The 144,179-nt window shown below is 47.4% G+C and overlaps 1 protein-coding gene and 1 pseudogene across 1 annotated transcript; both read left to right on the plus strand.

Annotated features, from left to right (window-relative positions):
- The first annotated feature begins 29,733 nt into the window (after nucleotides 1-29,733).
- Nucleotides 29,734-91,496, plus strand: LOC144163814 (endothelin-converting enzyme 1-like). Its single transcript, XM_077694517.1, has 6 exons — nucleotides 29,734-29,808; nucleotides 30,931-31,854; nucleotides 34,349-34,863; nucleotides 47,806-48,088; nucleotides 90,975-91,112; nucleotides 91,287-91,496. The coding sequence occupies exons 1-6, from the start codon at nucleotides 29,734-29,736 to the stop codon at nucleotides 91,494-91,496; spliced, it is 2,145 nt and encodes a 714-aa protein (XP_077550643.1).
- Nucleotides 91,497-131,559: 40,063 nt separating this feature from the next.
- Nucleotides 131,560-132,245, plus strand: LOC144163815 (uncharacterized; annotated as a pseudogene).
- Nucleotides 132,246-144,179: the final 11,934 nt, after the last annotated feature.

Below are 144,179 nucleotides of genomic sequence, written 5' to 3' on the forward strand. Positions count from 1 at the left end.
TGCACCACGTGTGAAAACGATTACAGCTGCCGCACTCGCCTAACTAATCATCCAGATAATCCACCTCACTTGTAACAAGGTCGACTGAAGGCTTGCAGACACATCGGTCCCCCATCTTTTTTATGAGGTAGGCCTCGAACACTTCCCGTTCTTCTTTTTTGCGATATGAATGCAGCACTCGGGTTCTCTCGAACACTGGATTGCAGCCCCTTGGTTTCCAGTGAGTCTTACAGTGAAGCGCCAGATTGCTTCCTGTTCCTGTCTTTAGCGCCGCCACATGTGTCAGCAAGCCTTCACTCGACCTTCTTGCGAGTGAGGTGGATTATCTGGATCATTAGTTAGGTGAGTGCGGCAGCTGTAATCGTTTTCACACCTGGTGCAACTACTATCACATGGTGTTTTTCGTGCCTGTATAATCGCTTTCGGAGCGAATAAAGTTCAGTTCTTAGTGCCCCTCTTTCCTGTCTGTTTTCCTTCCTCCAGTTGTGCCTGGCGCTCAACCTGTTCCCATGATTTGTTGCACGACAACAAAGCTTTGCAAGAAAGCAGACACGCAATATTGTGCATAAAGAGGCTGAATTGCAGGGCGGCAGAATTGAGGCGCAAAAGCTAGTTGCGAACACGTCACGCGTCCTGATATTCTCCCACCTGTTTTGTAGGGTTCCTGAGGAGGCCATTTAGTTGCGTAGCAATATATATATTACGAAGCATAGTTTTATTCTTGTTCTTATTCGCAGAGCATTATCCGGTGCACAGTTAGCACTATTTTTAACGTAAAAAACATACAACCCGTTGAAATCATATACACAAGCAATGTCTATCATACTTGTTGCATATTTCCTCAACTTTGAACAGCTTAGATTAAAGACTTTACTTCTTATATACCAATTAAGTATACTGCGTTATTGTTACATGTGGTTAAAATATTTGCTAGGCTTTGCGCACTTTAGCATTTCCATTCGCCCATAGTTATCGACAATTGTAAAAGCAAAATAATTTGGCAACTTAGGTGTGGTATGTATTGCAGCTGATTGCTTTTTGATACGACATATTCAAAAAATTTGTCAAAGCGAAGCTCTCTATGCCCGCTCATGGCGCTTCTACGCCTGAACGCACTGGAGGAAAGCCAACTTTATCGAATCGGAGGGCTTATGGTGGTGATGATGGTGACAAAACTCATAGCAGGAAAGCCAACTTTACACAATTGAAGGGCAAATTACGGGGTAGTTGATAAAACGCAAAATAGGAAAGCCAACTTTACAAATTTGGAGGGCACATATTGAAGAAGAATAATAATAAGAAGAGGAGCAGGAGAGAAAATGCGGAGCTTTCTCTGATAGAAATGAAAAGTCCACACTCTTATCCGCGAAAGTTCATATTAACCACAACGCTGAGCTAACCGAAGCAGCATATTCAGATGACCCAATTACACGCTAAAAATCCCAAACACCACATTAGCTTAGCTCCGAAATTTGCATTGTGGACTTTGCGTTTGTATTGTAGAAAGCTTGGCGTTTCAACCTTGTGTTTTTCATAAACGGCGTTAGATTTTTTATGCTTTGCAGTCCTATAAAATCAAATTTTGTACCGTTTGCGCAGAAGCGAACAAAGCCAGGGAACACACAACTGTGTGCCCTTACTTCTGCGCCGCAAAATATTGCAATACGATAGCAACAAACCTCACTAGCACTGTGGAAATTCAATCAGACAATAAATATATGCTAAAAATGCTGTTGACACGTGACTCCCATTGCGAAATGCAAGAATCCCTGCGACCCCCTTGTTTTAAAAAGGGTCGTTGAGCGTAAAAGAGAGTCTTAGTAGAGTCTAAGGGAGTCATTGCAGTGACAACTTCCTTTGGACTCTCTTTTTATTTATTTATTTAATACATAATGCAGGCCCATTTAAGGGCACAAGGAGGAGGGGCAGAACATCAAGGTGTACATAAAACACATATCAGCAAACAATTTGTTGGATCGCATGAAGATTTTCAACGTTTGAGGGTGAAAGCTTGTTCCACTCTGTTCTGGTTCGAGAGAAAAACGAGTGTTTGAAGATGTTAGTTCTGGCGTAGTCAGGGGTAAGTAATTGGAAGTGCCTATTTCTTGACAACCGGGCTGCGGATGGCTTGATGTAAGAGTCAGGTTGCATGAATAATTTGTTTTTTAGTAGAATCATGAATTTTAGTCGTAACATTTTTCTTCGAATTAGCAGCGTAGCAATTCTATTTTTCTTCAAAAAGAGGGTCGGAGAGTCAGTTTCACGATACTTGGAGAATATAAATCGCACTGCTTTACGTTGAATCATTTCAAGGGCATCGATGTTAATTTTTGTGTAAGGGTCCCATACCGAACATGCATATTCCAGTTTTGGCCTTATTATGAAAGTACAAGCGAGAAGCTTAACGTTGGCAGGAGTATGGCGCAGTTTATGTCTCAAAAAACAGAGTTTACTAAAGGCGGAAGAGCAAATATATTTAACGTGTTTTCCAACTAAGGGTATTGGTAAAAGATACGCCTAAGTATTTATATTCGTTTACTTCTGAAAATGGACGAGAAGAAAGATAATATGGGAAGGAAAGACAATTTCTTTTGTTAGTAATTTTCATGAAAACAGTTTTATCTGGATTAAGCTGCATCCCCCATTCATTACACCATGCAATAGTGTTTGGCAAGGAGGAGTTAAGTAGTAGTTGGTCATCATGGTTAGAAATTTCCTTAAACAAAACACAGTCATCAGCAAATAGCGTAATTTGTACAGACTCTGGGATAACGTTAGGAAGGTCATTTGTATAAATTAGGAAAAGTAAGGGAGCTAAGACGCTTCCCTGGGAACGCCGGAGGTGACAGGGAGTTCGTCGGAACTATGACCATCAATGCTTACAAATTGAACACGGTTACACAAATAGCAGAAACCCAGTTAATAATGAAAGGTGGAAGGCGAATAGTTTCGAGCTTATGCAGTAGTTTGCCATGTGGGACGAGATCAAAGGCTTTACAAAAACCAATGAAAATAACGTCAACTTGAACTGGCTTATCAAGGACCTGGGCAAAGCTATGAACCACTGATGTTGACTGACTGACCGTAGAAAAGCCTTTGCGAAATTCATGTTGGAGTGTATAGCTATGACGACATGCAGTGTAATTTGACGATTCACCCATAAAGATCGTAATCAAGGTATCCAATATTGCGGAAGAAAGATATAAAAACACTTGGCATGTACTATAAAAATTAAGACGGTAGCTGAGGCTGACAAGAAAAACACATTTCTGCAGGTCAAAATTGGCGTCAACACCACAAGGAGATCGAGTAACGCTGATCCAAAAGTGAGCGAAAGGGGGATGTCGAGCTAAAGAACATTATACAATTTTTTACCGAATCTATTTATTTCTTTCAATGGCTTTTAGTACCATAGTTGGGCTCTCTGCTTCAATGCAAGCTTTGTTGCGCTATCACCTTCCCACGCCGCCACGCTATCGTCTGCTGCTATGTTACAAATTTATGGCGTTATCAGAGAAAAAGGCGGTGGCGACCATCGCTTGTGTGACACATAAGAGCAGCAAAGTGCTACGCCTGATAACCGTGCAGCGCACCGATGTCGCCGATTCACTCATTCGTCAAGCTCGACTTCAAACTACGCTGCAATGAACAAACGAGTCATTTTTCTTTGCTATTTTTCTCTTGACTTCGATCATGTGACCCAGCAGCTTACTAGGACGAGTGTGGAAATGCCATGGATTGGGTTCTCTTTGTCATACAGAGGCTCGTACTGCCCTCCTATGTTGCCATTACGCCAAATAATAATGTCTTTATTGCCAGATATAAACCAAACTATGGCACGTTATTTGTGTGCTCCGTGATTGCTGACTTGGAAACAGCCGAAACTAGTATTTCTTTATACACAAAATGCTTCAAACTGCGCGTGATGCAAACTGTGCCTGCTGCAAATTGGCGGACATTTCGCGGAGCCGAAAGCCGGGGAAGTTTTTTGCCCTATTTTGCTTGTATTTTACGACAAAAACATCCGCCATTTTTAAGCTATTACGTAACATTACGTCACTTTTAGGCAGGCTGAAGTTGCCAATGTGTTACGCCAACTGTTTATTTACGTCACGCCTTCTCAGCCAATCACGGAGAGGGAGTGTATTACAAGCAGTATTATTGTGTTATAGCAAAGACAGGCTTACGATGTCATGTCCAGTGCATTTAGTCTAGTTTATCATTGTCGGCCAATAATTATGCGCTTTCAGTAGGAGAAAAGAGGCATACATTGGAACTGATGTCCGAAAACGTCATGAAACGTCAAAGTGACGACAGCACACACCACCGCTTTGTCAACCGGAAGCACGTGACCAAAATTGAAAGCCAATCACAAAAGACTTCAGGGAAAATGCCGGCAATTTCTGCAGTTGAGAAAAGGGCCCCCGGCACTATTCTCGAGACGGCGCTTTTTGGATAAACAGTGCGTGGTGCATCAAAGGGAACGAGCGCACGATCCTCCCCGTGCGGCTGCGAGTTCGCGGCCGATAAAAAGTCACGTGCCGCCGATAGAAACTGCAGCAACGTACACCGAGAAAGGTCAAGGCAAGGTCTTTCGTTCGCTTTTCCAGCCTTGAGCGGAGTGCGGGATCCATGGTGTCAACAAAGATTAAAAAGCCAAAAGAGCTTGCCCATAGCAGACGGCAGTCTCAGGAGAGCAATAGCGGAAGTACCTCACCGCTGATGAGGGCAGCATCATGGGAGGGAAGGCTCGCGTACCGTGAACAGCGAAGCAAAAGTTGAAAGGAGGAGGAAATACGGCGCGACGATAATGCGCGGTTTCTAATTTACGATTTCTCAGCTAATAATCATTGCTTTAACAAAATTCTTACGGGAGGAGATTGCTAATAGATTGCTTTCTTTGGTTACACGTACATCAATGCAACGGCGGAAGGTATTTTAGGACCCCTTAACAGGAGTTTCCCCAGAAATATTTGCGAAAAAGCTACACCTGATTCCGTCGGAAGTAGCTTGCGGGGCGTGTGGGGTTTTTTGGAGGCACCTGTATAGTTAACTAGTTCAAGAATTTAAGCGAGTTTGGAAGGTACCATTATCCGAAACCCGCCGGCCACACAGAAACTAACGTGGAATACTGTAGGCGCTCACTCAACTCAAGATTTATGGGTAATACTCTAACTTAGGAAGACAAGCATTGCAATTTAGGAGCCTCTACTAGCACACCCCAGCCCCTAATGAACGCTAGTGATAACGATGGACTGCGTGTGTCAGGTGGGCTAGTGCAATATTGGGTGAATAAAGCCCACTTAAAGGGGCCCTGAAAGGCATTTTGAGCACACTAAATGAACTAGCGCAATCGCTAGATTGGGTCGCCAACGTCACCTGTGCCAAGTATTACAGCGGAAAGCTCACACTTTTGTTGCAAAGTTTGTCGCTTTTTTCTCACCCTTTCCTTCGTGTTTTTGGACGCCGCCATCTTCACATGTCTACATCATCGATTCCCAGATGTTCGTCATGAGCTAGACATCCTGCTATTGGGCGGCTTTTTCACGCACTTCCGGCAAAGAGATGAGTCGTCTGCTCAGCGTCGGCTCGCCGGCTGATCTGCCAGCGGAGTGCCGGAGTGCTTTGACATTTTACGACAAACGAAACAAGTGTAAACAAACGCTTAACCGTTTGTATTGAATGCAACACGGCCATAACACGACGTGGATTTTATCTTACGTGAGTACGTACCATAAAGAAAGTCCCGTGGCACTTCTTTGGTGCAATCGCAGAGAACGCCCTGAGCCGAATGCGCGGGTTTGACGCGTACATTTTATTCAACTTCAAAACAATCCCGAGATGGGTTTCGAACGAACGCAACGTCACAACATGCGTTGCAAGTCTGAACCGCGATTTACAGACGATGAGTTGCCTCCTCCTGCCCGTCGTAAATTCGGCACTCACCTCACACCCGGTTTGCGGGGACGAGCAGCAAGTCACAACTCTGGCGTGCAATCGAGAAGGCTTTTAGCCAGCCACACTGCACATACCCCATGCGAGGTTGAGTGGTACGTCGTTCGAGAAAGATAATCCAGACCATGGGAAGCACTATCCACCCGCAGAAGTACAATGTCGCATTTCATCGCGAAACGAACGCGTCCACAACACACAGGAGGCGATGCACACACACACACAGCTTCGGTCGCTGCATTGGCTTAGCTGCAAGCTTCGTTCGGACAATCAGCGATGCTACGACGATACAGAGCTGCGTGAGGACGACGTGCTAACCACTTCACGTATTTAAAAACACAGGGGCAAAGAACTAGGTTCATCGGAAGCAAAAAATCTTTCCTCCATTATAGTGCCTGAAATATACTGGCTAGTGTGCCGAGGGCGGGCTCCAGGCGGGCGCCGGGAGCGATGTACGCGGCCGTCTGCCGCTTGGGGCGCTGCCGTGCGGGAGTGTGCGCTACCACCGCTACCACCGACGCTACCACCGACGTAGTGTCTATCCAGCAAGGCGAATTACCTAGGGTCAAGGAATATAAATATTTGGGAGTGTGTATAAACGAAGGGGATAGCTACTTAAGTACTCACGAGGAGCAACTTAAGGTTAAGGGAAAGCGAAACGCAGCTATAATGAAGCATAGAGCTCTGTGGGGGTATAACAAATATGAAGTAGTAAGAGGAATGTGGAAAGGAGTAATGGTTCCGGGTCTCACGTTTGCGAATGCTGTACTCTGCTTAAAATCAGACGTTCTATCACGCCTTGAAGTAAACCAGAGAACGGTAGGACGCCTGGCCTTAGGCGCGCATGGAAAAACAACTAAATAAGCAGTTCAGGGAGATATGGGCTGGGCGTCGTTTGAAGTTAGAGAAGCTCAGAGTAAAATATGCTTTGAGATGAGGTTGAGGGCAATGGATCAACGAAGGTGGGCAGCTAAGGTTTTTAGGTACCTATACTTGAAAAGCGTGGACACGCAGTGGTTAAGAAAGACTAGAAGGCTAACGATGAAATACGGAAAGAACAGTGGGGAATCCAAAACAGCCAAGGTAACCAAAAAAGAGGCAAGGCAGATTGAAACGAATAAATGGAGGGAAAAAATGGAAGCCAAAACGTCGTTAGAGATGTACAGGGCTGAGAAGATGAACATCAGAAAGGAAAATTTCTACGATAATTCCCAGGGCAGTGCTTTGCTTTTTGAGGCTAGAGCAGGTTGCCTGCGAACTAAGAGTTTTGTGGGGAAGTATTCACAAAATGATGGGGAATGCGCGGTCTGCGGAAAAGAAACAGAAACTATGCGGCACATCGTGCTAGAATGTGAGGGTATCCATCCAAATCTACATGAAGGGAATATTGGGCTGTCAGAAGCCCTAGGATTTAAAGGTATCACAGAGGAAGTGAACTTCAAGGCTGTCGAGGGGACGAAAAGAAGATTAGAATGCTGGTGGACGAAAAGCAGAGAGGGGAATATTGCTTAGGACAGTTACCACTTGTAACCGAAAAAAAAAGTATTTTGTGCCTAATAAGCTTTTTGTGCCTGCCCTAAGCAGCGCTAGTATTGAACCAAAAGTGTAAAACATAGGTATATTAGTCTTTTTTGGTAAGATGACATGTCATCACCCCGATACAAAGGGGAAACCAATAGAAATCATCATCATCATCATCAACGTGCGCGTTCATCCGGCCCGAGCAGATCGCGCGGTACCTCGGAGCTGCGTAGCAGACGGCAGCGGCAGAACTTTCCATTCCCGCTTGCGACGAAAGCGAGCGAAAGCGACGGGAATTCTGTCGCGCAAACAAAATTTGTCCCGACCATTCGACAAAAACGATCGTCGCGCGGCAAAGCGACGGAATTTCTGCCGCTCTCACTCGCTTTCGTCGCAAGTGTGAACGGGCCTTTATGCGCAATCTCCGCCCCACATAAAACAAGCTCTTGCTTCTCGCCTGAGCATAAGGTTGATATCTGACTACGTTACACTGTGCTTGCCAGTGTATTTAAACGATGTCACTAGGTTTGAAACGTACGCGCTCGGCGTGCAGCTTTGTAAACGCAAGCGGTTTCACATACGCACGCTATTTTGCTGCTAATAGAGTTTTAGTACAGCGTTTGTGGCCTTTGCATACGCTAAACGCTAAATTTTTGCGTCCCGCTACGTGACACCGCGATGGGAGTTTTAGTAGAGCGTCTCATCAGTTTTGCGTAGCGACACACTAATGCATACGGCGCCATCTGTCAAATGTTTTCCGAAATGTCTCGCCGGCTGATCTGCTAGCGGAGTGCCGGAGTGTTTGGACATTTTACGACTATCCAAACAAGTGCAAACAAACGCTTTCCCGTCAGTGTTGAATGCAACACATGGGTGCAGCTTGTCAGAACACTGGTTCTCGCTGATCGAGTGCAGCGTTGGTTTGCTCTTCGCCTTCACGTTCATCGCCGCTGATAAAGCGATCCGATCCGGCGCGTTTTGTGCACGGGTTCTGTGTCGGTTGAAAATGTCTTTTTTCACATGCCGCCGGTAGTAGGAATTACAACCACCGCAAAATAACACGCGACACCAGCGGGGCCACATCTGAGACCGCGCTTTTTGGATAAACAGTGCGCGGTGCACCAAAGGGAACGAGCGCACGATTCTCCCCACGCGGCTGCGAGTTTACCGCCGATGCCAACTGTAGCTACGTACACCGCGAAAGGGCAAGGCCAGGCCGCACACATGCGGCCAGGTCATTCGTTCGCTTTTCCAGCCTGTGTCCATGGTGTCTACAGAGATGAAAAAGCCGAAAGAGCTGGCCCGTAGCAGACGGCAGTCTGTGGGAGCGCAATAGCGGAAGTACGTCACCGCTGAGGAGCGGAGCATCCTGGGAGGGGAGGCCAACAGCGAAGAAACAGTTGAAAGGAGGAGGAAATACGGCGCGACGATAATTCGCGGTTTTTGATTTACGATTTCTCATCTAATACTCATCGCTTTAACAAAATTCTTGCAGGAGGAGATTGCTAATACATTGCTTTATTTGGTTACATGTACATCCATGCATCGGCGGAAGGCATTTCAGGACCCCTTTAATCAAGGCTTTCACCTATGAATAGCTCAAATGTTCGCTGTGTAAAGAAAAAAAATACTAGCTGATGCCCAAGCACAGCCATTTCTCTCCAATTGCAGTGTGCTTCTAAGTGTGTCGTTCGTAAATCGCTACCCAGCAGGGATCCTTCAAAGCAGCAGTGTGCGTAGCTGAAGCCAACGGTTTGACAGATATGTCAGCACGAAGGGGCGGCCTATGTGTCAAGCAATCATTGAGGGCTGCATCGACGTTGTTAACCACAGGATTTCGTGGAATGCGAAAGTTTTTTAGCAGTTCCGCATATTCGAAACGACACTTAACCCTTTTATTGCCATGGTTTTCTTACGGGTGGTGATTTATGAGAAATTTTACAGTAATGCATGATTCTTTGCAAAACGTGAACAATCTATTCAAGGTTGCAATTAACTAGGTTCAGAATATTTAACTCCTAATTTCGATGTCAGAATGTTTGTAAAACTCTTGAGTGTAATATTGTTTAAAACAATGCACCACACTAAGCGGCAGCTGGCAGCTAACACACAGATAGCGAGGCTCCCTACGGTGTTTTGGTCGTATCTGACTCACCATGGCCAGCGCGGCCATGCCACTGAGCTAAGACAAAGTAACCCGGATGAAAAACATGATGCATTTGTTGTCTCAAATTTACAGGACACGGTTTATGCATTTCTGTGACACATCAATGGATGGCACATGCCCACAATGTTTTTTGAACGAGTTTGTCTAGAAGTGGCAGGGAGTTACGTAAAGAGGCAACGCAGGTACGCCGGTGTACGTGTGTGTTTGCCCCAATTATCTTGGGAGTGGCAGTGAAAGGATTGTAGGTTGTCCGTTGCTAGTTATTGCCAGCGTGTGACTACCGTTTTTTCTAGTACTTACCACTTGTGCTAGCTCAATCATTAGTAACATAACCGCATGTTAAAGAACAGCTCATGGTATAAATCCATGGCACTCTGCAGTTTGTCTTACTGCCCATGCTTATAGCTTCTGTGCACTAGGCCCAAATTGGACTTCAGAACCACACCACTTCGACTTTACTGTAGAATATTTCACACGTGAAGGCTGACAAGACAAGGCTGCATCGTCTGAGATGGTGCATGCCGGCTGTAAAGGTTATGCAGTGCACACTTGTGTACTTTCACATCTCCGTGCCGGTTTTTTCCTGGGTTTCAGCGATCAAGATGCGGAATAACCTCGACTGCTGCAATGTGCCACATCAAAAGTTACCATGTTGGGCTTGTAACCAGGTGCGTACAATTGAGGACCGTCGAATGCGTGTTGAAATGCATCAAAACAGGTAACTGGGTGAGTTGGTTTAAATTCATGTTCACTTGCCCAAAAAGACAGGCGAAAAGATGGAGGTAAACAGAAACACGCCGCCACTCACGACTGGGATTTACCTTAAAAGGAACAAGCATATGTACACATTCTCGGTGCATGTAAGGGGCGGATTCCGGGGACTTTTTGAAAGGAGGCGGGCGGGCGCAACCAATCAAATGCCGTGATTTGTTTTCACTTGCTTAGGAGGTGCTTTTTGATCAATAGATTACATACAACCTTGTGATGATTTTAATTAAGGTTTCCTTTACGCTGCTGCACTCAACTATTTGAAGGGATAATTGGCTGCGGGGAGAAAGTTATTAGCATCGAGCGGTTGCGGTAGCTACAACAAATGAGGGGTGCTTTGCTCGCCGTGGACGGTAATGGTCTACAACTCGGTCTAAAACATTACACGTCCCGAAAGATCACTTCCGAGGGGAGTGAAATGTGGCTTTGGGGTGGGTGACTGGGCGGACGATCGCCTCAAATGGCACATGTTACACATTGATGCTACAAATTGCATCACATATTCTTATCTAAATGCGCTACTTCTTGCTGTGGTAGTCTTATGGACGGCTGGATGATGTATTTGTCGCCCCGTTTTCTGATTGCATGGGCTTCACGTATTTCCCAGGCTCATTGATCTCTGTGCAAGCAAGTGGTAGCGCCAAACTTTGCCGTCTATTTATAGTCATCACAATGGGCCGCCAGGTGTGAACGGCTGGCTTTGTTACTGATGGTACGCTCGTGTTCCTTTTGTCTTGCATTCACACATCTTCCCATTTGTCCTACATAGCTCTTCCGACCGACAATCCAATATCGTAAACTACCCTTGTGGTCCATCTTATATGCTGGGACTGATGGCGCGTTGTAGGGGTGATGGTTATCTAAAATGCGCACTCACGCGAGCCTGCGAAAAAAATGGCCAGATAGATGAAAGCCCGTGCCGGGACATCCAGCTTGCATGAGGCAAAAAAAAGAATTGGGCACACGTGTTGATTCCGAATGGACAGCAGCTTTCACAAGAGCTGAAGAATGTGGCGTCAAGATATGTGTAAGCGTGGTGTTTAAGGCACCAAAGAAGTTGGGGGACATATCGCATCCATCAAAAAGAAAGCTGAAACAATGGCCGCAAGACGAAGCGAAGGCTGTGGCACAAAGCATCAGTCCCAGCATATGAGATGGGCCATAGGGGTGGTGTACAGTATTGGATTATCGGTTCAGTGAGCTATGTAAAACCAATGGGAAGATGCATCAATGTAAGACCAAAGGAACACAAACAGACCAACAGAACAGACCAAACTTCTCACAGTTGGCAACCTATTTTGATGAGTGGCACTGCAAAGCTTGACGCTACCACTTGCTTGTCAAACACAAAGATTAAAGAACCTGGGAAATACTCTAAATGCACAATCAGAAAACAAGGTAACAAATGCGCCGTTTAGCCGTCCATAGCACTCTCAAAGCAAGACGTAGCGTATTGCGCTAAGTACATGTGGTGCAATTCATAGCATCAATGTGTAACATGCACCAAGAGTATGTATATTGGCCCCGAGGACATACCGTAGCGCCAACTACGAGCCACTTCACTTGTAGGACGCCGGGTTATGTTGTCGTCAGCTAGAACACATTTCCTGTTCCCAGGCAAGCAATCAGCAACTGGCATGTTCCCGGCGACACCGTCACGTCTATATATATAGGTAGTTGCTACCATCGCCACCGACCGCTGGTACACAGCCAGCTAACGCCAAGGGCGATGCAACTGGTGCCGGGAAAAGCACGCTGTTAATTCATTATGAAATACTTGCAATGTGACATGTACGAGACCGTGTGCGCAAAGAAAATAAACCTTGCAACAGCGATGGAAACATGCTGCTCAGTTGTGATCTCACCACGCATTGCTGCGTGCATTGCTTGCTTGGTAAATGAATGACTTGAGAACGGTGATCGGATTGCTTCGCCGCGCATACTTAAGAGTGCTGGTACGATATGCATCTCCGTCCTGCCTTTCCCCTCCAATGTTTTTCTTTATATCTATGCCCTGATTTGATTAGCGATCAGCAGTACATTGTATTGTTGATATGTTTTTACTTCTCGCGACTTTTCCCCCATGTATGAAAGGTATTAATGCGATGTTTCCGAGGGCGTTTAGACATGCCTATGTTTATTTTTAATTAAGGCGTCGCCGTGGAAATTTATAAGTGCAACGTGTGATTTTTTCGGTTTGCAATGAGCCTGCACCTTTCTCCAGCATCAAGTTCGAGAACTCAAGATTGCTCACAAAAGGCGCGGCTCTGTACGAAGCGAAACGCGTCGTGGAGTAATGTGGAGCTTTAGAAAAGGAGAACCAAGCACTGGTTGCCCCAAAGAAGTTAGAGGAACCCAAAAGAACACGCTTGCGCGCGGCGAGTTTTCGAACAGGGTCTTCTCCAACAGCTAGCTCGCCGCCTGTTTGGGATGCGTTGAGTTCGATGTTGGGAACTTTAGGCTTATACGTTGCGGCAGACATTTCATTGCCGCTATTATTACAATCGCGAATGACTGTCTTTAATATACCGTTTCACCACGCTGTCACGCCATTTCTCTTATTTAAAAGTTTGTATCCGCGGTCACTGCCGTTTAAGCGATCGATGATCAAGATACCTGCCATGGCCTCAGCCAATTTTTGCGCGCAGGTATCGCCACCTTCGGCCGCTTGCCCCACCATGCGTGAATGGGCCGATGGTGCCGGTACCGATGCCCACGGCCTTTCGGCTGATATTTGAGCATCGCTTTGAAAAACACAGCTTGTGACACTACCTACCACAATTTTTCACCGCACTAACATACACTTTCGCGAATGTGGAACTCCTTATCAGCGATCAGTGTGATTTTAAAAAGCGGCAACAAGGTGTTATTGGCGCGATCTGCGCCAGTTCGAGCCGCTGGCGGGCAGGCACGGCGAAAGCGTGGGCGGAGCGTTTCTTCGAGCAGTAAACGCTTCACGATTTCCTGCTTCATGCATTTCTTGCGAATAACAAGTGGAATCTAGAAATTTAGCTCAGCGATCGCCGTAGCCTCCAATTTTGATCGGGAAAACAAGCCGCAGCTTACGCTTACACCGGGTTCGGTCGCATACGTCCACATACACCCCCCGCTCGAGTCGTTTGCGGGCAGCCTACCACGGTTGACGCTGGTATAAAGTCCTAATGAGGTAAAACTACGCTTCACGCACTGATAACTAACTTCAAACGCCAAAAGTAACACGAAAATGCACTTAGAAAGCGCGTCCTAAACGACATGTCACGCGCTGCAAGCCAACTACGCAGCAAAGTAGGAACGGGGATCCTACAAGTGACGTCAAAACGATCGCAGCGCCGGAAGCTCCATTGGTGGCCATCGCAGCCAATGTTTCTTCTTTTCAAAATAAATTTCAGTTGTGAGTGGCACCCTGTTTGTATTTACCTCCGTCTTTTTTTCTGTCTTTTTGTGCCGAGTGAACATGGTTGCTAAAAGGAGGGCTGCTTTTGTGAGGTCACGAATTCAGATTGGGCAAGACTTCTTTAAGCACTCGTGGTGTTCAAACATATGCTTAAATGAGTGCTAATGAGATGCTTCCTTTCAAAAATGGCACTGTAGGTGTTAGTACCGCCGTAGGTCATGTGTTCTTCGTCAGAAGCCACCTTCCTCACTTACAATGACATGCACATTTAGTGAAAAGTGTGAACGGACCTCTTACATAAATCGTTTTTTTATGTATATGTAGCCCGACTTTGATGAGAAGCCGTTTTCCAAATCGCATACCTTCAGTGCTCTATATATTTCTCCGCAAATATACAAGCTCTTGTTGCTTGTACTGCTGATGGTGTATACACCGGGCCTTCGACCATGAAACGGCACTACTTGCGTGGCGGCTCCAACGCCATGAGTGCGTAGTTTAGAAGAACTTGTTGTTGGGTGGGTTGGTGCGTCTTCGTCTTCCGCTCGACCCGTCCGTTCTTTGTGTGGTGTCTTTTTTGCGTAATGCCGTGGCCATGAGTGCGGTTGCACTCTGCCGCACGGGCAGCAGGTTTCCCTATGCGAAACGTGGTTTCTGGCGGGTTTTTGGCGAGAGCGTTCGTACGTTCGTCCGGACAGTGTGTTTTCTTCGGAATCCGTCGGTTCGTGAATACCTTGTCGTAACGAGTAACCAGCGTTGTTTTCGCTTAGAAATTCCGGACTACGCTGCTCACGCCTCCTACAACTGCAGATGCTATGCAGGCCGCACAACCAAAACAAGCCTGCCATTTTTTTTCTTCCTGTTTTCTTCCTGAATGCTAGGGTTGTGGTTAAGGATTTTGCGCAACGAATGCAACCGTCAGATAGTTGGACAGACACAGACGGCGGTGTGAATAACGCACCCGTTTCGCACTATCTCCGTATCATTACCGTGTCCTGCTTTTCTTATTTTTTGCATTGCTTCAAACCGTAGCTCAAGTAAGGAAAATTTCTCTGTCCATGGCTGCAACGATATTTTATGTCATGACAGCGTGTAAGTTGAGCCACCCAGGCATACTGCACGCATTATGAATAGGGAAGATGGTGAGGTGCTCTGGCGACAGTGTTCTGATGCGTTGCACGCATGAACGTTCTCCACGTACCTGAGCTGCCAATAAAGCTGGATGGGCACGATCGCGAGATAACTACGTGATAAAATTATTGGTAGCAGCAACGACAGATTTGACTGATGAATTTCAAGTGTTTTCGTTTCGGTGTAGACGATGCGGAAGTTATAAGCCGAACAAGATCATGGAACACGCTTTGGCTAGTTCAAAAACAGTACAGAGACAAGCGAAAAATAAAGAGCGCTCTGATTTGTCACTCCATGCAACTTCGTCTCTGAGCTGTTTTTGAAGTACTCAAACTGTGTACCCAGCGTAAAGCTGTAGTGTGCTACCTGTGAACACACTTCATCATTAGAAAAGAGGCAAACGCGACAAAAGGGTTGGACGCCCATAATTACCTGAGAAGCGGCATTGCATGCATGTAGGCACGCTCACCTCAAAACACTTGAAGTAGCCCATGTTAAGGCTGCGTGCCCAGTCATGTTTGTCCCACCCATGAAGTAGACCGGCTACTTTAATTTATAACATTTTAGCACTATGTCAAGTTTCAAGCATGTGACAAGGCGCAAGGTTAACGCTTAGACGCCCATCGTCATGAGGCCCAGCTGAAATGAAAGAGGCGTAAGAGGTTCGGAGCGGAACAACTTCTTTGCGAATTCGTCGAATGAAATCAGACCGTCTTCAAGAACCCCCCTAGCGTTCTCTTCAAAACTGCAAAAAAAGAAAGAAACGGCACGTTTGTTTTTGTCGTGCGGCCTGCTTAGAGTCTACAGTTGTTAAAGGCATGAACAGCGCAGGCCGGAATTTCTAAGCGTGAACAGTGCTGGCTACTCTTACAAGGCATTTGCAAACCCACGGATTAGCAGAAAACAAACACTGTCCACACGAACGTTATTTCCAACACCCTTCTGCAAATCACGTTTCGGGTGGGGAAAAGTGCTACCCGTGCAGCAGAGTGAAACCGCACTTATGGCGTCGGCACCGCCACGCAGGTAGTGCCGTTGCATAGTCGAAAGCTTAGTGCATACGCCCGTCAGCAGTGCAAGCAACAAGAGCTTGTATGTCTGTGGAGAGATGTATAGCAGACTGAAGGTATGCGATTTGGAAAACGGTTTCTTATTCAACTCAGGCTACGTATACATAGAAAACGATTTATGTGAGTGGTCTGGTTACACGTTTGTGCATGTCATTGTAAGTGACGAATTTGGTTTCTCATGGCGAGCACATGGCATATAGCTTCATGTGGTACATAAACACCTACAGTGCCATTTTTTAAACAGCCAATTAGTACTCCTTAACCCATCGCAATCATTTAGTTTTTTAAGCGAAGAATTACACCTGTGATATGCTTCAAACTCAATGCAGTGATGCGCTGCATTTTGCCTCTTCTGTGGCGTTGAAATCATCGACCGGCGGACTTTTTTGCCCACCTGCTGGCGCATTGAGGAGTGCTCTTAAAAGTTCTTCTAGGTAAGCCTTCCCATTCAATCGCAATTTAGAAATAACCTTTTCGGTCAGATTGGAGAAAAAGCTACATGGCGACGGTGTTGGATTTGTGTGTTGGGTCATGGCCAGAACCACCACTCTTCCCATGAATGTTCTGAAGTGTTGTGAAAAGTAAAGACAGTTTCGCCGTCGAGGATAAGCTCTCAGGCTTGCTGCGATAATTCTAAGACTGTGTTGAACACTGCACAGTGTATTTTGTCGGTGATGTACTAGTGTATGGGGCCAACATTGAGAGCAGGTTATTTTGTGTCCTCTTTAGTGCACGTCAGAAGTTGTACGGCTGGCACTCCTTTTTACTCTGGAAGAACAAATCTCCATGTGCACCGCACATTAAAATTGGTGTTATCAATGCAGTTGCACTACATTTTCCTCATTTTGCAGTGATTCCGCGTACTCATGGCACAATAATACGACCCTAGTTCGCTTGTTCTAAAGGGGCCGGGGAAAGTGCTCCAACTAGCCTATTATTCCGGTAAAAAGGATAATTACAGCAGTTTGTCTTAACCGGTTTCAGCATGGCCAACTTCAGCGAATAGCCGTGGCAGTCTAACGAGTGCTCAATGCTGGAGGAAATAATTTCAAGGTGTAGCATGGCTTTTCTGCCAACAGATTGAATCTAAAAAAGAGTGAAGGACGTGTGGGTGTCTACAATTTCAGTCACCACTTGCACGTGTCTCGTGGGAACTTTTCGCTGAACCACCAGGCGTTTTGGAAGTGGTGCGGTCTGTTGCTGCAAAAAAAAAAAAAATTACCGCGTATCTGCTCCTTTCGTTGCAAATGCCGTGCAAAGACGACAGTCTTTATCGGATTTTGCGAAGTAAATGCTTCCCTTCGCTTTCCCGCTCACTTCTCATGTTGTTCCTCTTGCGTCGCGCTCCTCCCAAGGTAAAGACGCCAAAGGTTTGCTTAAATGATTTCAAATTTCCCGCCTTCCTCTGCTCCAAACCGGGTGTCTCGATGCGAATGCTATCGTACGTCGAAGACGCCCGTTAATCGAGGCGCCCTACTTCAGCGTTAATTGAACCGCGTTTCCCTACTCCACGTGAGTTGCAAGCAGAACGTGGAACTTATCTAGTTGAACCTTGCGTAACTGTGGCCGGTTGATTTCTTAAAAAGGCGCCAGAAGCTATAGGGGCGCGGGCGACAGCAGGCGACGGCGGAGTGAATTCTTTTTCTGTAGTTGATGAAGTATTTATTTAGCAAAAGTCAAGCATGTTTGATTTTTTTATAAAGGAACACTGCAAATATCACTTCTGTATTGATTTGTTGTCTCATATTTGCGTAATGTCTTGTTCTTCTTCAACAGTGTTGACAAGTATGAACATTACACCGGACATAGACGGGTAGATTTAGCTGTGACTATATTGTTGCAGGCATTGTTTTGCTCTGACCAGGTGGCTGAATCAAGTTACAGACACACAGACGGGCAGACAGACAGACATACAGACAGACCAAAATTTCTGGGTTTAAGTAGCCGAAGAAAGACTATCGTCTTTAATAGCCATTTTGACGTTAATGCCAAGCACGTCGGTGAGATCTTTTAAGTCGCCATCGCACCTATACGCCTCAACGTTTTGGTCTGAGTCGACCTTTGAAATGGAATGGCGCTTTTTCTCTTCACCAGGAGCTTTCTTCGGTGTTCCACGAAAACGTAGCGTTTTTTATCCATTCTGTGCAAAATATATTTTGTGTAGAGCTACTTTGGTAGTCACTACCCGTGAAAGACCAGGAGAGCGGTCTGTCAGAGCTTCGCGTATATATCGCCTTCTCGCGTAACAATACACAGGAAAGGTACTTTATTAAAACACAATTCCTAAATGTCTTTGTTATTGAATTTTGAATCAATTTTTTTTTTCAATAGTGGTCTAGAAAAACTGTCGGAAAGTCAAGGCAAAGCTCCTTGAGTAGGCGGAATCGCTGCACAATAAGGGCACGATGGTGTCTGCAGCAATTCTTCCTACTCAAGGTGCTTTGCCTTGACTTTCGGGTTTTTTTCTTCACCAGCATTAGAAAACAACAGCTAACACTTCGAAAAGACATTGATTCAAAATTTAATAACAAAGGCATTTAACAATTGTGTTTTACCAAAGGAACGTCCCGTGTATTGTTACGTGAGCAGACGATTTAGATGCCAGGCACCGACTGAAAGCTCTTCTCGTTGCCGCATGTAATGGAATGACTGTAATTTCTACGAATATGATATTTCATAGAGAATGTATTAAAAAACGTTCTTGTGGAACACTAAAAAAGCTGCTGGTGGAGAGAAATACAACTCCTTTTCAAATGTCGACCCCGCCCGAATCCTTGACGTGTATTGGCGCGGTGGCGACTCGAAGCTTCTCCCTGAAATGCTTGGCATAAATGTCAAGTCGACTACATTTCTTGCAGCAACGAACCGCAGCACCGCCAAAAATCATTTTTGTTGAACAGATTTTCGATGAGGTGCTCATGCAAGTTCTGTCTGAAATTGTAGACAACCCGTATTTTATACTTCCTTCGATTCGGTCTGCTATTAACATAGCCATTTCAGGCCTTGAGATTAGTTCCTCTTGCATTGACCACTTGTTTGACAGCCATGACAGTCCGCTGGAGTTGGTCACAGTGAAGCGCCGTGAGTACGCAGAATCGTTGCTGAAGGTGGGCACGATGTTGTAATGTCACTACATTAATGATACCAATTTTAATGTGAGGTGCATCTGAAGTTTTGTTTTGTGCGAGCGAAGAGTGTTGCTCCTGCTGTAAAACTTGTGACGGACACCGAAGAGGAAACAAACATCCTGCTCGTAATGCTGGCCAACAGCGCATTCACTCGAGTATCGCTGACAAGGTACACTAGGCCGTCTTCGACGAATTTCGTGAAGAATCATTGCAGCGAACCCAAGAACATGACCCCAATGGCGAAGCCATCTTCACCTTTGACAATGCTTCAGCCTATTGACGGGCTGAAGTGACGACTTTGGCCATGACCCACGACAGAATTCAGTCTGCCGCTGTTCCATCCGACCAAATTTTTTTTTTCAAAATTAAAATTGGATTTGAAGGCTTACTTAGATGAACCTTGACAAGCACGCCTAAATGCTCCAGCAGGTGGAGAAAAAATGCTGGTCAAGGCTTGTGAATGCCACAGAAGGGACAACATGCAGCACATCAGCCACATTGAGTTTGTTCCGTATGGCAGGCATGATGTTTCGGTTGCTTGCGCTGCATTGAACATAGGGAATATGCAAGAACCTTCACTGTGTCACTTAAAATGACACTGGTTTCAGTCATAAAATGACACAGAACTGTTTGCTTATTCCTTGTTTGCCTAAATTATGCTTGTTCAACACAACATTTAAAAATCCTGCTTAATGTTGAACTCCCAGTTAGTAAGAAATTTCACCTAAACAAGTCGCAGTCATGAACATATGATTCTATTAGACAAATATTAGTTGGTAAACCAACCTTTTGTTGATTTCGTCCTATTAATATATGTAAAGAAATTTAGCAATATGAATGTTAAATCGTACCTAACGGCCATAGGGTGTCATTCAAAGAGCTAAATATAATGACAATATGTGAGTGTGGGGATGCGTCTATCTCGTACCTGCAGTGAAAGACTTCATACTTGGATGCAAGTTAAGAACAGCGATAGATCGTGTGGTGTATCACTCTGCTGAAGCGACAGATCCGGATGTCAACCTTCGCTCTTCTTGAAAGGCAATTGGCTCATGCACGGCATCGTCTGCTTTGGCTTGGTGAGCTCCCGCGGCCCATTTTATGGCGATGAGCTCATGCTAGCACAGTTTAGAGTCTCGGTGAGAGCAGGCTAATAAAGACTGTTGGCTGATGCGCATCAAAGGTTTGTCGGTAAAGCGACATCAATGGCGAACAAACATGTTGGCAAACAAAAAATGGACACATTGGCCACAGGATATCATTAGAGATCATTGGGCAACAGCCTATGGCCAGTGGAAATCAAGGTTAATGGGCCTTGGCATTTTTTAGGTCTTCAGCTGCATGCAATGGTCTATGAGTAAACCCTCGCAATATTCCACGTTAACAGTGGATCAGGGCACACAGCTTTCATAATTGCATGCTTTGCACACCAGCTTCAGCCATAGCGCCATTTTTCTAAATCCTTTTTTGTGCGCTATCTACAGGCATAAAGAGCAAGTAACAGCTTGATTTTTTTTACCTGCAGTATTTGTCGACAGCTACATCTCATTTTTGCCTTCTTTTGTTTTGTTTTTTTTTTAGGTGCCATTCGGAACTTGGGGACAACGAAAGATGAGGGAGCTAGGTACATCGCAAACAGCAACATCTTTACGCGGTTTATGGGCTCCTGCTTTAAGACCCCGCTTATTCGTGGAGACAGCCTTCCAGCAAGGGACCTTCGAATACGTCTGCTGCGATGGATATAATAAAAATGTAGCCTGTGTGCATGGACAATACCGTTCCATATCAACGCGCGAGAGTTGGAAACATAGAGATGTCTCGCGTAAAGATATGAAGAGGCAATAAAAGGGAATTTGAATTTCCAAAATATCCTGCCGTAACGTAATCCAGCAGCAGCGCACGCGAAAAACAGCGCCAGCGCGCGCGAAAAACAGCGCGAGCCCACACAAAAAACAGCAACAGCACACGCGGTGTCCACCAGACAGCGCCGCTGGAAAACGCGTGCGCGGGTCCGGAAATCATGCGGGCGCTGCCCGCTGCCCGCCAGCGCGCTGCAGTTTTGGATAGAGAAGGTAGAGGCAACTGAAGAAACCTCAACTGGTAATGGCACTGGCAACTTTGGGGAGTAGGGGAGCTGCGTCAGTCAGCATCTTTGCGGAAGGGGGGGGGCTTCCCCCCTCCCCTCGGAAAATCGCGGAGGGTACCCCGGCTCCCTCCGAGATTTGAAATCACGAGCTTTTAATGCATCTCCACTTCCGCTACTCTAGAAATAAACGAGTCACTTTTCCAATTTTACACTAACTGCAATTGAATGGCGTTAGAACGTTGGTACATAATCGCGAAAGTTCTTATTCACGTCTCCGTCGCGTTTTTTCCTGGGCTGTTTCTTTTTTTGTATGTGTGTGCGCTGCACAGATTAATATATGTTTCATTTGTGTAATCAAGTTTTATAATGACCAGGTTTTTCGTGCGTTTTTTGTTTTTCCGATATTCTGTCTGATGCTTCACCTACATCACTATATTGCAAGGAATAAATGAGTACATTCGCCTATTCTTCATTTTTCGGGAAATTGAGTATTTGTTCTGCTTTCGAGAGTTTTTCCCGTGTTTTCGTCGTAATTGTCACTGTTTTTTGCTGTCTTCTTTTTCGGAGAGTGGTGTATTGAAGCAAAGCTAGCTAGCTCTACCACGCAATGGTTTTTTCGTGGCGTGAGGAACAAGTCCCAACAGGGCGGAGGCTGTGGCGGGGGGAATGGGACGGAGGTTATCACTCACGCAGCACACTGTAGATGGCGTGGCGAATTTACCCAGCGTTCCCCACGCTGAAGTACCTGCTCGCTTGCGGCAGCGTCGTCGATGGTACGGCTTTGTCGTCTGCTTTAGCGATGGTTCTTTTGTATCTGTTTTAGCGCAGCTTCGCGTCCATTGCACGGTGCCTTCGCACGGCTTGATTAACGTGTTCGATAGCCCCTCGAGGGTAACCCGCACCCGACGAAAATAAGTGGTCATACAGCCAACATGTGTTAAGGATACGCTTTCAAGGCGGGAACACAAAATGTAGAGAAACATACAATATTCTGGCCACTAGGGAGACGCTACCTTTTGCGCACTGCTTGCCACGAATATAACTTTTTTTAAGTTGGTGAATAGTATTTCGGTTGTGTTTAAGAGGTATTACAAAAGGCTAAAGTGGCAACTAGATCTGATAAATAGCAATTATAATTGTTCCCTCAGCTTTCTCGCACCTCTGAAACTTACGAAAATAACTAGTTTAAATCGGTATTATTGAAAATCACTAATGTCACATGCCTAGTTGTTTCGGTGTGCACTTGTGTCGCACGGTGTTGTAGCCCTAAGGTAGCACATCAGGATAGCTAGGATCCGTTGTCTCACCCTTCGAAAGACGCTCCTCTCGTTCAGCTTTTTCCGAACTCAAGGCCGGGCGGGCTACAGCGGCGGCGTCCGCTGCTCTAGCCTAGCCATGGCCGACGCTGCTGCGGCGTTCGGCACGCCGCCCCCGCGAATGCCAGGTAACGGCTGGAAGAATCTCTGCTTTCACTCGTAGTAGGGCCCCGTGTGTGAATTCAAGTGACGTCTCATAGGAAGTTGTTGTGAGTGCCGTTTAACGCTTTGCTTTCCCACCACCTTAACAGCCTAGATGGAGCCAATTTTTTTTAAATTTGTTAGTTCAGTTTTATTAAACTGGCTGTTTCCGGACTTTTGGGTGGGTTTTGGAACTTCTGTTTGAGCAATAGCAATTATCTCCATAAATGCAATTATACCGATAAAATGTGTGACTTCCGCAAATCATGCATTTGTGTTCGAATGCGTGTCGTCGCAAGGTTATTCATGTTTCCTTCCTTCTTTTCCTGGCTTTTTATAGCGGCTTTCGTTTTCGAGGTGGCGTGAAGGGCCCATATATTTGCTTTGGCTTAATAATATTTTATTCAGTTTTTCTTTGCGTATTTCAAGCTTTCTAAAAACGTTTTTACTGTGTTATAACAAATACATTTACGCCGGTATAACGTATAAATGTGTTACTTGAAGTCAAGGGTATGACGGAAGCCCGTCTGGTCGGGACGCCTTTTGATGAAGAAAAACGAGGACGCCAACCACTAGTCCGAGTTTAAAAAGCAAATTAACGTTTCGGCTTCCACTCGGAACTCTTGGTCACAATAAAATCTTGAAGGCAAATAATCGCCTTAAGTACGTTTGATAACGCTGTGCAGTTAACTTGCGTCGATTGGCGGCAGGTTTCCGGAGTTCCTATTCAGCGTGTGTTCCGTCATTTGTACGTGAAGTGGTTCCAGTAGCAGGCATGAGGTAGCATTTCTTTCTATGCCCGCAGCAGAACAGTTGATTGTGTCCAGTGCTCGGCAGGGTGCTTGTCGATACGTGGCTCTTGTTTACATCATGGCGATGTTGCTGCAGGCGCTTGGCAAAGTTTCCCGACTCAGCAATATACGTGGGAAGGCAATCTCTACAAGGAATGACGTTAAAAACGCCGGGATGCTTCTGTGTGTGCAGTTTGTCCTCGACGTTCACAAGTTCGTGCCTTAGTTCGCGAGACGGCACATGCGCAGTTTGCGCGTGTATAATCTGTGTATAATCGTAACTTTTCTGTATCTGTTGTACTTTTGCTGCTATATATTTCCCCTTGTTTCAATAAAATTCAGTTGGAAGTAGCGCTTGCTCTCATCTACTGTGTCCTTGTTTTTTTCTGCGCTTCAGAAGAACGTTACGGACTCCAAAAGCACGCGCCAATTCCGTACGTGCCTGGAATCAGCGAGGCTCTGTCGAGGTACGCGCGACAGAGCCCCGCTGATGCCAGGCACGTACGGAATTTGCGCGTGCTTTTGGAATCCGTAACGTTCATCTTAAGCGCAGAAAAAAACAAGGACACAGTAAATGAGGGCAAGCGCTACTTCCAACTGAATTTTATTGAAACAAGGGGAAGTATATAGCAGCAAAAGTACAACAGATACAGAAAAGTTACGATTATACACAGATTAAAATAAGGGAATCGCTTGCCGCTGTGCCACACGTGTCAGCTAGTCATTACCACTACCAGTTCTTTTTTAAGAAAGCTGCCTCTTTATCGGACAAGGCTACTGATGTCGTGCTGACACACTCAAAATCACCTAGTTGCATTTCAGCTGCCTCTACTATCTCATGCGTGCGCTGATCAGAGTTGTGAAACGATATCACAGAGTTTTTAAAGTATGGTTCACACTTGGGCCATTCACAGCAGTGTGTCGACAGGTTACCATCCTTTCTTTTGTGTACGTTATTTGGATGCTCACGTAACCTGGAGTTGACGCACCGTGCCGTCTGCCCTATGTACACCCTTCCGCAGGCTAACGGAACACCGTACACAACCCCTCTATCGCATTTCACGTACTTGTTTTGGTGTCCAACGTGAAATGCGATAGAGGGGTTGTGTACCGTGTTCCGTTAGCCTGCGGAAGGGTATATGTTGGTGGCACCTGGTGGCAGTTGGTGGAACCTCTTGGCCCGTCACTGACGGTTTTAGTTGTTGCCGCAGCCTGGATGATTCCTGTCTGCACCACCTGACGCTGCTGAGCTTGGTTTGCACAACCTGCTCAATGGATGTCAGGATTTCGTCAGCGACACGCAGCAGGGGATGATGCTTGGCTGAGAATTGTGGACTCTTGGGCGCAGTGCGGGCACCAGGTGGCAGTGGCGCGGTGGCATCGCCTTCATAACGCCCTGCCTACAGGCATTCGGGGCAGTTGGTGGCACCTCTTGGCCCGTCACTAACGGTTTTCGTTGTTGCCGCAGGAAAAGCTGGATGTATGGTATATTGTTTAGTTACGTTCAAACTGCGACTGAGTTGTGCCGCCAACTGCCACTGTGTTTTCATCTGTGATGGCTGAAACAAAATGTGCCCAGTGTCTGCAATGTTTTTCTGCAACTGATCGGTTCATGAAATGTAGTAGTTGCGCATGCTTGAATCACCTGGGACCTGAATGTTCCGGGATAAGTGAATCGACGTTTTCGTCTGTGGGTGCGAAGCGTGAGAAATGGTGGTGCAAGCAATGCCGTTCAGGGCCTCTTTTACAAACAGAGATGGAGACCACGTCTGCGCAGATCGGTTATATCAATGACAGGCTCAAAATATTGGAATCTAATAAAGAGCACGTTGAGTCGATTGCTTCTTTGAACGCCAACTACGACGAACTTCTAACCTTGAAGCCGGAAATTGAGATTGTCAAAACTGCGATAACAGACCTATCTGATAAGTACGATTCCCTTTTGGCGGAATCAAAGGCTCGTGATAATGTGATATAGGAGCTAACTGTGCAAATGAAGACACTTGAGAATCACATTTCTTCCTAGGACGCCGTGATTGACAGACTGCATGTTGAGCTGAACGAATCTGAGCAGTATAATAGAGCTGTCAACCTAGAAATTCTTGGCTTGCCTGTAACTCCTCATGAGGATTTTTTGAAAGAAATGACCGACTGGGCGATCAAGCTTAAACTCACTTCCTTCAAAGTAGACCAGGTTATTGCTGTACATAGGCTTCCTGTGCGTGGAAACAAACCGGCCCCCATCCTGGTTAAATTTGCAAATGTTGTCTTCCGTGACGCGTGGCTGAGTGCTCGGTCAAAGCTACGGAAGCTCTGCGAGTATGATGAGCTACCGCAGATATTCCTTTCTAAAATCTGACCAAGCAAAACAGGGACCTGTTCTGGGCAGCGAGGGCAAATGCGAAAGAGAAGGGTTTTAAATTCGTCTGGGTGAAGAGTGGAAGGATTTACCTACGATAGAAGGACGGGATCCGGCTGTGCGTGTAATTCACTGTTCTGATTTGGCGCAGCTGCCCTAAACAAGTGGCATTGCTATTTCTTCTAATATTTTTTTACTTCTGGCTTTTCTTTTGTTTCTTTAACGAATTGAACAGCGCTACAATTTCAAAACTTTTGTGGTTGTCGCGATGTGCTTTTAACAACAGATCCAGGTTTTACTGTTTTGCACGTGAACATAAGAAGTATTCGCAAACACTGGGATGAATTTTGCCATGTTTTTAACATACTCCACGATTTTGTAGATATACTTGTACTGACTTAGATAAACATATCAAAGCAGCTGTCAGATCAGTTCTTTCTTAGCGGTTTGCATACTTACTTCTACACTCGCGAATTTAATCTAGGAGGCGGAATCGCGTTATTTGTTTGAGATAGCTGCGTTTCTTGTTCCTTAAACATTTTCTTTTCATGTCCAGAATCCTTGGCCGTCCGTGTTCATAACTCCGTTTTTGATATAACACTGCTAGCTATAAATCGGCCTCCGAATCAGAATGCTTATAAATTTGTTGAAGAACTAAGTGCGATTCCATTTACGCCAGGGCATGTTTGCATTATTGGGGATGTGAAAATTGATGTTCTGAAAGGCAGAAATAAGGTAGTTGTCGAATATTTAAACGTGCTTGCGGGAGCGGGCATCGTGGCAACAGTTAGTATGCCAAGACGCGTGTTGAGATTCTGGGCGACAAGTTGGCACCTTCCTGCCTGAATCACGTGAATTTCCGGCCAGAGCAAAACGACATCCTTTCTTTTATGATTGAACAGGAAATGTCTCATCACTTCTTCATTCGTTGTCGTATTTTATCACAACTTGCACACCAAACAGAAAATAAGGGGCCTTCTAATCACATTTAAATTACGGACCACTCGAGGCTGGGCCGATATCTTTCAGAGTATAACTGGGTGTCCTTTTTAGACGATGTACTTGAGTGCGACGTTTACGACCAGTTCGTCAATATTTTCGCGCTGATGGTCAATGCATCCAAGTAAATGATTACAGTAAAGCGAAGACGGCCCATTTGTCCTTGGATTATTCAAAATGTTCTTTCTGCTATTGCCGAAAGGGAATATGCATGGACAAAAGTCGCCGTTCAACTAAAAATGCTCAGCTGAAAGCACTTTATAAAACTGCACGTAATAGAGCACATGCGTTGCTTCGGGCAGGAAAGCGCAAACAATTCAACTACCGCTTTCAAAAATTGAGGACTAGCCCATCGAAAACATGGACTCTTGTCAATGAATTGCGCGGCCTAGCCTCCAAAAACACGGTCTACACTATCATTAAAAACTTCGGAGGAATATCTGCTAAGCTGGCTGATCACTTTAAATTCGTCTTTTGCAATGGGGCTAACGGCTGGGCGTTTCACTGCAAGTAGGGAAATGGGAGCATGTCTGACCTTGATTCCGCCTTTTTGCCGCTTTGTGCTGAGGAAGATATTCGATGTATTTGGTTTAACTTTAATCGGCGAAAATCTCCCGTTTTGGATGCCGTATCTGTTGATGTTCTATGTAAGCATTTTGAGCAACTCAAACACGTATTGCTTGCTATTTTAAATAACATATTCTCTACGCAAATTGTAGCAATGGGTCTGAAACAAGCATTATTTAGACCTATGTTTAAAAGTGGGGAAAAAACAATGTCAAAAATTATAGGGGTATTTCAATCTTACCAACCACATCTTTGATACTGGAAAAGCATGTTTGTTCAGTATTACTTAGTTTCCTTCAATCTCGTGATGTCTATTCACCTAACAAGTTCGGTTTTGTAAGTGGTCGAGGCACACAAAAAGCCTTAGAAGAAATTTCTGATTTCCTGAATGAGGCCATTGATCAAAATGAATTCGCTTGTGCTCTCTTTTTAGATGCCACCAAGGCATTTGATTGTGTTCGTCATAGGATATTGTGTGACAAACTGTATAATATGGAATTTGTGGTCCATTTCTTTCTTTACTTACCAATTACCTTGCTGACAGATCTCGGACCGTTGTCATTGGAAAAGGTACAAGTGCACAAATTCCTTTGTGTAGTGGAGAGCCACAAGGGTCTATTCTTGCACCTGTTCTGTTCAATTTATATGTTCACGATCTGAGTGATTCCATATTTTACTGTCGCGTTGTTCAGTACGCAGATTATACACTTTTCATTTCTAGACACATTGAATATGCAACAGCTGTGAAGAATTTACAATACGATTGTGAACAACTAATGGAATGGTTTGAAAACAACGTGATAGGGATTACCAAAACTGAAACTGAACTTGTATGTTTTCACAATCCTCTCAAACCTACGTCCCAAGAAATACCAACCTTCCTACACAAGTCGTTTTTTAATAATTGCACTTGTTCTCCGGTTAATTATGTCTCGACTGTTAAGTACTTGGGAATATTTTTCGATTCTGACATGTTATGGAAAAGCCAGTTGGTCTACATTTGTTCCCATCTTCGTAAAATTGTCTGTTTGTTATTTTCAACGCGCTCAATATGTCCGGTTTCACTCCGTAAACAGATCGTGCACGCTCTTGGTTACAGCGTACTGAGCTATGGTATTTGTTGCTTTTATTTTTGCTCGGCCTTTTGGCGGAACAAAGTTGACAGTTTAATAAAACTGGTATTGAAATCGATGTTGTACAGTACGAATATTGTTGGCAATGTCTGTATTTTCTCATGGTCTGAAATGCCAAAATTCTCAGTTCTGTATACACAAACAGTAGTTCTGAAATATGTTTGGACGAAAGAGTACTGCGTTCCGTACATTCCTGTGAGGGACCTTCATCAACGCAGTCGTTTCGTTTTGCCTAGGACATGAACTAGGTATGGGAAACGTATTCGCGCTTTCTATGTCCCACATACAATGAATCAGTTACCAGACGATGTTTTCTCCCTCAGTAGCCGAAAATAAATTAAGAAATGTCTGTTTGAACTTTTCTATTAACTATTCGCTCATCACTCACCACATTTTTTTCTCTTTTTTCTTTCCTTCTCTTTTTTGTGTGTCCGTACCGGCGAAGCGATTGTCCTCGGTGCCGCCAACTGCCGGGCACTGCCCTACAAGCCTTCTGTGGCTTCGGGAGGCCCGCAAATGTACCATGTATATTGCAATAAACATATATTATTATTATTACTTGCTGCAGATCCTGTAAGCTCTGCGCAAAAGGGAGGCGACCACAGACCGCTTCTGTGCTGCCGGATGCACCGAATTCTAGTGTAGGTACCGGCCGTTGTGAGTCATTCTGAACACCGTAAAAGACAGCGCCACACCATAAAGCTTCACCAGGACGTCTAGGATGGCAGACGCCCATCCGCTTCTTTCTGAGTCTGAATTGGATGACCAGGTACATTCCATTGAGGTGAGCTGGGAAATACTCTATTGAATCTTCTGGTAGCACAGAAGCAGTCGTCGACGTAACGCAGGAACGTCCTCGAGTGCTCTGCAAATGAGTTGAGGGCATGCTCCTAGAGTACCTCCATCGTCAGGTTGGTGACTGTCACCGAAATAGATGCACCCATCGCCGCTCCGTGAATCTGCACGAAGAATCTCTCGTTTATGTGAAGTGTGTGTCCGACAAATAAAACTGCAGCAGCCGCCTGATGTCATGTGCCTCGATGGGGCTTCTCCTTGTAGCGTGGGGTCAGTACTGACTTCCGAAGTGCACAAGTCACAGCCAAATCATTGTAACGCTCGTAAATTGTGACGTTACGTCAAACGATGCCATTTTACCGGAGACGTTGAGTTGAAGGTTTTGAAAGCTTTCATTGAAGTCTTCACTGGTGCGGAGATGGGCTTGGCTGCATCTGCCGAGTGGGCAGAAGACGTGATGCAGGAAGCCGGGGAGCCTGTGGAACACGAACGGGTGAAGTCTGCTATTGGCCGCAATCGAGCACCAGGCTTGTGCAGCTTGGGTAGACCGTATATTTCTGCTGCTGATCCGTTGTGGCAGAGCAGCTTGTAATACAACCCCTTGTGTTGCGGTGGTACAGCGTGGAAGACGTTAGCCAAGAGCTTCTGCAGTTATCTTTGAACCTTTTGAGTCGATTCCTTCCTAAGACTTGCATAGGTGCCAGCATGGCCCAACAATGCGAGCATTTTGATCCTGTACTGCTTAGCGTCCACTGCGACGATGGCGTTGCCGTTGTCTGCAGGAAGTCCAACGATTTGGTCGTTGTCGCGCAGGCTTCTTAAAGCCTTGCGTTTAGTTTCTGATAGCGGGGATACGTCAGGTTTGGCGCGTAGCTTGCAGAGGACGTTAAGTGCACGTGCACGGGCCTCGTCACGGAGTGAAGGCTCTACAAGAGAGATGGCCTGTTCCACCGCCCATACTACTTTTGTGGGGTCGAGTGCAGGTCGCGTATTGAAGTTCAGGCCACGCCCGAGAATTGACAATTCAGCCTCTGTCGGCTGGTAGAACGAAACGATATGCACAGCATTCTTCGGAGCTTGAAGAAAGCGTTGTCCCTTTCAAGCTTATTTTAGTGAGCGCGTTCGTTTTTTCGGCTCTGCAGAGACGGGTGAAAATTCGCGTGCAACTGGATACGCGCAAGCTCTAGCACTCCTCAAGATGTCGGCGAGCAAAGAGGGTGTCATTTCGTAGCTGCTTCATCCTATCTTTGCATTCAACGACAGGCGCTCGTCATCCAAAAGTGTTACTTGCGCAAAATACGAATTTTTGTGCAAATGCAGAGAGTGGCACTATTGCCGCTGGGAGTAAGAAGTATTGGCAAAATTATACGCATTAACACTGTATGTTTACTGGACGTTTTCAAGACCGGGCAAAGGAGGGTAACCCCACTCACAGAACACCAGCAATCTAAAGCTGTTCTCTCAAGTGCACTGTTTCGCAAATCTGGTCATGGGCTGGTCTCTCACGTTTAGAGTTGAGCACTCATGACACATTGCTTCAAGTTTCACCGAATGAGTCATGCATTCGTGTCTAGTTAAATTCCCCGATCCAACATCCTGCATAATACCTTTCCAGAGAAGTGAGACGTCGCCTCGGAGGCCCTTGCTGAAGGAGCAGGAGAAGGAAAGATCTCGTGGCATCGTCAAGGAAGTCTTCGCGCGTGCCGTCGCTGTGCTCGTACTGGCAAGCGTTGGTGTCACAGTTGCCGTCCACCTGAAAGGGTGGCCTCCGGTTCCGACATTGGCGCCAGATCCCCCCCCAAGCAAGGACCATGTTATTCTACAGAGGATTAACAAGGTCATGGATACAAAGCAAGACCCTTGCAAGGATTTCTACGCTTTCGTGTGCGGCAACTACAAGAGTGCCTATGGCAGCATGTTAGTGAATATGGACGGCGAGATGTACGAGGAGCTGCACGATACCATTGACCATTTCAAAGTTTCTTTGTATGCACAAGACAATCCGTCCGCAGCCGATAAAGCCGCCGCCTTGCATAGGCAGTGCCTAGTCGGAAGACCGGCCCGCAAGCCGAAGGAGATACGGTATCTGAAAGATTTCCTTAAGAGTGTGGGTCTTAACTCGTCTTCATACGCAAACGGGCCAACCCTGGATAAGGTTCTGTTCATGTTCTTCAAGTACAACATGAACACGCTGCTAGGTCTCTCTCTGGAGGACGGCCTGCTGCACCAGAGCAAGCGTATACTGCGGCTCAGCTTGAACGAAAAGCAGCTGTGGTGGTTTAGCATTCGCGAAAACCCCACCGGGATAGCGTTCTACGAAAACACGCTTGACTTCCCCAAGGAAGAAATCGTCCAGATCGAAAACGAGGCCGCCGGGAGGCTCACGCAAGATGTCCTGCGTGGGCTTCATAATATCAGCTTCGATACTGTGCTCGGACTGGAGAGTCTCACGCCTACACTCAATGAAACGGGAGGAAGGTGGACGACACTCGTCGAAGCTCACACCGATAACTTGTACCTCAGGGACTATCCGGTTCTGGTAAGTTACTCCTTCCTTTTGGTCAATGTAAAGTGTGCGTTTATCCAGAAAGCTAGGCTAGTGTACCACAAGAACAAAGACGCCACACTCCCGGTGCATTGTTGGTGGTGTTTCCCGTCACTGCCTCCTCGTAAACAGCGCACGCAACTAGGAGAAAAACTTACCCTATCCTCAGTATCAAAGGGCGAAATGCGGCAGCCATTGAACTAGTAAGGATAAATATTTCTTTAAACAGACCCAGATGGAAATGATTTCCAGTCCCAGCTGTCTTATGAAAGTCTTCCAGCCTGAAATCATTTTCAGCCTGGACTGGAGCGAGGTGTCAGCCGGAACCACCGGCTGGAAATCAAAATTTCCAGGTTAGTTTCCTGCCAGAAATGGCAGGTCTACTAACTGGAAATTGCACCATTCCCAGCTGGAAAACTGCCCACTTCTTTTCCTTTTCTTTCACCCTTTTCTTTGGGGAAATACCATTATTTCCAGCCAGATTGCAGTAGCTTACCAGCTGGCACTTGCTTTATTCTTGCTGAATTCTGCCCACTTTCCAGCGAGAAATCACTTCTTTCATGCTGTGTTCTTTTTCATTCCCAGCAAGAAAATCACTTTTTTTGGTACGTTTTGCACTAGCGCACATTACGAAATTTAATTTTTATGTACATCATTCTGACCTGAAGTCATTTGTAGCAGACACCAAAACACCACCAGGATTTCTGAATGAAAAAACTCTTCTGTGTGAGCTGTCGTGCCCTGATGCAGTAACACAGAGGCCATATTAAATATTTAAATCTATGTTGTCGCGCCATATATTACATATCTTCAGCATTGTCACTTGTGTACCCTGAACATTCACAGGGGCCAGAAACTCTACCTTCTTTGGTTAAATGAGTGTTCCAGTGATTAAGGTAGCCTATAGGTAGCGTATTCAGGTAGCTATTCAGGTAGCCTATTCAGGTAGCCTATGAGAAACCGCAAGGTCAGGTGATTTTGTGAGCTTTGCAAAACTGCCAATGAAACCATTTCCATCTTTTTATGTGCTTACCAGAGTTCGTGATGCCACTTTTCGGTCCTTTTGCCGGCACTCTTCTGGTTTGCAAGCCTCGTGTACCGCATTCTGCCACGTAGACGTTGCTTCACAGATACTTGAAAAAACAGAAGATAAAGTGATTTATTATAGATTTTTTCACCTTGTAACACGTTGCATGTGTCTGTCTGCTGCAGTTCAACTGTTGATGGCGCAGGACGGCTCATGCATTAATTACGCTGTGTCTATTTAAATAGACGCCGAGGTCTGGAACGCAATAACACCTTCGACAGGCACTCTCTCACTGTGCACAGGCCACAGACAATGAGCCTGTCGAAATTTAGCGAGGCCCAAAGCACTGTTTTTACGAGCGCCACCACACATAGTGCCAAGTTGCTGCAATGATCAAGATTGCATTAGGGCTACAAGCTTTCACGCATTTTGATTCCGAAGACCACAGAAGCCCAACACTAACGAAATCTACAAGCTCATGAATATGAGCAAATCAACATGAATGTGCACTTACCTATATTTGGTAGTATCAGTGCATCTCAACGGTACGCAGTCCATGGTTGCAACCACATATTTTTCCGAGCATTTCACTTTGTTATCGGCAAGCCACGTGATTAACGCGAAAACATCCCTCTCAGCGTCCTTCACGAAAGCACGAGCGCGCACAAAACAGCTGTACAGAACAGAATTGGGTACACTGTAAAGTGGAGTACAAAGGAGTACGTAAAACGTGCTACAGCCATGTGCGGGCCTCTGCACGTGCGCCAACTGGAGCGGCAGAACACATTATAATAAGTGAAATGGCGCCGAGTACAGGCGCATAAAATTGTAGTCCGTGCAGAAATAAAACACTTTTGAAGAAGTTGTTGCTCTTTTGTTTGGGACTGCTTATTGTTGAACTATTTAAAGTGATAAGCACACTTTTTCATGTTGTTATGCATTTTAATAGCTCAAAGTGTACAGTGTTCATTTCCAGGAGCACCTCCGGCTGGGGCTGGAAATATCTTTTCCAGCCAGAATCAGGAATTCCAGCTCCAGCTGGAAGTCTTTCCGGCCGCGTCACAAATTTCCCGTGAGAAAAAAATTGTGTTCTGGCTGGATATTAATATTTCTCGTTGGGAAAGTTACGTTCCCAGGGGGAAATTGATATTCACAGCTGGAGCTGGAAAATTACGCTGGAAATGTGGCCGGAAATCTATATTGCCAGCAAAAATATGCAATCGACTTTCATCTGGGTAGAGCGCATAACTTTTGCGTACCCTAAATGACAGTAGACCGGCACAGCACGACTCGCTCTAGCTTAGATGTAAAATGCCCTGAACGCTCCTTCAAAAGACAGTAAATTCCTTGCTCGGCGTGAATGCAATTCAGTAAGTCAGCAATGCTTCCTTGCAAAATCACAGTGGCAAAGCTCCACAGCACTTTGAATAATATTGTCTTGTACGGCTGGCGTCCACGCAGGTCAGCAAAGCCGCCATGCAGTACATCGACAAGCTGTACGCTGACCTCGGCAACACAAAGCTCTGCCTTCTCACTGCATGGGAGCTGCTGCGGAAGCTGATTCCTTTCGCCAGTGTGAAACTGCAGTCTTTTTTAACCACGGATACGTTGAGAGTCTTGTGCCGCGAGGCAGTCTTAGATGTGATGGAGGTGCCGCTAATGTCGTGGTACCTGTTTCGGGTGGTGCCGTCCGAGGCGGTGCGTCACAGCGCGAAAATAGCGATCCAGATACAGCTTTCTATCCTGAAAGAAATCCAACGCTCGCGCTGGATTGACGACGACACCAGAAAGATGGCACATTACAAGATTAGCAACATGAGCATACACATGGGCTACCCCAAGCACCTCGCATCCTTGGATGCCATCAACAAGGTATACAGGAAGTACCCGTGGGCTCCCGACAGCTTCCTCTACCATTGGTTCCGGGCTATGAAGAAGACCATGTGGAACCTCCTGCAGGATGCCACTCATTTCAGGTTAGCATTTTCTCTTTACACGTGATGTCTCGAGCAGTTACCACGTGCGGGTCGCCTATGAACTGCGGTGAGCTCACGTCTTAAGTTCGGGCCCCTCACTTATTTATTAAAACTGCCCGGCAACTAGACGTCTTTCGCTGGGGTTTGCTTGTGTACCTGTATGGTGTTTGTTTTCACCCAGACGAGCCAAGAAAGCTGACTTGGGCGCCAGGGGCGTAAGGAGAAACCGCGGAGGCATCTTTGTTATTGGCCGCGCTTTTGTGTCCACCCGACGAGCGGGACCGCAGATCACGCCTACAAGCGCGTCGGTCACTCAACAATAGCTGAAAGCGATGTAAGCTTTCATATAAGGATTATTTCCTTGCGTTCGTTTGAGAAGCCGGCGGAAGGAGACCGTTGACATTTTAATGACCGCGATTATCGCCACGACAATCCCCCAAACGAACGGGAGCTGAGGGTCAGTCAAGGGGTGAAACCTTGCGTCAAGTATAGGGAGAGGTCACCAGACGTTCTGTCTGTGATAGTTGCGCTGCTCAAAGCTACTGGGCAACGATTTTGTTCGTCACGCCTCTGAACCTCGCGACTCGGTGGCTGGGCTGCGTCAATAGGTAGGCGACTGCGCTTTCTTAGGAGCTCGACCTGTCTACAAAGGCACGACCTGTCTATGAATAGGTACGACCTGTCGTACCTATTCATAAAAGCGGACCCCGTTGCCAGGCGCCCAATTACAGACTTATATCGTTGACGAGCGTGTGTTGCGAAATCTTTGAACACATTATTTATTCGAACATATTCCATCACTTGGAGGTAAATAATTTCTTTTGAACTACCAACATGGTTTCCGAGCTGGGCATTCCTGCACAACTGAATTAGTAGAATTCTGTCATGACATTTTTTCTTCATTTGACTCAGGTACACAAGTAGACTGTGTATTTTTAGACATTCGAAAGGCATTTGATGTAGTGTCTCACTCTCACTTGCTTCATAAATTATCATATCTTGGTCTCCCGGACAATGTGCTTGGTTGGGTGCGCACATATCTTTCAAATCGTTCCCAAAAGGTTATCATTAATGGCTTTGAATCAGAACCCGTTCCCGTCACCTCAGGAGTCCCGCAAGCGTCTGTCCTCGGCCCCCTGCTGTTTATAATTTTTATTAATGATATAGGTGCAAACGTTTCATCTAACCTAGGGCTATACGCTGATGATTGTGTATTGTATAGGGACATTAACAATCCGAATGACGCTGCTCAATTACAGTTGGATTTAAACAGTATTGTCAACTGGTGTAACAAATGGAATATGAAACTGAACGTTTCAAAATGTCACTGCATGCGTTTTAGCCGAAAACGGTCGAATACAGTGATCATCGACTTCGGCGACCGAACCACACCTTCAAAAGTTAATTGCTGCCGTGACCAGAATCGGTCGACATAACACTTTTTGCGGACGACGGAGAGCGTACTGAAAGGCTGGGGCGACATCTTGGTGAGAGGCCCCAAGGAGCAGGCGCTCCAAGCTGCAGCGACGACACCAAGCCAGAGTCCGGGGTGCCATCTTGGCGAGAGACCCCGGGGAGCAGAAGCGCCAGGCTGCAGCGGTGTGTACGACCTAGATCGACAACGAGAGAGAGCTGCCTTCTCTACGGCAGCACCCGGCGTCATCAGCGGGAGGCGTTCGAGAGTTCGAGCTTAAGCACGGAAGCTGGGGCGACATCTTGGTTAGAGGCCCCAGGGAGCAGACGTTCCGGGTGCAGCGGCAACAAGGCCAGAGTCCGGGGTGACATCTCGGTGAGAGACCCCGGGGAGAGAAGCTCCAAACTGCAGCGGTGAGGACGACCTCGACAACGGGAGAGAGATGCCACCTCTACGGCAGCGCCCGGTGTAAGCGCGGCGTTCGAGAGTTCGAGAGTTCGGAGGCTGGGCGTTCGAGAGTTCGGAGGCTGGGGCGACATCTTTTTGAGAGGCCCCAGGGAGCAGACGCTCCACACCATCGAGGCGTCGTCAGGACCGGGAGAGAGATGCATTAGCTGAGAACGGACACGGCTCCAGAGGCGAGAGCGGCGCCGCGTACCCACGAGCGGCCGCATGCCCGTACGGGGCACCTTAAGTAATCATGGTGAAGGTATTGGCGACATCACGGTCCTGGAGCCCCCATACTCACGCTGTAACCGACCATGATAATGAGTATAAAGTTGAAGGGTAGAAACCTCAAACGGTGGCCGTCGGATCCCAAATCAAGCTCCGGTGGATGGGCTGCCGAGCTACCTGCCTGTCTACCAGACAGGTAGCTCGGGGCATGTCTTGGTATTAGGGTAACCCGAGCGAAGAAAGTACCCTGGTCCCCTGCTTTTATACTATTGCTTATGGTATTATGCAAACCCCACCCCAAACATGATCGGCCCCCGAAAAATTGCCGCACCGAAGTTTCTTTTCCACCACTTTTTAACTTGATTATTCCGGAACCGAACAACTACTCTCGCTTCTTAGTGATAGAATCAGTTGATCAGTTGAAACCTCTTACTTCCAAGTAAGTATTTCTAGTCTGCAAATTTCTTGAAGGTGTCATCGGCCAAATAAAGCCAAAAAACAAAGAACCGGTGAAATCTTTGTTGAGGTCAGTAGCCAGGATCAGGCTGATAACTACTTGCACAAACCCGCATCGCCGATCTGGCCATGCGAGTCAACCCCCACCGCAGCCTAAACAGCTCCCAGGGCATGATTTCCAAATATGACCTACTAAATAAAACTGAAGGTGACCTGCTGGAGGGCCTTCGTGGTCAGGGCGTAACTGTGGCCAGGCCCATAACCATACGCAGAGGTGAGAAACAAATACTGACAGAGCACCTCATCTTAAACTTCGATAGGTCGACCATTCTAGAATTCATCAACCCAGGTTACATCCGATGTCCAGCGCGGGCTTACATCCCGACCCCGTGGCGGTGTTTATGTGCCAACGGTTCGGGCACGGCACCAACTGCTGCATCCTCCACATCCGCTCACCGTCCCAAACAACACGCGAGGGCACAGAGGAGATGGAGGCAAGGGACCCAGTGGCAGCTCCCACCCCCACCACCACCGCACCACCTGTGCAATCAGAGGCGTTCCTGAAACCCTCGGTGGTTGCGGGTCAGTCAAAGCGCGTCGAAAAGGGTGCGCGGTCCAAGGAGACTGATCACACAGGCACTCCGAGGGCATCCGAAGACGAAATGAACGTCGGACCGTTCTTGTCGGCGGTGCACCTCAAGGAATGCGTCCCGACACCAAAGACTCCCGACAAGCCATAAAAGGCGAGAGGCACAGCCCCGAGAGGCGACACAAAAATATGCACACTGCAGTAGCTCTCACACTAAATAATGGGAAGTGAAAACACAATTCAATGGAACTGTAGAGCCTTTTTAAAAACCTTGACGATGTGTACAAGATGCTGCACTCCAATCAGGCAAATGTAATGTGTCTTCCAGAAACACGTCTAAACTCACAACACACAAATTTCTTGAATAGCTACTTCGTATTTAGGAAGGACAGGGATGGTGGTGGTACATCTTCAGATGGTGTGGCCATCATTGCCGGGAAATCGTTGGCACGTCACACCATCCTATACAGACTTTCCTTGAGGCAGTCGCCATTGCAACCATAATCTTTGGAGTGTTTGAGTGTCTTTTTGTCGTGTTGTAGTGAAAGAATGGCCCTTCATGCGTTGGTAATATTGCGGTTTGTAATGTTACTTGAGTTGTATTTTCCAGTGTTTACATCATTCGTGGGGTTTGTTGCCTCTAAATGTCAAGGGGAAAGTGTTCTTACATGTTTTGGCTATAAAGCGAGATCGCTTTTGTGTGTCAAGTTGTTTAAGGCTGTCACTTTTTTGGAGGCTAGAGGGGAGCTTCTTGGTGCTTTCTTTCTTGGTATAATGCGTCCTTTGGGACAGTTTTAAGTTTAAATTCTGTGTGGCTGAGTTTTCGTTTAGTGTTTGAATTTCCGGAAGAAGAGCCGCTTTTCGTGAGGGTAATGAGGATATTGTTGTACTTCGTTTTCTTTTTTGCAAGTGTTGTTTGTGACAGTGAAGACTTTACGTTTTGTTCGTGCATAGTGTTTAAGCTACAGTACGTCTAGGAATGTTTCATGCTGTTTTGTATGTAACGAGTGTTCTGAGTGACTTTCTTGGTTGTTATATATTGTGATTTTGGAACCCACAGCCAGAGTGTATGTTGTACGTACAGCTAGTGTACGGAGAACATTCTTGGTGGTAAGGTGAAAGTTCGGGCCCCTCACTTCACATTTAAAATGGCCCGGCAACTAGATGTCTTTCGCTGGGGTTTGCTTGTTTAGCTAACTGGTGTTTGTTTTTACCCCGGCGAGCCAACACGGCTGTCTTGAGCGGCAGGGGTGAAAGGAGAAACCGCGGATGCTTCCTTGTTATTCGCAACGCTTTTGTGTCCACCCGACGAGCGGTCACGGAGACAACGCCTAGAAACGCGTCGGTCACTCCACAATAGCAGAAAGCGATGTAAGCTTTCGAAGAAGGAGTATTTCCTTGCGTTCGTTTGAGAAGTAGGCGAAAGGTTATCACTTACATTTTAACGACCGCGATTATCGCCACGAGAATCCCCGAAGCAGACAGGAGCTGAGGGTCAGTGAAGAGGTGAAATCTTGAGTCAACTATAGGAAGAGGGGCTTGCGTTCGGGCTAGTTGGTATTCCATAACGTTCACCTTAAGCGCAGAAAAAAACAGGGACACAGTAGACGAGGACAAGCGCTTGTCCTCGTCTACTGTGTCCCTGTTTTTTTTCTCGGCTTAAGATGAACGATAGGAAGAGGTCACCAGACGTTGTCTGTGATAGCTGCAACTCTCAAAGCTACTGGGCGACGATTCCGTTCGTCACGCCTCTGAACCTGGGGATTCGGCGGCTGGGCTGCGTCACTAGGTAGGGGACTGGGCTTTGTTAGGTGCTCCACGTGTCTATAAAGGAAAGCAAGTGTTGCGGCTCGGAGCAGAAACGTAGGCGTGCACGATTTGACAATACTTTGAGACGTGCCGCCCGAGAGGCGATTCGCGGCGTTGCGTGTGCTTTTAGTGGTTGGTTTTCATTTCTGTAATATTTATGTTTTACGGACTACCTTTGGGTTTCTGTATGAGACTGAGAGAAGTGGGTCACGTGACTATTTTGGCCAATCAGTGGCCCAGTGTGGGCTAATCAATGAGCCATCGTCACTGTCTAGTGTTCACGTCTCTTTTGTGTGGGGTTTTTCTTGGCAAAACCGAGGCGTTTCTAGCTTGTGTGGACAGAGAGAGAAAAGGGGAGAGGAGAACGCGGTGAGCCCTGCTCGACGCGGGCCTTGCCGGACCTCTTGTATGCGATCATGAGCCTGGCAAGTGGTAAATATGTAATGTAAAGAAAGTGCGCGCGTTGCGCAGGCGCGTGTCGTCGACTCGAATGCCGCGGCGTCTGCTCTGCAGGCTTTTTTCTTTCGGTGCAAGTGTTTCTAGAACCGTCGATTCACATCCAGAACATTGTTGATCACAGAATATTATTCTGTGCTAGCGACGTTAGGGCGAAACAGTCTGCTTATCTGAATATGATAGCCCGTGCCCCATCACTGTAAAGAATGGAAGACGCGCTTTGCTTAGAACGCAGATAACACAGCCGGGCGTGACCCCGACCTAAAAACAAACAATAAATACACAAACCCGTACATGGTTTGCGGCATTACCCCCCTCTAAGAGTGCATCGACCCGATGCTAAAATAAAAGGCAGTCCGAACAAACAACAAAAATGCCCGTCATCTTCCATAGTAAGGTTTCAGGCGAGCCACGTGGACGACTACGGGCCGCGTGCGTCGTCGTGATGTTCCGGAATCACTATCGGGGATCACTTCGTAGGTAAGTTGGCCGACACCTCGTAGAATCTGGTAGGGTCCGAAATATCGTCGCAGAAGCTTCTCATTGAGTCTGCGTCGTCGGATGGGAGTCCAAACCCAGACACGCTCCCCTGGGTCGTACTCTACGTCTCTTCGTCGGAGGTTGTAGCGCCCGGCATCCACCAGCTGCTGGTCCGCTGTACGAACTCGAGCGAGCTGGAGAGCCTCCTCCGCACGTAGATGGTAACCTTGGACGTCGGGGTTGAGGTCGTCGTCTTCTACATGTGGAAGCGTGGCGTCAAGCATCGTAGTCGGCAGTCTTCCGTAGACAAGCTCGAACGGCGTCATTTGCGTAGTGTTCTGTATAGCCGTGTTGTACGCGAAGGTGACATACGGGAGCACTTCGTCCCAACGTTCAACGTCGACGTACATTGACAGCATATCCGCGATCGCCTTGTTGAGTAGTTCCGTTAGTCCGTTCGTTTGGGGGTGGTACGCCGTCGTTCTTCGGTGATCCGTGTTGCTGTACCGTAAGATTTCTTGCGTTACCTCCGCATTGAAGGTCGTTCCGCGGTCCGTGATTAGGACTTCAGGGGCTCCATGTCGCAGCAAAACCTGCTTTATGAAGAACTTTGCGACTTCTTTATAGAAATTATCTCGTAAGATGGAAACCGGAGCTAATAAAATATACAAAAACTTTAAAAGTTTTAGAAGAAATGACAATACTAGTTAACGCTAATATTCAACAATACTAACCCCTCAGACATTTTGTCACAATTTAACTCACACGCAGAAACAAAGTCAGCGGCAAATAACGCCATAATAGCCTTTAGATCTTTTGTATTTATTATTTTTCTCTAGTAAGTCATTTTCTGCGTAATTATCGTGTTTAATTACCTTTTTACGTCTTTTTATTTTATAAGCATACATCCATTTTCAGTGTATTTAATTTACCCGTCATGCCTCGGTGGAACGGGAAGGGTTTCAGTTGTTGAGCCCGTTTTATTAAGTCCCCCTAGGAAGAGCGGCGGTCTCTGCGTAGCGCGTCATGCAGTCTGTCGCTACAACAATCCACTGGTTCTGTGATTGTGACGTAGGGAACGGGCCTGGAAGGCCCATTCCAATCTGTTGAAAGGGCCTCGAAGGGGCGGCGATAGGTTGCAGAAAGCCGGCGGGTCTTGTCGGCGGCGTTTTTCGTCGCTGGCAGTCACGGCAACACCTAACGTAGTGGGTGACCTCAGATGTAAGGTGGGGCCAGAAGTACTTCGCCTTGATTTTTGCAATATTGCGAGCTGTGCCGAGAGCTCCGGAAGATGGGTCGTCATGGCACACTTCCAAAATTTCGTCGCGGAGCTCTGCGGGGATGACCGGTAGATAATTCGTTCTCGTTCCGGGGTTGAAATTCTTGCTCACGAGGACGGACTTTTCGAGGCTGAATGCTGGTAAGTTCCGCTTGAACGCCCTTGGCACGGCGACATTGTGTCCTTCGTGGTAGTTGATCATGACGTGCAGGTCGAGGTCGGCACGCTGCTGCGAGGCTTGGTAACTCTCCGTAACGACTCCGAAGAACGCGCTGCCTTCATCGGAGTCTTGTGGTGGTGCGGGACAGGCAGTCGGCGTCGGAGTGTTTCCTGTGGGATTTGTAAACGATTGTAACGTGGAACTCTTGCAGACGCAAGCTCCACCGCCAAAGAAGGCCAGAGGGGTCCTTCAAAATGGCGAGCCAAAACAGCGCATGGTGGTCTGTCACAACCTTGAATGGTCGACCTGCAGGTACGGGCAATATTTTGAAATGGCCCATATAATTGAGAGGCATTCTTTTTAAGAGCTGAGTATTATTTCCCCTCCTTCGAAAGACCACAGCTGGCAAAGGAGATTACTTTTTCGCAACCGCTTTGCTTTTGGACGAGCACGGCACCCAGGCCTATATCGCTGGCGTCGGTGTGCATTTCCCTTTCGGCGTTTTCGTTTAAATGAGCGAGCACGGGCGGGTTTTGCAGGTGTAGTTGCAGCTCACAAAATGCTTTTTCTTGGGCGTGTTCCTATGCGAAAGGGGTGCTATGTTTTGTCAGGCGCGTGAGTGGGTCTGAAATGCGTGCGAAGTTTGAGACGAAGCGCCGGTAGTATGCGCACAGTCCGAGAAATCTTCACACGCCCTTTCTTTCTTTCAGTCTTCGGAAGTTCGCTATGGCTGATGTTTTCGCCGGGTCAGGCAGGACTACCCCGGCGTTGACGACGTGTCCCAAACACTTGAGGTCCTCGTAAGCGAAGAGGCACTTTTCAGGCTTTAGCGTTAACCTCGACTTGCGAATAGGCTCGAGTACAGACTCCAACCTCGCAAGGTGTTCGTCGAAAGTCCGGGCGAATACCACAACATCTTCGATGTATACGAGACAGGTTCCCCAATTCAGGCCGGCTAGCACAAAGTCCATGACTCCTTGAAACATTGCTGGCGCCGTGCACAGCCCAAACAGTATCAACTTGAACACATATAGACCGTCCGGGGTTATAAATGCAGTCTTCTCTCTGTGTCTCTCGTCCACTTCAATTTGCCAGTAGCCGGTCTTCAGATCTATCATTGAGAAGTACTTCGCATGGCAGAGGTCCAGGCCTTCATCGATTCGTGGCAGGGAGTACACGTCCTTTTTTGTGATTTTGTTCAGTCGCCGGTAGTCAACGCAGAGCCTCAAAGTGCCGTCTTTTTTCTTCACGAGTCAACAGCGGCCAACAAAGCGACTTGCGCAGGCGAGTGTCGTCGAATCGAATGCCGCGGCGTCTGCTCTGGAGGCTTTTATCTTTCGGCGCGAGTGTTTCGGGAACCGTCGATTCATATCCAGAACATTGTAGATCACCGAAAATTATTCTGGGCTAGCGATGTTAGGGCGAAACAGCTTGCTCATGTGAATGTGATAGCCCGTGTGGCATAAAAATAAAGAATGAAATTCATGCTAAATTTTTGCGCAGCGTAAGACAAGGACAGATACAACAAGAGACACGAAGACCAGCGCAGGCTGCAACTTTTTCAAGTTTGTGCGACAGTCCGTGCACGTACGGGATTACTGAAAACTTACTATCTGGGCTATTTTCTTTCGCCTTGCACTCCGATTTTATTCTCTTCAATAGCCTTTCACTCGCAGTCAGCAACACCGATGTCGGGTACCCCGCCTTTTTGAGGCGATGCTCTTGCTCAAGGTAGGCTTCACCCATTTTGTGCTTGCAAGTCTTGGTGAGAGCGGCTTTGAAACATCCCATGGCGATACCGTTTTTCACAATCCTTGAATGCCCAGACGTGTAATTCAGGAGTGGTTTTTCCGTGCGTGGAGAGTATTGCCAGCAGATATGGTGCTCTCCAAACATGAACTTCACATCCAGGAACTGCAGCCTGTTTTCTTTCGGCACCTCATACGTGAAGCTTAACCCTTCGCCTCTCACTCTGAAGACGTCCAACACTTGTGCCTTGAACATCTCCAACTCTGTACCTTGGCCCAGTACTAAATAATTGTCTACATATCTAAAGATTCTCAGCACCCTTCCTTCTAAATCAGTTTTCACTCGACTATCCACCCTACCCAAAAAAATTGTGCTTCACACGGGGGCTACTTTCGACAGGGGCTACAATGCACACGCCCTGTTTCTGAAGGAACAGCTTTTCTTCGTACTTTACGTAAGTACTCTCCAGATACAGTATCAGTAGTTCTAGAAAGGCCTCCAGCGACATTCCACTCATATTACGAAACGACACTTCATCATTGTCCTGTTCGACACAATCTCTAACACTCTGCAGTAAGCCCCCCTGAGGCAGAGAATAATATAGGTCTTTTATTTCAGCGCTGAAAGCCATGTAATTCCTTTTGTTCGTACCCGAAACAAATTCCACAACTTCTTCGGAATTGTTTACCAGAAATGGGTCAATCACTCTCAATGACGCGAGCATTTTTTGAAGGAAGCCTGATACTAAAAACTGCCACGAATTGTGCTCTGAAACAATGGCTCTGAACGGAACTTCTGGCTTGTGTGTTTTTGCTGCGAAAAACACTTCCAGCGTTTGTCCTTTTTCCTGTTTTACTTGTGAAGCCAAATTGATTAGTTTGCACCTTTCAAGCAAGGCCAAAGCTTTGTTCTTCGCATTCTGAGGCTTTACGGTTACTTCCTTAAAGCACTTGAGCATCACGTTCTGGCCTCTTTCAGAGTACATAGTATCAGGCATCACCACACGTAGACGATTATTTAGTACTGGGCCAAGGTACAGAGTTGGAGATGTTCAAGGCACAAGTGTTGGACGTCTTCAGAGTGAGAGGCGAAGGGTTAAGCTTCACGTATGAGGTGCCGAAAGAAAAAAGGCTACAGTTCCTGGATATGAAGTTCATGTTTGGAGAGCACCATATCTGCTGGCAATACTCTCCACGCACGAAAAAACCACTCCCGAATTACACATCTGGGCATTCAAGGATTGTGAAAAACGGTATCGCCATGGGATGTTTCAAAGCCGCTCTCACCAAGACTTGCAAGCACAAAACGGGTGAAGCATACCTTGAGCAAGAGCATCGCCTCAAAAAGGCGGGGTACCCGTCATCGGTGTTGCTGACTGCGAGTGAAAGGCTATTGAAAAGAATAAAATCGGAGTGCAAGGTGAAAGAAAATAGCCCAGATAGTAAGTTTTCAGTAATCCCGTACGTGCACGGACTGTCGCACAAACTTAAAAAAGCTGCAGCCTGCGGTGGTGTTCGTGTCCCTTGTTGTATCTGTCCTTGTCTTACGCTGCGCAAAAATTCAGCATGAATTCTGAGTACCAACTAGCCCGCCTGACGGTGTTATTAAAGAATGGAAGACGCGCTTTACTTAGCACGCAGATAACACAGCCGGGTGCGGCCCGGCAGTAAAAACAAACAATAAATAAACATACCCTTACATGGTTCGCGGTAATATTGTACATTTTGAGTTTGCTTGGAGTAGGCCGTCGTTGGCTACGTGCCGTGGGCGAACGAGCGAGCCATTCGTCGCTTCATTAGATCAGCGATCATCGACTTTGGCGACCGATCCACACCTTCGAAAGTTAACTTCACGTGACCACCATTTCCGTGTCACCTAGTGTTCACCACTGACATATCATGGTGAAATATCCGTATAGATCCATAATTATTTCATCAAGCCAAAAAGTTTTAAAGAAACAGTTGCTAACTCAATTGCAAAGAAACGTTCTGAGGCCCTTGGAGAGGCGCTACCGAGAAGAATGGCTGGGGCATGGGTTCGAGCAAAGAAACGCAGATTCCGCAGATCGCCAGTGACGAGGCCGTGGCCCTCTGATGCGCTGCTTTCGCTAGCACCAACGGAGAGACCGAAACAGGGCCTCGAGTTTAAAACCAAGCAAGCATATCTGAAACGTCGAAGGATAATAACACCCGAAAGATGAAATTATGCGAGAGTCAAAAACTAAGAGGTAATTAAACAGACGTTACTCACAGAGAACGTCCACTACAACCTCAACAATTCACTGGCGATCTAAAACTAGGAAGACCTGAAATATTCACTGACCCGACCGATAGCGAGAAGAAATCCCGATAATCGTTCCCAAATGCACATAGGTGTTGGGCCACTTATCTCCATTGTTCTTTTGCATCGGCTGATTTCGCTATGACAAGCGAAATATGCCAGTGTATTCTAGTGTGTCGAAGGTATAAAGCGAAGCTTCCACGGCCTCAGTGATCGCGTCGTTCGTAGCGCGCAATGCCCTACATAAAACTCAACTTGTCACTTCTGTTTCAAACACACAAGAAGCGCCTGAAAGAAATGCTTTTCATGGTCAGAATCGAACGGAGGCCTTAGAATTATAAAGCCGATGCCCATCAGAGTCCGCCATTGTAATTCTGTTGAAGCGCTTTGCAATTTTGGCACTGAGGTTGCAGGGTAGGAAGGTTGTGTACGAACCATGTTTTTCTGATGAAAAAGGCTTCGTTTTTTTTGGTCCTTTTTGCTGCGGACGTAAACTGACACTATTGGATGGCTTGCGTCCGTATTCTGAGTCCCTTCCACACTCCATTAACTCCCTCAACTCGGCTGAACGGAGGATTCCGCAATGGTTTTGCATTGGGAAATCGCTTTCAAGAAACTTCTTCACTGAATACTCGAGTGGAGTGTGTATTCCGAATTTCAGGGTAAGTGCCTGACTATTTACAATGCAGTATTTATGTTCAGATGCAAAACGTATTATACCGTCAATCATTTTAACGACGGTTCTGTTTCTCATCGTTGCTTTGAGCAGCTTTGTTATTTTTCTACCGTATTTGGCAGAAGAATATGACCTTCATATAGCCGCGAACCATGTACGGGTTTGTTTATTTATTGTTTGTTTTAATGCCCGGCCGCGCCCGTCTCTGTTATCTGTGTCCCATGCGAAGCGCGTGCTCCATTATTTTTATGCCGCACGGGCTATCTCATTCAGATAAGCAGAGCGTTTCGCCCTAACGCCGCTAGACCAGAATAATCTTCTGTGATCTACAATGTTCTGGATGCGAATCGACGGTTCGAGAAACTCTCGCGCGGAAAGATAAAAGCCTGCATAGCAGACGCCGGTGCATTCGATTCTGCAACGCTCGACGACGCACGTACGTCACTTTGTTGACCGCTGTTTCGCGGCCTCTGTATTCTTTTCAGTTGTTAGGGGAGCACAAGTTCGCTCCGAAAACCTTGTTTCTTTTCCAAACAACTGCGTCGTCCTTGGCTTCGTGACAATATTTTCATTCCAAAAGTTGAAATTTTCATTTTCTGCATTTTTCGCTTTTTCTCGGAATTTCGCTTGATCAAGTACGTCTCGATTTACGCTGTTATAAAATTAAGTGACTTTCTTCCCCTGATTACGCATTCTGGTGCAAATGCAATGTTTTACGCGGCTGGTGTCATTCACAATTTTAAGTGCAGAACAATTGTGGCGCTGACTGTGCTGCTACCAAGAAATATGCATTCTTGTGCCCTGCAGCCAGCGCCTCCTCGCACCTGGGGACGAGAATCCATATTGTTCAACGGCTATCGAACAGTGTAATGGCGCTTTTTATGTGCGTTGTGGACGATGCTCCCCGATGGTGGCGCAGGTTCCCGGTGACAAACACGAACGGTGCCTACTCGGTGCACCGAAACAAGGTGCAGATGCCGGCGACCGTGCTCCGCCACCCCCTGTTCTCGATGACGGCTCCGAGCGCAGTGAACTATGGCGGCATGGGCGCCCTTTCCGGCCACCAGATGATGCACGCCTTCACCAAGGGTTCCATCCACTACAACGCACATGGCGAGTACGGCCATTGGTGGACCGCCCACTCCTGGGCCGGATACGACTCGCGTCTGCGGTGCCTGCGACAGATGCACAACGTAACCGACGTAAGCCTACGCCCCGGCCTTGTGCTTTCACTTCGTAGAATTCTTGGCCGAGTATACCCCCATAGCCAGGACCATGTAACGCCCGGCATTTCCATAAAAACGCTGATTTAACGGGATTGACACATATAATCGTTATAACAGCTAATTGGGTATAATCGGTTGCACGGGATTCTAAAATGAAGAAAAATAAAAAAATAGTGAGAATGGTGGAACGTGCTACGCCTATATTTTAAGAAAATGCAGATTTCGTGGACGTAACACATGCTATCGTTACAATAGCGTGAATAGAGGTAATGGGTCAGACAGAATTTTGGAAAATCAAAAAGTAAGAAAAAGAGAAACAACTATAGAAAATTGCGAACTGTGTAACACCCTTCATATTCACAAAAAAGCCGATTTGGTGGAAGTAGCACCTGTAACCATTATAATAGCGTCAACGGAGACTCGGTTGGAGAATTTCGAAAACGCAAATTTTTGCTGTAAAGAACACACCCTAGATGAGCGGCATCAGAATACTACGCATTAGTAAACAGTGCTCTGAAATTCTGCGGATTTCTTAACGCCAAATTGTGTCTCCCGGAGCAGAAATACGGTCCACCGTACGGGTACAATTATTTCGAAAATGTCTCGCCAATCGGCCTTTTGGGACAAATAGACCCTGCCTATTCTACCGAAGAACACACATGCCCAGACGCCGTGTTTCGTCAAGGCTCGAAGTGGCCTCGCTGCAGGAAACCTTCAGCGGCAAAGTCCTGCGCTTCCACGTTAGTCATGATGAGAACGTCCCTGTATAACTTTTTCGTTACAGGTGTGCGTGGTGTAAGCATTGTTCTTTATTCTGTTACTGTTGTTTACGGAAAAAGCAAACATCTGCTGGCAGCACATACGAGGCACACTTCATCAAGATTTCACAATACGACAATACAGAATGCGTTGGGTGTTGTTGCCGGATATGCCTGTTTATATTTTTGCAACAGAACGCATACATGTGCGGCCAAAACACACCGAAAAAATCAAACACACCGCAACTAGGTTCAAGTGTATTCATAAGCATTAAATAAGGCGAAGGTCCAGATTCGGGAGCGCGGCCTTTAAATAGCTGGTGGAAGCATAACTTTCTGCGTGGAGATATCAGTGAGGCCGCTTTGATGAAGAAAACGCAATGAAGACGTATTAAAGGCCCGATTCGTAAAAGCCCGAGCACAAAACTGCGCTTCCATTGTGTCAATACGGTATCTGCATTGTTCAAATTCTGAACACATAACGTACATTTCATTACGACTCATTACTGTCCAACACCCGTATCGGTCCTCTAGACGTTATCATCCTTCCCTTTAGCGTAGTTTATAAGCGAAAGTTGTTCACAAGACCGATTGCGGTCTGTGAAATACACTAATGCCTTTCCCCATAGCCGGGTTAGTCGACTGAAAAGGTCTGACAAGATATCTCCCCTCACTGCCCGAGCGCGAAACCGGGCTTCAATTGTGTCAATACGGTATCTGCATTGTACACTTTCTGAACATACATTTCATTACGACGCAATAGTGCCCAATACCCGTATCGGTCCTCTGGTCGTTATCATCCTTTCCTTTTGCGAAGTTTATAAGGGGGAGTTGTGCACAAGACCGATAGCGCCCTGTGAAAAAAAAACTAATGCATTTCCTCACAGGCGGGTTAGTCGACCGAGAAGATCTGACAAGATATCTGGCCTCACTGCCCGAGCGCGAAACCGGGCTTCTATTCTATCAGTATGGTATCTGCATTGTCCTTTTTCTGAACTAACAATTCAGTACGACTCATTAGTTCCCAATACCTGTATCGGTCCTCTGGTCGTTATCCTCCTTTCCTTTTGGTTTGTTTATAAGCGAAAGTTGTTCACAAGACCGATGGCGCCGTGTGAAAAAAGTAATGCATATCCCAATAGACTGGCTAGTCAGCCGAAAAGATATCTGGCCTCACTGCCCGAGCGCGAAACTGGGCGTTTATTGTGTCAACACGGTATCAGCATTATTCTTTTTCTGAATTCACATTTCATTGCGACTCATTACTGTCCAATACACGTAACAGAACTCTGGTCGTTATCATACTTGTCTTTTGCATTGTTTCTAAGCGAAAGTTGTTCACAAGACCGATGGCGCCCTGTGATAAAAACTAATGCATTTCCCCATAGACGGGTTTGTCGATTGAAAAGCTCTGACAAGATATCTGGCCTCACGGCCCGAGCGCAAAACCGGGCTTGCATTGTGTCAATACAGTATTTGCATCCAATTTCCGAACGCACATTTCATTATGACTCAATATTGTCCAACACCGGTATCGGTCATTTGGTCGTTATCATCCGTTCCTTTCGCGTAGTTTATCAACGAAAGTTTTTGACAAGACCGATGGAGCCCCGTGAAAAAAACGAATGCATTTCCTCATAGCGGCTGAGCCGACCGAAAAGACCTGACAAGATATCAGGGCTTACTGCCCAAGCGCCAAACCGCGCTTACATTGTGTCAATACGGTATCTGCATTGTCCAATTTCTGAACGCATATTTCATTAAGACTCATCAGAGTTAAATACCCATATCGGTACTCTGGTCGTTATCCGCCTTTCCTGTTGTGTACTTTGTAAGCTAAAGTTTTTGACAAGAACGATGGCACCTTGTGAAAAAAACTAATGCATTTCCCCATAGCCGGGTTAGTCGACCGAGAAGCTCTGACAAGATATCTGGCCTCACTGCCCGAGCGCGAAACTGCGCTTCCATTGTGTCAATACGGTATCTGCATTGTCCAATTTCTGCACGCACATTTCGTTACGACTCATTTGTGTCCAATACCCTTATCGGTCCTGAAGTCGTTACCATCCTTTCCTTTTGCATAGTTCGTACGCGAAGGTTCTTGACAAGACTGGTGGCGCCCTGTGAAAAAACTTTTCATTTCCATTTAGACGGGCTAGTCGACCCAAAAGCTCTGACGAGATATCTGGCCTCACTGCCTGAGTACGAACCTCCGCTTCCATAGGGTCAATACGGTGCCTGGATTGTCCAATTTCTGAACAAACATTTCATTACCACTCATCACAGTCAAATACCGGTATTCGTCCTCTGGTCGTTATCATCCTTCCCTTTTGCGTAGTTTATAAGCGAAAGTTGTTCACAAGACCGATGGTGCCCATGAAAAAAACTTATTCATTTCTCCATAGCCGGCTGAGCCGACCGAAAAGCTCTGACAAGATATCAAGCCTCACTGCACGAGCGCGAAACTGCGCTTCCATTGTGTCAATACGGTATCTGCATTGTCCAATTTCTGCACGCACATTTCATTACGACTCATTAGGGTCCAATACCCAATTCGGTCCTCCAGTCGTTATCATCCTTTCCTTTTGCGTAGTTTATAAGCGAAGGTTGTTCACAAGACCGATGGTGGCCGTGAAAAAAACTAATTCATTTCCCCATAGCCGGGTTAGTCGGCCGAAAAGCTCGGACAAGATATCTGGCCTCACTGCCGGAACGCGAAACCGCGCTTCCATTGTGTCAATTCGGTATCTGCATTCTCCAATTTCTTAACGTACATTTCATTACGACTCATTAGGTTTTAATACCCGTATCGGTCCTCTACTCGTTATTATCATTCCCTTTTGCGTAGTTTATAAGCGAAAGTTGTTCACAAGACCAAAGGCGCCCTGTGAAAAAAACTAATGCATTTCCCCATAGAAGGTTGTGTCGACCGAAAAGCTCTGACAAGATATGTGGCCTCACTTCCCGAGCGCAAAACCGGGCTTCCATTGTGCGAATACGGTATCTGCATTGTCCAATTTCTGAACGCATATTTCATTACGAGTCATTAGTGTCCAATACCCGTAACGGTCCTCTGGTCGTTATCCTCCTTTCGTTTTTCGTAGTTTATAAGCGATTGTTGTTCACAAGACCGATGGCGCCCTGTGAAATAAACTTATGCCTTTCCCCATAGCCGGGTTAGTCGACCGAAAAGGTCTCAGAAGATATCTGGCCTCACTGCCGAGCACGAAACCAGGCTTCAATTGTGCCATTATGGTATCTCGATTGTCCAATTTCTGAACACACATTTCATTACTACTCAATAGGGCCCAATTCCCGTATCGGTCCTCTGGTCGTTATCATCCTTTCCTTTTGCGTAGTTCCTAAGGGATAGTTGTGCACAAGACCGATAGCACCCTGTGAAAAAAAATAATGCATTTCCTCATAGACAGGTTAGTCGACCGAAAGCACTGAGAGATATCTGGCCTCACAACCCGAGCGCGGAACCGGGCTTCTATTTCATCAATACGGTATCTGCATTGCCTAATTTCTGAACACACATTTCAGTGCGACTCATTAGTGCCCAATACCTGTATCGGTCCTCTGGTCGTTATCATCCTTTCCTTTTGCGTAGTTCATAAGGAGAGTGGTTCACGAGACCGATAGCGCCCTGTGAAAAAGTAATGCATTTCCTCATATACGGGTTAGTCGACCGAAAAGCTCTGATAAGATATCTGGCCTCCCTGCCCGAGCGCGAAACCGGGCTCCCGTTGTGTCAATACGGTTTCTGCATTGTCCAATGTCTGAACGCACATTTCCTTACGAATAATTTGTGTCCAATATCTGTATCGGTCCTCCGGTCGTTATCATCCTTTCCTTTTCCGTAGTTTATCAGTGAAAGTTGTTCACAAGACCCTGGCGCCCTGCGAAATATACTAATGCATTTCCCCATCGCCGGGTGAGTCGACCGAAAAGCTCTGACAAGATTGGTGCCCGTGAAAAAAACAAATTCATTTCCCCATAGCCGGGTTAGTCGGCCGAAAAGGTCTGACAAGATATCTGGCCTCACTGCCCGAGCGCAAAACCGCGATTCCCTTGTGTCAATATGGTATCTGCATTGTCCAATTTCTGCACGCACATTTCATTACGACTCATCAGAGTCAAATGCCAATATCGGTCATCTGGTCGTTATGCACCTGTCCTGTAGTGTACGTTATCAGCGACAGTTTTTGACAAGACCGATGGTGCCCCATGAAAAACACAAATGCATTTCCTCAAAGCCGGCTGAGACGACCGAAAAGCTCTTACAACATATCAGGCCTCACTGCCCGAGTGCGAAACGGCGCTTCCATTATGTCAATACGGTATCTGCACTGTCCAATTTCTGAACACACATTTCATTACGACTCATTAGTGTCCAATTCGCATATCGGTTCCGCGGTCGTCATCATCCTTTCCATTTGCGTTGTTTATCAGCGAAACTGGTTCACAAGACCGATGGTGCCCGCGAAAAAAACTAATTCATTTACCCATAGCCGGGTTAGTCGGCCGAAAAGCTCTGACAAGATATCTGGCCTCACTGCCCGACAGCGAAACCGCACTTCCATCGTGTCAATTCGGTATCTGCATTATCCTATTTCTGAATGCAGATTTCATTAGGACTCATCACAGTCAAATACCCATATCTGTCCTCTGGTCGTTATCATCCTTTCCTTTTGCGTTGTTTATAAGCGAAAGTTGTTCACAAGACCGATGGTGGCAGTTAAAAAATATGATTCATTTCCCCATAGCCGGGTTAGTCGCCCGAAAAGCTCTGACAAAATATCTGGACTCTCTGCCCGAGGGCGAAACCGCGCATCCATTGTGTCAATACGGTATCTGCATTGTCTAACTTCTGAATGCACATTTCATTGCGACTCATCAGAGGCAAATACCCATATCGGTCATGTGCTTCTTATCCGCCTTTGCTGTTGTTTACTTTATAAGCGAAAGTTTTTGACAAGACCGATGGTGCCCCATGAAAAACACAAATGCATTTCCTCAAAGCCGGCTGAGACGACCGAAAAGCTCTTACAAGATATCAGGCCTCACTGCCCAAGCGCGAAACTGCGCTTCCATTGTGTCAATACGGTATCTGCACTGTCCAATTTCTGAACACACATTTCATTACGACTCATTAGTGTCCAATACGCATATCGGTTCTGCGGTCGTTAGCATCCTTTCCTTTTGCGTTGTTTATCAGCGAAACTGGTTCACAAGACCGATGGTGCCCTTGAAAAAAACTAATTCATTTACCCATCGCCGGGTTAGTCGGCCGAAAAGCTCTGACAAGATATCTGGCCTCACTGGCCGAGAGTGGAACCGCACTTCCATCGTGTCAATTCGGTATCTGCATTGTCCAATTTCTGAATGCACATTTCATTACGAATCATCACAGTTAAATACCCATATCGGCCATCTGGTCGTTATCATCCTTTCCCTTTGCGTTGTTTATAAGCGAAAGTTGTTCACAAGACCGATGGTAGCTGTTAAAAAATATGATTCATTTCCCCAAAGCCGGGTTAGTCGCCAGAAAAGCTTGACAAGATATCTGGCCTCTCTGCCCGAGGGCGAAACCGCGCTTCCATTGTGTCAATACGGTATCTGCATTGTCTAATTTCTGAATGCACATTTCATTGCGACTCATCAGAGTCAAATACCCATATCGGTCATCTGTTTCTTATCCGCCTTTGCTGTTGTTTACTTTATAGGCGAAAGTTTTTGACAAGACCGATGGTGCCCCATGAAAAACACAAATGCATTTCCTCATTGCCGGCTGAGCCGACCGAAAAGGTCTGACAAGATATCTGCCCTCACTGCCGAGCACAAAACCAGGCTTCAATTGTGTCAATACGGTATCTCGATTGTCCAATTTTCGAACACACACTTCATTACGACTCAATAGGGCCCAATACCCGTATCGGTCCTCTGGTCGTTATCATCATTTCCTTTTGCGTAGTTCCTAAGGGAGAGTTGTGCACAAGACCGATGGTGCCGTGAAAAAAACATTCATTTCCCCATACCCGGGTTAGTCCGCCGAAAAGCTCTGACAAGATATCTGGCCTCACTGCCTGAGCGCGAAACCGCGCTTCCATTGTGTCAATATGGTATCCGAATTGTCCAATTTCTGAACACACATTTGCTTACCACTTATCACAGTCAAATACCCATATCGGTCCTCTGGTCGTTATCCGCCTTTCCTGTTAAGTACTTTATAAGCGAAAGTTTTCGACAAGACCGTTGGTGCCCCATGAAAAACACAAATGCATTTCCTCATAGCCGGCTGAGCCGACCGAAAAGCTCTGACAAGATATCTGGCCTCACTGCCCGAACGGGAAACTGCGCTTCCATTGTGTCAATATGGCATCTGCATTGTCCAATTTCTGCACGCAAATTTATTACCACCACGCACGGGGCACCTTGAGCAATCTTGGTGACGGTACTGGCGATACCGCGGACCCCGACCCCCCCAACATAAGCTGTGTCCTACCGTGGTGATGTGTTTTTAAGGTGAAGGGTAGAAACCTCTAACGGTGGCCGTCGGACCCGTGGTCAAGCTCCGGCCGATGGGCTCCCTGCCTGTCTACCAGGCAGAGAGCTCCGGGACCTCTTTGACTACCGTGGTAAGGTGAAAGTAGAAAGTACCCCCGTCTCCCTTCTTACCAATGTATCATATGGCATTTTCTAACCCCCCCCCCAGACGTGATCGGCCCCCGAAAAGGGGCCGCACGGAAGTTTCTTTTCCTCCTTTGTAATCGATCTCTCCCCCAAAGCCTGATAATTTCTCGCGGTTTTTGATCGTGAAATCTGTTGACAAGACAAAGCCCATCACTTCCCAGTCTGCGTTTCTAATCTCCAAGTTTTTTGAAAGCCTTATCGGAAAGTCGTACAAGGCTAAGAAACTCACAGCGGGAGAAGTTTTGACAGAAGTAGAAAACAAACAACAATCCTCTAACCTCCTCAAGCAAACGCGCATGGTAGATGTTGACATCAAGATCACGCCCCATCGCAGCCTCAATAGCTGCTAGGGCGTGATCTCTGATCGGGATCTAATGAATGAGAGCGAAGCAGATCTGCTCGAGGGCCTCCGAGATCAGGGCGTGACAGCAGTGAGGCGAATCACCATACGCCGAAATGATGAAATAATTCCAACCAAGCACATAATCTTGACACTTGACCGCTGTAACCTTCCTGAGTCGGTCAACGCAGGCTTCTTGAGAAATCCAATCCGACCCTACGTGCCGAACCCACGTCGCTGTTTCACGTGTCAGCGGTTTGGGCACGGCACAACGTCTTGTCGTGGTAAATTGACGTGCGCAAAATGTGCAGCACATGATCATCAAACTGACAATTGTAAATCCGAGAACCTCACCTGTGCCAACTGCCAGGGACCACACGCTGCCTATTCTAGGAGTTGCGAAAAGTTCAAAGAAGAAAAACAGATCATTGCCTTGAAAGTCAACGAAAACATCACCTTCCCAGAGGCACGGAAGAGGTTCGCCTCCTTCCCTCTGGGCAGGTACGCCGACGCAGCTCGCCGGGGGGCGGACCGGCGTCTTGTTTCGGCAGGGACCCAGTACCGCGAGTCGGACTTGGTCCCGCCCCGCCCCCCCCCCCCCTGGGTTGCCTATTGCAGCCCAATCCGCCTCCGCACCGCTCGCTCACCCAGCAGCGGCTGTGGTGGCAACGTCTGTTGGGGATGCCGCTGCATCCACGGCTTCCTCTCTACCGGCCCAACGCACACGCAAGGGCACGGAGATGGAGACGGAGGTAGTCGCAGCGGCCCCCTCCCGCTCCTCACTGCCTGCGCCATTTGTGGTGCTCCCCGCGCCTTCGGCACTGGCAGCTCAGGCGAAGAACACCAGAAAGGGTACAACGTCAAGGGGGCCCAGTCCACTGGGCACCCCTTTGCCTTCAGACAACGACATGGACGTCGAGCCCTTCCGGCTTTCATCACAGCGGAAGAAACGGGCTGCGACGTCCAGGTCAGTAGAGAAGGCCAGAAAACCCCTTCCAAGAGTGCAAGCCCCGAAAGACCCTACATAAACAGTCACACTCCAGTAGCTCCGAAAACATCATAATTTGAAGAGAAAACATAATACAATGGAACTGCAGAGGCCTTCTGAATAATCTTGACGATGTATACGAAATACTGCATGCGTATCAGCCAAGTGTAATGTGTGTTCAGGAAACACATTTGATTTCTAAACACACAAATTTCTTGAACAGTTACTTGATATACAGAAAGGACAGGGCTGGCTGCACACACTCTTATTGCGGTGTGGCCATAATTGCCCGGAAATCCTTAGCCTGCCACCCTGTCACTCCGAACACTGTCCTTGAGGCTGTAGCAATTCGAACAATAATATTTAATAGGTTGATAACTGTATGCTCCATATACATTCCTCCTGATGTTTCACTTTCGAGCTCTGACTTCGAGGCGCTGGTTGACCAGCTGCCCGAACCGTACATCCTTACAGGCGACCTTAATGCTCACCACTCTCTTTGGGGCTCTTCTCGCACGGATCCCCGAGGTCGCCTGATAGAGAAATTCCTTACATCTTCAGGAGCATGCCTTTTCAACAATAAACAGCCTACATACCATAACATAGGACACAACACATACTCATATCTTGAATTGGCGATTGGCTCCGCAGTTCTCTTTCCTCTTCTCGATTGGGGTGTGGGCACTGACCCATACGGTAGTGACCACTTCCCCACCTCACTAACGTATATGGGTAAAGGCCCATGCAGTCCATCTTCCCAAAACAGGTTCAATGAAGCAAGAGCTAACTGGAATACATTTACAGAGGCATCCAAACTACACCACACATCCATAGGACACCTACAGGTTGAAGGAGCTACCCAACTTCTCACGGCGCACATCCTCGACGGTGCCGATAGGTCCATTCCCCACGCCTCTGGTGCCCCACACAACCAGCGGAGGCCGTGGTGGAATGAGGACTGTAGGCGGGCGCGAGAGGCCCAGAACAAGGCGTGGGGTATCCTTCGTCGGTACCCCACGTCGGGAAACCTCCTCTTGTTCAAACGGGCCAAGGCATTAGGAAAACGTGTGCGCCGGGAGGCAAAACTAGAGAGTTGGCGTACATTCATAACATCACTTAACTCCTACACAGACACACGGAAAGTATGGACACGAATACGCAAACTCAAGGTACAACAAACACACAGCCTGCCTCTGGTCAGCACTACAGGGGACACACTCGAAGACCAGGCTGACACACTCGCACAACACTTCCAACACGTTTCTAGTTCAGCACACTACACAAACACTTTCATGAAACAAAAACAAACGGCCGAAAAGAAGCTTATACTAGATAACAATAGGTCAACATCTTCTTATAACTCAGAGTTTTCACTGCATGAGCTGAGGGCTGCTTTGAGCACGTGTAAACCCTCAGCTCCAGGCCCAGACAACATGGCATACACAAAGATACAACACCTGCACGCAGACACTCTTCTAACACTCTTACACGTATATAACCAGATTTGGCTTTCAGGGCACATTCCAAACTCTTTGAAGGAGGCTATAGTTGTAGCTTTCCTGAAGGAGGGAAAGGACCCGTCGTCCCCCTCAAGTTACTGTCCTATTGCCCTGACGAGCTGCCTGTGCAAGCTCTTCGAGAAGATGATAAATCGCAGGCTCGTGTACTTCCTTGAGTACAACGGTCTTCTCGAGAGCTGCCAGGCAGGCTTCAGGGCAGGGCGATCCACGAATGATCAACTTGTAACTCTTGAATCGTATATTAAGGATGCCTTCGTGCATAAACAGTATTGCGTAACTGTGTTATTCGACCTCGAGAAGGCCTACGACACCGCTTGGCGCTACGGGATCCTCAGTGACCTGAAGTCATTCGGTGTCTCGGCTAATATGTTAAACACTCTTGTCAGTTACCTGCCAGAAAGAACGTTTCGAGTGAGAGTCCGTGGTGCACTCTCAAGGGTTCACGTGCAAGAAAATGGCGTGCCACAAGGTGGTGTGTTAAGCTGCACTCTCTTCATAGTAAAAATGAACTCTCTTGCTAAGGCACTGCCACCCACAATCTCTTATTCCATGTATGTAGATGACGTCCAGATATCCTATAAATCATGTAGTATGACAATCTGCAAAAGTCAAGTCCAGCTTGGTGTCAAGAAACTTGCCGGCTGGGCAGACAAGAATGGGTTTAAATTGAATCCTGCAAAAAGCTCCTGCGTTGTGTTCTCCAGGAAGCAAGGGGTCCATCCGGACCCAGACATTACTCTTAATGGCGTGTTGCTTCCTGTGAATAAGGAGCACAAGTTCTTAGGTGTGGTGTTTGATCAAAAACTCACATTCATTCCCCACATCAGGGAACTTAAAAATAAATGTCTCAAAACAATGAATATACTTAAGGTTCTCTCCCATCAATCGTACGGTTCCGACAAAGAACTCCTACTACGGCTCTATACTGCTTTGGTTGGGTCTCGTTTGGACTATGGCAGTGTTGTGTATGGTTCGGCGACTAAGACAGCCTTGTGAATTCTTGAACCAGTTCTACACCTGGGCCTTCGTCTTTCGTCGGGTGCTTTCCGCACTAGCCCTGCTGAGAGTCTTTATGTTGAGTGTAATAAGTGGAGCCTTGAGAACCAACGAACATACATGGACTTGCTTTATGCTTCTAAAATTTCATCGCTGAATAATCATCCTTTTTATCCTGTCTTTAACGACACATCCACATCTCTGCTCTTTTTAAATCACCCATCCGTTCCTTTGCCCTTTTCTCTTAGAGTGAAAGAGTGAGCCTCGGATCTCAGTGCTTCGTTTTTAGATGTGTATAGGTCACCCTTTTCAAAGAGTTTACCGCCTTGGCAAGTTCGTCCTGTGTCGTGCGACCTTTCTTTTATGAAACTTGACAAAAATCGGGTACCGCGAGATGCAATACTGCAGCACTTTCTGTCTCTGCAGTTTAAATACCCACTTGCAGAACTTTACAGTGACGCGTCTAAAACCTCCACCATGGTCTCCTGCGCTGCTCATGGTCCGGATTTCAGTGCAGCCAGAACCATGAGCGTCCACACAACAATTTTTTTAGCAGAAGCGTATGAAATTTTAGTGATTGTATGACACATACTTGAAAATCATATTCCAAAGCCTATCATATGCACAGATTCTTTGAGTGTTGTTCGCGCACTGTCATCGCATACACCCCCGAAAAACCACATAGTTAATCTTGTATTTAACACTATCATGTCTGTGTATGCGCAGAAGCATCAGCTGCTCCTCTGCTGACATCGCTGGAAACGAGTTGGCAGACGAGAGGGCAGCTGCTGCTGCACTCAGGAACACTGTAGACATAACAACCGTACCATATACAGACCTCAAGCCACACATAAGACAACATTTGCGTAGAACATGGCAAACACACTGAAGTGAATGGACAGAAAACAAGTTACACGCTATAAAACCACGCTTGGGACCGTACACCACTGACACACGCAACAGACACACGGAAGTCGCCTTGGGTAGGCTGCGGATAGGGCACACCCATGCGACGCACTCGTATCGGCTGACGGGATTTTCTAGACCGCAGTGCAGCAGGTGCGGAGAGGCTCTATCCGTAGTGCACATACTAATCACATGCAAGGCACTTCACACAACACGACAAAAACACTTCAGAGAACTCTACAGACAACATATTCCCCTACATCCATCGTTTTTCCTAGTTGATGATGCCATTCTTTCCGTGAAACGTGTGTTTGAGTATTTGTCCGACGTCAAGTTTTTAAACCTCATTTCCTATCACGCATCATGAAATCTGGCCCTATACACCAGCCATGCTCATTGTCGTGTTGTGATTTTACTTTTCTTTTTGCTGATTTCACTTAGTATTCAAGGTTTCACCCCCATCATCGACTATTGTTTTGGACCTCTTTGCCCCAGTTGGCCTTGCGCCATCAACATCCAACGATCATCATCATCACCAAATTTATTACCACTCAGCAGAGTCAAATACCCATATCGGTCCTCTGGTCGTTATCCGCCTTTCCTGTTGTGTACTTTATAAGCGAAAGTTTTTGACAAGACCCATGGCACCCTGTGAAAAGATCTACTGCATTTCCTCATAGCCGGGTAAGTCGACCGAGAAGCTCTGACAAGATATCTGGCCTCACTGCCCGAGCGCGAAACTGCGCTTCCATTCTGCGAATACGGCATCTGCATTGTCCAATTTGTGCACGCACATTTCATTACGACTTATTAGTGTTCAATACCCATATCGGTCTTCCAGTCGTTATCATCCTTTCCTTTTGCGTAGTTTATAAGCGAAAGTTGTTCACAACACCGATGGTGCCTGTGAAAAAAAACTAATTCATTTCCTCATAGCCGGGTTAGTAGGCCGAAAAGCTCTGACAAGATATCTGGCCTCACTGCCCGAGCGCGAAACCGCACTTCCGTTGTGTCAATACAGCATCTGCATTGTCCAATTTTTGCACGCACATTTCATTACGACTTATTAGTGTTCAATACCCATATCCGTCCTCCAGTCGTTATCATCCTTTTCTTTTGCGTAGTTTATAAGCGAAAGTTGTTCACAAGACCGATGGTGCTCGTGAAAAAAAGTTATTCATTTCCCCATAGCCGGGTTAGTCGGCCGAAAAGCTCTGACAAGATATCTGGCCTCACTGCCTGTGCGCGAAACCGCGCTTACATTCTGTCAATACGGTATCTGCATTGTCCAATTTCTGAACACACATTTCCTTACCACTCATCACCGTCAAATACACATATCGGTCCTCTGGTCGTTATGCGCCTTTCCTGTTAAGTACTTTATAAGCGAAAGTTTTCGACAAGACCGTTGGTGCCCCATGAAAAACACAAATGCATTTCCCCATTGCCGGGTTAGTCGGCCGAAAAGCTCTGACAAGATATCTGGTCTCACTGCCTGAACGCGAAACTGCGCTTTCATTGTGTCAATACGGCATCTGCATTGTCCAATTTCTGCACGCAAATTTTATTACCACCCATCAGAGTCAAATACCCATATCGGTCCTCAAGTCGTTATCCGCCTTTCCAGTTGTGTACTTTATAAGCGAAAGTTTTTGACAAGACCGATGGCACCCTGTGAAAAAATCTACTGCATTTCCTCATAGCCGGGTTAGTCGAAAGAAAAGCTCTGACAAGATATCTGGCCTCACTGCCCGAGCGGGAAACTGCGCTTCCATTGTGTCAATACGGCATCTGCATTGTCCAATTTGTGCACGCACATTTCATTACGACTTATTAGTGTTGAATACCCATATCGGTCTTCCAGTCGTTATCATCCTTTCCTTTTGCGTAGTTTATAAGCGAAAGTTGTTCACAACACCGATGGTGCCTGTGAAAAAAACTAATTCATTTCCTCATAGCCGGGTTAGTAGGCCGAAAAGCTCTGACAAGATATCTGGCCTCACTGCCCGAGCGCGAAACCGCACTTCCGTTGTGTCAATGCAGCATCTGCATTGTCCAATTTTTGCACGCACATTTCATTACGACTTATTAGTGTTCAATACCCATATCCGTCCTCCAGTCGTTATCATCCTTTTCTTTTGCGTAGTTTATAAGCGAAAGTTGTTCACAAGACCGATGGTGCTCGTGAAAAAAACTTATTCATTTCCCCATAGCCGGGTTAGTCGGCCGAAAAGCTCTGACAAGATATCTGGCCTCACTGCCTGTGCGCGAAACCGCGCTTACATTCTGTCAATACGGTATCTGCATTGTCCAATTTCTGAACACACATTTCCTTACCACTCATCACCGTCAAATACACATATCGGTCCTCTGGTCGTTATGCGCCTTTCCTGTTAAGTACTTTATAAGCGAAAGTTTTCGACAAGACCGTTGGTGCCCCATGAAAAACACAAATGCATTTCCCCATTGCCGGGTTAGTCGGCCGAAAAGCTCTGACAAGATATCTGGTCTCACTGCCTGAACGCGAAACTGCGCTTTCATTGTGTCAATACGGCATCTGCATTGTCCAATTTCTGCACGCAAATTTTATTACCACCCATCAGAGTCAAATACCCATATCGGTCCTCAAGTCGTTATCCGCCTTTCCAGTTGTGTACTTTATAAGCGAAAGTTTTTGACAAGACCGATGGCACCCTGTGAAAAAATCTACTGCATTTCCTCATAGCCGGGTTAGTCGAAAGAAAAGCTCTGACAAGATATCTGGCCTCACTGCCCGAGCGGGGAACTGCGCTTCCATTGTGTCAATACGGCATCTGCATTGTCCAATTTGTGCACGCACATTTCATTACGACTTATTAGTGTTCAATACCCATATCGGTCTTCCAGTCGTTATCATCCTTTCGTTTTGCGTAGTTTATAAGCGAAAGTTGTTCACAAGACCGATGGTCCCGTGAAAAAAACCAATTCATTTCCCCAAAGCCGGGTTAGTCGGCCGAAAAGCTCTGACAAGATATCTGGCCTCACTGCCTGAACGCGAAACTGCGCTTCCATTGTGTCAATGCGGTATCTGCATTGTCCAATTTGGGCACGCAAATTTCATTACCACTCATTAGAGTCAAATAACCATATTGGTCATCTGGTCGTGATCCACCTTTCGTGTTAAGTACTTTATAAGCAAAAGTTTTCCACAAGACCGTTTGTGCCCCATGAAAAACACAAATGCATTTCCTCATAGCCGGCTGAGCCGACAGAAAAGCTCTGACAAGATATCTGTCCTCACTGCCCGAACGGGAAACTGCGCTTCCATTGTGTCAATACGGCATCTGCATTGTCCAATTTCTGCACGCAAATTTCATTACCACTCATCAGAGTCAAATACCCATATCGGTCCTCTGGTCGTTATACGCCTTTCCTGTTGTGTACTTTATAAGCGAAAGTTTTTGACAAGACCGATGGCACCCTGTGAAAAAATCTACTGCATTGCCCCATAGCCGGGTTAGTCGACCGAAAAGCTCTGACAAGATATCTGGCCTCACTTCCCGAGCGCGAAGCTGCGCTTCCATTGTGCCAATACGGCATCTGCATTGATCAATTTGTGCACGCACATTTCATTACGACTTATTAGTGTTCAATACCCATATCGGCCCTCCAGTCGTTATCATGCTTTCCTTTCGCGTAGTTTTTAAGCGAAAGTTGTTCACAAGAGCGATGGTGCCCCTGAAAAAAACCTATTATTTCCCCAAAGCCGGGTTAGTCGGCCGAAAAGCTCTGACAAGATATCTGGCCTCACTGCCCGAGCGCGAAACATCGCTTCCATTGTGTCAATACAGTATCTGCATTGTCCAGTTTCTCAACACACATTTCCTTAACACTCATCACCGCCAAATACCCATATTGGTCCTCTGGTCGTTATGCGCCTTTCCTGTTAAGTACTTAATAAGCGAAAGTTTTCGACAAGACCGTTGGTGCCCCATGAAAAACACAAATGCCTTTCGTCATAGCCGGCTGAGCCGACCGAAAAGCTCTGACAAGATATCTGGCCTCACTGCCCGAACGGGAAACTGCGCTTCCATTGTGTCAATACGGCATCTGCATTGTCCAATTTCTGCACGCAAATTTCTTTCCCACTCATCAGAGTCAAATACCCATATCGGTCCTGTGGTCGTTATCCGCCTTTCCTGTTGTGTACTTTATAAGCGAAAGTTTTTGACAAGACCGATGGCACCCTGTGAAAAAAACTAATGCATTTCCCTATAGCCGGGTTAGTCGACCGAAAAGCTCTGACAAGATATCTGGCCTCACTGCCCGAACGGGAAACTGCGCTTCCATTGTGTCAATACGGCATCTGCATTGTCCAATTTCTGCACGCAGATTTCATAACCACCCATCAGAGTCAAATACCCATATCGGTCCTCTAGTCGTTATCCGCCTTTCCTGTTGTGTACTTTATAAGCGAAAGTTTTTGACAAGACCGATGGCACCCTGTGAAAAAATCTACTGCATTTCCTCATAGCCGGTTAGTCTTCAGAAAAGCTCTGACAAGATATCTAGCCTCACTGCCCGAGCGGGAAACTGCGCTTCCATTGTTTCAATACGGCATCTGCATTGTCCAATTTGTACACGCACATTTCATTACGACTTATTAGTGTTCAATACCCATATCGGCCCTCCAGTCGTTATCAGGCTTTCCTTTTGCGTAGTTTTTAAGCGAAAGTTGTTGACAAGAGGGATGGCGCCCCATACAAAACACAAATGCATTTCCCCATAGCCGGGTAAGTCGGCCGAAAAGCTGTGACAAGATATCTGGCCTCAATGCCCGAGCGGGAAACTGCGCTTCCATTGTGTCAATACGGCATCTGCATTGTCCAATTTCTGCACGCACATTTCATTACGACTTATTAGTGTTCAATACCCATATCGGTCTTCCAGTCGTTATCATCCTTTCCTTTTGCGTAGTTTATAAGCGAAAGTTGTTCACAACGCCGATGGTGCCTGTGAAAAAAACTAATTCATTTCGCTATAGCCGGGTTAGTAGGCCAAAAAGCTCTGACAAGATATCTGACCTCACTCCCAGAGCGCGAAACCGCGCTTCCATTATGTCAATACGGCATCTGCATTGTCAAATTTCTGCACGCACATTTCATTACGACTTATTTGTGTTCAATACCCATATCGGTCCTAGACTCGTTATCATCCTTTCCTTTTGCGTAGTTTACAAGCGAAAGTTGTTCACAAGACCGATGGTGCCTGTGAAAAAAACAAATTCATTTCCCCATAGCCGGGTTAGTCAGCTGAAAAGCTGTGACAAGATTATCTGGCCTCACTGGCCGAGCGAGAAACCGCTCTTCCATTGTGTCAATACGGTATCTGCATTGTCCAATTTCTGCACGCAAATTTCATTACCACTCATCAGAGTCAAAAAACCATATCGGTCCTCTGGTCGTTATCCGCCTTTCCTGTTGTGTGCTTTATAAGCGAAAGTTTTTGACAAGACCAATGGCACCCTGTGAAAAAATAATGCATTTCGCCATTACTGGGTTAGTCGACCGAAAAGCACTGACAAGATATCTGGCCCCACTGCCGAGCGCGAAATTGCGCTTTCATTGTGCCAATACGGCATCTGCATTGTCCAATTTGTACACGCACATTTCATTACGACTTATTAGTGTTCAATACCCATATCGGTATTCCAATCGTTATCATCCTTTCCTTTTGCGTAGTTTATAAGCGAAAGTTGTCCACAAGACCGATGGTGCCTGTGAAAAAAAACTAATTCATTTCCCCATAGCCGGGTTAGTAGGCCGAAAAGCCCTGACATCATACTTGGCGTCACTGCCCGAGCGAAAAACCTCGCTTCCATTGTGCCATTACGGTATCTGCATTGTCCAATTTCTGAAGACACATTTCCTTACCACTCATCACAGTCAAATACCCATATCGGTCCTCTGGTTGTTATCCGCCTTTCCTGTAAGTACTTTATAAGCGAAAGTTTTCGACAAGACCGTTAGTGCCCCATGAAAAACACAAATGCATTTCCTCATAGCCGGCTGAGCCGACCGAAAAGCTCTGACAAGATATCTGGCCTCACGGCCCGAACGGGAAACTGCGATTCCATTGTGTCAATACGGCATCTGCATTGTCCAATTTCTGCACGGACATTTCATTACGACTTATTTGTGTTCAATACCCATATCGGTCCTCCAGTCGTTATCATCCTTTCCTTTTGCGTAGTTTATCAGCGAAAGTTGTTCACAAGACCGATAATGCCTGTGAAAAAAACTGATTCATTTTCCCATAGCCGGGTTAGTAGGCCGAAAAGCTCTGATAAGATATCTGGCCTCACTCCCCGAACCGGAAACTGTGCTTCCATTGTTTCAATACGGCATCTGCATTGTCCAATTTCTGCACGCAAATTTCATTACCACCCATCAGAGTCATATACCCATTTCGGTCCTCTAGTCGTTATCATCTTTTCCTTTTGCGTAGTTTATGAGCGAAAGTTGTTCACAAGACCGATGGTGCCTGTGAAAAAATCTTTTCATTTCCCCATAGCCGGGTTAGTAGGCCGAAAAGCTCTGACAAGATATCTGGCCTCACGGCCCGAACGCGAAACTGCGCTTCCATTGTGTCAATACGGTATCTGCCTTGTCCAATTTCTGAACACACATTTCCTTACCACTCATCACAGTCAAATACCCATATCGGTCCTCTGGTCGTTATCCACCTTTCCTGTTAAGTACTTTATAATGGAAAGTTTTCGACAAGACCGTTGGCGCCCCATGAAAAACACAAATGCATTTTCTCATAGCCGGCTGAGCCGACCGAAAAGCTCTTATAAGATATCTGGCTTCACTGCCCGAACGGGAAACTGCGCTTCCATTGTGTCAATACGGCATCTGTATTGTCCAATTTCTGCACGCAAATTTTATTACCACCCATCAGAGTCAAATACCCATATCGGTCCTCTAGTCGTTATCCTCCTTTCCTGTTGTGTACTTTATAAGCGAAAGTCTTTGACAAGACCGATGGCACCCTGTGAAAAAATCTACTGCATTTCCCCATAGCCGGGTTAGTCGACCGAAAAGCTCTGACAAGATATCTGGCCTCACTGCCCGAGCGCAAAACGGGGCTTCCATTGCGCCAATACGGCATCTGCATTGTCCAATTTGTGCACGCACAATTCATTACGACTTATTAGTGTTCAATACCCATATCGGTCCGCCAGTCGTTATCATGCTTTCCTTTTGCGTAGTTTTTAAGCGAAAGTTGTTTACAAGCGCGATGGTGCCCATGAAAAAAACTTATTCATTTCCTCATAGCCGGGTTAATCAGCCGAAAAGCTCTCACAAGATATCTGGCCTCACTGCCCGAGCACGAAACAGCGCTTTCATTGTGTCAATACGGCATCTGCATTGTGCAATTTCTGCACGCACATTTCATTAGACTTGTTAGTGTTCAATACCCATATCGGTCCTCCAGTCGTTATCATCCTTTCCTTTTGCGTAGTTTATAAGCGAAAGTTGTTCACAAGACCGATGGTGCCCGTGAAAAAAACTGATTCATTTCCCCATAGCCGGGTTAGTCGGCCGAAAAACTCTGACAAGATATCTGGCCTCACTGCCTGAATGCGAAACTGCGTTTCCATTGTGTCAATACGGTGTCTGCATTGTCCAATTTCTGCACCCAAATTTCATTACCACTCATCAGAGTCAAAAACCCACATCGGTACTCTGGTCGTTATCCGCCTTTCCTGTTGTGTGCTTTATAAGCGAAAGTTTTTGACAAGACCAATGGCACCCTGTGAAAAAATAATGCATTTCGCCATTACTGGGTTAGTCGACCGAAAAGCACTGACAAGATATCTGGCCCCACTGCCGAGCGCGAAATTGCGCTTTCATTGTGCCAATACGGCATCTGCATTGTCCAATTTGTACACGCACATTTCATTACGACTTATTAGTGTTCAATACCCATATCGGTATTCCAATCGTTATCATCCTTTCCTTTTGCGTAGTTTATAAGCGAAAGTTGTCCACAAGACCGATGGTGCCTGTGAAAAAAAACTAATTCATTTCCCCATAGCCGGGTTAGTAGGCCGAAAAGCCCTGACATCATACTTGGCGTCACTGCCCGAGCGAAAAACCTCGCTTCCATTGTGCCATTACGGTATCTGCATTGTCCAATTTCTGAAGACACATTTCCTTACCACTCATCACAGTCAAATACCCATATCGGTCCTCTGGTTGTTATCCGCCTTTCCTGTAAGTACTTTATAAGCGAAAGTTTTCGACAAGACCGTTAGTGCCCCATGAAAAACACAAATGCATTTCCTCATAGCCGGCTGAGCCGACCGAAAAGCTCTGACAAGATATCTGGCCTCACGGCCCGAACGGGAAACTGCGATTCCATTGTGTCAATACGGCATCTGCATTGTCCAATTTCTGCACGGACATTTCATTACGACTTATTTGTGTTCAATACCCATATCGGTCCTCCAGTCGTTATCATCCTTTCCTTTTGCGTAGTTTATCAGCGAAAGTTGTTCACAAGACCGATAATGCCTGTGAAAAAAACTGATTCATTTTCCCATAGCCGGGTTAGTAGGCCGAAAAGCTCTGATAAGATATCTGGCCTCACTCCCCGAACCGGAAACTGTGCTTCCATTGTTTCAATACGGCATCTGCATTGTCCAATTTCTGCACGCAAATTTCATTACCACCCATCAGAGTCATATACCCATTTCGGTCCTCTAGTCGTTATCATCTTTTCCTTTTGCGTAGTTTATGAGCGAAAGTTGTTCACAAGACCGATGGTGCCTGTGAAAAAATCTTTTCATTTCCCCATAGCCGGGTTAGTAGGCCGAAAAGCTCTGACAAGATATCTGGCCTCACGGCCCGAACGCGAAACTGCGCTTCCATTGTGTCAATACGGTATCTGCCTTGTCCAATTTCTGAACACACATTTCCTTACCACTCATCACAGTCAAATACCCATATCGGTCCTCTGGTCGTTATCCACCTTTCCTGTTAAGTACTTTATAATGGAAAGTTTTCGACAAGACCGTTGGCGCCCCATGAAAAACACAAATGCATTTTCTCATAGCCGGCTGAGCCGACCGAAAAGCTCTTATAAGATATCTGGCTTCACTGCCCGAACGGGAAACTGCGCTTCCATTGTGTCAATACGGCATCTGTATTGTCCAATTTCTGCACGCAAATTTTATTACCACCCATCAGAGTCAAATACCCATATCGGTCCTCTAGTCGTTATCCTCCTTTCCTGTTGTGTACTTTATAAGCGAAAGTCTTTGACAAGACCGATGGCACCCTGTGAAAAAATCTACTGCATTTCCCCATAGCCGGGTTAGTCGACCGAAAAGCTCTGACAAGATATCTGGCCTCACTGCCCGAGCGCAAAACGGGGCTTCCATTGCGCCAATACGGCATCTGCATTGTCCAATTTGTGCACGCACAATTCATTACGACTTATTAGTGTTCAATACCCATATCGGTCCGCCAGTCGTTATCATGCTTTCCTTTTGCGTAGTTTTTAAGCGAAAGTTGTTTACAAGCGCGATGGTGCCCATGAAAAAAACTTATTCATTTCCTCATAGCCGGGTTAATCAGCCGAAAAGCTCTCACAAGATATCTGGCCTCACTGCCCGAGCACGAAACAGCGCTTTCATTGTGTCAATACGGCATCTGCATTGTGCAATTTCTGCACGCACATTTCATTAGACTTGTTAGTGTTCAATACCCATATCGGTCCTCCAGTCGTTATCATCCTTTCCTTTTGCGTAGTTTATAAGCGAAAGTTGTTCACAAGACCGATGGTGCCCGTGAAAAAAACTGATTCATTTCCCCATAGCCGGGTTAGTCGGCCGAAAAACTCTGACAAGATATCTGGCCTCACTGCCTGAATGCGAAACTGCGTTTCCATTGTGTCAATACGGTGTCTGCATTGTCCAATTTCTGCACCCAAATTTCATTACCACTCATCAGAGTCAAAAACCCACATCGGTACTCTGGTCGTTATCCGCCTTTCCTGTTGTGTGCTTTATAAGCGAAAGTATTTGACAAGACCAATGGCACCCTGTGGAAAAAAATTGCATTTCCCCATAGCTGCGTTAGTCGACCGAAAAGCTCTGACAAGATATCTGGGCTCACTTCCCGAGCGCGAAACCCCGCTTCCATTGCGTCAATACGGTAACTCTTGTCCAATTTCTGAACACCCATTTGATTGATTGATTGTAGGGTTTAACGCGCCGACGCAACGCAGGCGATGAGGCGCGCCGTAGCGGAGGGCTCCGGATTAATTTTGACCACCTGGGGATCTTTAACGTGCGCCGAAATCTCGTACACACGGGCGTTTTTGCTTTTCGCCTCCATCAGAAAAGCGGCCGCCGCGGCCGGTAATCGAACCCGCGACCTGAACACCCATTTCAATACCACTCATAAGAGTCAAATACCCATATCGGTCCTCTAGTCGTTATCCGCCTTTCCTGTTCTGTACTTTATAAGCGAACGTTTTTGAAAAGACCGATGGTGCCCCATGAAAAACACAAATGCATTTCCCCATAGCCGGGTTAGTCGACCGAAAAGCTCTGACAAGATATCTGGGCTCACTGCCCGAGCGCGAAACTGCGCTTCCATTGTGTCAATACGGCATCTGCATTGTCCAATTTCTGCACGCAAATTTCATTACCACCCATCAGAGTCAAATACCCATATCGGTCTTCCAGTCGTTATCATCCTTTTCTTTTGCCTAGTTTATAAGCGAAAGTTGTTCACAAGACCGATAATGCCTGTGAAAAAAACTAATTCATTTTCCCATAGCCGGGTTAGAAGGCCGAAAAGCTCTGACAAGATATCTGGCCTCACTGCCTAAACGCGAAACTGTGCTTTCATTGTGTCAATACGGTATCTGCCTTGTCCAATTTCTGAACACACATTTCCTTACCACTCATCACAGTCAAATACCCATATCGGTCCTCTTGTCGTTATCCGCCTTTCCTGTTAAGTACTTTATAAGCGAAAGTTTTCGACAAGACCGTTGGTGCCCCATGAAAAACACAAATGCATTTCCTCATAGCCGGCTGAGCCGACTGAAAAGCTCTGACATGATATCTTGCCTCACTGCCCGAACGGGAAACTGTGCTTTCATTGTGTCAATACGGTATCTGCCTTGTCCAATTTCTGCACGCAAATTTTATTACCACCCATCAGAGTCAAATACCCATATCGGTCCTCTAGTCGTTATCCGCCTTTCCTGTTAAGTACTTTATAAGTGAAAGTTTTCGACAAGACCGTTGGTGCCCCAAGAAAAACAAATGCATTTCCCCATAGCCGGGTTATTCGGCCGAAAAGCTCTGACAAGATATCTGGCCTCACTGCCCGAGTGCGAAACCGCGCTTTCATATTGTCAATACGGCATCTGCAATGTCCAATTTCTGCACGCACATTTCATTACGACTTATTTGTGTTCAATACCCATATCGGTCCTCCAGTCGTTATCATCCTTTCCTTTTGCGTAGAGTATAAGCGAAAGTTGTTCACAAGACCGATAATGCCTGTGAAAAAAACTAATTCATTTTCCCATAGCCGGGTTAGTAGGCCGAAAAGCTCTGACAAGATATCTGGCCTCACTGCCTGACGCGAAACTGTGCTTTCATTGTGTGAATACGGTATCTGCCTTGTCCAATTTCTGAACACAGATTTCCTTACCACTCATCACACTCAAATACCCATATCGGTCCTCTGGTCGTTATCCGCCTTTCCTGTTAAGTACTTTATAAGCGAAAGTTTTCGACAAGACCATTGGTGCCCCAAGAAAAGCACAAATTCATTTCCCCATAGCCGGGTTAGTCGGCCGAAAAGCTCTGACAAGATATCTGGCCTCACTGCCCGAGCGCGAAACCTTGCTTCCATTGTGTCAATACGGTATCTGCATTGTCCAGTTTCTGAACACGCATTTCCTTAACACTCATCACCGTCTAATACCCATATCGGTCCTCTGGTCGTTGTGCGCCTTTCCTGTTAAGTACTTTGTAAGCGAAAGTTTTCGACAAGACCGTTGGTGCCCCATGAAAAACACAAATGCATTTCCCCATAGCCGGGTTAGTCGGCCGAAAAGCTCTGACAAGATATCTGGCCTCACTGCCTGAACGCGAAACTGCGCTTCCATTGTGTCAATACGGTATCTGCAGTGTGCAATTTCTGCACGCAAATTTCATTACGACTCATCATAGTCAAATACCCATATCGGTCCTCTGGTCGTTATCATCCTTTCCTTTTGCGTAGTTTATAAGCGAAAGTTGTTCACAACACCGATGGTGCCTGTGAAAAAAACTAATTCATTTCCCCATAGCCGGGTTAGTAGGCCGAAAAGCTCTGACAAGATATCTGGCCTCACTGCCCGAGCTGAAACCGCGCTTTCATATTGTCAATACGGCATCTGCATTGTCCAATTTCTGCACGCACATTTCATTACGACTTACCCGCCGCGGTGGCTCAGTGGCTAAGGCGTTGCGCTGCTGAGCACAAGGTCGCGGGTTCGATTCCCGGCCGCGGCGGCCGCTTTTCTGATGGAGGCGAAAAGCAAAAACGCCCGTGTGTACGAGATTTCGGCGCACGATAAAGATCCCCAGGTGGTCAAAATTAAACCGGAGCCCTCCACTACGGCGCGCCTCATCGCCTGCGTTGCGTCGGCGCGTTAAACCCTACAATCAATCAATCAATTTCATTACGACTTATTTGTGTTCAATACCCATATCGGTCCTCCAGTCGTTATCATCCTTTCCTTTTGCGTAGTTTATAAGCGAAAGTTGTTCACAAGACCAATGGTGCCCGTGAAAAAAAACTAATTCATTTCCCCATAGCCGGGTTAGTCGGCCGAAAAGCTCTGACAAGATTATCTGGCCTCACTGGCCGAGCGAGAAACCACGCTTCCATTGTGTCAATACGGTATCTGCATTGTCCAATTTCTGCACGCAAATTTCATTACCACTCATCAGAGTCAAATAACCCTATCGGTCCTCTGGTCGTTATCCGCCTTTCCTGTTGTGTGATTTATAAGCAAAAGTTTTCGACCGAACCGTTGGTGCCCCATGAAAAACGCAAATGCATTTCCTCATAGCCGGCTGAGCCGACAGAAAACCTCTGACAAGATATCTGGCCTCACTGCCCGAACGGGAAACTGCGCTTTCATTGTGACAATACGGCATCTGCACATTCCAATTTCTGCACGCACATTTCATTACGACTTATTTGTGTTCAATACCCATTTCGGTCTTCCAGTCGTTATCATCCTTTCCTTTTGCGTAGTTTATAAGCGAAAGTTGTCCACAAGACCGATGGTGCCCGTGAAAAAAACTGATTCATTTCCCCATAGCCGGGTTAGTTGGCCGAAAAACTCTGACAAGATATCTGGCCTCACTGCCTGAACGCGAAACTGCGCTTCCATTGTGTCAATACGATGTCTGCATTGTCCAATTTCTGCACCCAAATTTCATTACCACTCATCAGAGTCAAATAACCACATCGGTCCTCTGGTCGTTATCCGCCTTTCCTGTTCTGTGCTTTATAAGCGAAAGTATTTGACAAGACCGATGGTGCCCCATGAAAAACACAAATGCATTTCCTCATAGCCGGGTTAGCTGGCTGAAAAGCTTTGACAAGATATCTGGCCTCACTGCCCGAGTGCGAAACTGGGCTTCAATTGTGTCAATGCGGTATCTGCATTGTCCAATTTCTGTACGCAAATTTCATTACCACTCATCAGAGTCACATACCCATATCGGTCCTCCAGTCGCTATCATCCTTTCCTTTTGCGTAGTTTATAAGCGAAAGTTGCTCACAAGACCGAAGGTGCCCGTGAAAAAAAATTATGCCGTTCCCCTAAGCCGGGTTAGTCGACCTAAAAGCTCTGACAAGATATCTGGCCTCACTGCGCGAGCGCGAAACTGCGCTTCCGTTGTGTCAATACGGTATCTGCATTGTTCAATATCTGAACACACAATTCCTTACCACTCATCACAGTCAAATACCCATATCGGTCCTATGGTCGTTATCCGCCTTTCCTGTTAAGTAGTTTATAAGCGAAAGTTTTCGACAATACCGTTGGTGCCCCATTAAAAACACAGATGCATTCACTCATAGCCGGCTGAGCTGACCGAAAAGCTCTGACAAGATATCTGGCCTCACTGCCCGAACGGGAAACTGCGCTTCCATTGTGTCAATACGGCATCTGCATTGTCCGATTTCTGCACGCAAATTTCATTACCACTCATCCGAGTCAAATACCCATATCGGTCCTCCAGTCGTTATCTGGCTTTCCTGTTGTGTACTTTATAAGCGAAAGTTTTTGACAAGACCGATGGTGCCCCATGAAAAACACAAATGCAATTCCTCATAGCCGGCTGAGCCGACCGAAAAGCTCTGACGAGATATCTGGCCTCACTGCCTGAACGGGAAACTGCGCTTCCATTGTGTCAATACGGCATCTGCATTGTCCTATTTCTGCACGCAAATTTCATTACCACTCATCAGAGTCAAATACCCATATCGGTCCTCCGGTCGTTATCTGCCTTTCCTGTTGTGTACTTTATAAGCGAAAATTTTTGACAAGACCGATGGTGCCCATGAAAAAAACTAAATAAATTCCCCACAACCGGGTTAGTCGGACGAAAAGGTCTGACGAGATATCTGGAATCATTGCCGAGCGGGAAACCGCGCTTCCATTGTGTCAATACGGTATATGCATTGTCCAATTTCTGAACACACATTTCAATACCACTCATAAGAGTCAAATACCCATTTCGGTCCTCTGGTCGTTATCTGCCTTTCCTGTTGTGAACTTTATAAGCGAAAGTTTTTCACAAGACCGATGGTGCCCCATGAAAAACACAAATCCATTTCCTGATAGCCGGCTGAGCCGACCGAAAAGCTATAACAAGAAATCAAGCCTCACTGCCCGAGCGCGAAACTGCGCTTCCATTGAATCAATAAGGCATCTGCCTTGTCCAATTTCTGCACGCAAATTTCATTACCAGTCATCAGAGTCAAATACCCATTTTGGTCCTCCAAACGTTATCATCCTTTCCTTTTGCCGAGTTTGTAAGCGAAAGTTGTTCACAAGAGCGATGGTGCCCGTAAAAAAACTAATTCATTTTCCCATAGCCGGGTTAGCTGGCTGAAAAGCTTTGACAAGATATCTGCCCTCACTGCCCGAAGGCGAAACTGGGCTTCAATTGTGTCAATGCGGTATCTGCATTGTCCAATTTCTGTACGCAAATTTCATTACCACTCATCAGAGTCACATACCCATATCGGTCCTCCAGTCGCTATCATCCTTTCCTTTTGCGTAGTTTATAAGCGAAAGTTGCTCACAAGACCAAAGGTGCCCGTGAAAAAAAATTATGCCGTTCCCCTAAGCCGGGTTAGTCGACCGAAAAGCTGTGACAAGATATCTGGCCTCACTGCCCGAGCGCGAAACTGCGCTTCCGTTGTGTCAATACGGTATCTGCATTGTCCAATTTCTGAACACACAATTCCTTACCACTCGTCACAGTCAAATACCCATATCGGTCCTATGGTCGTTATCCGCCTTTCCTGTTAAGTATTTTATAAGCGAACGTTATCGAAAAGACCGATCGTGCCCCATGAAAAACACAAATGCAATTCCTCATAGCCGGCTGAGCCGACCGAAAAGCTCTGACAAGATATCTGGCCTCACTGCCCGAAAGGGAAACTGCGCTTCCATTGTGTCAATACGGCATCTGCATTGTCCTATTTCTGCACGCAAATTTCATTAACACTCATCAGAGTCAAATACCCATATCGGTCCTCCGGTCGTTATCTGCCTCTCCTGTTGTGTAGTTTATAAGCGAAAATTTTTGACAAGACCGATGGTGCCCGTGAAAAATATAAATAAATTCCCCACAGCCGGTTTAGTCGGACGAAAAGGTCTGACGAGATATCTGGAATTATTGCCCGAGCGCGAAACCGCGCTTCCATTGTGTCAATACGGTATATGCATTGTCCAATTTCTGAACACACATTTCAATACCACTCATAAGAGTCAAATACCCATTTAGCTCCTCTGGTCGTTATCTGCCTTTCCTGTTGTGAACTTTATAAACGAAAGTTTTTGACAAAACCGATGGTGCCCCATGAAAAACACAAATCCATTTCCTCATAGCCGGCTGAGCCGACCGAAAAGCTATGACAAGAAATCAAGCCTCACTGCCCGAGCCGAAACTGCGCTTCCATTGAATCAATAAGGCATCTGCATTGTCCAATTTCTGCACGCAAATTTTATTACCAGTCATCAGAGTCAAATACCCATTTCGGTCCTCCAGTCGTTATCATCCTTTCCTTTTGCCGAGTTTGTAAGCGAAAGTTGTTCACAAGAGCGATGGTGCCCGTAAAAAAACTTATTCATTTTCCCATAGCCGGGTTAGATGGCTGAAAAGCTTTGACAAGATACCAGGCCTCACTGCCCGAACGCGAAACCGCGCTTCCATTGTGTCAATACGGTATCTGCATTGTCCAATTTCTGAACGCACACTTCATTACCACTCATCAGAGTCAAATACCCATATAGATCCTCTGGTCGTTATCCGCATTTCCTGTTGTGTACTTTATTTGCGAAAGTTTTTGACAAGACCGATGGCACCCTGTGAAAAAATCTACTGCATTTCCCCATAGCCGGGTTAGTCGACCGAAAAGCTCTGACAAGATATCTGGCCTCACTGCCCGAGCGCGAAACCGCTCTTCCATTGTGTCAATACGGTATCTGCATTGTCCAATTTCTGAACACACAATTTCTTACCACTCATCACAGTCAAATACCCATATCGGACCTATGGTCGTGATCTGCCTTTTCTGTTGTGTATTTTATAAGCGAAAGTTTTTGACAAGACCGATGGTGCCTTGTGAAAAACACAAATGCATTTCCTCATAGCCGGCTGAGCCGACCGAAAGGCTCTGACAAGATATCTGGCCTCCCTGCCCGAGCACGAAACCGCGCTTCCACTGTTTCAATACGGTATCTGCATTGTCCAATTTCTGAACACACACTTCCTTACCACTCATCAGAGTCAAATACCCATATCGGTCCACTGGTCGTTATCCGCCTTTCCTGTTAAGTATTTTTAAGCGAACTTTTTCGAAAAGACCGATGGTGCCTTGTGAAAAACACAAATGCATTTCCTCATAGCCGGCTGAGCCGACCGAAAGGCTCTGACAAGATATCTGGCCTCACTGCCCGAACGGGAAACTGCGCTTCCATTGTGTCAATACGGCATCTGCATTGTCCTATTTCTGCACGCAAATTTCATTACCACTCATCAGAGTCAAATACCCATATCGGTCCTCCGGTCGTTATCTGTCTTTCCTGTTGTGTACTTTATAAGCGAAAATTTTTGACAAGACCGATGGTGCCCGTGAAAAAAAACTAAATAATTTCCCCACTGCCGGGTTAGTCAGACGAAAAGGTCTGACGAGATATCTGGAATCATTGCCCGAGCGCGAAACAGCGCTTCCATTGTGTCAATACGGTATATACATTGTCCATTTTGTGAACACACATTTCAATACCACTCATAAGAGTCAAATACCCATTTCGGTCCTCTGGTCGTTATCTGCCTTTCCTGTTGTGAACTTTATAAGCGAAAGTTTTTGACAAGACCGATGGTGCCCCATGAAAATCACAAATGCATTTCCTCATAGCCATCTGAGCCGACCGAAAAGCTATGACAAGAAATCAAGCCTAACTGCCCGAGCGCGAAACTGCGCTTCCATTGAATCAATACGGCATCTGCATTGTTCAATTTCTGCACGCAAATTTCATTACCAGTTATCAGAGTAAAATACCCATTTCGGTCCTCCAGTCGTTCTCATCCTTTCCTTTTGCGTAGTTTGTAAGAGAAAGTTGCTCACAAGACAGATGGTGCCCGTGAAAAAAACTAATGCAGTTCCCCTTAGCTGGGTTAGTCGACCGAAAAGCTGTGACAAGATATCCGGCCTTACTGCCCGAGCGCGAAACTGCGCTTCCATTGTGTCAATACGGTATCTGCATTGTCCAATTTCTGCACGCACATTTCATTACGACTCATTAGTGTCCAATACCCATATCGGTCCTCCAATCGTTATCATCCTTTGCTTTTGCGTAGTTTGTAAGCGAAAGTTGTTCACAAGACCGATGGTGCCGTGAAAAAAACTAATTTCGACATAGCCAGGTTAGTCGGCCAAAAAGCTATGAGAAGATAACTGGCCTCACTGCCCGAGCGCGAAACTGCGCTTCCATTGTGTCAATACGATACCTGCATTGTCCTATTTCTGCACGCACATTTCATTACGACTCATCACAGTCAAATACCCATATCGGTCCTATGGTCGTTATCCGCCTTTCCTTTTGTGTACTTTATACCGGAAAGTTTTTGACAAGACCGATGGCACCCTGTGAAAAAAACTAATGCATTTCCCCATAGCCGGGTTAGCCGACCGAAAATATATTACAAGATATCAGGCCTCACTGTCCGAGCGCGAAACTGCGCTGCCATTGTGTCAATACGGTATCTGCATTGTCCAATTTCTGCACGCACATTTCATTACGATCTTTTTGTGTTTAATACGCATATTAGTCCTCCAGTCGTTATCATCCTTTCCTTTTGCGTAGTTTATAAGCGAAAGTTGTTCACAAGACCGATGGTGCCCGTGAAAAAACTAATTCAATTCCCCATAGCCGGGCTAGATGGCTGAAAAGCTTTGACAAGATATCTTGTCTCACTGCCCGAACGCGAAACTGCGCTTCAATTGTGTCAATACGGTATCTGCATTGTCCAATTTCTGCAAGCACATTTCATTAGGACTTTTTAGTGTTCAATACCCATATCGGTCCTCTAGTCATTATCATCCTTTTCTTTTGCGTAGTTTATAAGCGAAAGTTGTTCACAAGACCGATGGTGCCCGTGAAAAAAACTTATTAATTTCCCCATAGCCGAGTTCGTCGGCCGAAAAGCTCTGACAAGATATGTGACCTCACTGCCCGAGCGCGAAACCGAGCTTACGGTATATGCATTGTCCAATTTCTGAACACCATTTTCTTACCGCTCATCAGAGTCGAATACCCACATCGGTCCTCTGGTCGTTGTCCGCCTTTCCTGTTGTGTACTTTATAAGCGAAAGTTTTTGACAATACCGTTGGTGTCCCATGAAAAACACAAATGCATTTCCTCATAGACGGCTGAGCCGCCCGAAAAGCTCTGACAAGATATCAAGCCTCACTGCCCGAGCGCGAAACTCAGCTTCCCTTGTGTCAATACGGTATCTGCATTGTACAATTTCTGCACACACATTTTATTACGACTCATTAGTGTCAAATGTCCGCGGTCCTCCAGTCATTATCATCCGTTCCTTTTACGGAGTTTATAAGCGAAAGTTGTTCATAAGACCGATGGTGCCCGTGAAAAAAACAAATTCATTTCCCCATAGCCAGTTTAGAAGGCCGAAAAGCTCTGACAAGATATCTGGCCTCCCTGCCCGAGCACGAAACCGCGCTTGCATTGTGTCCATACGGTATCTGCATTGTCCAATTTCTGAACACACACTTCCTTACCACTCATCAGAGTCAAATACCCATTTCGGTCCTCTGGTGGTTATCCGCCTTTCCTATTAAGTACTTTATAAGAGAAAGTTTTCGAAAAGACCGATGGTGCCCCATGAAAAACACAAATGCAATTCCTCATTGCCGGCTGAGCCGAGCGAAAAGCTCTAACAAAATATCAGGCCTTACTGCCCGAGCGCGAAACTGCGCTTCCATTGTGTCAATACGGTATCTGCATTGTCCAATTTCTGCACGCACATTTCATTACGACTCATTAGTGTCCAATACCCATATCGGTCCTCCAATCGTTACCATCCTTTCCTTTTGCGTAGTTTGTAAGCGAAAGTTGTTCACAAGACCGATGGTGCCGTGAAAAAAACTAATTTCCTTATAGCCGGGTTAGTCGGCCGAAAAGCTATGAGAAGATATCTGGCTTCACTGCCCGAGCGCGAAACCGCGCTTCCATTGTGTCAATACGGTATCTGCATTGTCCAATTTCTGCACGCACATTTCATTACGACTCATCAGAGTCAAATACCTATATCGGTCCTCTGGTCATTATCCGCCTTTCCTTTTGTGTACTTTATACCCGAAAGTTTTTGACAAGACCGATCACACCCTGTGAAAAAAAACTAATGCATTTCCCCATAGCCGGGTTAGTCGACCGAAAAGATATTACAAGATATCATGCCTCACTGCCCGAGCGCGAAACCGCGCTTTCATTGTGTCAGTACGGTATCTGCATTGTCCAATTTCTGAACGCACATTTCATTATGACTCATTACTGTCCAACACCTGTATCGGTCATCTGGTCGTTATCATCCTTTCCTTTTGCATAGTTTCTAAGCGAAAGTTGTTGACAAGACCGATGGCGCCCTGTGATAAAAACTAATGCATTTGCCATAGCCGGTTTAGTCGACCGAAAATCTCTGATAGGATATCAGGCCTCACTGCCCGAGCGTGAAACCGCGCTTCCTTAGTGTCTGCATCTGCATTACACAAATTCTGAACGCACATTTCATTACGACTCATTAATCTCCAACACCGGTATCGGTCATCTGGTCGTTATCACCCTTTCCTTTTGCGTAGTTTATCAGCGAAAGTTTTTGACGAGACTGATGGCGCCCTGTGAAAAACCTTATGCATTTCCCTTTAGACGGGTTCGTCGACCCGAAAGCTCTGACGAGATATCTGGCCTCATTGCCCGAGTGCGAAGCTCCGTTACATTCTGTCAATACGGTATCTGGATTGTCCAATTTCTGAACGCACATTTCATTAAGACTCATTAGTGTCCAATACCTATATTGGTCCTCTAGTCGTTATCTTCCTTTCCTGTTGCATAGTTTATAAGCGAAAGTTTTGTGACAAGATTGATGGCGCCCTGTGAAGACAAATAATGCATTTCCCATAGCCGGGTTAGTCGACGGAAAAGCTCTGACAAGATATCTGGCCTTCGAGCGCGAAGCCGGGCTTTCATTGTGTCAACATGGTATCAGCATTGTCGTATTTTTGAATGCACATTTCAGTACGACTCATTAGTGTCCAATACCCCTACCAGTCCTGTGGTCGTTACCGTCGCTTCTTTTTGCGTAGTTTTTAAGCGAAAGTTGTTTACAACACCGATGGCGCTCTGTGAAAAAAAATTTATTGCATTTCCCCATAGACGGGTTTGTCGTACCGAAAGGCTCTGACAAGATATCTGGCCTCACCACCTGAGCACGAAACCGTGCTTCCATTGTGTCAATACGGTATCTGCATTGTCCAATTTCTGAAAGCAGATTTCATTACGACTCAATAGGGTCCGATACCCGTGTGGGTCCTCTGGTCATAATCATCCTTTCCTTTTCCCTAGTTTATAAGCGAAAGTTGTTCGCAAGACCAATGGCGCCGTGTGGAAAAACTAATGCATTTCCCCTAAGACGGGTTAGTCGACCGAAAAACTCTGACAAAATATCTGGCCTCACGGCCCGAACGTGAAACCGGGCTTCCATGGTGTCAATACGGTATCTCCATTGTCCAATTTCTGAACACACATTTCATTACGACTCATTGGTGTCGAATACCCGTATCAGTCCTCTGCTCGTTATCATCCTTTCCTTTTGAAGTCGAGGGTTTTACGGAAACCCGTCTGGTCCGGAAATATGTTGGAGTTGAAGCGGAGACACCGACGAAAAGAAACTTAAAAACTTTAAAACAACAACAAGACGTTTCGGCTTCTTTACTGAAGCCTTGTTCATAATGAGGCGAATAAAAGTTCATGCAGGCTTATTTTCGTGAGCACGTGACGTAGGCAGCGTCTGTACGACGGGGGAGAGATCCTTCATTTCGATTAAGTGTATGACGTGTCGTCTGTATTTCTAGAGACTCGAGATAGAGCCGCGATCCGAAGTTCCTTTCTTGGCCGATGATTGTCGAATGATCCCAATCAATCCCATGGCCCGTTGCACCCACATGCTCGGCAAGAGCATTCGACGCCACACGCTTGTTTTTTACATCGTTCAGGTGCCTCCGTAATCTCTGTTTGAAGTCACCCGATTCACCTATGTAAGTGAAATCGCAATCTGCGCAGGAAATCTTTTAGACTACGCCAGAAAAGGATTCTCTTGGAAGCCTGTCCTTACCGCCCACTTGCGCGTTCCCCCCGCACGGGGCACCTTGAGCAATCTTGGTGACGGTACTGGCGATACCGCGGACCCCGAGCCCCCAAACATAAGCTGGATCCAACCGTGGCGATGTGTTTATATGTGGAGGGTTAGAAACCACGAACGGTGGCCGTCGGAGCCCAGGTCAAGCTCCGGCGGATGGGCTCCCTGTCTGTTCAACAGGCAGGGAGCTCCGGGACCTCTTTGGCTACCAGGGTAATATCAAAGAAGAAAGTACCCCCGTCTCCCTGCTTTTATACTATGCTTTATGGTATTGTCTAAACCCCCCCCCCAACCGTGATCGGTCCCTGAAAAGGGGCCGCACCGAAGTATCCTTTCCTCCGTTGCCGTCGTTAACCTTTCCTGAACCGGACCATTTTTCTCGATTTTTTGTGATGGAATCCCTCAATCCAACCCACCCTCTTGCATCTCAGTCAGTCTTCTTGATCGCCAAGTATCTTGAAGCCATAGTAGGAAAATCGTATAAATGCAAAAAACAAAGGTCTGGTGAACTCTTAATTGAAATAAATGACAAGCAGCAGTCTGCAAAGCTTCTAGCTCAGACTAGACTGGCTGATCTTGACATCCGGGTCACACCCCATCGGAGCCTCAACAGCTCGCAGGGTGTGATATCCGAGACAGACCTCCTGAACGAAACCGATGCGGATCTCCTTGTCGGCTTGAAGGATCAGGGCGTCACTGCCGTGAGACGCATCACTATCCGTAGAGACGACAAGGAGATTCCAACCAAGCACATCATCTTGACCTTTGACCGCGCAGTTCTCCCACAACATAAATATGCAGGTTTTATCCGGTGCTCAATACGTCCGTACATCCCGAACCAGCGGCGCTGTTTTAAGTGCCAGCGGTTTGGGCACGGTACGAACTCTTGCCGTGGCCGAACGACGTGTGCGAAATGCGCGGCGCACGATCATCCTAGTGACAACTGCCAATCCGATACCCTCACTTGTGTAAACTGCGGGGGACCGCATGCAGCGTACTCCCGCAAGTGCGAAAAGTTCCAACTCGAGAAAAAGATAATCAACATCAAGGTAACCGAGAACATCACCTTCCCGGAGGCGAGAAAGAGGTTCGCCTCTTTCCCTCTGGGGACGTACGCTCACGCGGCTCGCCGGGGGGCGGAGCGGCGTCTGGTGTCCACAGGGACCCAGTTCAGCGAGTCTGACCTGGTCCCGCCCCCGCCCCCCGCTGGGTTGCCTCACGCAGCCCAACCCGGCACCACGCCGCTTGCTGAGGCAGCAGCGGTTGTGGTGCAAACCACTCCTGTCGGGACCGGTGCCGCTCCCGCCTCTGTCTCCCCGTCCTCCAGTCCGTTGGAGGGTACCGAGGTGATGGACACCACGGGCCCCGCACCGGCTCCCACCGTCACCGCACCGCCCGTGCCACCTCTGGTGCCCCGGACGCCCTCGGCGGTGGCGGCTCAAACGAAGGGCTCCCGAGGGGGGGGCCAAGTCCGGGGGGCCCGGTCCTGTCGGGCACCCCTCGGACATCCGACGACGAGTTGGATGTCGGGCCGTTCCTGCCTGCAACGCAGCGCAAGGAGCGGCCACCGACTTCCAAGCCTACAGACAGGCCTAAAAAGCCTAATCCCAGAGTAACAGCCCCGAAAGACGACACATGAACATATACACACACTCCATTCATTCTTAAACGTAAATAATGGGAACAGAAAACATTATTCAATGGAACTGCAGAGGCCTCCTTAAAAATCTTGATGATGTGTATGATATCCTGCATGCCAATCAGCCAAGTCTCATGTGTCTCCAAGAGACTCACCTCAATTCCAAACAGACAAATTTCTTAAATAGGTACATGGTATTCAGAAAGGACAGGGTTTGCTGCACACACTCTTCAGGAGGTGTGGCAATTGTCGCCCGGAAATCCTTAGCCAGCCACCCTGTCACGCTGAACACTGTCCTCGAGGCTGTAGCAATCCGTACGATAATATTTAATAGGTTGGTAACGGTATGCTCCATCTACATTCCTCCTGATCATGCACTTTCGAGCTCTAATTTCGAGGCGCTGGTCGACCAGCTGCCCGAACCATACATACTAACAGGCGACCTTAATGCGCACAACTCTCTTTGGGGCTCCTCCAGAACGGATGCCCGAGGTCGCCTGATAGAGAAGTTTCTTACATCCTCCGGAGCATGCCTCTTCAACAAAAAACAGCCTACATATCATAACTTAGGACACAAACATACTCTCATCTTGACTTGGCGATTGGTTCCGCAGTTCTCTTTCCTTGTCTTGAGTGGGGTGTGGGCACAGACCCATATGGTAGTGACCATTTCCCCACTTCATTAACGAATATAGGTATAGGCCCCAGCAGTCCATCTTCCCATAAAAGGTTTAATGAATCACAAACAAACTGGAGCACATTCACACAAACATCTCAACTACACCACACATCCATGAAACACCTACACGTGGAGGAAGCCGCCCAACTCGTCACGGCGCACATCCTCGACGCCGCCGAAAAGTCTATTCCCCAGGCCTCCAGCGGGTCCCGCAGCCCAAGGAGCCCTGGTGGAACGAGGACTGCAGGCGGGCGCGAGAGGCCCAGAACAAGGCATGGGGTGTCCTTCGCCGGTACCCCACGTCAGATAACCTCATTTCTTTTAAACGGGCTAAGGCTTTTGGGAGGCGAGTGCACCGTGAGGCGAAAAGGGAGAGTTGGCGCATCTTCCTTACTTCCATCAATTCGTACACAGACACACAAAGTCTGGACACGTATACGAAAACTAAAAGGACAACAGACACACAGCCTGCCCCTGGTTACTACAACAGGGGACACACTGGAAGACCAGGCTAACACACTCGCACAACACTTCCAACACGTGTCCAGCTCAGCACACTACACTAATACTTTCATGCAACACAAAACATCTTCAGAAAAGAAGCCCTTACGAGACAAGAACAAGTCGAATTCTGGTTACAACTCTGAATTCACACTTCATGAGCTGAAGGTTGCTCTTGCCACTTGTAAGCCTTCAACTCCAGGGGCAGACAGCATTACATACACCATGATACAACACCTACACCCAGACGCTCTTGAGACACTCCTACACCTCTACAACAGAATATGGCTTTCGGGGCAGCTTCCAAGATCTTGGAAGGAGGCCATAGTTGTGGGCTTTCTGAAGGAGGGGAAGGACCCTTCCTCTCCCGCAAGTTATCGTCCCATCGCCCTGACAAGCTGCCTGTGTAAGCTCCTCGAGAAGATGATAAACCGTAGGCTCGTGTACTTTCTGGAGTACAACGGTCTTCTCGAGGGCTGCCATGCAGGCTTCAGGGTGGGGCGATGTACCAATGATCAACTTGTTGCACTGGAATCCTACATAAAAGATGCATTTGTCCATAACCAGTTCTGCCTTACAGTATTTTTCGATATTGAAAAAGCTTATGATACAGCCTGGCGCTATGGCATCCTCAGGGACCTTTAGTCATTTGGTGTCTCCGGCAACATGTTGAACACTCTTTGTAGTGATTTGGCTGAACGAACCTTTCGAGTGAGGGTTGGCAGTGCACTTTCCAATGTATATTTGCAGGAAAATGGTGTGCCGCAAGGTGGAGTTCTAAGCTGCACGTTGTTTATAGTTAAGATGAACTCCCTCCGAAAGGCATTGCCGCCGACCATTTCCTGTTCCATCTATGTGGACGATGTGCAAATATCTTTTAAATCCTGTAACCTGTCAATATGCGAACGTCAAGTACAGCTCGGTGTTAAGAAACTTGCTGGCTGGGCGGACCTTAACGGGTTTAAACGAAACCCGGCCAAAAGTACTTGTGTTGTGTTTTCCCGCAAGCGCGGGATTAACGCGGACCCTGAGATTACACTTAACCGTGCACCTATTTCTGTTAAAAGGGAGCACAAGTTTTTAGGTGTCATATTTGATAACAAGCTCACGTTCATACCTCATGTCAAAGCACTTAAACATAAATGCCTCAAAACACTAAACATTCTCAAGGTCCTCTCCCACCAATCTTATGGGGCAGACAAAGAACTACTTCTCCGGGTCTTTACCGCCTTATTCGGGTCTCGATTAGACTACGGCAGTGTCGTGTATGGGTCGGCATCGAAAACAACCCTAAAAAGTCTTGATCCAGTACTCCATTTGGGTCTGCGCCTTGCGTCGGGTGCCTTCCGCACTAGCCCGACCCAGAGTCTATATGTTGAATGTAATAAGTGGTGCCTTGAGTACCAACGAACGTATGTTGACTTTCTCTACGCTTTTAAAATTTCATCTTTGAATAACCATCTTTTTAAACCTGTTTTTAAAGATACATCCACATCGCCACTGTTTGTAAATCGCCCGTCTGTTCCTTTGCCGTTCTCACTTAGAGTTAGACAGGAAGCTCCAAATTTCGACGTCTCCTTTTTAGACATTCACACATCTTCTTTTACTGACGTGTTACCACCCTGGCAGCTTCAACCTGTGTGTTGTGACTTGTCCTTCGTGAAAATTGAGAAAAGCAGGGTACCACAAACTGCTATTTTGCAGCACTTCTTGTCCGTGCAGTCTAAGTATGAATGTGCAGAGTTTTACAGTGACGCATCAAAAACTGCCCTTACTGTGTCGTGTGCGGCGCACGGACCCGATTTTAGAGTCTCTAAGACCCTGAACGCGAAGACCAGCATTTTTACGGCGGAAGCCCATGGAGTTTTGCTTGTTTTAAATCACATAGTGCAACATGAAATACCCAAGTCTATCATTTTCACAGATTCACTGAGTGTTGTACATGCATTGTCATCCAACAAGTCTTCTAAAAACAATGTTCTTAATGTAGTGTATAAAACCATTATGTCAGCATATGCATTAAATCTCGACATGATCATGTGTTGGGTTCCAGGCCACTCTGGGATTGCGGGAAATGAGACCGCTGATCAGATGGCCGCTGCTGCTGCACATACAAATACACCGGACATAGCAGCAGTACCCCACACTGACCTCAAGCCACACATCAGACAACACCTTCGCGAAACATGGCAAGCACTCTGGAATCAACAGACAGACAACAAACTACACATAATAAAGCCACTCTTGGGACCATACACGACTGACGCACACAACAGACACACTGAAGTTGCCCTTGCTAGGTTACGGATAGGCCACACTCATACAACACACTCCCACCTGCTCACAGGATCTCCAAGACCTCTGTGCAGCAGGTGTGGAGAGGCCCTAACCGTGATCCACATCCTTATACAATGTAAGGCACTCGACATTACACGACGCAAACACTTCCACAACTACACACGCGACATATTCCACCACACCCGTCATACTTCTTAGGAGATGAAGCCATGTTTTCAATCAAACGCGTTTTCGAGTTTCTTACCGACGTAAAATTTTTACATCTCATTTCTTATCATGCATGTTGACAACCTGGCCCTTTACACCAGTCATCTTCATTACGTTGTGTTTTACTTTGTTTATTTTTACTGAATTGTTCTACTTTTACTTCCATGCCACTTTCATGTAATCACTATTGTTTGGCGCTCTTTACCCTTAGTCGGCCTTGCGCCATTAAACTCCAAACATCATCATCATCACTTGCGCGTTCCGCAGCTTACACGCAGGCACGTGTGCCACCTCAACGTCATAACTACGCAGCACGTCATCAACCTTCGCCCGGCGAATAGCCAACCCGTTATCACCGAAATTCGCCGTTATGTTTCCCTCACAACCCGCGTTGCCGCATTTCATGAACATCTGGACTTCAACCTAACCTGCCAAGCTCGGGGACTCATTCCGCCTTTTTTGCACCTAAACAGGCCTGTACCTTCCAAGTTTGGTTATAGCGTCATCGCAAAGGCAGAGAGAATGTTGCTACAGGCCAGATAAATGGACTGCCGTGACGCCATTAGAAAGCTAGAAAACGAAGCGTTTTTTGTACGACGCCGCCTGGAGAACCACTGCCCGGACCATTTTGCAAGCATCCAGCTACACGCCAACATTCAAGCCAATGTACACGCTCGCCGGTCACAGTCCGTGCATAGTGTCAAGCTTTGCAGACTTTAAAAAAAGCCAGGCCGTACCGTCAGCCAAACAAGACAACGGTGTACAACCTTGCCACGCTCAAAGTCGACTCTGCGGAGGCCTCCGTCCTGGAACTTGGGCGGAACTTCAATGTCGCTCCTGCCCCTGACGTAAGAAAGGTTGTGTGTGCGGTTAACCAAGTTGATCCGTCCCGCCGTGACGAGGCGCGCTCCCGCGCTATTGGCGTACTTTCTGGGCTGCACCGCGGAAGTTCGTCTCGCCCCTTTCTGCGGATGAACGGAAGGCTGTGAAGCGACTCCAGGCGAACACCGAAATCGTGATTCGTCCGGCTGACAAGGGGAATTTGATGGTAATAATTGACACGTCTGTCTACAAAAGCAAGGTACTGGCTCTTCTGGATGACCAGGACACGTACGTCCGACTCACTCGGGACCCGACCTTGAAAGTACAGAGGGACTTACAGACACTCCTGGCGGATGTGTTTCGCTTCGTTCCTCCCGAGCACAAGCCTCTATAATATTCGCTTCTAAGCCATAATGGCGCCGCACCTGCACTGTACAGCCTACCGAAGGTTCACAAGCCTAATGTCCCCCTGCGTCCAATCGTTGACTACACCCGGTCCCCTCTCTACAATTTGTCCGGATACCTGCACAAAATTCTGTCTTCACTCGTCGGGAAGGGCTCCACGCATGTAAGCAACTGCTGCAATTTCATTGAAAAAGTTTGTGACGTGGCAATAGACGACGACGAAGTGATGGTCTTTTTCGATGTGGTGTCGCTATTCACCTCGATTCCGACTGATATGGCTGTGGAAGCATGCACTACTGTGCTAGAATCCGACCGGACTTTGCCAAACAGGTCGCCGATTGATTTCCTGACCTCAAGAGGCTCCTCTGCTTTTGCCTTGCGAACACAAACTTCTGTTTCGATAAGGTCTTCTACAGGCAAGTCCACGGTACCGCAATGGGTGCCTCCGTCTCGGTTACTGCTGCCACTCTTACGATGGAATGGCTGGAAATTCGCTCACTCGCTTCCTTCAGTCCACACCCATCAATTTTTCTGCGCTCTGTGGACGAGTGTTTCTGTGTGGTTCGACGCAGCGCCTTGGCTTCGTTCACTGCGCATCTCAACAGTCAAGAAAAGGCCATCTAATTCACAGTAGAGACTGAGGTCGACCAAAGACTCCCATTTTTGGACGTGCTTGTCAGCCGATGCGATGGAACAGTCTCTTTTAATGTGCACAGAAAGGATACGCACACTGGCCGATACCTAAAGTTTCGTTCCGTTCACCCTGACGCTCACAAAAGGTCTGTTGCTGCCTCGCTCTTCGGCCGTGCGAACCACTTTTGTACGAAAGCACAAGACCGTTTCACCGACCTCGACAGGGTACGAAACGATCTCGGCAAGCGGCTATCCCCGGGCGTTCTTGAATGGGGTGGAACGCTGCCTGTCCAATCCTGCCGGACCGGCTGATCCCCGACGAAGAAAGCGTGCTGCTATTCCCTACGTCCCTGGTGTAAGCGAAGCCTTGTCCCGCGTGCTGCGTAGTTATGACGTTGAGGTGGCACACGTGCCTGCGTGTAAGCTGCGGAACGCACTCGTGGGCGGTAAGGGCAGGCTTCCAAGTGAATCGTTTCCTGGCGTAGTCTACAAGATTTCCTGCGCAGATTGCAATTTTGCTTACACAGGTGAATCGGGTAACTTCAAACAGAGATTACGGCAGCACCAGAACGATGCAAAAAATAAGCGTGTGGCGTCGAATGCTCTTGCCGAGCATGTGGGTGCAACGGGCCATGGGATTGATTGGGATAATTCAACAATCATCGGCCAAGAAAGGAACTTCGGATCGCAGTTCTATCTCTAGTCTCTAGAAATACAGACGACACGTCACACACTTAAACGAAATGAAGGATCCATCCCCCCGTCGTACACACGCTGCCTACGTCACGTGCTCAAGAAAAATAAGCGTGCATGAACTTTCATTCGCCTCATTCTGAACAAGGCTTCAGTAACGAAGCCGAAACGTCTTCTTGTTGTTTTAAAGTTTTTAAGTTTCTTTTGATCGGTGTCTCCGCTTCTACTACATCCTTTCCTTTTGCGTAGTTTATAAACGAAAGTTGTTCACAAGATCGATGGCGCGCTGTGATGAAAACTAATGCATTTCCCCTAAGACGGGTTAGTCGACCGAAAAGCTCTGAAAAATATCTGGCCTGATGGCCCGAGCGTGAAACCAGGCTTCCGTTGTTTCAATACGGTATCTGTATGGTACAATGTCTGAACGCACATTTCATTACGACTCATTAGTTTCCAATGTGGGCTCGGTTCCGAGGTGGGCTCGGAGCCTGTGCCACGACACGGTCTAACCCACTTCTGTTCGTCATGCAGGATTTCGTTTGCGCTATCTTCTGCGTGCTGGTCCCCGTTCTTCTGGGCCCAGTATCAGCCATCCACGTGAACAACCCTTTCCCGGCAAGCCTTGTCACCGTGGACGACCAGCGCCTCCTCCCAGCGTTGGCCACCACAGTTTGTACGGCGCTGGAACCTGCAAACTGGGTGCTCGAAAGGGCAATCGAAGCCACACCGTCATCGACTTCATCAGGCGCACCGTGTATAAATCGTCCCCGCCTGCCCTGCGCGCTCTGTGGGCTCGGTGGCTGTGCCACGACACCGTCTAACCCACTTCTGTTCGTCATGCAGGATTTCGTTTGCGCTATCTGCTACGTGCTGGTCCCCGTTCTTCTGGGCCCAGTTTCAGCCATCCACGTGAACAACCCTTTCCCAGCAAGCCTTGTCACCGTGGGCGACCAGCGGATCTTCCCAGCGTTGGCCACCACAGTTTGTACGGCGCTGGAACCTACAAACTGGGAGCCCGAAAGGGCAATCAATGCCACACCGTCATCGACTTAATCAGGCGCACTGTGTATAAATCGTCCCCGCCTGCCCGACGCGCTCTGTGGGCTCGGTGTCTGTGCCACGACACGGTCTAACCCACTTCTGTTCGTCATGGAGGTCAGTAACCAGTATTGCCTTTTCGTAAAAAATCAAGCAATCGATGCCTTATTCAGCTACCGAGCCCCCAGTGCTGTGTTTGTATCGTGTCTGATTGTATGGCCACTGTTTTAAAGCAAAGCTTTTTACCTCTACCCCCCAAGGGTTCTTTCGCGACCGTTGGTGTCACCAGAAAACTCCAGCCACCAAAAAAAAGAATTTACTGGCACCGCCGGAAATCGAACCTGGAACTAATAGACTAACAAAGCGATAGCCCGTTGTCTTAACGACTTAGCAACGAGCACACGCGAAGACGGGAAGACAGGTGGTGTACTCACCAAGCACATCTACGGGTTTACCCCCTGCGTTCACGCTAAATGCCACGTGGAAGCGTCACGTGACCACTCGCGTACGTCTAGCGGCCCTGTGCGCACCTTGCTCATGTGCTAAGAGTTACAAAAATTAAAAGAAGCTCACACGAATGCTGGAAATCTCAATTCTAGTACGCCAATGTGCTAAAGCCTGTGACCTCCAGTGTTCACGTAAAAAATCACAGCTCCTTGTCGTCCCCCCTCACGCCAAATCAAGGAATACATTCAAATACTCCTTGATCGCCAGGCCATCACTCCAAGCCCCAGCATCAAGATCCTGGGCCTACATCTCGAGGCTAACACCAAGAGTGACGTCTTCTTGCAGCGCCTCAAAAACAGCATTAATCAAATCATACACATAATCAGGCGAGTTGCAGCCAAGAAGCGAGGCCTAAAGGAATCTGGTACCTTTCGATTAATCGGAGCTTCTGTCCTCTCGAGAGTTACTTACGTCAACCCCCTGTCTTCTTCTCGACAAGGAAGACATAGAGATGCTTTATATAATGATTAGAAAGGCGGTCCAGCAGGCAATTGGCCTTCCCATGAGTGCGTCCACACAGAGGCTGCTTAGCACGCGGGCTCCTCAACACGGTGGAAGAGTTGATAGAAGGCCATATTTCTAACCAGAAGGTCCGACTCAGAACTGCGGTGGGTGACCGCATGCTTCCCCAGATTGGCTGGGAGCCCAGAATATCACTCCGCTTGACGTACTCCCAAACTCTTGGCGACTAAAACTAAAGATGCTCTCTTTGCTTGGAAATATGAACCCTCACATGACGAGGGTCACCGAAAAGCACCGGCTCAAGCGCTAAACACCACCATCGGTGGGGATCATGCAGTTATCTACCCAGACGCCTCCAAATATCGAGGGCAGCAATTCACCATCATCGTAGCTACCTCCAGAACCAACCTCCTTTTGTGTACCTCGCTTAGGAACCAAGAAATGGCGGCAGCAGAAGAGGCAGCCATCACCTCGGCTCACTCAACCAGGGGTTCGGAGGGTAGTCACCAATTGCTAGCAAGCCTACTGGAATTACCAGTCGGGTTGGGTGTCCTGACCTGCACTGCGCGTGCTGAAAAACCACTCCCCAAACATTTCCATTCAGCTTATCTGGACACCCCCTCACGGTTCAATGGAGGGCAACAAATACGCCCACCCAACAAGCCTGCGCTTTTACCTCCCGTGCTATGGAGCTGCACGACGACAGTCACCCGCTTGTCACGTTCAGGGAGATAACCCAGCATTATCACCTTCTGAGACAGACCATACCTTCGCCTTACCCTGACCTTTCCAGATAACAACCAACTTCCCTACGGCTCATACAATGCGGGCTCCTTCCCACAGCCTACGTGTCTTCACTTAATGCATCCGAATCGCTACGACACTGAATGTAAATTTTGCACAGAAGTAGGAACACTCTGCCGCGTAATCAGGGTGTGCGACTTTAGCCCTGAGCACCCTCCTCTCTTTCCGTCAACTACCCAACTACCCAATGGGAGATGATGCTGTCCAGGCCCTTTCTACCTACCCAGATTCAGCGGGTGGACAGAACACAGGCCGCGCGGACTGCATATGGGCCCCACAAAAGAAGGAATCACTCCCCAGGGATGCACTCTGAGGCGTTCAGAAATCTAAACAGGAGTATTTCTTCTTCCTCCTCTTCCTTCTTCTCTCCGCAAATCTCGTCGCCTCCGTCTGCGGCGCAGAGACGGAGAAGTCAGTTCGTCTAGCACCGGGTCGGACCTTACTTAAATTTTCTAAAGAAAGTTTCCATTCTTGTGCTACACCAATACAACTCAACCAAACACCGTTCATGCATCATGCATTGATTTAACCTTACCAGAATATCTCCTTGAAGTAATGAATGGTGTGGTTAGGTGCATTTGGCTTCTATCTGGTTTAACTATTTGTAGAGCGATGTGAGTGAATATTAGTTACGTCGTATGGGTAATCGTTATGGCTGCCGTTTACAGCTTTGGTTTCGGACCTCATTCACGGGGTGGATTGGCGCGATTTTTTTCTCTGCTGCTGATGTTATCTGGTGACATCGAAACTAACCCTGGACCCCCCACCCTAGAAGATATTCTAAGTGAACTTAAAAGCTTGTCGTCCGGTCAATTCCAGCCTATTGGTGACATGCAGAGCCTAAAATGCCAGCTCTCTAATACAGATAAAGCAATCTCCGTGCTAGGCAAAAGAATCGACCACTTAGAATCGCACTACCATCAGGTTCAAACACTACAAACGTAATTAGACACCATTACCACGATCACCTCCCAGACTGCTAGCCAGGTCTCGGTCTTGGAGGCTCGACTGGACGACGCTGAGAACCGTTCCCGACGGAACAACTTGCTGTTTTACGGGATTGCGGACGACACGCCATCCGAGACCTACGTACAGTCTGAGCAGCTAATTACTGCGTTCTGCAGGGACCACTACAAAATATCTATTGAATCAAAGGAAATTGAGCGTGCCCACTGTCTTGGTCGCCACTCTCCAGACCGATGTCGGCCCATAATAGTGAAATTCACCTCTTTCAAAACCAAGGAAACTGTCCTTGGTAATGGTCCTCAACTTAAAGATACCAATTTTAGTATTGGGGAAGATTTCTCGCCGCAAGTCCGGAACGCACGGAAGCACCTTCTTGCCTTTGTAAAGAAAATCGGGTCCTTTCCTTCTACGTTACAAAACATTGTTTATGGGCTCTAAACGCTAAGTTTTCGACGATACAACCGGAACTGTCGAAGAAAAAAAATCCCGCTAATCCACCCCATGAATGTGGTTAGAAAGCAAAGCTATAAACGGCACCCATAACGATTACCCATTCGACGTAACTCATATTCACTCACATCGCTCTACAAATAGTAAAACCTGAGAGAAGCCAAATGCACATAACCACACCTTTCATTACTTCAAGGAGATATTCTTGGTAAGGTTAAATCAATGCATGATGCATGAACGGTGTTTGGTTGAGTTGTGTTGGTGTAGCACAATAGTGGAAACTTTTTTTAGAAAATTTAAGTAAGCTCCGACCCTGTGCTAGACGATCTGACTTCTCCGTCTCTGCGCCGCAGACGGAGGCGACGAGATTTGCGGAGAGAAGAAGGAAGAGGAGTAAAAAGAAATACTCCAGTTTAGATTTCTGAACGCCTCAGAGTGCAGCCCTGGGGAGTGATTCCTTCTTTTGTGGGGCCCATATGCAGTCCGCGCGGCCTGTGTTCTGTCCACCAGCTGGATCTGGGTAGGTAGATAGGGCCTGGAAATCATCATCTCCCATTGGGTAGATGGGTAGTTGACGGAAAGAGAGGGGGGTGCTCAGGGCTAAAGTCGCACACCCCGATTACGGGGCAGAGTGTTCCTACTTCTGAGTAAAATTTACATTCAGTGTCGTAGCGATTTGGATGCATTAAGTGAAGCCACGTAGGCTGTGGGAAGGAGACCGAATTGTATGAGCCGTAGGGAAGTTTGTTGTTCTCTGGAAAGGTGAGGGTAAGGCGAAGGTACGGTCTGTCGCAGAAGGCGATAATGCTGGGTAATCTCTCTGAACGTGACAAGCGGGTGACTGTCCTCGTGCAGCTCCATAGCACGGGAGGTAAAAGCGCAGGCTAGTTGGGAGGGCGTATTTGTTGCCCTCCATTGAACCGTGAGGGGGTGTCCAGATGAGCTGAATGGAACCGTTTGGGGACTGGTTTTTTAGCACGCGCAGTGCAGGTCAGGACACCCAACCCGACTGGCAATTCCAGTAGGCTTGCTGACAATCAGTGACTACCCTCCGAACCCCTGGTTGAGTGAGAGCCAAGGTGATGGCTGCCTCTTTTGCGGCCGTCATTTCTTGGGTCCTAAGCGAGGTACCCGCAAGGAGGTTGGTTCTGGAGGTAGCCACGATGATGGTGTATTGCTGCACTCGATATTTGGAGGCGTCTGGATAGATAACTGCATGATCCCACCCGAGGGTGGTGTTTAGCGCTTGAGCCTGTGCTTTTCGGTGACCCTCGTCATGTGAGGGTTCATATTTCCAAGCAAAGACAGCATCTTTAATTTTAGTCGCCAAGAGTCTGGGAGTACGTCAAGCGGAGTGACATTCTGGGCTCCCAGCCAATCTAGTAAAGCATGCGGTCACCCACCGCAGTTCTGAGTCGGACCTTCTGGTTAGAAAGATGGCCTTCTATCAACTTTTCCACCGTGTTGAGGAGCCCGCGTGCTAAGCAGCCTCTGTGTGGATGCACTCATGGGAAGGCCAATTGCCTGCTGGACCGCCTTTCTAATCATTATATAAAGCATCTCTATGTCTTCTTTGTCGAGAAGAAGACAGGGGGTTGACGTAAGTAACTCTCGAGAGGACAGAAGCTCCAAACGCGACCACGTGTCGAACCTTGTATCTTCATCCAGTAGCAGTTTACTTATACTAACCGAAACGTGGTTGACTGCGGACGTCACCGACGGCGAAGTTTTGGCAGACTTGCCCAACTTTAATCTCTTTAGAAAGGATCATTCCGGCACACGTGGCGGGGGCGTTGTCATTGCTGTAAACAAACAAATCTCATGCTCGACCATCAAAATAGCCTCTGACCTCGAAATCCTATGGTTGCTTTGTCGTTCCGCACCACAGTGGGTGCTTTTAGGTGTTTGTTACAGGCCCCATAAAAGTAGTCCAGATTTCTCTCGCGAACTTAGCAGTATTTTAACCAAACTTTCGAACAAATACCCAAATGCTCGCGTCTTTCTCTTTGGGGACTTTAACTTCCCGAACGTCGATTGGACATACCTAACTTCGTCAGCACCCAACGCAAAAGAAGCTAACGAATTTCTTGACGTCTGCCTAAACTTTAATCTTACTCAGCTGGTATCCCAACCTACACGAGTCACTTCCGATACCGCCAATATTCTTGACTTAACCTTAACAACGGATCCTGGCAGCCTGTCTTCTATACCATATCTAATGAAACAAATGATCACAAAGTCATTCACGCTAATTTTAACTTTGTTTCTGAAATACGTCAAGCTTGCAGGAAAACAATTCGACTGTATGATAAGGGGAACTATGAGGCCATCATTCGTGAACTTGATGCCTTTCTTCCGTCGTTCCAGGACTGTTTTTGGGATCGATCTATTAACGAAAACTGGTTACTCTTCAAAAACAAACTGTACCGGTGAGCTGATGAATTCATCCCAAAGGTGACTTTCCGTCCCACCCGCAAAAAACCTGGTGTACGAAGTCATTAAAAACACTTGAAAACAAGAAGAAACGCCTTTTTTGTGCCGCGAAGACTAGAAACAGTGTTTGCGCATGAGAAAAGTACAACATTGCAGAAAAAGCATATTTAAGAGAAGTGCGCAACGCCAAGTACTCATTCTTTCACACTGAACTAAGTAAAATCCTCGCGGATTCACCCAAACGTTTTTGGCAAGTTCTGAACCCACCTGACACCCCCCTGTTATTCTTACTATTCAGTATGGTCAAGAAGCAAGTAGTTTTGAAAGTGCCAATATGTTTAATGTAGCCTTTCATTCGGTCTTTACGAACGAACCTGACCATACTGATGCGGCACTGTTCTCTGTTATTCTGCCTGAAATGCCGCCGATAAGCATAAACTTGTCTGCTATCCTTTCTTTAATAGAAAAAATGAAGTTGTCATCTTCTACTGGTACGGACGAAATAAATACCAAGCTCTTAAAAAACACAAAGCACATATCTGCCGAATTTTTTCTGTAGCTGTTTTCGCAATCCCTGTCCACAGGAAGTCTGCCTTACGACTGGAAGTGTGGGAAGGTAATTCCAGTTCCCAAATCAGGTAACAGAGACTGTCCGCTAAATTACCGCCCCATATAACCAACCAGTGTGCTGTGCAAACACATGGAACATATCATATACTCTCAAATCATGCAGTTCCTTGATTCCAACTGCTTTTTTAATCGCTCACAACATGGATTTCGAAAAGGCCTTTCATGCGAAACAAAACTAGCCGTTTTTCTTCATGACCTGCATACTAACCTCGATACTAACGTACAAACAGATGCTATCTTTCTTGACTTCACCAAGGCGTTTGATAAAGTACCCCACAAGCGCCTACTAATGGAGCTTTCTCAACTGAATCCGCCACCCGATGTTCTAAACTGGATTGCCCAATTTCTGTCTAACCGCTTCCAATTTGTTTCCCCTAACAATGTTCAGTCTAGCTCGCTTCCTGTAACGTCCGGTGTACCGCAGGGGTCGGTCGTCGGCCTGCTTTCATTCCTAATATTTATCAACGACTTGCCTAACAATTTACCATGCAACATTCGCATGTTCTCTGACGACTGTGTTATCTGCCGCAAAATAACTGACACTTCTGACCAAATAGCCCTACAGAATGACCTTAATCAAGTGTTAAACTGGTGTAACCACTGTCTAATGACCCTTAATCCTAAAAAATGTGTTAGTTTCCTTTTACCGCCGCAAAAATCCGCTCCTATTTTCCTATGAAATCGCTAACATACCTGTCGAAACAAGTGACTCTTATAAATACCTTGGTGTAACACTAACCCCCGATCTTTCCTGGCGCACGCATATTACTAATATCATTTCATCGGCTAACCGGTCATTAGGATTTCTAAAACGCCATCTGCGTCACTCGCCCTATCACGTAAAACGTGTGGCTTACCAATCGCTAATACGACAAAAACTTGAGTACGCATCACCCATATGGAGTCCTCACCAAGTTTACTTGATAAACACCATCGAAGCAGTGCAAAATCGTGCCGCTCGTTTCATTCATTCTTCTTATTCAAATGATATCAGCGTGTCATCCCTTAAAAATGAATCCTGTCTGTCCACTCTTTTGTCTCGCCGCAGAATCGCTACACTGTCACTTTACCACGAGCTTTATCACAGTTCTTTCAGCCAGCACCTTACATAGCTCCCGCCGCGCGCATTTCCCCCCGTACGGGCCATCCACTACAAGTCTCCCGACCCCGTTCTGGCACCACAACCTTTTCTCCTTTTTTCTGCCGCGCAGCTTCAGAATGGAATGGCCTTCCCCGCAACATCGTTTCTATCATCTGTTCATCACATTTTGTTCAAAGTGTATCCGTGTACCTGTCTTGTTAAAAATTGTGGCATTTGTTACATCTCTGTAAAACCCAACCTTTATGTAACACCCCCTTGTGTGGTCTTTAAGGTAATAAAGTGAAGTGAAGTGAATACCCCAATCGGTCCTCTGGTGGTTTCATACTTTCCTTGTGCGTAGTTTATGAGCGAAAGTTGTTCACAAGACCGATGGCGCAATGTAAAAAAAACTAGCATTTCCCCATAGCCGGGTTGGTCGACCGAAAAGCTCTGACAAGATATCTGGCCTCACTGTCCGAGCGCGAAACCGGGCTTCTGTTCTGTCCATGCGGTATCTGCATTGTTCACTTTCTGAACGCACATTTCATTACGACTCATTAGTGTCCAATACCCATATCGGTCCTATAGTCGTTATCTGCCTTACCTGTTGCGTAGTTTATAAGCAAATTTTTTGTGACAATACCGATGGCGCCCTGTGAAGAAAACTAATGCATTTCCCATAGCCGTGTTAGTCGACCGAAACGCTCTGACAAGATATCTGGCCACACTGCCCGAGCGCGAAACTGGGCTTCCATTGTGTCAATATGGTATATGCATTGTCCAATTTCTGAACGCACCTGTCATTACAACTCATGAGCGTCCAATAGCCGTATCGGTCCTCTATTTTTATCATCTGTTCCTTTTGCTGCATTTGATTAGCCAAAGTTCTTGAGAAGACCGATGGCGCCCTTTGAAAAAACCTATACATTTCCTCATAGACCGGTTGGTCGACGGAAAAGCTCTGACAAAATATCTGGATACACTACCCAAGCGCGCAACTGGCCTTCCAGTGTATAAATAGGGTATATGCATTGTTACATTTCTGAACGCACCTTTCATTACGACTCATAAGTGTCCAATACCCGTATCGGTCCTCCTGTTGTTATCATCCGTTCCTTTTGCGTAGTTTATACGCGAACGTTTTTGACAATACCGATAGCGCCCTGTTAAAAAAACAAATGAATTTTCAATAGACTGGTTCGTCGACGGAAAAGCTCTGACATGATATCTTGCCACACTGACCGAGTGCAAAACCGGGCTTCCTTTGTGACAATATTGTTACACAAAAATCGTGAAGACAAGGAACTCTTCTAGGTAAGATAACACATGAATCGATCAATAAGGAGGAGTAGAGTAGAATACCTTTATCTTATGAAGGTTTGCATACGCATCTTTCGTCGATGCATTCACGTAGTGCGCGAAAAATCGTCGCATGGGTCCGTTCTTCGATCGCAATTTTTGTCTTTGAAGGATCGGTGATCGACTCGATGCAGTGGCAGCGAAGTCTGGACGTACTTTTTGCAAAGATTTTCGTCCACTTGTGACGCACTTTGGAAGTCCGAAAGCTCTCCCCCTTCTCTCAACTTTCTGTAGTATTGATGGTGAAGATGTTTCTTTTTTGCAAGGTATGACTCGCACTTAACCTCGTTCACACTGCCGAGAAAAGGGATAATTTTCCTGTAACCTACTTCGCTTCACGCCTAATTGCTGTAATCGACGTACTGAGCTTGCTAATAAATTCTACAATACGAGTCTCTAAAGATCGCACCACCTGGATAGTTTTGTGCTAGCGAAGCCCCTCCGTAAACGCCAAAGCTGCGCTGAACCGCCGCGAAACCACCCGTAGAATGCGTGGGCCGTGGCGCGGCGGAAACGTGTCGACGGCTTCGGCAGCAAGTGGTGGGGGAGCTCGAGCCAACGCTTGTAACCCCTCTTCAAAATGCCGCTCAAGGCACACACACGAAGTGGCTTGCGCGGTAAAGGAGCTGATAATGTTTGCGGAAACGGTACTATAAAACCTTCCGTCAAGATAGGGAAAGCTCTCATGAAATATCTGCTGTGGTGGTGAGCATAAACATCTCTGGGGGTACCAGCTGGCTGTCTTGAGCGCTTCGAAATGGCCGCCATGAAGCGCGCCTCCCTATTGGCGCAATCGAAAAGGACGTACGCGCTGCGCATCCTTTCGACCGCGGCACAACTAACACGTGCGTGAAATCGCCGACGCCAGCATGAAAAAATGCGCGCAACGCCGACGCACACGAATCACGAGCAAAATGCGCCATGCGGTTATGTGTAGGCACTGAAGCACTCACTACGTCCATGTTTTGTCAGCTTCCTCCAGCGAGCTGTGGTTGCCTTGCGTTCCGGCGATAATGGTTTCCATTCCCACCGAGGCCGCAATCTCAACTCCATTGCTGTTTTAACAGAGGCTACGCCAAAATTGGTTTTGCCAACCTCAGCTTTTTAGTCTCTGAGGCGTCAGCGACTTGTGGGCTGTCCATCGGCCATTTCGGGGGCCATTCGGAAGTCAGTTGTGTGAGGTCTCGCTGCCATGATGATGGCCGATTATCAACTCGCTGGGTTAACTGATGCTTTTGTTTAAAATCACCTATTTAAAATCACCTATTAAGCCCAAGTACGCGGGTTCGATTCCTGGCAGCAGCGGCGGCGAAAAGCAAAACCACCAGTGTGCTCGAGGTTTTGGCGCACGCTAAGATCCCCAGCTGGTCAAAATTAAGCCAGAATCCCCCACTACGGCGCGACTTATCGCCTGCATATCATCGGCGCGTTGAACCTTATAAATAATCAATCACTCAATCAATCAACAATCAATCAATCAATCCATCAATCAATCAATTGATCAATCAATCAATCAGATACACCTCCCGTTTCTGCTTTTTGTAGCTTTCTTTTAAAGTGACTGACGAATGCGTTCATCGCTGGAACTGAAGGAAAGCCCGCTAATAGGCACTACATCGCTGTAATGTCGTAATTAGAGCATTACAAGAACGCCTAAAGTGGGACAGAGAAATATTTTCTGAGCAAATATTAAGTGCAGAGCACTTTAAGTGCTCGCCTTGACGTCCTAGCCCCCTCGCCCGACACAAGTATATAGAGCACCAAGGCGGCGTCCCGGGGTAACGCTGTTGTTCGCGGCGCACCTCAAAGGCTTCGAAATTCAAGATGTTTATATAGTCATAAGCGTTCTAAACTCACGAAATGCTGGCGCTTGTCATACATCTTCCCGTTGTTTAGCGCAAGGAAAACTATAGGTACATTTGAAAAAAAATGTACGTAATTAACTGGCAGCGCCCGCGTTCCTTTAGTTAAGAACGCAAGATGGGTTGGTATTTACAATCGTAAACGCAAAATGTGGCAGTACAACGCCGGCACGTGCGGGGAGAAAAGTACAATGAGAACAGAACTTCCGCTGGTGCAGTTTCAGGAAGGGGTGTGCGCGCACTGCGAAGGGGGAAATTTAACGGCGGTAACGGCGGTACAGCCCATTATGGCGAATCTCTGCTCTTCACTTCATTTCATTTCATTTGTTTCCACCTTAACAGCCCTGAGGGCATTACATAAGGGGGGGGGGGAAATGCGGGCATGCAGAAACGTGTGACACAGCGCTATGAAAAAAATATTACAAGGCAACAAAAAATAAAAAAATAAAACCAGTGGCGAAGGTACAGCAATAATAGCCGCAAATACAAAAATTCAGTACAAGACATACAGTTGAAAAGTGCAAAACATACAGTATTAAAAAGAAGGTTATGTCTCATGCCACGCGCGTGGTACGAGACGCGCCCCCCTGGCGGTGGCTGCTGCCACGCAGAAGTGACGTCAAGATAAAGTAATCACGTGACTTCCTGTGACGTCACAAAATAAACGTCATATTTGTGTCATTTGATCATGACGCTTTTCTTGTGCTAACGATGGAGGCAGCACGGTGTCCACGTCTTGTGTCCCGGTGTTCCCCGCTATTGTTTCGAATGGCAGGCCTGACGCATCGTTACGTCCGTATCTCCCTGTACAGCGGCTGCCTCACGGCGCTTTTTTCTTGTTGGTAGGTATGCTTGTAATTATTTAGATTGTGTATGTTTCGTGAACTTGCTGTTGCACGCCTTGGTTAGCCTAACGCATCCTTTTCTGCAGGCTGCTTCGCCCCGCTTTTTGCATGCTCCTAGAACTGTCGTGTTGTCGATTATTATTTTGTAAGCTTCACGTTGTCTTGCAGATCGCGTGCCATCGGCATTAAGCGCCTGAATTTGTTGTCTACTTGTGCCTCACTTCTTCTATGCCAATTGCCTTGCGTTCTGATCCTGATGTGGTGGCTCAATGATGAAACTTGGGGTTCAGTATTTTCCACCGCGTCGCGCCGTGGCTAACGAGGTTGATGACATGACAATGCGAGCGACGCAGTGTCAGAGTATGCACGAATCGCGTGCCGTCAAGTAGCGCAAGGCATCATCGAACGCAATTCGACCTCGCATGTAGCTTTTGCAATTTTTCCCGCGGGGCAGAACTACTATCGCCGAGATGTGTATCCTGACTACTTTGCAGATTGGGATTGGATTGGAAAAAACTTTTATTGGATCGGCGGTGCTTGTAGACTCGGGTACCCAGATGGCCGCCTTGTATGCCTTTCGTATGGTCGCTTCCAACTTATTCTTCTCGCCATTCTTCCACCTGTGGAAGGCGGCCACGTGCGTGATGTGGCTCATCACGAAGGAGTGCACAAGTCTTGTGAGGTTCTTCTCGCGTAGCCCCCTCTTTTTTTTGTTTGACACTCTCTTGATTAGTCTGATGGCATTGGCTGCCTTGCCGATGACCCGTGCTACCGTACTTACGCTGTTTCCGCGTTCGTTGAGGAGCATGCCAAGGACCCGGATGTCTGATACCCTGGGGATCACTGAGCCGTCTTTGGTGCAGACCGCGATTTCTTCTCGTTCCCTTCTCTCGGCACGCGAGCCTTCCTTGGGTCTGTACAACAACTGCTCGGACTTGGTCGGTGAGCATTTCAGGCCTGTGCCGTCCAGGCGGACCTCGACCACTCTCACCGCTTGCTGCAGGGCCTTTTCTACTCGGGCATCACTGCCGCCCTCGACCCACAGCGTGATATCGTCAGCATATATAGTGTGACCAACCTTCTCCACCTCTACGAGTCTGTTTGCGACTTCGATCATAACTAGGTTGAATAGGAGCGGCGAGATCCCCGACCCGTGCGGGGTGCCTCGGCTCCCGACCTCTTTGATTTTCGTTGCAATGTCACTCGCGCTGATCTCCGCCGTCCGACCAGTCAGGAAGCTTCTGATGTACGCATGGGTTCTCTCTCCCTTGTTCAGCTTCGATACTTGACTTAGAATCGCCGAGTGGTTGACGTTGTCGAATGCTCCCTGGAGATCAAGACCAATGATGGCCCTCGAGTCCCGGGAGTCCCTGTCAACTTCAGCTGGAGTTTAACATTCAGTACCTTCAGCTGGAGTATGATCCAGATGAAGGTACTTCAGCTGGATCATACCATCCTGCGTGCACAGGTGTCTTCGGAAACCAATCGTGGTCTCGGGATAGAGGTCGTTTTCCTCCAGGTAGTCCTGCCATCGCGCCATCATTACATGCTCCAATGCTTTGCCCACCCACGACGTGAGCGAAATGTGCTGGAGGTTGTCTGTGCTTGGCGGATTGCCTGGCTTTGGGATCAGGATCATCTTTGAGCGCTTCCACTTCTTCGGCACAACTCCCGTTCTCTAGCACTTGTTGAAGAATTTAGTCTGTGCATAGATAGATGAGTCGTCAAGGTTCTTGAGCGCCCTTTTCGGTACGCCGTCCGGGCCCGGCGCCGACCTGCTGTTGAGTTCTTGCAGGCCAGTGCGCACTTCTTCTACGTTAATGTCTCTATCTAGCTTCTTGTTTGGTATTCAGAGATATACTCCGTGCAAGACCTTCTGCGTGGTGGGGATGTACTTCTCCAGAAGCTGCTTTTCCACCGCCACCTGCCCTTCTCCTTGCATTCCGCGTGTATGATCTTCGCCAGCCTGTCCCTCTGGTGAGACTTGGTCTTGGTCTCGTCCAGAAGATGCCAGAACAGATTCCAGGTCTTGCCATTGTGCAGTTGTCCGTCTGCCGGGCTGCATATGTCGTCCCATGTTTGCCTGCCGAGCGTGCGTCAGTGCTCCATGTCTTGCAATTAAGTGCAGTGACCTTCTTTCTCAGCCTCCTGTTTACTTTTTTTGCGATAGTATGCCCTTTGGCATAAAGTCTTAGAGGTACAAGTTGGCACCCGTTTCCCGGAGGAAATCTAGAAGACAGCGGTGGTGGGGCCCCCACAGCCATCGTTGGAGATCAGGGGGTCTCCGAGGATGCAGGCCTGTGCCGCTGAGGTGTCTGGATCTCGTTGCACTCAGGAAACGGCACGTCCATAGCAGGTGGTTGGTGTCGGCGTCTTCGGCAGGAACCATACAAAAAGGGCAGGTGTTGGTAAACGGGGCATGGTATCGTGGTGGCCACGCCCGGGTTACCGCACGAGATAGGGCCGCCCCAACTGGAAGTCTACGCAGCAGGACCTCCTCCCAGCGAGCGAGCCCACTGGGAAGGTCTGTTCCACATGGTGGGATGAGAGCGCGTGTGGCGCGACGCAGATCTTCCTTTAGTTGGACAAATTGTTCATGTGGGTCCGTTGTCAGCTAGGGCAGCGGTCGTGAAACTGAGGAGAGGTGACAGGAACTACCCGCCGCAATATGCGCGGTGATGGTATTACGCCTGATCCACGACAGTCAGAGAGCGCAGGGCTACGTGTCCAGCAGTTTATGAATCTATCTTTAAACGGACGAGTTGGAGGCTACACGGCGCCAATCCGGCATGGCCGCCGTTGAGTCCGTGTACATCTGTACATTAAAACTTCCAGGGGCTTAGAGTGCTGGTAGTAGCTCTTGCAGTCCGTCCCGGATGGCTGTAAGCTCCACCAGCATAGAAGGCCAGGTGCGAAGTGATTCGAAGGCGCAGTTTTGGTTCGCTTCTGAATGAGAGGGACATTGGATCGCCGTAGTAAACGCCGTCTTGGGCCCCAGCGTCCACAAATGCCTCTACAACCTGGGGCCGGTTCACAGCCGCTCGTAATGGTGCGCCCGCGGTCTGCGCGTCTGCGCTCCCGGTCGACCGACTGTGGAGTCTAGTTAGCGGCCTGTTGTCGGTCACTTGATGGTATAGCCAGGGCGGCCTAGTTACAGGGTGGGCTGGAAAGGCGGGTAGAGGGCGGCCCATGTAGATCGCCAACGCTGCTGCCTCCGCAACAAAATTGTTTGCACTGGCGGGCGGAGCGGCGCTGATGTACAAGCTCATCCAGGGTGTTCAGTTGATCTCCTGCCTGAAGAGATGGTATGGGCGTTATTTGAGGGAGGCAGGCGATTGTCCGCATTGCGGATGTATTAATTGATTCAAGTCGGGCGCACTCCGCTTGGGTCATATGCTGGAATTGAGCGTGGTTGATAAGTCGAGGCTGAAGTATTTACGCAACAAGAGTCGGGCTATTTTGAAGCAGGAGCCCCCAGGCTTTTGTGACATGCGTCGGATAAGGTGTAGCATTTGACCTGCTTGTTGGCGGGCAGATCGAAGCCACAAGGCAGCTGACCCTGACGACCAAATTTCCAATCCCAGCACGCGAAGAGAGGTAGCAGTGCGCACAGGCTGGCCGGATAGTTGTAGCGCGATCGGGGATATCTCCAATCTACGACGGCCCCAAGCATTGGCCAAGGACAGAAGGGCTGTGTACTCGACTGGAAGCGAGAGACCAGCGTATTCACACTACTTCTGCGTGTCGGTTAAAGGTTGTTGCAGGTTCGCCGAGACAGGTCTGGGTGGACAGTCGATACTGTTTTTCGTCCGCGTACACCAAAAGGTGTATGTCTGGCATGGAGCCAAGTTGCCAGGCAAGCGGTAGCATAACTATGTTAAATAGGAAAGGTGAAATCACCGATCCCTGAGGCACTCCACGGACGTGCATAAAATGGCCATAACTAGCTTCACCAATCCGTACTGAAAATGACCTTTTAGTCAAGTAGGTCCGGATAAAAGATCGGACCTTTTGCGGCACAAGTAAGTTGAAGTTTTCTAGAACTTCCAGGATAGCACTGTGGCTGACGTTGTCATATGCCTTGTGAATGTCCATGGCAAGCAACGTCCGCACTTTGCGAGATCGGCCGCCCTGTAGCACCATTGATGATAAATGCTCAAGTCCATCCTCTGTTCCCAGACGAGGTCTGAACCCAATCTGTGCCGGGTGGTACCACCGGTAAGTGTCCATCTACCACTGAAGTCGCGTACCCAGCATTCGCTCCAACAGTTTCCACAAGGTGCACATTAATGCTATTGGGCGCAAATTGGGGAGATGCTCGGGTGGTATGCCTGATTTCGGTATAGCCACGATATCTGTCCGGAGCCATGACTCTGGTATTTAGCCCGAGAGCCACACCTCATTGATGGAATCGAGGAGCCGGCTCAGGGACGGATCGTGGAGGTTCTTATAAACCTCGTACATAACGCCGTCTGGGCCGGGAGATGACCGAATTTTCGCCTGGTCTATCGCAGCCAGGAACTCTGCCATGGTGAAATCCGATTGCATCCCACGGACCGCGGCATCAGAAGGAGAGGCTCCGACGTGGCGCGGTAGAGGAAACGGGCACGGGTTGCTATCCGGGAGGATGTCAAATGCATGGTAGAAGGCGCGAAGCACATCGAAGGCAAACTCGTCCGGGCTCTTGTCTGATGCCAGACATGCACTGGCTGCTGCATCCGGAGTGCGGCGGCCTCATTCCATTCCCCGAAAAGTACGCCAATTAGACGATGTGGTGGACGAAGGGCCGAGCGGGCTAAGCCATCGTTGCCTCGAAAGGCGTTTCTCGTGTCGTTTGGCCGCAGCGGTCATCCATTGCAAACGCATTCGAGCCGGCGCACATGAGGGATCCTGCGAGGCAGCCACTTCAGCCTGTTTGCGCGGGGCCCTCAGCTGTAAAAGTCGGAGGTCAGGCTTTGGCCGGGACTCCTCTACCCACGTCCTTCGACTGGCACGGCTCAGAGCCTCTTTAATCACAGTGGTAGGGTCGGTGCTGGGGGCCGTCATGGTTGCATTAAGGTTGCACCGGAACTCATCCCAGTTCACTATAGTGTAGCTCCGCCGAAGCCGACGCGTCGAGTTCGGGGCAATGCCAAGCCTGATAGGGTGATGATCACTGCCCCAGCAGTCGGCCTCTCGCTGCCAAGATACCACTGCACTACCAAGACACCAGGTTAAGTCGGGTGAGTAGGGCGGCATCCGGGGATGAGTGCATCGAAGCGTAGGACATGATATATCATTTAGAAGTGCGAAGTGGGCATCGTTGAAGTGTTCAAGTAACGTACATCCGCGTTCACTTGAGGTAGCGTATCCCCAATTGCAATGGGGTGCATTGAAATCACCCGTTACGAGTATGGGACAGCCATCTTTCGAACGACGCAGAGATGTTAGCCAGCCCAATCGCAGCCGGGGTGCACGCCCGCTGTGTGGCCGCACATAACACGATACAAGAATTATTGCACACCTGGGCAGTTGCACCTTTACCGCAACCACTTCCTGCCAAGGCGTACACCACGCTTCTAATGAAATTGGAGTTTGTACATACGCCATATGCACATAAATTGCGGCTTTGCCTGGTGGAGATGTGGTGGCGCCACAGCGCCCATCACGTATGGAAGGCGTAGCATAGGCTCTAAAATTGGGGAGGCGAGGTAACCAGTCTCTTGGAGCAGGAACGCCCAAGCTCGAAGTTTGCCTAGGTGGAGACGTTCACGAAGCTCACCCATCTTCGTTGTGAGCCCCCGGCAGTTCCACTGTACTACATATTGTGGGTCAGGCATAGTAATGAGAGGTCTAGCGAAGTTGGGCTGCTAACACAAACACCGAATTCTGTAGCTGCTGCACCACAAACTGAAGGAGCTCTTGCTGGGTGGGGATGGAAGGGACCGGCTTTTGCTGGTGCAGGCTCAGTTGTGAGAGACCGGGCTGACTCGAATGGCTTCGTTGTTCTGGCGGCTGACGCTGCGACCGACGAATTAGCCGAGCACGGCGCTGGCTGAGCTTGGTGACCTGAGCTTGCAGCACAGCCAACTGTTGATCCACGTCTACTAGCTCGTCTGTAACCGGAAATGCCTTTCCAGTGAACATGTGCTTATGCTGTCGGCGTGACGAGCGACGGAGCACATCGCGGTACGAGGGCTGCGTGTACTCTGCCAGCTCTGCAGCGACTTCCTCAATAGCGTCTTCGTTGTCCTCCGCCAAGCACTCGAAGCGATTGGACGTATGAATTGCCTTGGGCTCAGACCGGCGTCGCCACGGTCGTCGTTTAGCAAGTGCCACTTTGCATTTCGTAGGACATTTCTTGTCCGTAATGTCATGGTCACCGCTACGACACAGACCGCATCGAAACGTGACCTGTGGCGGCGTGGCCGACGGGTTAGCTGGCGGTTGCGATTCAGAAGTAGCGAGTGGTTCTGGGGCAGAGGATGGGCACGAAGTTCTCATTTGCCCCTGATGAAAGCATCGGTAACAGTGCACCACTCCGGCCTTGAACACGAAGTACGCAGCCATTGTACAAACGTCGTTCTGGTGGCTCTAGCGGACCACGCAGAGTAAACAGGCACGTGCGGCCAGAGCCCATGTAGCGGGCAAGAAGCACCTGGTGAGTGGCACACCGGAGGCTGGCACGAAGGACTTCTGGATCCTCGCCGGGATCTACCCCAGAAACGACATATCGCCGGATGTCACTTCCCTACAGCAGGTACACTTGTACAGTAAGCTCTGCTTTTCAGCCGCGATTGGAATACGGTGTATGGAGCATAGCCGCTGGACAGCCTCTAGAGATGGCACCCACACCGATATAGTGTTGGTGTGACTATGGTAGGCGTAGCCAGTAAATTCAGAGGTTTCCAGGCAGCTGTCGAGAGTCTGTTGAAGTAACTTCGCTGGAAGAGACAGGGTGTTGAAGCGCTCTCGAGGTTTGATGGCGACTTTGTACGTGTAGGAGCTGGCCGTCGCTGTAAAGCCCTGCGGAGCAGCGGTCACTGCACGGGGTGGAGCGGCTGCCGGTGGTGAACTGCGCTCATCCGACCGCTGAAGTGGCTTCTTTGTGTGCGAGGAACACGCCCGCTTGGCCGCAGGTGACGTTGAGTCTTCAGTACTGACTTGGGGTGTCCCCTGGTCAGACGGACGCTTAGATAAACTGGAGGGCTCAGCCGGAGGTAGCGGGAACGGTGGCGTTACCTCCATTGGTGGAAAATCCTCTAGCGTCGGGTGCGTTGTCGCTTCTGCAGTAGCAAGGGTCACCGCCAGTTGCGCTGATATGTGGGATATAGCTGAGCGGTGCCATGCCCGCCAATTGGACTGCGATTGAGGTGCTAGGCCTAGCGGCCGGTGTGCGGGATCCGAAGCAGAGGACGTCCCCGAGGGGTCATCCTCTTGCTTGCCGACTGTCCGTGGAGGGGCCAGAGACGTTGCAGCGTGGATCAAAAGGCACAAGAGGGGATAAACCAGCTGATAATTCTGATTTCAGGCGAAACCCTATTTACCCTTTGCTTCGTCCACCTCTCCTCAATGGACTTCTTAGCTTCGATAAGATGGGCCAGTCTGCTGCCCATGCCGCCTTCCTGGTCGTCCGTTTCAGTCTCTCTCGTGGCTGACTTGATGTACCCGGTGATTCTTTCCATCCAGGCCCCGATGTCTTCTATCTGCTGACCTCCCTCCGCACTTCCATTTCTCTGCTTCCTGAACGCTTCACAATCGATTCACGTGTGCTTTCGCGTCTGCGCCGCTTGGACCCCCTTCATTTGAATACTAGTTTCCACGATCATGTGGTCACTGCCCAAGTCCGTCCCAGTCCGTCCCACACGATGTCTTCCGCTGCAACGTTCTTGACGAAAGTGAGGTCGGGAGTACTATCCCTGGATACCGAGTTTCCCGTTCTCGTCGAGTTGGCCGAGTCCGTGACGAGGACGTATCCACTGTCGATCGCGTCTCGCGCCAGGTTCCTGCCCTTGGCGTTGCTCTTGGCGTACCCCAGGACTGGTCAGCGGCGTTGAAGTCGCCACAGACCAGCAGCTTGGAGCCGTTTGCCTGCGAGCTCGCCCTGTGCAGGAGTGCCCTGAAGCGTTCATTGCGCTTGCTCGGGTTGCTGTACACGTTGAGGACGTAGACGCACTCCTTCCTCTTCTTAACACCTCGGCAAGTACGTGGTCGACTGCGACATTTTTAGTTGAATTTCCAGCATAGTGTGCTCCTTTTTGGTCATGATGCACAGTCCCCAGCTGTTTTCCTCGTCGGACCAAATCGCTCTGTAGCCGTGGAGTGGCCGAAGCGTCGACAGTGTTTCCTGCAGTAATAACACGTCCTGTTTCTTCTTGCTGTTCTCGACGTGCTGCAGCAGTACCGCCCACTTCCTTTCCATGCCGCGTCAGTTCCACTGCCAGATGATCACTGTTGGTTCTGGGTCCATGCTTGTTCCGTTCTAGCGATGCCTCCGTGCGGTGCGGTGCGCGGGTCCTGATACTGAATAACTGCTTGCATGGGGCTCTGTAGCTGTTGGACGGCCCCCTATATTTTTACGAAGCACTCGTGGTCCAGCCTGCTCTTCTCTGCGATGGCCGCCTTTATGGTCTCGACATCCGCTCCATTTCCGCTTCCAGCTTGTTTATCTGTCGTCCATGAGCGCCTCGATGCCACTCAGTCTTTCTTTTATGCCGGCGTCGATGCTACTAATCTCCTGAGTGGCGCGCTTTTTCATCGTTCTCTTCTTTATGGCCAGCTCTGTGGGTTCCGGGACGTCACTCGTTATTACAATCGGCAGCGCTTTCAGCGGGGGTTCCGCCGTCGCCGTGACCGGGGGGCTCGGGGTTAGCAGCCAGGTTCTTTGTTTCCGTCATGTTCTGTATGGTCTTTTTCATCTCTTCCAGCATTCTACGCAGTTCCCTGTTCTCTTCTCGAAAGGTCTCCATGGCTTCGTTCTCTTTGCTCTGCTTTTGCTGCTGCTTCTTGGGCTCTTTTTCGCCGGTCCTCCTTGTACCATTGGCCTTGTCCGCCCAGCTCACGCGCTCCCTCGACAAAGACCTTCCCTTTCGCGTGACGCTTGGACTCCGACTCTGCCTCCGTAGAATGCCCCCGCTGGAGGGCGATCTGCCTCTCGATTCCGAGGGCCCCCTGGATGGGGACCTCACCTTTCATGCGGGGTTCAGTTCCGGGAAATGTAGCTCCAGCGGTAGCCGGTCCTCTTCTGCGGACGCGAGGCGCCGCTCCCATTGTCTTTTCCTGACCACGTAGGGCGTTTTGAAGCGTGCCTTGGAGGCCCTGTCGTCCGTCACGTGTTCCCCGCCGCATAGCTTGCATTTCGGCTTGCACGGGTGTTCTTCCCACGGGGCAAGCTTGCCGCAGCCCGGACACCGTTTTTCGCTCGGGTTTGGGCACACGTCTTTTCGGTGGCCTACTCGACCACATTGGTAGCACACGTCACCTTCTTGCAGTACAAAGAGCATCGCAGCAGCGCCGATCAGTACCTCACGTAGTTTGGCACCTTCGTTCCCTTGAAGACGACGATGACCGTCGTCGTCTCTCCTATTCTCTTGGTTCGTAGCGCCAGCGGGTTGCGTCGGTTGACCAGCTTTTCATCGATGTCCTCGGGAGTTTCGGTTGTCGGGATTCCTCTGATGATTTCCTTGGCCGTGTAGTGTGGAGCTGTTCTGTAGGCCCACACCTCGTACTTCTTCCCTCTCACTGCGATCTCTCTGACTTGGCTGTAGCGGCTGGCTCTTTCTTCTCGGGCCGTGCAGATCACGATGATGTTCTGCTGCGCGTTTACGCACAGGGTGTCTTCGTATTCCGCTTCCTTGGCGGTTCCCACCGCCGCGTGAAAGGCTGTGGTCACTTCGAACGGGCCTAACTTGGCCACGTCGATTCCGCCTCTGGGCCTCATGACAATTTTGATATTTTCCCTGGGTGACGCTGGCATTCTCGCCGCTCTTACTGATGATAACCTTGTTCTTCTTGCAATATTTGCCGGTTTTCTAGCCGCGGTAACGTTCTCGTCTGTTATCGAAGCGGTCTCTCGTGGCTTGCTACGGGCGAGTCGGTCACCGGCCACTTTCCATCCTGCCTCGTTCATTGTCTCCGGCGAAATGTCTTTGCCCTCCACTTGCACGCTCATCTTCCTGAAATTGCTAGTAGACGGAATGGGCGGCTCTATTTCTGCATCTAAACTTGTCATCTTCGAAGGTTGAGCCAACTCCGACCGGCGCGGCGCAGGGCCTAGCCTCGGCGACCACGCCTAGGCCTAGCACCCTTCGATGGCTTCAAAGTTCCACAAATCGACGAAAAAGCAATTGCCTTAGTCGATATTGATGTCAGTCGATGCCTTGCGTCATCCCGAACACGCTGGAAATAACAGATTAGCTTTTCACACGAATTGGAACTGTTAATTTGCCACTAACGGCGGAGCCGATGTTGAGCAAGTCAGCTCACGAGCAGCCTCACGTGCCCTCCTACTCCACGGAAACGATCTGTGCATACGGCGCTGCGGAATCCGTGCAGGGAGCGCAGCTTCACATCCGTGGGTGAAGCCCATCTGCCCGTCCAAGGTCATCTACTGAAGATACCGCTGAAACTATTCGCTGACTGGCTGCCTGCTTGTGCAAGGAGGCTCAAGCTCCAACTGTGCAGGCATGAGAGGAGTGCAGCCGATAAGATGGCCGTGTGGGCCATGTTTGGCACTTCTGCTAAATAGTACTTTAAAGTCTGGTGTGCATAAGGGTAACAAGTGAGAGTTAAGTTATTGTTCATCTTTGTTGAAACTTGTTGCTTCGAGTACCATGGTGCGTTCAACTTAGAAAGTCTTAATGAAATGATAGGCAAGACTTAAAATGAGCTGCGAAGTTTAAGCACCCTGTAAGCAGCCATTATTGAAAGCACACGAAACAGATTTGCAACGTTTTGTCTACCTTGAAATTATCCACAGAGGGTACGTGGAACTTCCAGCTAGCAAGTTTGATGAAAAGTTCTTATCAGCTCAAATGGAGGTAAAGAAGTGGCAAAGGATGGATAGGATAGCCCTTAACCCTCGCCAGTTGATTGTCTGCTAGCACCACAGGCTTTTGTTCACAATTACTGCTTGGCTTGTATTTTCCTTTCCTTTGCTCCAGTGCTTTTTGCCTCCTCTTACCTGGTTAGGCAACAAAACTTCCTCCTGCATCTGCTTTGAGTATGTATTTTGATAGGCTCGTTCCTTCTTTACTCTTGTGTTTGGCTTGGTTGTAATTGAACATAACCAGCGACAATACTTTTATTAATTCTCAGCAGGATGGGTAATGATGATGAGAGCCTATTCAGAGCCTTGCAGTCTAACCACAAAGTCCAAGTGGCAGCGATATCTATATGCCCATCCCAAGCACTCTGCGAAATTCAAATTGACACTAATGCTTGTATTCGCAACTGGAAAAGCGTGCTTAAGCGTCTACTGTCCAAGCTTTGGGGTAGTGAAGAGGAAGAATTTTCAATTGTGAGGGATGTTTCACATTCTATTGCTTTTTAACTCCACACTGTGCAAACTGGTTTTGAAAATTGCTTAAGAGAATTTACCTAGTCGTAAGGGGCATAACAAAATGTCTCACATTTCGTTCACAATGTGCAAGTCTCGTCAGAATACAGCTGCAAGAAAACAGATTCACGGGTTGTGTGTTGTGTGCCCATTAGCGGTCTTTTTTCTTCCACAAAACGGGAATTTAAACAGGCTTAAAAATAGTTTATCAAGTACAACTACGAGGAAATGGTTAGTGTCAAGTTTGACATTGCCCGCTCTTAGTACTTCTTATTACCTTGTGCAAGAACTGGAGATAAGGCCACGTGCATGGATCGGAATGTCTGTCGGTGTTTGTTAAAGTTGCAGTACATCTGGAAGGTATATGGATCATGGGTGGCTTTAACAATAAATTGAATGCTGATCGTAATTTTGCTCTGGTATCAATGAGCAGCACGTGAGCATTGATAAGTGCTTCACTGTTGACATTTTTGTTTCACAAAAACAGGCCATGTTAAGGCACCCTGGCATATATTCATGAAAACCACTGGACAAAAAAGCTGCCAACACACGGAAACCATGTTAGTGACGGCACCTTTTCTAGTACTTCATCACCGTTTATCAGCGCTGTGTTTCCCCCACAACTAGTAAACTATCCCAGCGTTGCACCTTAAGCCGGAAATCAAACACTTGCTTGTCAATGACAAGTTATTTGACAAACTTCCGTGGCTATACAAAAAGTGATTAGCGCTATTTTCTGTGCACTGTCTGCGGTGTGAAGCTCCAGTTCGAAACAAATTGCCAGGGTTTTTCCCGAAGACGCACAGCATTAAAATAACAACAAAAAAGGAATACGCAAGGGATACTTTCTTGCACTGAACTAGAGTCCTGTGGGAAAGCCAAACAAACAAGTGACCTTTTTTCTTGACTACAAAGCGCTGCAGAGGAGGCAAGCAAAAAATTCTTTTTTGCTGACACCAAAGCTACGTTGGAAAGCCAAAACGTGTGGTGGCTGTCACTGCAGATTTGCTGCAAGACGGGCATGCGAATGAATTGCCATAAGGCATTTATGTTCACGCCAAGATATATAAACCGGGCTGGCAGGGTAACAAAATCATTGAGTGAGGTTACAACAAAATGTATTATGAAAAATAATAGAATACTGTTTGCTACAAATAGCAAAAAAAGGTATGAAATGGTTTTGACTCTAGTTAACTGGTCTGTTGGAAATCATTGGCAAAAACTAAACATCCACATTTTAGACTGCTGCAAGTTTGAAATAGCAAAGCATGGTTGGGGCCCGAATTCAGCAGGCATGCTCCAGCTGGGGATGTATAATTTCAGAGCAAAATAATAATAAAAGCCTAGGAAAAAGGTGAGCTTAGTGAGCTTAGTTATCATTCCTTGTAGCAAGGTGTTTGGTAGAGGGAATAGTTACAAAAATAAAGAAGCAATATGGGAAGCTTTATTTTCCCCGAGCCCTGAGCATCATGTGCCGGGTGTCCCATTGAAGAATGTTACACCTGCATGCACTCGGCACATCAGAGTTTACGGTATAACACAGTTTACTTCAAACATAGGCAAATAAGAGAATATTGCATAAGCAGTTCATTTATACGTGAAATAGAAAAGGCAGGGTTTTTAAAACGAAGCTCGTAAGCGTGCTGAATGAGAGGGACGAATGATGAGTTTATATTGTTACTAATAACAAATTTCAACCACCTTGTCCGAAACAAACCCCTTCCATGGAGGGACTGTGTGTAATAAGATTTTTTGGATCATCATCATCATCGCCAGCCTATCTACGTCCACTGCAAGGCAAAGGCCTCTCCCATTTATCTCCAATTACCCCGGTCCTGTGCCAACTGTGACCAATTTGTCCTCGCAAACTTCTTGATCTCATACCCCCATTTATCTTTCTGCCGCCCCCTGCTACGCTTGCATTCTCTAGAGATCCACTCTGTTACCCTTAATGACCAGCGGTTATCTTGCCTTCGCATTACATGCCCTGCCCACGCCCATTTCTTCTTCTTAATTTCCACCAGTATGTCCTTAACACGCGCTTGTTCCCTGACCCACCCCGCTCTCTTCCTGTCCCTTAATGTTACACCAATCATTTTTCGCTCCATTTCCGTCTGAGTCGTTCTCAATTTAAGTTGAACCCTCTTAGTTAGCCTCCATGTTTGTGCCCCGTAGGTGAGTACCGGTAAGACGCAGCTGTTATACACTTTCTTCTTCAGGGACAATGGTAGACTGCTATTCATTATTTCATTATCTGAGAATGTCTGCCGTATACACTCCACCCTATTCTGATCCTACTAATTATCTCTGCCTCATGGTTGGGATCCGGGGTCACTACTTGGGCTAAGTAGATATATTCTTTTACCACTTCTACTACCTCGCCCCCTATCCCAAACTGTTGTGCTGTCCAGAAGTTATTGATCATTATTTTTCTGCATAATAATTTTCAGGCCCATGGTTCTACTCCGTTCGTCTAGCGCTGAGAGCATGCTTTGCAATTCGTCCCCCGAGTTACTTAGCAAGGCAACGTCATCAGCAAATCTCAGGTTACTGAGGTATTCTCCATTAACCCTTACTCCCACCTGTTTCCAATCCAACGTTCTGAATAGTTCTTGTAAACATGCTGTGAACAACATTGGCGAGATTGTGTCTCCTTGTCTGACGCCCATCCTTATAGGTATTTTACTGCTCTCCTTATGGAGGATGATGGTAGCTGTGAACCCATTGAAGATATCCTCTAGTATTTTTACATAATGTTCATCTACCCCCGGGTTCCGTAATTGCTTAATGACTGCTAGGGTTTCGACCGAGTCAAATGCTTTCTCATAAACTATGAAGGCTATCTATAGGGGTTCACAATACTCAGCACACTTCTCTATCACATGATTGATCGTGTGAATATGGTCTATTGTTGAATAACCTTTACAGAACCCGGCTTGTTCTTTAGGTTGACTGAAATCTAAGGTGGCAGAAATTCTGCTAGCGATTACTTTGGTAAGTACCTTGTAGACGAATGACAGTAAGCTGATCGGCCGGTAATTTTTTAGGTCCTTCATGTCCCCTTTCTTATGGATTAGGATGATGTTCGCGTCCTTCCAAGATTCCGGTACGCTTGCGGTAATTAGGCATTGCGTGTGCAGGTTTGCCAGTATTCCAAGTACAATTTATCCTCCATCCTTCAAGAGGTCTGCTGTTATCTGATCCTCCCCAGGTGCTTTGCCTCGTCTCATTTCTTTCAAAGCCTTCCTTACTTCTTCGGTCGTTACTGGTGGGATGCCTATCTCCTCTGAACTACTTTCTCGTTCGGCATTATCCAGGATGTCCTGGTTATAGAACTCCTCGGCCACTGTGACTATGTTATTCCTATTTGTGATGACATTGCCTTGCTTCTTCTTAAGTGCATACATCTGATTTTTCCCCACGCCAAGACGCCTCTTTACTGCTTTCAGGCTACCTCCGTTCTTTACAGCGTATTCGATCCTCTCCATATTATACGTCCGTATGTCAGCTGTCTTACAGTTATTCATTAACTTAGAAAGCTCCGTTAGTTCTATTCTGTCAGCTGGGGTGGAGACTGTCATCGTTTGCCGTTTCCTAATTAGATCTTTCGTCTCCTGGGAAAGTTTACCAGTATCCTGTCTAGCCATCGTGCCCCCGACCTCTACTGCACACTCCGTGATAATGCTTGGAAGGTTGTCGCTGGCTTCCTGTGTCGTAAGCTCGGCTTCCTCGGCAAGCGCTGAGTATCGGTTCTGCAGCGCGATCCTTAATTCTCCTACTTTATGCCTTACTGTTAGCACATTATTCAGCTTCTTTCGTACTAGCTTGTTATGGTCCCTCCTCAAATCTAGCTTAATTCGAGATCTTACCATACGATGGTCACTACACCTTACCCTTCCGACCACTTCCACATTTTTCACAACGCCCGGGTTATCGCATAATATGAAGTCTATTTCATTTTATGGTCCCCATTCGGGCTCCTCCATGTCCACTTCCAGCTCTCCCGTTCACAGAAGGAGGTATTCATTATGCGTAGGTTATTCCGTTCTGCAAACTGAACTAGTAGGTCCCCCCTGCTACTTCTACATCCCAGACCATAGTTCCCAACTGCCTTGTCTCCAGCCTGATGCTTGACTACTTTAGAATTGAAATCTCCTATAACTGCGTTTTACTGTGTTTTTACTTTTGCAAATTGCCGATTCCACATCTTCATAGATGCGTTCCACTACCTGGTTGTCATGGCTGGATGTGGGTGCATAGCCCTGCGCTACCTTGAGCTTGTGCCTCCTATTGAGCCTAATTACAAGCCCTGCTGCCCTTTTGTTAATGCTATAGTATTCTTCTATGTTGCCAGCTAAGCTTTTATTGACTAGAAATCCTACGGCCAGTTCTCTTCTTTCCTCTAGACCGCGGTAACACAGAACGTGTCCATTTTGCAGCACAGTAACGGCTTCACCTGTTCTCCTAACCTCACTAAGCCCTATGACATCCCGTTTGATGCCCTTTAATTCCTCGGACGACACCTCTAGACTCGCTCCACTATAATAAGGTTCTCGTGTTAGACGTTGCCAGGTTAAGATTCCGGTGGCGGCCTGTCCGGGTCCAGGGATTCTTAGCACCCCCTGTGGTGTCACAGGGCTGACCGCTGCCGTGGTCAGTTGCTTCGCAGCCACTGGAGACGGAGGGCTGTGGGTTAATTGGCGTATTCATGGGAGGTTTTGGCCGTTACTACACCAGGGTGGCCAATCTTGCTCTGGTGAGGGAGTGTGTTACCGGCAATGGTCGCAAGGGTCAGGCCGGACCCCAAGCCCCAACTGCAATTCCGGAATTGCAAAGGTTTTTTTTTCGGGGGGGGGGGGGGGGGATTTTCCTGCACCGCGATTCGAACCATGGTCTTTCTACACGAGATGCGGAAAATCAAAACTTGCCCGGGGGACATGTCGTAACAAAACACGCAGCTTATTTTCTTCCCCTGTCGGAGACTAAGCTGCGTCCCGGGAGTCTGTGTCAACGCGAATGCGGCCGGGGGCACATACCTTAACCTTGTTCTCTGAACACGCAGCGTATTACCTGCATGGGGCGGAGATTGCATGAGCTGGGTCCTGCTCCCTCTGTGCGAACGCGAATCCGAGGGACATACGACAGCGTTGATCTCTGCACGCGTATTTCTTCTCCGCGACGGAGACCATGATGGGCCCATGAAAGCATGAGAACGCGAATGGTTATTTCTGCTTTCTGAATTGGCTTTTAACTGCTCGTCGGGGGATTACCGCGTGTCTGGATACTTCCAAGTTGGAATTTCTAAGCGGCGGGGTCAGTTCCCTAGCGAGGAAAAGGAAAAAAGTGGCCGCGTATCTGCTCCTTTTGTTGCAAATGCCGTCAAAAGACGATATTCTTTATCGACTTTTGCGAAGTAGATGCCTCCCTTCGCTTTCCCGCTCACCTGTCATGTTGCTCCTCTTGCGTAGCGCTCTTCCCGAGGTAAAGACGCCAAAGGTTTGCTTAAATCATTTTAAATTTCCCTCGTTCCACTGCTCCAAACCGGCTGTCTTGATGCGAACACTGCCGTACGGCGAAGATGCGCGTTAATCGAGGCGCCCTACTTCAATGTTTATAGAACCGCGTTTCCCTACTCCACGTGTGTTGCAAGCAGAATGTGGAACCTATCTATTGGAACCTTACGTAACTGTTGCCGGTTGATTTCTTAAAATGGGGCCAGAAGCTATAGTCGCGGGGGCGACAGCAGGCGACGGCGGAGTGAATTCTTTTTCTGCAGTTGATGAAGTACTTCATTTTGCAAAATTCAAGCATGTTTGATTTTTTTATAAAGGACCACTGCAAATATCACTTCTGTATTGATTTGTTCTCTCATATTTGCGTAATGTCTTGTTCTTCTTCAACAATGTTGACAAGTATGAACATTACACCGGACATAGATGGGTAGATATAGCTGTGAATATATAAGACTATTGCGCAGGCATTGTTTTGCATTGGCCGGGTGACTGAATTGAGTCACAGACAGACAGACGGACAGACAGACAGACAGACATACAGACGGACCAAAATTTCTGGGTTTAAGTAGCCCAAGAAAGACTATCGTCTTTAAGAAATAAAACGTTGCCCGAGGCACACACCACACCTTTGATCTCCGCACGCGCAGCGTATTTCTTCCCCACGACGGAGACGAAGATGGGCCCATCAAGGCATGAGAACGCGAATGGTTAGTTCTGCTTTCTGAATTGGCTTTTAACTGCTCGGCGGGGAATTAGCGCGTGTCTGGATGCTTCGAAGTTGCCATTTCAAAGCGGTGGGGCCAGTTCCCTTGCGGAGAAAAGGAAAAAAATAAAAATATGCCCGACGCACATACCAAAGCTTCGGTCTCTGCACGCGCAGCGTATTTCTTCCCCGCGACGGAGACGAAGATGGGTCCATGAAGGCATGACAACGCGAATGGTTAGTTCTGCTTTCTGAATTGGCTTTTAACTGCTCGGCGGGGGATTACAATATATCTAATGGCATGCACGACTGCATCGAGTGTTCATTTGAATTGCATAGATTAGGTTTGACTGATAAGAACATCTACACCAAGTGCTGAGAAAAGTTCATCCTAATGCCCTTGGTAAAGTTGACAACTAAAGATTTTGAGATGTCAGACTTCAGGATATGTTGGGCACGACCTTTGCCGGGCCTCAATAGGATTAAAATGAGCAGCTCAAATCTCCCTGACTGTGTACGACACTGCCTAGCAAGCCATGCTTTTTTCACACCTGTAGCAACAGGAAGCTAGACACTCATATTGCATACCGGAATCACCGGGGCACATGGTGCAAATTGTGCTATATGCATTTGTCACCTATGCATGGCAAATCGTGGTCACATCATGCAAGTTTTTGACAAACAAACCTAGCATTCATCAAATGCAAAACAATACAAAACCCTCAGATTATCAAACTGCACCCATGACAGCAAAATGAAATTAACCCATGACTCCACGAGATAAACCGAGCCAGTGTTGCGGAGTTACCAGTACGGAATTGGAATGAATCCGGAATCATTCCACATTTTCCTGACCCCGGAATGGAATGGGAATGGAATGGCGACAATACAGGAAGGAGTGGAATGGGGATGGAATTAAGCGCCTTTTGCTCGGAATGGAATGGGAATGGAATTACGTGTATTTTTCCCAAAATAAAGCGCACTTTTCCTTCTACGCACTGTTTTTTGTCAAAATATGCAAAAATACGCAAAAGATCCGACCAGCCCAAGTTCAAACATAATTAAGCCGGAGCCTTGAATTTAACAGTAACTCAGTACTGTTAAAATTGATTGGCTGATTACAAGCACAGTATATTTATAATCAGCGATTCTACTACAATTATGTCCTTAAATACAGCGCTGCTACGAAGTTCGTCGCGATTCTCCGCCTAATAACCGTGGCTCTAAGCCGTTGGTATCCGTCGTGGGGAACTACCGCGGTGGCATCACCCCCCTCCGCCCCCCCTATTTCTCCCACCAATTTCGCCTTGTGATTTTTTACCTTGGCGGCGCCTTCGGCCCGGCTGCGAGATGACTCCCCACGCTTCACTTTTGTTTTTTGCGTCCGGAACCGTCGGTGATCGCATCCCACCTCGCCATCATCGGGACGCTGGCGCGGTGTTTGTGTTCACGGCGAAATTCCGCATATCAGCTTACGCCCCATCTCCCTGCGCGCTCCCCCCTCCTCCCCCCGGAAGTTTTGCAATACTGGTCCTCCTGTCTAGACACTCGGACGCCTTTGCCCGAAGCAGCGTCTACGAAGGCCTAAAATATTGGTTCGAGAATCCACCAGAAAAAGGAGAGCCCATGTGATAGGAACTGCGGTCACGCCTGCGCCTACAAGTTGCACGCTGCAAGCTTTGTTCTTAAACGGTTCCGACCTAACGGAAAGCGAACGCTAGCCACTTTCCCTTGCTTTTCCGACTCGCAAGGGCAGTTTCCGTTGTAAACGTGACGTCAGCTGACGTGGAACGCGTGTTTTCCACGGCATCTCTTTTAATGACAGACAGCGAAGCGAAACCGCCTCTCAAACACCTCTTTTAAGCAGCTCATTTGTCAAGCGCAATGCACAGGCAGAAGGCAACTGTATTAGTTTACTTTTTTTTGTTTTTAGAACAGACCGTTGAAGCAGCCGTTATTTACACTTCGTGTTTTCAGAACTGAACGGAGAAGCGCCCATTTGATTCACACCAATTTGTTACGAAATTTTAATGAATGAAACCAAAATAAACATTTTTTCGACCTTTCACGGCAGCTTGAGACCTTTATTGAATCATATAAAATTCACGAGTAGACCTAAATGTGCTGCTGAGCACGAGGTCGCGGTTTGATTCCCGGCCGTGGCGGCCGCTTTCCTGATGGAGGCAAAAAGCAAAAACCCCGTGTGTAGGAGATTTCGGCCTGAGGTGGTCAACATTAATCAGGAGCCCTCCACTACGGCGCGCCTCATTGCTTGCGTTGCATCGGCGCGTTAAACCCTACAATATATCAACGAGGACACCTACGCACTTTTTTTGACGTAGGGATTTCCACAACGCTAGACTGATCGGCTGCCGAACGTGTCCTTCTATTATTATAGTTATCATTTTTCTCTACATCTTTTCTTTCGGTTGATCGCCCAGACCAGAACACACTTGGGGCAACCTTCATTGCTACTCCACTGCATGTAACTCCTCAAATTAGTTATACAGGCCTCGGTTACCCGCCGCGGTGGCTCAGTGGCTAAGGCGTAGCGCTGCTGAGCACGAGGTCGCGGGTTCGATTCCCGGCCGCGGCGGCCGCTTTTATGATGGAGGCGAAAAGCAAAAACGCCCGTGTGTACGAGATTTCGGCGCACGATAAAGATCCCCAGGTGGTCAAAATTAATCCGGAGCCCTCCACTACGGCGCGCCTCATCGCCTGCGTTGCGTCGGCGCGTTAAACCCCACAATCAGAATTATACAGGCCTCGGTTATACAATTAGTTACGCAGGCCTTGGACTCACGTTTTTCTGAGTCCAAGGCCGCTTCGCATTCTGTAAGTCCTTCTTCAGTTAGCTGGAGCCAAACAAAGGTTGCGTGGTGCTAAAGTGTGAACAATCTCCCAATTTCTAAAAAAAAAAACACGAACCAATGCACTATCCCAATATACACTAGCGAGATAGGAAAGAATTCTCCCTGCGCATTGGTTCTCATCGAGACACCCATACAAAGGTCGCGCATACTCTAAACAGCCTGAACTTTCGCTCGTGCGCGGTGGATGATACCTGACGCACGTAACTAAGCTTTTCGGCAACGGCGACATTGCATACCTGCGCACATGCAAACACAGGAAGTTCTGCACCTATCCGTGCTTTCAAGGCGCGCTTGACATGCGTGTGTGCTGACGACCTGTGCGGCCCGTGATCCGTATTTGGTGCAAAGGCAAGACAAGGTGCTCGAGCGGTCATTCTTCCAACTGATACCACCAGATCCGGAGGTTCTGTTCCTCGTTAACAAATTTATAGTTCTAACCATGCTCACGACCGCTCCATACGCGTGTTAACTGCTTAAGGAATATAATGTCTTCTTCAAACATACTTTTGTCAGCACAAAAATAGAACATGTCGTCACGTTAGCATTAACACATTCATACTTAAACAATATTAAAGCATCACAACTCGTAAAGACGTGCTGACCATGCAAATACTATAATAACTACCTGGAGAACTGCCCCTGTGGGAATTAGTAGGGTGATTGCACTGAACGAGATATGCCACAAAGCCACTATTCCTAAACCTTGGTTACGTGTATTGCGTATTTTAGCAGTTCTTAACACGTGTAATAGCATCAGCTTAATGGTGGGTTCATTAGTAACTTGATAATCACCCGATAAAACGTTGAGGAATTAGAGGAATGGAATTGCACTGCCCGGCAATTCCCGGAGTGGGAATGGGCGATGTTGCGGCATTCCGAGGAATTGAAAGGAATGGAATTTAGGCAGCTTGTAATTCCCCGGAATGGAATTGGAATGGAATGGGGACGCCCATTCCGCAACACTGAACCGAACCAAACATCATTGAAATTCACAGCTATGAGTGGAACTGTCAACTTTTAGCTGAAACCTTAGGCACTAAACTTTGCCCTAAGCAACTTTCTTGCTGTTTTTTCTTTAATTAATCCTGAATTTAGCTGTTCACAAACTCAACTTTCCCACAAACCCAACTGAGGTGCCGGCTACGTCACCAGAACATGCAGATTGTAACCATAAAACAGCAAAAGCAAAATATTCAGTTGAGGGAACAACCATACAAGCATACAGCGTGAGCATTTCTGTATACCATATTTACACGATTGTAGGTCGACCCCTTTTCTCAAGTTTGAGAATCCAACTTGTAATCGAACTTGGACAAATCAACTCTGAATCGAAATCGAACTTTGTGTCGCTTGTAACGGCAACATCAATGAGAAATCAGTGGTGCCACAAGCTGGCGAATGTGTAACACCCTCGTTTCTATGGTTACAATCGAAGCGTAGCGTTTACCATTCCATACATTCTCGCGTCAATAAAGCTGATGCCGACTTTGAAGGTTGGCGTATCCGATCTGTGCGCTTTGTCCAGCGTACCTAGAGCGGCTAACCTTCCACCAGTGCGTTTAGACGAATATATGATTGTACCTACAGCACCGTGCATTGATTCAAGTTATTCGGTAATACTCATTTTGTTTATTACAGACGAACAAAGCACTTCTTGAATGTGAGCAACCTACTCACGAATCAAAAGAAACCGCGAGCGGTGCTAGTGTCAGCCACCGTGCTGTTTGTTTTGATATCGCTGCAGTGCAACTGCCGGTAGCTTCGATGGGTGCCATCTCGCAGCGAATGTGTTCTTATGATTGGGAATAAAGTTCACCGCTCACCCCACAGCACGTGGTTATTCCACGTGCTTATACCAAAGCTGTTCTTTTTTACAAAAGCTGCTCTTTTTTAACATCTACTGCGCGCACCACAAGCGTACAGCTCTTGATGGGGCATCGATCGTTGATGGAAGAGCCGCCGTATGGGGGTATTGGTAGTTGACGGAAGAGCTTCTCCTTGTGATATGACTTTCTAGGCGGCGGCGTTGTCGCGTGCTCTTGTGTTACTTCTGTGTTGTGCTGAATCCTCCCGTCTGTCATGAGTGCCCTGGGCCCTCACCCCCGGTAAATTCTTTTGAAGAGATTTTAAGAGGGTGACACCTGGGCAGTAAAAACTGTCTCGGCTTTCGTTCACAGCAGCGCTCAAACGGGCTGCTTCCTACGCTCGGTTTTGTTTGAGAGATGCAATTTTGGGTATTCAACCTACATTCGAATCAACTTACGATCGTGTAAACACGGTATGATGTCCTCCTTCTGCCTTGTCCCGCCTTCATATCGTTCAAAATTTTAGAGCACAATCTCTTAAGCGCCTGCTTGTAAATGACCGCTTGTAAAAGTTTGTAAATGCCCTGTACATGTATGTCAAAAGGTATTTTAACGCCCCAGCCATAGACTGCGAGCCATGAGCGCTATTTTCTACTGTTTAGATGATCAAGGGCTGTTTTACAGGATCCAACTTCTCTTCTCACTTTAGTCAACATCTTCTTAGTCACTGCATTCCCTGAGCAAGCAAGCGAGGATGACAGTCGGCAGCAACTATCAGCCGAGTTCCTTCAGGCTTGGACAATTGCTAGAGAGGATAAACAATGTCTTTGAGATCCCTAACTGAGAGTTTTCACATTTTTGTAAAAGAACATCTAGGCAACCCTTTGAGAACTGTCCGAAATAACAAAAATGACTATTGCGCCCCCTAAATTTGCGCCCCCTAAAACATCCACGCACAGTGAATGTTTTGCATAAAAATCTATCAATGCAAACCTACCCTTTGAACCTGCTTAATATTTAGCAGGGACTCACTCCATTGGCTGTTTTATGGCACTGCGTGGGTGGGCTATTGCTTTCCACCTATGGAGCCTGTGGGCCGTGCTAGTCCTGTCAAATGTTTTTGGAAACTAGTACTACCCTGCAGTGTACGAGCCAAGGATTCCTTGGGTTGGCCATGGGAAATCCTAGTGAATCGTTACAAGCCACCAAAGCAAGTGAGCATTTGTTTATCGACCACTGTTTTGTGGCCACGAAAAGTTCCCTTCATTAAAAAGACTAACAAATGATATCAATTTTATTGCAAACTTCAAACAAATAATTGGTAGACATCAATTTTATTGCAAACTTCGACAACATAATTGGTATTACAGAAAAGATGTAAAGCAGTCGGAGCTCCATAGCCACTTTCCAGCTATTCCTCTATCCCATCACAGAATCTTGTTTGTGTGACAACCGATACCGACCTATTCCACTGCAAAGAAACATAACTGGGCGATTGCAGTGGGGCCTCTGTTTCCGGTTGATCATATCACTGATGACTGTGCTTATAGTGCATGTCTATATGACGTCACTCCTATCCATATTGCATCGATGTAGTTTGAAATTGGGGTTTTTTTCACCATTTCTTTTCGTTAACTCGCCCGATGACAGCCTTGACGCTTGCCTGTCAATTACACTTGCAGCGTGCTCGCTGCTTATACCTGTGTACACAAACAATCCGTAGATGCTTTCACGTTCGAGGGACATTTTAAGATTCTCTTTGACGTTGTGTTTTGAGCCTGCGCAGAATCCATGAGGTTTTATATGCTGGAGTGCATGCATGTGTATTAGACATGATTACCGTCTGGTCAGCATCTTTCCTGACCCTATCGTCTGGGTGTCCTGAAATAACTTCCTTTGCATGAAGGGACTCAGCCAAGTCTGGCAAACACAGCGTATACCACATAATGTACAGTGAGACGTGAAAGTAATACCAGTGCAGTAGCTGTGAGATGAAGCGCCTTGCTAGTCTACCTTTTGAAGGACCCAGGTCCTCAATTGTTGTAGGATCATGTATTCTACTAGGAAATTTTTGGTTTCTACTAGAAAATGTTTTTAAGCGCTGAATATTATGCAATTATGTTGCTTGTGGCGCATGCTCACAAGACCTTTCTGCTCATAAAATATATCCTGCGTGTAAAACGAATTTTAAGCTACAATTTCGTCCACTCGAAAAGAACAACTTCCCATTTTCGGAAGTTTTCCTCGCTAATATTTCCGAAGAGGAGATTTACTCTAGTGGAACGTACGCGGTACATGTGTGGCGACACTATTCCTGGCGCAATTGTTTGTAATTGTAATGCGCACATGTGCCTAGTAAAAAACAGTTGCCTCCACTACCCTTGGTCCTCAGCACTGTAAATTCCGATTATCTTTTGGCGCTGCTAAGTTGTCTTCATTTCCAGGACAAACAACGCGGTTTCAGGTCACCCAATTTAAGCAATCTGAACTTGCCGTGGTGCAAAGTGATGATAGCAGATGCCGCCGCGCCAACATGAATCGGAAGGCTCACAGAAATACGCTCGGACGGTGTCTTTTCTTGCGTCGAACGTAGCTTGTTCGGACGGGGATAGGCGGCTGTGCGATGTCGTCTCACGTACGCCGAAACTGTTCGCAGGTACCATCGGCGTACACCAAGCATAACCAAGCGGCCACAGGTCAACATTACTCGAGAGCGACTATTTTGCTGCCCTCTGAAAAGACTGGCTGGGTCCCCACGCAATACTTATTCACAAGCAACCTTCTCACGTTTTATGATAGTGCTTCTAACAATATGAACTCCGGTATCTACGTTGTCGGCACGAGAAAATTGGAGCTTCGTCCCGCTTTCGGATACGCGACTCCATGTACACGATACGGCTGCGGCAGCAGCAGTGCCGGCTGCTCCCGCAAGAACGAAAACTGTTTGTTTAGGAAAGTTTTAAGTGAAATCTCGATATAACGAACTTCAGGGCAGCGTGGAAAATTGCTCGTTATTGTGAAAGGTCGTTAAAGTGAAAATCGCAAAATTTAAGAAAACAAATAGTATTTAAATGCCTAAAACGATCTACGTGTACAGCAGTGCATCCTTGGAGTCATTTTTCACAAAAAAAATGCACCAGTGATCATGAAACAATGCACGTTTATTTAAAGTGGTTGGCCATTTTCTTCTAGCGCGAGTAGTACAAGCTTCCTAGCACGAAGGACTCAAACTCTTACACATTCCTAGGGAGTGAATCAGTGGCCGTGCGGTTTTTCCCCGGACATCTGCGGAGTTTTTGTATGCTGTCCAGCACATCCGCAGTCGTCGCGTGCTCGTCGTAGTCTTCGAGTGCTGCTGCGGCACCCTGAGAGGCATCGTTGTTCATGCCGTGTTCCCTGCCATCTTCACTTCTTCATCCTGAACGCTCACGCTCTGAGCAATGTCCCCTGTTGTCAACTCCGCTGATGTCCGTGAAGATCCAGCAAACCACGTGAGCAGCGGCGGAACGTAGAAAAATTTGGGGTGGGGCGCGAATAGCGCGGCCGCGGCTTTCGGGACGGAGACGGCTACCCATGCTTCATTTTTTCTCTTCCCCTCACCTTCTTTTCTCAATCTTGCATCGTCTCGCGCATTCCGCAGAGCAAGTTGCAAGACGTCCTCTTCTGCGCTGCGCTTTGTCGTGTCGTCTACTGGCACACTGCCCCGGTTGCCGCGATTGTTTAACGTACCTCTAAGAATCTCCGGCTTTAAAATAATGAGTTCGTAGTACTGAGGTGTTGTTAACATGGCACAGAACTAAATAAAACGATCGTTATTTTGAAAAGTTCGCTTTTCTGAAGTACGTTGTAGTGAAATAATTTTAAATTAAAACTATAAGCAGTCGGCGTGGGATTTCCTAAATGCTCGTTAATCTGAAAAGTTCATTAATGTGGTGTTCGTTGTACCGAGATTTGAATATAGCAGTTGAAAGGTGCGGTAATTTGTACTACAAATGAAAAAAATGTGTATTTCATACTACATCACACAAAATGTTCACAATTATTATTGTTATGACGTCATCATACGTCAGGCGTGGCAGCAGCCACCTCTAGGGGGGCGTGTCTCGTGCCAGGCGCGTGGCACGAGACGCTGCCTAAAAAGTATAGAGACCCATGAGACACTTTGATACGCACGTATTATAGAACATGGTTGAGTAATTTTTCGCGGAATAATTTGCCGTTTGCGGTTCTTGTATCGGGCAAATGGTTCCAGAGGGTTATTGCTTAAGGGAAGAATGAGCTGAGCATTTATGAAGCTTGGCTTAGTAGTCGTGCTTAGGCGTTGCTGTGGCTGATACACTACGAGGTTTGATGTGGCGGTTTTAAGAGAGGGTGTCTGGATTTCGAATGATATTAAAATGCACGAAGAAGGCAGAGGCGTGATATGATCTGGTATGACTCAAGTGAATGTAGGTTCAAATATTGCGTTAGTGTAGTGACGCTGGTGTTAGTGGAGTACTGTGAGCATACAAAGCGGGCGGCACGATTCTGTATGGCTTCTAATTTGTGGCTGAGGTATGCCTGTGAGGGATGCCAAAATTGATGATGCATAATTCAAGCCATTCAAAATGGCCATTTATGACCGTGTATGACAACGTGACATCAAGACAACGCCAGCGGCGTACGATGTTGCTGAAACCGACTGTATTGAAGAGAGGCGTATTGGTAATATACTTTTCCTCTGAAAACACTGTCTTGAATGATCCTCAACCGAGAGTTTTTTAACTGACTCAACTTTGAGAGAGTGTGGTTTTGGAAGCTGCTTCCATACAAGGGAATCGAATCTTAAACGCGATTTCTCCATAGAAAGAATAATCGAATGACGGCATCAGGGAGTTTAAAATTTCGAGTGAGGCGGGATATTATACCTAGTTGGTTGAAACCCGTCTTCTGATTTGACGTAACGTGTGGTTTAAATAATTTGACGACGAATGAGTACATCGTTGTCTCTGATGACGTTCACGATGATAATAAGTGTTTACAAAACTTGTATCAGAACGATATCGGCGCGTCCCGCCTTTAGAGGGTAAGCAACATTGTTTGAGATGCAGTTAACCTCAAAATATTTTGCTACACCACTGCATGCTACTAAAATTATACTTCATAAGAATTGATTGTGTTGTGTCAATTGCTTGCTCATCCAGAATTTTGGACACTGCTACTAGGCAGTTTTTTAATGTTTCTTTTGTGTGTGTGCTTAACCTCGTCGGTAGCTGCAGTAGAGCTAAGCTTGTTAGTAAAGGGTATAGTTCTTTCTAACTGAGCAAAGGGCCGTTTTCTCTTAATAGACTTTTTAAATGAGCGCTTCTGGCAGCGTGTTTACAGGATTCCATTGACTCGGAGATGCTCCCTGACTTTGCCGGACTCGTGGCCGCGCATGACGCCTACACGAGATTGAGCCCCACGGAGCGAGACGAGTCCTTCCCCGGGTTCCGTTACAAGGACGAGCAGCTGTTCTTTATATCGTACTGCTTGAAGATGTGCGCTGTCAAGGACGAGAAGTCACCCCAGTTATACGCGTCCTGGCGGGACCGTTGTCAAGTCCCTCTGCGAATGCTGGGAGCTTTCGGGGAGGCCTTCCAGTGTCCCGTGGGTTCATATATGTGGATGTATAATCACTCCCGCCGCTGCACCTTCTGGTGATAGGGACTTGGTTCTGTGATAAAGTACCGACCACTGTTTATCACTTCGTACTCCCTTGCTTTGAGAGCGACAGTATTGCACAACGCGAACCCCATCGGCGCTGAGTGCAGCAAAAGCGCCATCCATGTCTGCCTCCATACGGGGTTCTCGTTAGTTGGATGCTATCGATGGTGTCAGGAGCAGTTTTTGCTTGGGTTTAACGACGAGAAGGGCCGGTTGATTCTACCAAGTGGATGACATGGTAAGTGCCTTTGGCGCAGTCTTGTGTCTGCACGACAAGTTGGGAGACAAGTACGTGCTTTAGCAATGTTATCAACTTTTAAAAAACGCCACTTGTAAGTGCACGTAAAATATTGGGGACGCCTTCACACATGTTTAGCAGGGTAATTATCTATCGCTCCAGCACAAATTCTGTTGAGAAATTTTTCATTGTGTAGGCAATCAGAAACACGTCGTCATAGGCACGGGAAAAGCGAAACTGGAGGGCGGCGACCTTTCAGAGTTGCTTCCATTTGCTGCTGTTTTTTAGCTGGAAAAATGATGTCTGTGCGGGAATATCCACTCCCCATGATCACGACTGCTATATTGCTTGGGAACCCGGCAATAGTGGCGGGGGGAAATCCCACGGGATGGACATCAGATGCCAGCATTTCTGACATGCGTGTTAGGCTCCAGGCTATTGAAAAACAACTTGAAGGGTTGGGTGAAACAGAGAACCGGCTTGCAACGATAGAATCAAGTGTTGGTCGTCACGACAGCGAATTGACGGTTCTTGCCAGGCAGATCGATCACTTAGATAACCGTTCTAGACAACAATCTTATTTTACGCGGAGTGGAAGAAGAAGAATCTGAGGACGATGCAGTACTCTTAAGTAAAGTGAATAATGATATATTTGGCAAATTACTTGGCTCAAAGTGTAGCTCCATTGAGAGAATTCATCGTCTAGTAAAGAAAATACCTGAAAGAGACCGGCCGGTCATATTGAAAGTAGCAGATTTCAGGGACAAAGCCAAAATACTGAAAAACTGCCCTAACCTCAAGGGGACAGAGTTCAGTATCAGCAAAGATTACTCTAAACGAGTTGTTGAAATCAGAAAACAACTATGGATTTCATCAGCGGACGAAAGAGCAAAGGGAGCAAAGGCTAAACTAATTTTCGATAAACTGAAAGTAAACAACGTTCTTTACGGCTGGAATGAAGCCACCAAAGAGCGCTTCAATTATGCTAGCAGGTCTCACCAGCTCTGACTGACGCAAATCGCGACCAACAGAATCTGTTAAGGTTATTAATGTAAATGCCAGAAGTTTGTTGAATAAAGCTGAGGCAGTTGAAGCCGCAATTATGGAGAATGAACCGGATATAACGGTCGTAACAGAGACTTGGTTACATACGGATGTAGCAGATTCGGAAGTAACACCTCCAGGTTACATAATTGTTAGAAAAGACCGGCAAGGAAGAGGTGGTGGTGTTGCGTTTCTTATTAAAGACAACATTAGGTTTTCAGTGTTGGATGATAGCTGTGACATAGAAATGTTGTGGATTAGGACCAGATTCAGCGGGCGAACTGTGTATATTGGGGGGATTTATAGATCGCCGAATTCTCCTCTAGATATAACCACAAAGCTAAGAAATTTCATGGACTCTAATTTTAGCCTCCAAGATAACGAATTATTATTAGGGGACTTCAACCTACCGGGTGTTAATTGGCTACCCCAGTCTCCTGGATCGGAACAAGTTCCATGTTCTGAGCAACTACTAGAGCTGGCATTCTGTTACGGGCTAACGCAAATTGTGACTGAATTTACTCGGGTAGGTACTACAAGGTCATCTATCCTTGATTTGGTTTTCGTGTCCCCAAGGCTATTGCCGTTTCTCAGCGGTTGTGAAGTTGTAGAGGGCCTGTCGGACCCCAGAATGGTAGTAACGCACCTAGCAATGTCGCCAGACACCTTGGGTAAACCCACAATTAGCACTGTATTGAATTTTATGGCGGCTGATGATGTGTCTATTTTGGACTATCTTGATAGGTCCTTTGATAAATTTCAGGTCCTTTACAAAACTAACTGCAGCACTGATAGCCTATGGCATTTCTTTTCGAATGTTGTGGGGAAGTGCATAGACAGCTATGTCCCCAGGAATACAAAACGCATTTGTAAAGCCAATCCCTGGATTACCAGAGAAATCATTCACGCAAAAAGAAAACTTGTGCGAAAAATCGTACCCCTGAAAGAACAGCTTGCATTACTTCAATAAGACAAGAACTGAAACGCCTGATCAAGCAATCCAGGATTAGGTTTGTCAATGTGACATTGACGAAATACTTGAAGGAAGCCCCTTCGAAGTTCTGGCGCTTTATAACTCCTCCAGAAAACTCCCCGAAGCCACCTGAAATTACTCAACAACGTGTTGATGATTTCAATTCCTTTTTTGCTTCAGTGTTTACTAGTGACCCTCGTATTTTGGCCGAGGTTTCTACGTCATCGATGCAGCGGCCGATTAATGATGTAGTAATTAGCGAAGAGGGTGTCTTAAATCTTTTACTTAATATCAATACGAAAAAAAGCCCCGGCCCTGATGGTATACCAAACGAATTTCTGTACAGATACGCTGAATGGGTGTCTCGCTTCCTTACAAAAATATTTCAGTCGTCCCTGCGCAGTGGCTCTTTCCCATCAGCCTGGAAGTGGGCTAAAATTACCCCTGTTCAAAAAAGTGGCTCCCTTCTGGACGAGTGCAACTACCGTCCTATTTCGCTTATCAGCACATGTTCAAAGATACTCGAACACATTATTAACAAACACCTGACGTCCTATCTTGATGCGCACAATCTATTATTTTCGAAGCAGGATGGATTCCGCCGAGGCTTATCTACAACAACACAGTTAGTCGAATTCGTTCACGATCTTTCAAAAACAATCAATTCGCATGGTCAAACTGATGTGGTATATTTGAAATTCTCTAAAGCATTTGATAAAGTGTCGCACTCGAAGCTACTGTTTAAAATTGACAAAACGTTTCAAAATAATCACTTGACTAAATGGTTTTCGTCCTATCTCAGCTCTCGTCAGCAGTTCGTTCAAATAAAAGACAAACAGTCTAGAGCAGGTGCAGTTAATTCCGGAGTTCCCCAGGGGAGTGTACTGGGTCCCCTTTTATTTTTGCTATATATAAATGACCTACGAAATCGCGTCACGGTCCCGATAAGGTTGTTTGCCGACCACTGTGTTGTTTATAGCAGAATCGAGACTGAACACGACCAAGTTAACCTAAGCAACAATCTTCAAAGAATAAAAGATTCGTGCAAAGAATGGCAAATGACTTTGAACGCAGAAAAAACAGTCTCTATGTCTATAACCAGGAAGAAAGCACCTCTTAATTACGATTACCAGATTGACAATGCTAGCCTTAGGCATGTACAAAACTATAAATATCTTGGGTTATGGTTTACGCCCGACCTCTGGTGGAAGACTCATGTTGATTATGTGTGCTCCAGGGCTACTAAGGCATTGTATAGCCTTAAGCGTAACCTCTATAGCGCCCCATCTGATATAAAGTGCCTAGCTTACAAAACCCTAGTCAGACCTATTATCGAATACTTTAAAATTGTCTGGGACCCTTACACACAGTCAAACTGCAACAAAATAGCAAAAATACAGCGACTTGCCGCGAGATTTATTTTTAATAAATATCGCCGACATCATACACCTACTGAACTTTGTAGAACAGCGGGCCTGGATAGTCTGGAAATTAGGTGGAGGATTGAGCATCTGATATTCCTCTTCCAGTTAATTCATAATCATTTTAAACTAAACTATTCAGATTTCTTCCAGGTCAACACACAAGAACACTCCAGACATCGCCATAGTATGTACATACCACCCCTAGCCCCACGTAACGACTGCTTTAACGCATTATTTCCCACGTGCTATTGAAGATCGGAATATGTTGCCGGAGTCTATAATTGGTTGTTCCTCGCTTCCATCATTTGAACAGAATTTCAAACGGCTATTTCCTGAATAACAGTGACAAATGCATTTGGTTGTGTGCATGCGTGTGTACTTTTTGTTGGTCGCAAGAGACTGCAGTAGTTGTTTTTCAAATCTTCAGCGTGGTGCAAAAGTGCCGCCTCAAAGGCGTCATGTACTGTTTTGCGCGTATGTATTGCACTGCATGTGTGTTCCATTTCTTGTTAAGTATAACTTCGAGCTGCTGCTCAGAATAATACACAGAAATTATCTCAAGACCTGTACTCTACCATTTTTTTTTCGCAAATAATTTTGTACTTCCACCCTGTAATGGCCCACCTCTGGGCTAACAGTATAAATAAATGAATGAATGAATGAATGAATGAATGAATGTGCTAGGTGAGGATGAAGATGTGGCTCGAGATGAGCGAGGTTAGAACTTGGCCGACTCGGCGGGACTAGGTGTGGGCAGCCGGAACGCCTGAGGAGTAAACCTCCACGGAACAGGACTCCCAGTAAAGGTGTGCTTCAGTGGGTGCAGTGTCTTTCTGGGGAACCGCGGCTGGGTGCAAGAACCCAGGTACCACACTTGATAATTGGACAACAAACGATCAAAGGGCAAAACACCGCTGACATGCTCATTTTTAATTGCGGCGTAAAACGATGCAAGTTTTTAGCCCGGATAGCTTATTTACCTATGTAAGTAAAAAAATCTACCGTCAATAGCACACACAATGGCGGTGTCCTTATAAGGTAGCAAACAGGACGAAGACTGCTTGGAGTGATGGCAGATTTTTTGACGGAAGCCTTTGTACTACTTACATGATACGATAGCATGCCGTACATGTTTTCCTATGGATTCATTGATCCAGTGATATAACGCCGCATGTCGCTCGTGGTACCAGTTGGGCTGTTTGTTTTTCATTGGGTACCCCGTGTTACGCATGCGGTTGAGTGATGCGACAACTTCCTTGCCAGCTGTGTCTTGAGCCAGTGTATAACAGAACATAAATTTAGGTTTGTTGGGGACCTGTCCCAGGCTAAGGAGCCCACCGCTGTGGCTCAGGGGCTACGGCGTGATGCTGCTGAGCCCCAAGACACTGGTTCGACTCTCGGCTGTCTTGGCTGCTTTCCTGACTGAGGCGAAAAGCAGAAACGCCCATGCTCGGAGATTTTGGCGCACGTTCGAGATCTCCAGGTGGTCAAAATTAATCCAAAGCGGTGCGTCTCATTTTCCAGGCATTGTTCGCCACGTTAAACCCATGAATTAGTGAATCAATCAATCAAATAATGGTTAATTGTTAATTAATAATGGTTATTAGTATATTTTTTAACCAATCAGTCAGTCAAATAACCAAACCACAAACCAATCAATCAACTTGTAGCGGAAGCCGCTCGGCATCCAAGCGCAAGTGGCTCCCGCGAGACGGGGCTTTTCCTTTCTCTCCGGTGTGCCTTTGGTTTGACAACAATGCGCCTTGGTGAAAGACGTGTATTGGTTGGCAACGTCGCCGATGGCTTACTAGTGGGGCCATTCCCCCGCTCTCTTCAGCGGTCGCCGTCGGGGGAGCATAACTTGTTGTCCGGCCAACTCCTGGCGCCGTTGCCCTCTGCCCGCTTGGAGGGCCAGTTTCCTCTCTCTTTTGAAAGACGCGGGGGTTCCCCTTTCCCTCGATGGAGGACGCTCTCATCGTACGCATTATGAAAATAAAGTCTTGTCTCGAAACTGCAAACCAGCTGCACGTCTGCTTTCTGGCCTCCTTCAGCATCCGACATTCCTGGCTGCTACAAAATTGGTGACAAGAACAATGCTTCAACGAACACGCCGTGATGATCTCCCACGATAACACTGCTGCCTCCACACCTGCAGTCTTCGCCACAGAATTGAAGCTACCAATTTTTTGGTCTAAACATCCAAGAGTTAGGTTCAGCCAAGTGGAGGCCTGTTTTCAGCTTCGGCACATTCCGTCACAGCCGACGAAGTACCTTCACGTCGTCGCAGCCCTGCCCCCAGAAATCACCGACGCTATCGACAACATTTTGGTTTCCCCCCTCACACAAGGGGAATATGACACACTCAAAAAGACGGTGCTGGATCGCCTCGAGGCGCCTGAAGAAAGCAGACTTCAGCAGCTCTTATGTCGGGAAGAGCTGGGTGACCAACGACCTTCCCAACTGCTGCACCGGATGCGGCAACTACTCTGTGTGCACGCGTGCCAGGACGGCCAGCTCCAACTTCTTCGTGAACTTTTTCTGTAATGGCTGCCCCAGTCTGTGCGCGTGCTTCTGGCGGGTTCAGATGCGACGTCCCTTGATCGACTGGCGCAACTTGATGATCGTATCACGGAATACTCTACTGCAACCTTCGCGTCCATTGCTGCTGCAAGAACACACGAGCAACCAGATCGACTGTCGCGTCTTGAGGAGAAAGCGCAACAACTTACCCAGACCATGCAGCAACTTTAGTTGTCTGGCACTCCCCCACAGGACCCGCAACGACGTAACCCACCCCCTTCAAGCAAGCCAAACTCTTTCCAGAGAACCCAGTCACGAGATAGACAGGACGGAGCTTGCTGGTGCCACCAGCATTTCGGCACGGCTGCGAGCCGCGGCACTCAACCTTGCTCGTTTCCGCGAAACGCTCCGGCCAGTCATTAACGGCGGCTTACGACATTGGACCGCTACCCAGCCGCCTGTTCTTCGTAGTCGACCGCGTAAGCAACTCGCGCCTGCTAGTCGACACAGGAGCCGAAATCTCTGTTGTCCTGGCAACTGCCGAGGATCTCCGACGTAGCAAGAACATAACGTTGCTGCAGGTGGTGAAAAACACTACCATGGCTACGTACGGCTTCCTCTCGCAGACAATAGGCGTCGGACTCTGGCGCCTGTTTTGCTGGGTCTTTGGGGTGGCGAAAGTTAAATTCGCCATAGTAGGAGCCCACTTTCTGAGCCTCCTCAACCTGAATGTGAGTGTATGTGTCTGTTGCCTCAAGGGTAACAACTCATCCCTGAAAGTACGTGCTTTGAAGTCAAATATCTGCTGGTGTAGTATCTGCGCCTTACAGCCAGCATCTTCCAACGACCACGTCCTGGCCGAATTCTCTTCTCTCACCAAGCCGCGCAACACGGGACAGCCGGTGAAACATAACGTGAGTCACCACATGGTCACCACCGGGCCGCCAGTAACCAGCCGGCCACAACGGCTGTCCAGCAACAGGCTCCAAGCTGCACGCAGTGAGTTCGAGCATATGGTGCAGTTGGGAATTATTTGCTCTTCATCTAGCAATCATTTATCGCCGCTGCACATAGTTCCCAAAGACGACGGGGACGACTGGCACCCGTGCGGTGACTACATAGCCTTAAACGCATACAACGCCGGACGATTATCCTCTGCCACACATTCAAGATTTTAATGCGCCGCGGGCAGGTACCAAAATATACAGCAAGATCGACCTCGTAACCGCATACCACCAAATTCCCGTCAAACCGGAGGACATACAAAAAGCAACCATAACAACCCCATTCGGACTGTTTGAGTTTGTCCGTAAGCCTACGGCTTAATCAATGCAGCACATACCTTTCAAACGTTCATGGATGAAGTCACCCGGGGTCTTCCTTTCGTCTTTGTCTACCTGGATGACATGTTGGTGGCCAGCGGAACTCCTACCGAGCACGAACAGCACTCCACCAGCTATTTCGGCGTCTGGATGAGCACGGTCTAGTGTTGAAACCTCAAATGTGCGTGTTTGGTGTCGAGGCTCTGAACTTCCTCGACCAACACATCACTGCTGAAGGCAATGTGCCATTGGAATCAAGGGTGGAATCCCTCAAGACGTTTCCTGCTCCAACATCTTTCCGCAAGCTCAGAGAGTTCCTCCGGCTCTTAAACTTCTACCGGCGGTTCATTCCGTTTTGTGCTCAAGTACTCCCGCTGTTGACCTACCTGCTGCGCCGAGACGACCAAAAGGCCCTAGAATTCTCTTGGTCTGACGAACCCAAGAACGCTTTCCAGAAAGCTAAGGGCGAACTGACCGCGGCTACCCTTCTCATCCATCTAATGCCTGACGCTCCTACACGTCTCATGGTGGACGCCTCCTCCACACCGGTCGGAGTAGTGCTTGAGCAACAGGAGGGTGCACAGTGGAGGACATTGGGCTTCTTTTCGAAACGCCTGAAGGCTGCAGAAGTACGGTACAGCACTTTTGAAAGGAAGATGTTCCCAATATATTGTTCCATTAAGCATTTCCGCGACTTCCTGGAAGGTTGTGAGTTTTATATCTTGACATACAAGCCCCTCACCTACGCATTCAACAACAACAGTTCCTCCTACTAAAACGGGGAAATTCGTGAGCTCTCATTTATCTCGGAGTTTTCTACAGACATCCGCTATGTTCTCGGTGTCGAAAACGAATCAGCCGACGCCTTGGCTCGCGTTGACGCTTCCGGCACAAATGTCCTGCACTTCGAGGTGACAGCCACGCTCAGTGGGAGGGCACTAAGTTGACGAGATTGAAAGGGTGGGATCTTCACTCGTGCTTTTGGAGATGGCACCTCGCTACGTCCAGGGCACGATGACCTGCGATACCTCACAGGCAACCCCACGACCTTTCGTTTCACTTAATTTTCGCCGAGTGGTATTCAACACTTTCCCCTCCATCAGCCACCCAAGTGTCCGCGCCACCCAGCGGCTGATAACAGAACGCTTCATTTGGCCCGGCGCCAACTCGGACGTGCGACGTTGGGCTCGGACATGTGAAACGTGTCAGCAAGTGAAGGTTTAATAACACGTATAGGCGGGCTAGTAGGTTTGACATCTTAACGGTAACTTTTCCGCACTCGATACGGGGACACAAAAAAATGACACTAAGAGATGCGAAGTCTTGTCCTCGTGAAGGGGACTTGAAGGTGACTTGAAGTGAAGGTGACTCGACATACTCGGGCTGCACTACAGGAAATTCGGACTCCTGAGTCGCGGCTTGACCACGTTCACCGCGACCTGGTTGGGCCGCTACCTCCCTGCCAAGGTGTCAGGTACCTGCTCACATGCATCGATATATACAGCCGATGGCCCGAAGCTATACCAATTGCGGACATATCAGCTGAGACCATCAAACAGGCCTTTATTCAAACATGGGTGTCCCACTTTGGCTACTCCGCCCGCATAACAAATGATCGGGGACGGCAGTTCCAGAGCAACCTCTTGCACAGGCAACTCAAAGCTGCACTTACCGCGGAGCTGGATCGCCAGCACTGGGTGGAAAAGCTCCCGATTATTCTTCTTGGCCTACGCCTAACGGTGAATGAAGACCTCGGCTTGAACACAGCGGAAATGGTGTACGGCTCAACAGTGCGCCTCCCGAGAGAATTCTTCTCCGACCACACACTTTCCACCCCAGAAGCCTCCGACCACATCGAGAAGGTGCGCGCATGTCTTGCGCAACTTAGGCCAAAAGCTCCTCGCATCGCCCGCAACCGAAAGATTTTCACTTTTCCCGACATTGACTCAGCTACACGGGTTCGTGCGACACGACGCAACGAAGCCGCCCCTCACTCCGCCGTACGACGGCCCTTTCAAAGTTTTGGGACGTAATAACTAGACCATCACAATAGACGTGCGGGGCAAACGAGAAGTCTTCGCGGTCGACCGCCGCAAGCCTGCTCGTATTTAGGTTTCTGGTCATGCAGCCCCTCACGTACGTTTTCAGTGATAAGCAGTGGACTCTGACCTTTCGACATTCAGTCGGTAACTGCTGCCTTTCTTTAAAACCTCTGCAATCTAGGGGGGGAGCCTCTGTAGCGGAAGCCGCTCGTCACCCCAGCGCAAGCGTCTACCGCGAAACGGGGATTTTCCTTCCTCTCCGGTCGGCCTCCGACTTGACAACAGTGCGCCTTTCTGAAGGCGCACTGTTGTGACGCAGGCCCATGACTGCGCTCACGCGCCGGAGGGTTTGCGCGCCCCTGGCATCAGGAGACAGAGACCCCACGGGATCCGATAAAACCGGCCTTGCTACGTGGTCTGGTCGTCTCTCCTTCAACACATGCGTGGCATGCGCTCTACAGTAAAAACTGGTAAAAAGAGGAATAGTTAGGCTGTGCGTCTAAGACCCTTAAGTAAGTCGTGCCCCCATACCATACAAACTGCCTTTGATGAGCAGTTCAGTAGGATTCAAGAGGCTGGCTACCCACTCCACCTGGTCGTATCGGTGACCGAAGGCCTTCTCAGGAACCTTAAATCTTGCCATCGTAACGATGGGCATGACGGGCCAGCTCACGAGAGTGAGAGGGAAAAGGTTGCCGTTGTACCGTACATACACGGCTTGTCTCACGGTTTAAAGAAGATCGCCAACGATGTAGACGTGAAGGCAGCGCTTAGGGCTGCCCACAAGCTAGTGAAATTGGCCAAATAAACTACAAAAACAGGTGTCAACAACCGTGGGTGCCATGTAAAGCGTCGTACACATTACGTCCCATGCGTGGATTGTGTGGTGTATCGCATTCCCGTGAGAAAAGGTGGGTGTGTGTACGTGGGTCAAACTGACAGATGCCTTAATGACCAATTGCGGAAGCACGAAAACAATGTCTAAAAAGGAAACGATGGGTTCTTGGCCTTGCATTGCAAATCTTGTGAATGTAAACCTCCGTTTCAAATCTGCGAGGTGATAGGGAGAAGGGGTAATTAAACTACTCGGGAAATAATTGAAGCGCACGAAATTTTAAGGAATGGGAGTAAATGTGTAAGCCGGGCGTCTCTTTCGTTGTCAAAAAAAAGAGATGGACTTCCCTTCGAACACGTGCTGCCCTTTCCGCATGGCGTGAATTGCTGTTTGTATAGATTGTACCAGGTGGATTGAACGCGTGCTGATATGGTTGCGTGCTGATAGGGCTGATATAAATATTAGAGATTAGAATTTTTGTAGTTATGTTAACATGAAAAATGTGTATAAAAAGTGCAAGGTTCATCGTAATAAATTTTGTTGGAAGTCAGCGCTCGTTCCGTCGTCTTTCTGTGTCCGTGTTTTATTTCGCGCTCTAGCATCTTTTACAATGATGCGAGACACGCCGCCGAAGCTTGCAAAGCAGAGGCGCGGAGCGGTGCTTTTGTCAGCGCTTCCGCTGGCCAGTTGATGCTTGAAGGGCCGCGAGGTCGCTTAAACGGGTATTGTCCAGTGGCAACATAGTTCAGTGTGACCTCATTATGGACCCACCGTGTCATCTAACGTCGTTGAGGGAACGCACACGAACGTCTGCAGGCTTCGGTTTTCGACCCGAGAAATATCGAGGACGGGTTCCACAACAACCCATACATGCACGCGAAAAATAATTGCATCACGTTTTCTCCAATCAACAGGAGGAGAAGCAGCATGGCTGTGCGCCCAAAATTTTACGACGCCGGTGGGTTTCGAAACACATAAGTCACGCAAGCGCGCACATTTACCGAAAAATTATTTGTTTGTTTTTTTCAACATTGAACTTTCCAAATTTTCTCAAGTGAGCTATGAACAGCACGAAAATTTAAATGACCACTTTGTGTTGCAGAAAGTAACTGAATCAAATATTAAAATAAAATAAATTGTGTGGCTGGCTAGCTCCTGAAATTTGTGTGCCAAATGTCTGCCTTCACAAAGCGAATTTAAATAGCACTTAGGGTGCACTGCTGGTGTATTCATTTAGAATGCGTTGTCCATCAAGAATAAGTATTGAGATTGGTACACAACATAAACGTGAAAGCACTCGAGCTGTACGATCTCTCTTACCGCATTTGGAGGCGTGATGGCTCTAACAGCTCATCAACCTCGTGTAATGTTCATCGCAAAGAATTTATTTTTTATCTGGTAGTGCATGCGCACGAAACATACAAACGCCAGAGAAGCGCACACAAAACTGTGTAGGAGTCGTTTAAAAGCGGCAAGTTGCATTGATGCACCGTAAGTTTATCCCCAGTCAGTTGATAGGCTCAGGTTTATTTTTCTGTGTCCTAGATAGGGGCTGCAAATTATGCTTTTCACCTTTTACATTGCCAAACCCGAAGCAATATCGCCTTTAGAGCATTCTGAAAGTGGATAACCAGCGAAGCTCTATAGGTGGGTATTCCTTCAATACTTGCTATACTGAATGAAAAAAGACAGGAAAACATTACTTTAAAATTATGTATCAGCTAATAGTCATATAATTTGTTTTGGGAACAGTTTTGGTAAAACGTGACCTGCCACCGTTTTCTGCAACTATACTCCCTCCGTAGAAAAACATGCATGCTGACAAAAAAGGGAATCGTCTAACGCCTAATATCGCCCCCTGAAATAATTGAGGCAAGTCCACGAAATTCGGCCTAATGATGAAGTGTTCTTAGCAGCCAATCGCAATATAATTTGTTCAGCGTAGCTTCAATGAAACATGAGAGACAACCGTTTCCTGTAGCCATACTAGCATGCATATTAACGGGAATGTATTGACAGAAGTAGGGAATTATGTAACGCTTACAACAGCGCTCTGGACTGAGTGTGACATATACACAAAACTCGGCGTTATGATACAGTTGCCTTAGCTCCCAATAGTTCTAAAATTTTTATAGGCATCGTATAGCCGAAAAAAGATTTACATCTGTTTTCTGTAACCGCACTTCTTACTCAGACAGCCATGCTTTGACAGCAAACGGGAATTCTGTAACGTTTCCGAATTCACTGTGGACTAATTCCAACGGGTATAAGGAACTCCGCATAATGACGGATTCATGTTAGATGCCTATCTTTGGTTTAATTTGCTTTGAGATAGTTTTGATAAAGCAAGAACTTGTGGGATATTATGGGTTCCTCGGTGACCTTGGCAGCACTCTGGGGTAGGCCCCCACGCTAGCTCCCGGCGTGTCAACCACGCGGGCTCCCATGCAAACGGCAGCCCTGCGAGGTTCACCGATACGAGAACACAGTAGACAGTAGTCCGAAGCACAGACGTTTATTTGGGGAATCCCAAAGCATGTGAGCACAAGGCTCCAAGGCGTTCACGAATCACGCCGTCCGGGTCGTGATCGCGAACGGAAGGAAGGCACGCACGGCGTGCGACAAAGTTCCCACCTGAGATACATGTATCCGCCACCGCCGCGATGTTCCGCCGAACCAGCTTCGACCAGGTCTCCGAAGAGACTCTTCCGACTCCCGCGCGCACACGTTTGCGCCGCCCGCAACCACCCGCGTATGCCCGCACAGATCGGTGATGCTATCTCTCA

Source organism: Haemaphysalis longicornis, unplaced genomic scaffold, assembly GCF_048455015.1.
Source record: "Haemaphysalis longicornis isolate Haplotype H1 unplaced genomic scaffold, Haemaphysalis longicornis Haplotype H1 scaffold_13, whole genome shotgun sequence".
Taxonomy (NCBI): domain Eukaryota; kingdom Metazoa; phylum Arthropoda; class Arachnida; order Ixodida; family Ixodidae; genus Haemaphysalis; species Haemaphysalis longicornis.

Bases quoted from the DNA above. Each gene is read 5' to 3' on its own strand.
- LOC144163814 (XM_077694517.1), top strand. From the start codon at position 29,734: ATGGGCTTGGCTGCATCTGCCGAGTGGGCAGAAGACGTGATGCAGGAA. The intron at 48,089-90,974 runs GTAAGCCTACGC...TTCGTCATGCAG, and splicing joins AGATGCACAACGTAACCGAC to GATTTCGTTTGCGCTATCTT. The intron at 91,113-91,286 runs GTTTGTACGGCG...TTCGTCATGCAG, and splicing joins TCCCAGCGTTGGCCACCACA to GATTTCGTTTGCGCTATCTG.